Raw genomic sequence first — 144,179 nt, 5'->3', positions numbered from 1 at the left:
GAAGCTGCTGCCACTAGTCATGGCCGAGACGATGAAATGCCATCAACGTCGTCTGCCAAGGCCCAATGTCATAGTAGAGAGCATGTAAAATCCAAAAAACAAAAGTTCAGTAAAATGACCCAAAAATCAAAATTAAAAGCATCTGATGAGAAGCGTAAACATGCCAATATGCCATTTACGACTCGTAGTGGCAAGGAACGGCTGAGGCACTGGCCTATGTTCATGGCTAGTGGTTCAGATTCACATGAGGATGGAAGCACTCATCCTCTCGATAGAAAAATGAAAAGACTTAAGCTGGCAAAAGCACAGCAAAGAACTGTGCGTTCTTCTAAATCACAAATCCCCAATTGTGTCGGTTGCGATGCCTGACGTTCCCAACACTGGACGGGAAGAGGTGGCGCCTTCCACCATTTGCACGCCCCCTGCAAGTGCTGGAAGGAGCCCCCGCAGTCCAGTTCCTGATAGTCAAATTGAAGATGTCAGTGTTGAAGTACACCAGGATGAGGATATGGGTGTTGCTGGTGCTGAGGAGGAAATTGACAAGGAGGATTCTGATGGTGAGGTGGTTTGTTTAAGTCAGGCACCCGGGGAGACACCTGTTGTCCGTGGGACGAATATGGCCATTGACATGCCTGGTCAAATTACAAAAAAATCACCTCGTCGGTGTGGAATTATTTTAACAGAAATGCGGACAACATTTGTCAAGCCGTGTGTTACCTTTGTCAAGCTGTTATAAGTGGGGATAAGGACGTTAACCATCTAGGAACATCCTCCCTTATACGTCACCTGGAGCGCATTCATCAGAAGTCATTGACAAGTTCAAAAACTTTGGGTGACAGCGGAAGCAGTCCACTGACAACTAAATCTCTTCCTCTTGTAACCAAGCTCCTGCAAACCACACCACCAACTCCCTCAGTGTCAATTTCCTCCTTACCCAGGAAAGCCAATAGTCCTGCAGGCCATGTCACTGGCAAATCTGACGAGTCCTCTCCTGCCTGGGATTCCTCCGATGCATCCTTGAGTGTAACGCCTACTGCTGCTGGCGCTGCTGTTGTTGCAGCTGGGAGTCGATCGTCATCCCAGAGGGGAAGTCGGAAGACCACTTGTACTACTTCCAGTAAGCAATTGACTGTCCAACAGTCCTTTGCGAGGAAGAGGAAATATCACAGCAGTCATCCTGCTGCAAAGCGGATAACTCAGGCCTTGGCAGCCTGGGCGGTGTTAAACGTGTGTCCAGTATCCACCGTTAATTCACAGGGAACAAGAGTATTGATTGAGGTACTGTGTCCCCGGTACCAAATACCATCTAGGTTCCACTTCTCTAGGCAGGCGATACCGAGAATGTACACAGACATCAGAAAAAGACTCACCAGTGTCCTAAAAAATGCAGTTGTACCCAATGTCCACTTAACCACGGACATGGGGACAAGTGGAGCAGGGCAGACTCAGGACTATATGACTGTGACAGCCCACTGGGTAGATGTATTGCCTCCCGCAGCAAGAACAGCAGCGGCGGCACCAGTAGCAGCATTTCGCAAACGCCAACTCGTTCCTAGGCAGGCTACGCTTTGTATCACTGCTTTTCAGAAGAGGCACACAGCTGACAACCTCTTACGGAAACTGAGGAACATCATCGCAGAATGACTTACCCCAATTGGACTCTCCTGGGGATTTGTGACATCGGACAACGCCACTAATATTGTGCGTGCATTACGTGTGGGCAAATTCCAGCACGTCCCACGTTTTGCACATACATTGAATTTGGTGGTGCAGAATTTTTAAAAAAACGACAGGGGCGTGCAAGAGATGCTGTCGGTGGCCCGAAGAATTGCGGGCCACTTTCGGCATTCAGCCACCGCGTGCCGAAGACTGGAGCACCAGCAAACACTCCTGAACCTGCCCTACCATCATCTGAAGCAAGAGGTGGTAACGTGGTGGAATTCAACCCTCTATATGCTTGAGAGGATGGAGGAGCAGCAAAAGGCCATTCAAGCCTATACAGCTACCTACAATATAGGCAAAGGAGGGGGAATACACCTGACTCAAGCGCAGTGGAGAATGATTTCAACGTTGTGCAAGGTGCAGAACCCTTTGAACTTGCCACACGTGAAGTCAGTTCAGACACTGCCAGCCTGAGTCAGGTCATTCCCCTCATCATGCTTTTGCAGAAGAAGCTGGAGCAATTGAAGGAGGAGCTAAAACGGAGCGATTCCGCTAGGCATGTGGGACTTGTGGATGGAGCCCTTAATTCGCTTAACCAGGATTCACGGGTGGTCAATCTGTTGAAATCAGAGCACTACATTTTGGCCACCGATGCCCGATCCTAGGTTTAAAGCCTACGTTGGATCTCTCTTTCCAGCAGACACAAGTCTGCAGAGGTGCAAAGACCTGCTGGTGAGAAAATTGTCAAGTCAAGCGGAACGTGACCCGTCAACAGCTCCTCCTTCACATTCTCCCGCTACTTGGGCTGCAAGGAAAAGGCTAAGAATTCCGAGCCCACCCACTGGCGGTGATGCAGGGCAGTCTGGAGCGAGTGCTGACATCTGGTTCGGACTGATGGACCTGCCAACGATTACTGACATGTCGTCTACTGTCACTGCATATGATTCTCTCACCATTGAAAGAATGGTGGAGGATTATATGAGTGACCGCATCCAAGTAGGCATGTCAGACAGTCCGTACGTATACTGGCAGGAAAAAGAGGCAATTTGGAGGCCCTTGCACAAACTGGCTTTATTTTACCTAAGTTGCCCCCCCCCCCCCCCCCCTCCAGTGTGTACTCCGAAAGAGTGTTTAGTGCAGCCGCTCACCTTGTCAGCAATCGGCGTACGAGGTTACTTCCAGAAAATGTGGAGAAGATGATGTTCATCAAAATGAATTATAATCAATTCCTCCGTGGAGACATTCACCAGCAATTGCCTCCAGAAAGTACACAGGGACCTGAGATCGTGGATTCCAGTGGGGACGAATTAATAATCTGTGAGGAGGGGGATGTACACAGTGAAAGGGGTGAGGAATTGGACGATGAGGAGGAGGTGGACATCTTGCCTCTGTAGAGCCAGTTTGTGCAAGGAGAGATTGATTGCTTCTTTTTTGGTGGGGGCCCAAACCAACCAGTCATTTCAGCCACAGTCGTGTGGCAGACCCTGTCACTGAAATGATGGGTTTGTTAAAGTGTGCATGTCCTGTTTATACAACATAAGGGTGGGTGGGAGGGCCCAAGAACAATTCCATCTTGCACCTCTTTTTTTTTTCTTTATCTTTGCATCATGTGATGTTTGGGGCTAATTTTTTTAAGTGACACCCTGTCTGACACTGCAGTGCCACTCCTAGATGGGCCAGGTGTTTGCGCCGGCCACTTGGGTTGCTTAGCTTAGTCACACAGCTACCTCATTGCACCTCTTTTTTTCTTTGCATCATGTGCTGTTTGGGGACTATTTTTTAAATCTGCCATCCTGCCTGACACTGCAGTGCCACTCCTAGATGGGCCAGGTGTTTGTGTCGGCCACTTGGGTCGCTTAGCTTAGTCATCCAGCGACCTTGGTGCACCTCTTTTTTTCTTTGCATCATGTGCTGTTTGGGGACTATTTTTTGAAGTGCCATCCTGTCTGACACTGCAGTGCCACTCCTAGATGGGCCAGGTGTTTGTGTCGGCCACTTGGGTCGCGTAGCTTAGCCATCCAGCGACCTTGGTGCACCTCTTTTTTTCTTTGCATCATGTGCTGTTTGGGGATTATTTTTTAAATCTGCCATCCTGTCTGACACTGCAGTGCCACTCCTAGATGGGCCAGGTGTTTGTGTCGGCCACTTGGGTCGCTTAGATTAGTCATCCAGCGACCTCGGTGCAAATTTTAGGACTAAAAATAATATTGTGAGTTGTGAGGTGTTCAGAATAGACTGGAAATTAGTGGAAATTATGGTTATTGAGGTTTATAATACTATGGGATCAAAATGACCCCCAAATTCTATGATTTAAGATGTTTTTGAGGGGTTTTTGTAAAAAAACACCCGAATCCAAAACACACCCGAATCCGACAAAAAAATTTCAGGGAGGTTTTGCCAAAACGCGTCCGAATCCAAAACACGGCCGCGGAACCGAATCCAAAACCAAAACACAAAACCCGAAAAATTTCCGGTGCACATCACTATTTTTTTGTAGCTTTTTTGTTATGGTTTCTCCACATACTCTATGGCCCTCATTCCGAGTTGATCGCTAGCTGCCGTTGTTCGCAGCACAGCGATCATGCTAAAAATTTACATTTCTGCGCATGCGTATGGGCCGCAGTACGCACGCGCAAAGTACTTTCACACAAAACTATGCAGTTTTACACAAGGTTGAGCGACGCTTTTCTGTCGCTCTGCTGATCGGTGAGTGATTGACAGGAAGTGGGTGTTTCTGGGTGGTAACTGGCCGTTTTCAGGGAGTGTGCTAAAAAACGCAGGCGTGACAGGTGAAAATGCAGGCATGCCTGGGGAAACGGGGGAGTGGCTGGCCGAACGCAGTGCGTGTTTGTGACGTCAAAACAGGAACTAAACTGACTAGAGATGAGCGGGTTCGGTTTCTTTGAATCCGAACCCGCACGAACTTCACTTTTTTTTTCACGGGTCCGAGCGACTCGGATTTTCCCGCCTTGCTCGGTTAACCCGAGCGCGCCCGAACGTCATCATGACGCTGTCGGATTCTCGCGAGACTCGGATTCTATATAAGGAGCCGCGCGTCGCCGCCATTTTCACACGTGCATTGAGATTGATAGGGAGAGGACGTGGCTGGCGTCCTCTCCATTTAGATTAGATTTAGAAGAGAGAGAGAGAGAGAGATTGCTGTGATACTGTAGATTAGAAGAGAGTGCAGAGTGCAGACAGAGTTTAGTGACTGACGACCACAGTGACCAGTGACCACCAGAGACAGTGCAGTTGTTTGTTTTATTTAATATATCCGTTCTCTGCCTGAAAAAAACGATACACAGTCACACAGTGACTCAGTCTGTGTGCACTGCTCAGCCCAGTGTGCTGCACATCAATGTATTGTATATAAAGCTTATAATTGTGGGGGAGACTGGGGAGCACTGCAGGTTGTTATAGCAGGAGCCAGGAGTACATGATAAATAATATTATATTAAAATTAAACAGTGCACACTTTTGCTGCAGGAGTGCCACTGCCAGTGTGACTAGTGGTGACCAGTGCCTGACCACCAGTATATTAGTAGTATTGTATACTATCTCTTTATCAACCAGTCTATATTAGCAGCAGACACAGTACAGTGCGGTAGTTCACGGCTGTGGCTACCTCTGTGTCGGCACTCGGCAGGCAGTCCGTCCATCCATAATTGTATTATATACCACCTAACCGTGGTTTTTTTTTTCTTTCTTTATACCGTCGTCATAGTCATACTAGTTGTTACGAGTATACTACTATCTCTTTATCAACCAGTGTACAGTGCGGTAGTTCACGGCTGTGGCTACCTCTGTGTCGGAACTCGGCAGGCAGTCCGTCCATCCATAATTGTATTATAATATATACCACCTAACCGTGGTTTTTTTTTCGTTCTTTATACCGTCGTCATACTAGTTGTTACGAGTATACTACTATCTCTTTATCAACCAGTGTACAGTGCGGTAGTTCACGGCTGTGGCTACCTCTGTGTCGGAACTCGGCAGGCAGTCCGTCCATCCATAATTGTATTATAATATATACCACCTAACCGTGGTTTTTTTTTCGTTCTTTATACCGTCGTCATACTAGTTGTTACGAGTATACTACTATCTCTTTATCAACCAGTGTACAGTGCGGTAGTTCACGGCTGTGGCTACCTCTGTGTCGGCACTCGGCAGGCAGTCCGTCCAACCATAATTGTATTATATACCACCTAACCGTGGTTTTTTTTTCATTCTTTATACCGTCGTCATACTAGTTGTTACGAGTATACTACTATCTCTTTATCAACCAGTGTACAGTGCGGTAGTTCACGGCTGTGGCTACCTCTGTGTCGGCACTCGGCAGGCAGTCCGTCCAACCATAATTGTATTATATACCACCTAACCGTGGTTTTTTTTTCATTCTTTATACCGTCGTCATACTAGTTGTTACGAGTATACTACTATCTCTTTATCAACCAGTGTACAGTGCGGTAGTTCACGGCTGTGGCTACCTCTGTGTCGGCACTCGGCAGCCCGTCCATAATTGTATATACCAGTGACCTAACCGTGGTTTTTTTTTCTTTCTTTATACATACATACTAGTTACGAGTATACTATCTCTTTATCAACCAGTCTATATATTAGCAGCAGACACAGTACAGTGCGGTAGTTCACGGCTGTGGCTACCTCTGTGTCGGCACTCGGCAGCCCGTCCATAATTGTATATACCACCTAACCGTGGTTTTTTTTTCTTTCTTTATACATACATACTAGTTACGAGTATACTATCTCTTTATCAACCAGTCTATATATTAGCAGCAGACACAGTACAGTGCGGTAGTTCACGGCTGTGGCTACCTCTGTGTCGGCACTCCGCAGCCCGTCCATAATTGTATATACCAGTGACCTAACCGTGGTTTTTTTTTCTTTCTTTATACATACATACTAGTTACGAGTATACTATCTCTTTATCAACCAGTCTATATATTAGCAGCAGACACAGTACAGTGCGGTAGTTCACGGCTGTGGCTACCTCTGTGTCGGCACTCGGCAGCCCGTCCATAATTGTATATACCAGTGACCTAACCGTGGGTTTTTTTTCTTTCTTTATACATACATACTAGTTACGAGTATACTATCTCTTTATCAACCAGTCTATATATTAGCAGCAGACACAGTACAGTGCGGTAGTTCACGGCTGTGGCTACCTCTGTGTCGGCACTCGGCAGCCCGTCCATAATTGTATACTAGTATCCAATCCATCCATCTGCATTGTTTACCTGAGGTGCCTTTTAGTTGTGCCTATTAAAATATGGAGAACAAAAATGTTGAGGTTCCAAAATTAGGGAAAGATCAAGATCCACTTCCACCTCGTGCTGAAGCTGCTGCCACTAGTCATGGCCGAGACGATGAAATGCCAGCAACGTCGTCTGCCAAGGCCGATGCCCAATGGCATAGTACAGAGCATGTCAAAACCAAAACACCAAATATCAGTAAAAAAAGGACTCCAAAACCTAAAATAAAATTGTCGGAGGAGAAGCGTAAACTTGCCAATATGCCATTTACCACACGGAGTGGCAAGGAACGGCTGAGGCCCTGGCCTATGTTCATGGCTAGTGGTTCAGCTTCACATGAGGATGGAAGCACTCAGCCTCTCGCTAGAAAACTGAAAAGACTCAAGCTGGCAAAAGCACAGCAAAGAACTGTGCGTTCTTTGAAATCCCAAATCCACAAGGAGAGTCCAATTGTGTCGGTTGCGATGCCTGACCTTCCCAACACTGGACGTGAAGAGCATGCGCCTTCCACCATTTGCACGCCACCTGCAAGTGCTGGAAGGAGCACCCGCAGTCCAGTTCCTGATAGTCAGATTGAAGATGTCAGTGTTGAAGTACACCAGGATGAGGAGGATATGGGTGTTGCTGGCGCTGGGGAGGAAATTGACCAGGAGGATTCTGATGGTGAGGTGGTTTGTTTAAGTCAGGCACCCGGGGAGACACCTGTTGTCCGTGGGAGGAATATGGCCGTTGACATGCCAGGTGAAAATACCAAAAAAATCAGCTCTTCGGTGTGGAGGTATTTCACCAGAAATGCGGACAACAGGTGTCAAGCCGTGTGTTCCCTTTGTCAAGCTGTAATAAGTAGGGGTAAGGACGTTAACCACCTCGGAACATCCTCCCTTATACGTCACCTGCAGCGCATTCATAATAAGTCAGTGACAAGTTCAAAAACTTTGGGTGACAGCGGAAGCAGTCCACTGACCAGTAAATCCCTTCCTCTTGTAACCAAGCTCACGCAAACCACCCCACCAACTCCCTCAGTGTCAATTTCCTCCTTCCCCAGGAATGCCAATAGTCCTGCAGGCCATGTCACTGGCAAGTCTGACGAGTCCTCTCCTGCCTGGGATTCCTCCGATGCATCCTTGCGTGTAACGCCTACTGCTGCTGGCGCTGCTGTTGTTGCCGCTGGGAGTCGATGGTCATCCCAGAGGGGAAGTCGTAAGCCCACTTGTACTACTTCCAGTAAGCAATTGACTGTTCAACAGTCCTTTGCGAGGAAGATGAAATATCACAGCAGTCATCCTACTGCAAAGCGGATAACTGAGTCCTTGACAACTATGTTGGTGTTAGACGTGCGTCCGGTATCCGCCGTTAGTTCACAGGGAACTAGACAATTTATTGAGGCAGTGTGCCCCCGTTACCAAATACCATCTAGGTTCCACTTCTCTAGGCAGGCGATACCGAGAATGTACACGGACGTCAGAAAAAGACTCACCAGTCTCCTAAAAAATGCAGTTGTACCCAATGTCCACTTAACCACGGACATGTGGACAAGTGGAGCAGGGCAGGGTCAGGACTATATGACTGTGACAGCCCACTGGGTAGATGTATGGACTCCCGCCACAAGAACAGCAGCGGCGGCACCAGTAGCAGCATCTCGCAAACGCCAACTCTTTCCTAGGCAGGCTACGCTTTGTATCACCGCTTTCCAGAATACGCACACAGCTGAAAACCTCTTACGGCAACTGAGGAAGATCATCGCGGAATGGCTTACCCCAATTGGACTCTCCTGTGGATTTGTGGCATCGGACAACGCCAGCAATATTGTGTGTGCATTAAATATGGGCAAATTCCAGCACGTCCCATGTTTTGCACATACCTTGAATTTGGTGGTGCAGAATTTTTTAAAAAACGACAGGGGCGTGCAAGAGATGCTGTCGGTGGCCAGAAAAATTGCGGGACACTTTCGGCGTACAGGCACCACGTACAGAAGACTGGAGCACCACCAAAAACTACTGAACCTGCCCTGCCATCATCTGAAGCAAGAAGTGGTAACGAGGTGGAATTCAACCCTCTATATGCTTCAGAGGTTGGAGGAGCAGCAAAAGGCCATTCAAGCCTATACAATTGAGCACGATATAGGAGATGGAATGCACCTGTCTCAAGTGCAGTGGAGAATGATTTCAACGTTGTGCAAGGTTCTGATGCCCTTTGAACTTGCCACACGTGAAGTCAGTTCAGACACTGCCAGCCTGAGTCAGGTCATTCCCCTCATCAGGCTTTTGCAGAAGAAGCTGGAGGCATTGAAGAAGGAGCTAAAAGGGAGCAATTCCGCTAGGCATGTGGGACTTGTGGATGCAGCCCTTAATTCGCTTAACAAGGATTCACGGGTGGTCAATCTGTTGAAATCAGAGCACTACATTTTGGCCACCGTGCTCGATCCTAGATTTAAAGCCTACCTTGGATCTCTCTTTCCGGCAGACACAGGTCTGCTGGGGTTGAAAGACCTGCTGGTGACAAAATTGTCAAGTCAAGCGGAACGCGACCTGTCAACATCTCCTCCTTCACATTCTCCCGCAACTGGGGGTGCGAGGAAAAGGCTCAGAATTCCGAGCCCACCCGCTGGCGGTGATGCAGGGCAGTCTGGAGCGACTGCTGATGCTGACATCTGGTCCGGACTGAAGGACCTGACAACGATTACGGACATGTCGTCTACTGTCACTGCATATGATTCTCTCAACATTGATAGAATGGTGGAGGATTATATGAGTGACCGCATCCAAGTAGGCACGTCACACAGTCCGTACTTATACTGGCAGGAAAAAGAGGCAATTTGGAGGCCCTTGCACAAACTGGCTTTATTCTACCTAAGTTGCCCTCCCACAAGTGTGTACTCCGAAAGAGTGTTTAGTGCCGCCGCTCACCTTGTCAGCAATCGGCGTACGAGGTTACATCCAGAAAATGTGGAGAAGATGATGTTCATTAAAATGAATTATAATCAATTCCTCCGCGGAGACATTGACCAGCAGCAATTGCCTCCACAAAGTACACAGGGAGCTGAGATGGTGGATTCCAGTGGGGACGAATTGATAATCTGTGAGGAGGGGGATGTACACGGTGATATATCGGAGGGTGAAGATGAGGTGGACATCTTGCCTCTGTAGAGCCAGTTTGTGCAAGGAGAGATTAATTGCTTCTTTTTTGGGGGGGGTCCAAACCAACCCGTCATTTCAGTCACAGTCGTGTGGCAGACCCTGTCACTGAAATGATGGGTTGGTTAAAGTGTGCATGTCCTGTTTTGTTTATACAACATAAGGGTGGGTGGGAGGGCCCAAGGATAATTCCATCTTGCACCTCTTTTTTCTTTTCTTTTTCTTTGCATCATGTGCTGATTGGGGAGGGTTTTTTGGAAGGGACATCCTGCGTGACACTGCAGTGCCACTCCTAAATGGGCCCGGTGTTTGTGTCGGCCACTAGGGTCGCTAATCTTACTCACACAGTCAGCTACCTCATTGCGCCTCTTTTTTTCTTTGCGTCATGTGCTGTTTGGGGAGGGTTTTTTGGAAGGGACATCCTGCGTGACACTGCAGTGCCACTCCTAGATGGGCCCGGTGTTTGTGTCGGCCACTAGGGTCGCTAATCTTACTCACACAGCTACCTCATTGCGCCTCTTTTTTTCTTTGCGTCATGTGCTGTTTGGGGAGGGTTTTTTGGAAGGGACATCCTGCGTGACACTGCAGTGCCACTCCTAGATGGGCCCGGTGTTTGTGTCGGCCACTAGGGTCGCTAATCTTACTCACACAGTCAGCTACCTCATTGCGCCTCTTTTTTTCTTTGCGTCATGTGCTGTTTGGGGAGGGTTTTTTGGAAGGGCCATCCTGCGTGACACTGCAGTGCCACTCCTAGATGGGCCCGGTGTTTGTGTCGGCCACTAGGGTCGCTAATCTTACTCACACAGTCAGCTACCTCATTGCGCCTCTTTTTTTCTTTGCGTCATGTGCTGTTTGGGGAGGGTTTTTTGGAAGGGCCATCCTGCGTGACACTGCAGTGCCACTCCTAGATGGGCCCGGTGTTTGTGTCGGCCACTAGGGTCGCTAATCTTACTCACACAGCTACCTCATTGCGCCTCTTTTTTTCTTTGCGTCATGTGCTGTTTGGGGAGGGTTTTTTGGAAGGGACATCCTGCGTGACACTGCAGTGCCACTCCTAGATGGGCCCGGTGTTTGTGTCGGCCACTAGGGTCGCTTATCTTACTCACACAGCGACCTCGGTGCAAATTTTAGGACTAAAAATAATATTGTGAGGTGTGAGGTATTCAGAATAGACTGAAAATGAGTGTAAATTATGGTTTTTGAGGTTAATAATACTTTGGGATCAAAATGACCCCCAAATTCTATGATTTAAGCTGTTTTTTAGTGTTTTTGGAAAAAAACACCCGAATCCAAAACACACCCGAATCCGACAAAAATAATTCGGTGAGGTTTTGCCAAAACGCGTTCGAACCCAAAACACGGCCGCGGAACCGAACCCAAAACCAAAACACAAAACCCGAAAAATTTCAGGCGCTCATCTCTAAAACTGACTGTAGTGACCTCAAGGTTGGAGTAGGTCTGGAGCTGCTCAGAAACTGCATGAAAATTTTTACGAGCAGTTCTGCTAACCTTTCGGCAGAGCCGGCCATAGGCATAGGCAAACTAGGCAATTGCCTAGGGCATTTCATATGCCTAGGGGCATCAGCAGCTTCTGCTGATTAAAATGATATGCGGCATGCCTATATTCTGTATGTAGCATTTCATATGTAGATACAGCCACAGTCTCACACAGTATATAGGCATGCTGCATATCAGTTTAATCAGCAGAAGCTGCTTGTGCATCGTAGCCACATAGCAATGCAAATAAGATGCATTTTCATTAAAAAAAGGTGCCCAACGTTAGCACTGATGCAAGATTTGTGAGGACACATCTGTATCCAAGCAGGGGCAGAGGTCACAGTATTCGTGGCAGTGTGAGCGCTGTGTGCATGTGAGTGGGTTGGTTGTGCAGTAGTGTTCGGAATATGTGTAAGGAGCATAATGTGTGTCATGTGAAAATGCATTAATAATGTGCAACATATGTGTAAGGGGCACTATGTGTGTCATTATGTGTATAAGGGCATTAATAATGTGCGGCATATGTGTAACAGGGTACTACTGTATGTGTGTCATTATGTGTATAGGGGCACTAATAATGTGCAGCAAATGTGTAGAGGGCACTATGTGTGTCATTATGTGTATAAGGGCATTATTAATGTGCACCATATGTGTAAGGGACATTATGTGTAAAAGGGCATTAATAAAGGTTGTCATAATGTGTAAGGCGCATTACGTTTATAAGGACATTAATGTGTCTCATATGTGTAAGGGGAATTACTGTGTGGAATTGTGTATAAATGCATTACTAATGTGTGGCATTATGTGTATAAGGTGCTCTACTATGTGGCGTTGCATATAGAAAGGGCACTACTGTGTCGTCTAATGTGAATAAAGAGCAATAAGGTGTGGTGTAATGTGAATAAGGAGCAATTCAGTGTGATGTAATGTGAATAAGGGGCTCTACTGTGAGCAGTAACGTTTATAAGGTAAAGTGATACTACTGTGGTATGTAATATGAATTATGGACACTATCGCAAGATAAAATGTGAATAAAGTTGCAGTACTGTGTGGCGTAATTGGAATTGGGGTTACTATTGTGTGGCCATGCCCCTTCCCAGAAAGAAGATGCCCCTTTTTTGGGCTGTGCGTCAAATGTGGAAACTTTTCCTATTTAAAATATAGGGGGTACAAGGACTGCTATGGGTGAGGGGTGATGGTGCTGGGAAAGAGGTGCAAGGTCAGAGGCAGAACCAGCATTGGTGCTAGGGGGCACCAGCCAAAATCTTGCCTAGGGCATCATATTGGTTAGGGCCAGCTCTGCCTTTCGGTCGCACTTCTACTAAGCTAAGATACACTCCCAGAGGGCGGCGGCCTAGCATTTGCAATGCTGCTAAAAGCAGCTAGCGAGCGATCAATTCGGAATGAGGGCCTATATCTTTTTATATTGCTGACATTGGCCCTCATTCCGAGTTGTTCACTCGCTAGCTGCTTTTAGCAGCAGTGCAAACGCTAAGCTGCCGCCCTCTGGGAGTGTATCTTAGCTTAGCAGAAGTGCGAACAAAAGGATCGCAGCGCTGCTACAAAAAAATATTGTGCAGTGTCTGAGTAGCTCAAGACCTACTCCTAGCTTGCGAACACTTCACACTATTTAGTTCCTGTTTTGACGTCACGAACACGCCCTGCGTTCGGCCAGCCACGCCTACGTTTCCCCAGCCACTCCTGCGTTTTTATCTGGCACGCCTGCGTTTTTTCACACACTCCCCGAAAATGGTCAGTTACCACCCAGAAACACCCACTTCCTGTCAATCACTCTGCGGCCAGCAGTGCGACTGAAATGCGTCGCTAGAGCTTGTGTAAAACTGCATCGGCTTTTGTGAAAGTACGTCGCGCGTGCGCATTGAGCCGCATACGCATGTGCAGAAGTGCCGATTTTTAGCCTGATCGCTGCGCTGCGAACGAAAGCAGCTAGCGATCAACTCAGAATGAGGGCCATTGTGAGGAGTGTATACTTATAGTTGTTGAATAAAAATTAGCTAGAGCTTTTTGTACAGGCCCCCTTGTAGGGCTGCCAGTACACATTATGCAACACAGGACCCCCAATTTACATTATGACATACAGTGTTCCCACTTCATATTATGCCACATTACAGTGCCCCCAGCTCATATGCCACACCATTATTGTTATTATTATTATTATGACATTTTATTTATAGGGCGTCACAAGTGTTTCGCAGCGCCGTACAAAGGACAGTACAGGGAGACAAAACTTAGCATAACAGTAAATAAATAACAAAAATGGAGTGCAGGTAACAAAGAGCAATACAATTCTCAAAACATAATACAGCTTAGATGTACATAGCGAAGGAGTAATCATTGTACTACTTGGGGCTGGCGGCCATAGATAGAGATGAGCCTTTACCAGCAGGACAGAAAGCAGGTAAAGATGGTCGCTGAGTGAAATGTGTCAAGAAGAGGGCTTAGACAAGAGGAAAGAGGGCCCTGCTCTGAAGAGCTAACAATCTAGTGGGGAGGGGCAACAGACAGATGACATGAGGTGCAAGCAAGCAGGTAGAAGCCTGATGGTGGTATGCGAGCAAAGCAGAGATGTCCAAGGCATGGGGCATGGGGATGGAGGAGCAGCCCAAGGACTAGGTTATGCATTGGAGGGGTACGCTTTGATAAATAGGTGGGTTTTTAATGCCCCTTTGAAGCTTTGCAAGGTCGGGGAGAGTCTAATGGAGCGGGGGAGCACATTCCACTGAAGGGGTGCAGCACGGGCAAAATCCTGAACTCGTGCATGGGAAGCAGTGACCAAGGCAGAGAAGAGGCGACGGTCATCAGCCGACCGTAGTGGGCAGGAGGGAGTATGAAGGGAGAGGAGGTTGGAGATGTAGGGAGCAGTGGAATTAGAGATGGCCTTGTATGTGAGGGTGAGGAGTTTGAAGAGGATTCTGTAGGGGGATGGGAGCCAGTGTAGATTTTGTTGAAGGGGAGTGGCAGAAGTGGAGCGGCGGGAGAGGAAGATGAGCCTAGCTGCAGAGTTGAGGACAGATTGGAGGGGAGCGATGTGGGAGCAAGTGAGGCCAGTGAGGAGCACATTGCAGTAGTCGAGTCGTGAGATGACCAGTGAGTGGATGATAAGTTTAGTTGCACTCTGGGAGAGAAATGGCCTGATGCGAGCAATGTTGCATAGCTGGAACCGACAAGATTGCGCCAGAGCTTGGATGTAGGGTGCAAAGGAGAGGGAGGAGTCAAGAGTGATGCCCAGGCAGCGGAGTTGGGGAACGGGGGAGATGATAGTGTTGTCAACAGTGATAGAGATATTTGTAGGGGGTGTTGCTCTGGCTGGGGGAAAGATAAGAAGTTCAGTTTTATCCATGTTGAGCTTCAGAGAGCGCTCAGACATCCAGGAGGAGATGGCAGAGAGGCAGCAGGAGACCTGAGAGAGGACAGAGGGGGACAGATCAGGAGAGGAGAGGTAGAGTTGTGTGTCATCAGCATAGAGGTGGTATTGAAGGCCAAAGGAGTTAATGAGCGCACCCAGGGAAGAGGTGTAGAGGGAGAACAGAAGGGGGCCTAGGACAGAACCCTGAGGGACACCAACAGGAAGGATGGAAGGGTGTGAGGTGGTTCCGGAGGCAGACACAGAGAAGGAGTGGTTAGTGAGGTATGAGGTAAACCAGTCAAGGACGGTGCTAGAGAGGCCAACATTTTGGAGTGTGCGGAGGAGGAGAGGGTGATCCACGGTGTCAAAGGCAGCAGAGAGGTCCAGAAGGATGAGCAAAGAGAAGTGGCCCTTGGATTTGGCCGAAAGCAGGTCACTGGTGACTTTCACCAGGGCAGTCTCGGTGGAGTGGAGTGGGCGAAAGCCAGATTGTAGTGGATTAAGGATGGAGTGGTCAGAGAGGTAGCTTGTGAGACGTCTGTAGACCAGTCGTTCAAGTAGTTTGGAGACGAAAGGGAGAAGAGAGATGGGGCGGTAGCTAGTGAGTGATGAAGGGTCAAGGTTGGCTTTTTTGAGAATAGGGGACACCAGAGCATGTTTGAATGGTGAGGGAAAGATGCCAGTAGAGAGCGATAGGTTAAAGAGGTGAGCAAGGTGGGAGCAGGCAGTGGGGGGGAGGGAGCGGAGAAGACGGGAGGGGAGGGGGTCCAAGTGGCAGGTTGTTGGGGGAGAGGATAAGATGAGGGAGTGGACTTCCTTGTCTGAGGTGGGACGGAAGCAGGACAGGGTGGGATAGATGGACGGGAGGGATGGTGGGAGCAGGGGGGCAGCAGAGGGGTGACGGGAGGAGATGTAATTTTGAATATCCTCAATTTTGGAGATGAAGAAGGAGGCAAAGTCAGTGGGAGTGAGGGAAGAGGGGAGGGGAGGAGGAGGGGGGCGAAGGAGAGTGTTGAAAGTTTCAAAGAGTCGGCGTGGACTGGAGGACTGAGAAGAGATGAGTGCCTCCACTTCATATTGTGCCACATTACAGTGCCCCGGTTCATCTTATACCACATTACAAAGAGCAGGTCCAGGGGTGTAACTAGATCTATTGCAGGCCCTAAGGTAAAAGTTTGTAAGGGCCCCTATGTACCACCCAATGTATATAACACATGACCCCTCTCAGCTCTGGGCCCCATAGCAGCTGCACTCCCAGCACCTATGGTAGCTACACCCTTGTATATAACACATGTAACTGTGACAGGGAAGGTGGCCCCTCTCAGCTCTGGGCCCCATAGCAGCTGCACTCCCAGCACCTATAGTAGCTACACCCTTGTATATAACACATGTAACGTTGACAGGGAAGGTGGCCCCTCTCAGCTCTGGGCCCCATAGCAACTGCACTCCCTACCTCTATGGTAGCTACGCCATTGTAAGCGAGGACTGTTTAAGAGAGGAGAGTGTGCAGGCTCTGTGCGGGTCCTCTACTCTCTGACAGTTCACTGCGTGCAGTAGACTATGGGATCTAATGTACTAAGCCTTGGAGAGAGTTAAAGTGGACGGAGATAAAGTACCAGCCAATCAGCTCCTAACTGCCATGTTACAGGCTGTGTTTGAAAAATGACAGTTAGGAGCTGGTTGCTGGTACTTTATCTCTGTCCACTTTATCTTTCTCCAAGGCTTAGTACAAAGACCTCTTTGTCTCTTTTGTGCTAGACTCTACTGAGCATGCACAGATCTCCGGAAACATGGCACCCACGCCTTGTTCCCTGGGACATCTCTACTGCGCATCGGCAAATCACTGGGAAAATGTCCACTGCACCATTTTCCCGCTGCTTTCTGCTGCTCTCCAGCACACCTCTGCAGGCTCCAGAGCCGAGCATACTCATCAATGTGTGATTGTAAGCTGTAATCATCTCAGTTGCATCTTGCTTGCAGCTGAGTGGCTGTACCAGGGTGGTAACCGCACATTTGCACATAGGCTGAGTTTACTGAGGGCATGACGTAGGCGTGTTGCTGAGATTCATTCTCTGGCGCCAAGTATATAGTTTGGTGCAAGTTTGCATTGACAGCTACTTTCATAAGCAGAAAGATAAGGGCGGTACCGGTACGGCTGCATAGAAGTTTCTATAATTTATTTATATAGCGCCATTAATTACGCAGTGCCGTACAGAGAATAACTGTAATTTATGTCCCTGCTCTATAGGAGCTTTCAGTCTAAGGGGGTCATTCTGACCCGATCGCACGCTGCGCAGCCATGCGATGGGTTCAGAACTGCGCATGCGCTGCGGCCGCATTGCGCAGACGCGTCATTGCCCGGCGACGGCCATCACCAAACAGCGACACCGCTAGCGAAGGAAGCGGTTGCAGCGGCGACCGCAAGAAGATTGACAGGAGGAAGGCATTCCGGGGGGTCAACTGACCGTTTTCTGGGAGTGGTGCGGTGAACACAGGCGTGTCCAGGCGTTTGGAGGGCGGATGTCTGACGTCAATTCCGGGACCATCAACGCTGGATTCATCACACAGGGTAAGCAACTCTTACCCTGGTCTTGTTCTGCACAAAACCTTTTTTGCATAGGAGGGCTGCACAAACGTTCGCAGCCTTGCTATGCAAAAAAAACACTCCCCCAAAGGTGGCATCTAGTTGATCGCACGGGCTGCAAAAAGTTGCAGCGTGCGATCACCTCGGAATGACCCACTAAATTCCCTAAAGAACACATAAAACACCAGGGAACATACTGTATTAGCAGCTAACTAACCTACCTGCCTGTCAATAATTCTTCACATAGCTATACAGATTTATTGCTATGTACGCAATGCGAATAATTGCTGGCAACTCATGTGCCTCTCGGAAACAGAATTGGTAGGGACCGTAGTATTTATGTGTAATACGTGTTACCGTTATATACAGTGGCGTAAGTTTGGCCCAGGTGCCCGGAGGCAAGGAAAATATTGGTGCCCCCCTATATAAATATATATATATATATATATACACACACACACACACACACACACACACACACTTTGCTCCTGCATAGCAAGCCTGCAGATTCTAACTATGGCCCTCATTCCGAGTTGTTCGCTCGCTAGCTGCTTTTAGCAGCATTGCACACGCTAGGCCGCAGCCCTCTGGGAGTGAATCTTAGCTTAGCAGAATTGCGAACGAAAGATTAGCAGAATTGCGAATAGAAATTTCTTAGCAGTTTCTGAGTAGCTCCAGACTTACTACTACATTGCGATCAGTTCAGTCAGTTTCGTTCCTGGTTTGACGTCACAAACACACCCAGCGTTCGCCCAGACACTCCCCCGTTTCTTCAGACACTCCCGCGTTTTTCCCAGAAACGCCAGCGTTTTTTCGCACACACCCATAAAACAGCCAGTTTCCGCCCAGAAACACCCACTTCCTGTCAATCACAGTACGATCACCCGAACGATGAAAAATCTCTGTTATGCCGTGAGTAAAAAACCTAACTTTTGAGTAAAATAACTAAGCGCATGCGCTCTGCGACCCTTGCGCATGCGCAGTAAGCGACTAATCGCAATATAGCAAAAATCGGCAACGAGCGAACAACTCGGAATGACCCCCTGTATGAAGCTACTACAAAACCGTTGCAACTAGGCAGATCTATGTAGGGGTCCAGCCACACCCTACATAGATCTGCTCAGTCAATCCCAATGCTGATTATTTCTCTGCAAGTGTCATATCCAGGATTAGAACCCACAACCTATTACACTGGTAGCATGCACCTTACTGATGGAGATATTTGCTCTTGCATAGGAAGTATGAGAATTCTAACTATATGAAGTTACGTGTAATTGTCAGAGAAATAACTGCATATAGGCCCTCATTCCGAGTTGTTCGCTCGCAAGGCGATTTTAGCAGTATTGCACACGCTAAGCCGCCGCCTACTGGGAGTGAATCTTAGCTTCTTAAAATTGCGAACGAAAGATTTGCAATATTGCGATTACACATCTCGTAGCAGTTTCAGAGTAGCTTCAGACTTACTCGGCATCTGCGATCAGTTCAGTGCTTATCGTTCCTGGCTTGACGTTACAAACACACCCAGCGTTCGCCCAGACACTCCTCCGTTTCTCCAGCCACTCCCGCGTTTTTTCCGGAAACGGTAGCGTTTTTTCCCACACGCCCATAAAACGGCCTGTTTCCGCCCAGTAACACCCATTTCCTGTCAATCACACTACGATCGCCTGAGCGAAGAAAAAGCCGTGAGTAAAAATCCAAACTTCATAGCAAATTTACTTGGCGCAGTCGCAGTGCGGACATTGCGCATGCGCACTAAGCGGAAAAACGCTGCGATGCGAAGAAATTTTCTGAGCGAACGACTCGGAATGACCTCCATAGTTAGAATTCTCATGCTTCCTTTATAGGAGCAAATAGCTTCATCAGTAAGGTGTCTGCTTCCAGTGTATCTATAATAAAGAGGGTGTGATTTGTAAGGTGTAGTGACTAGTGGGGAAGTCGGCTACAGAAGAGATACCGGCTGCTGTCAATTAACTTAATTGATTAATGTCACTGAACACATGGAACAGGAGGAGAAGTGTCCCCCTTCAAAGCAGGAGCCCGGCGGCAGCTGACTCCATTGCCTCCCAGAGTTCTGCCTCTGGTTATATATGTCACAATCCTGACTGTAGGTTTCATATTTGGTGACTTACCCCTGCCATCTGTCCTGGATCCTGTGTCTTTTTACTCACTGGGTTAAACAGCTTGTCAGCACTATGAGTTTTCCTGAGTTCTCTGCCTGAAAGGTAATAGTTAATTAGCTCCACCTGTGGTGATCTCCTGTGTGAGGCTGAATTCAGTAATCTGAAGTTTAGGCCTAAAAGCCAGCATCCTATGTTTTGCAGAAGTTCAGGCTTCAGTGTTCTCTCGGCCTGCTAGGCCTCACTCTACATCGGTTCCGGTATGAATGGTCGACCATGTTATGGTCGACAGTCATTAGGTCGACCACTATTGGTCGACATTGACATGGTCGACATGGACACATGGTTGACACATGAAAATGGTCGACACATGAAAGGTCGACATTAGTGCACCGCGTCCCCTCGCATGGCTCGCTTCACTCGCCATGCTTCGGGCATGGTGCCTTCGCTCCGCTGCCGCTTCGCTCGGCACACTTTACCGTTCCAATCGTAGTCGTAAAGTATGGAAAAGTTCCCCAAAAGAAAAAAAAGTTAAAAAACTCATGTCGACCTTTCATGTGTCGACCATTTTCATGTGTCGACCATGTGCCCATGTCGACCATGTCAATGTCGACAAATAGTGGCTCAGCACCCCGCGCCTCAGCACCCCGCGCCTCAGCACCCCCGCGCCTCAGCATCTCCGTGCCTCAGCATCTCCGTGCCTCAGCACCACCGTGCCTCAGCACCTCCATGCCTCAGCACTTCCGTGCCTCCAAGCACCTCAGTGTCTCCAAGCACCTCAGTGTCTCCAAGCACCTCAGTGTCTCCAAGCACTTCTGTACCTACAAGCACTTCTGCACCTCCAGGCACTTCTGCACCTCAGTGCCTCCAAGCACATCAGTGCCTCCAAGCACCTCAGTGCCTCCTAGCACCTCAGTGCCTCCAAACACCCAGTGCCTCCAAACACCAAGCGTAGTTGGTGTCTCCAGCATCCGGTACTCCTTAATTCATTCCTCAGCACCTTTTCAAGTTCTGTCTTTCAGGAGACCTCCAGCATCCATACGTGCTTCCTGTCTGCCGACCAAATCCTGCATGAGGAAAACCTAGATTCGGCCATCTCTGCTGCGGTTCCTCTTCCCGGTCACCGGAAGAAACCCCGAGCCCACAACACTCCCAAACCAGGTCAGTGAAAGTATTCACATAGTCCTCCAGTCGCCCGCACAGACTTCACTAACACCGGGTTCACAAAACCACAGTCATGACAGTAGGAACTGGCCACATGGACCCGGCCGAAAGTGTTTGTCTGACGCAGGACCTCCTAAGCAATATTGCAGGACGCTTGGAGGGTTTGGAGTCGACTCAGCATCAATTGGCACAGTGTCTGCAGCGGAATTCGTTCTCCAGAGATTCTCAGACCTTCTGCACTAAGACTCCTGACCAACTGCAGGTTTTCTACCAGATGTTATTACAGTTACAAGAACTTTTGTCTAGTATTCTTTCTGTGTTGCCTGATCTCTTCAGAAATACTACCAACGTTGTTGAACCTGTTTTGTCCCATCCAGTTAATAAAGTCTCTTTCTCTGTGCAAGGAAAAGTTGTTCATCAGAGCTATCCACGGCCCAAGCTCTCTGAAGCTGAACGTCAGCGGCGTAGGGAGCTACACCTCTGTCTTTACTGTGGAAATTCTGGTCATTTTGTTAAAGACTGCATTCTTCGCAAGCCAGGGAATGGTGACAAATCTCAGTATCATGGTGCTCATGTCTACAAGTCGTTCACAGTAGCCGACTACTGTATCAAGAAGGCTACTCTGAAAGAGACTCAAATTTATGTCTGGGGTCCGGTGATTAAAAGACCTTATCCCAAGTTGGGTGTCCAGAAAAGAATGTTCAAGCCATTTAGAGTCACAGAGGAGTCCGTGTCTACAGCCCAAGGAGGGGCGTCCGTGTCTACAGCCCAAGGAGGGGCGTCCATGTCTACAGCCCAAGGAGGGGCATCCGTGTCTACAGCCAAAGGAGGGGCGTCCGTGTCTACAGCCCAAGGAGGGGCCTCCGTGTCTACAGCCCAAGGAGGGGCATCCGTGTCTACAGCCCAAGGAGGGGCGTCTGTGTCTACAGCCCAAGGAGGGGCGTCCGTGTCTACAGCCCCAGGAGGGGGTTCTTCAGAGTGTCCAGCCTCAGGAGGGGGTTCTTCAGAGTGTCCAGCGCCAGGAGGGGGTTCTTCAGAGTGTCCAGCCCCAGGAGGGGGTTCTTCAGAGGATCCAGCGCCAGAGAGTCTTCAGAGCGCTGCCCAGCCAGAGAGTCTTCAGAGCGCTGCCCAGCCAGAGAGTCTTCAGAGCGCTGCCCAGCCAGAGAGTCTTCAGAGCGCTGCCCAGCCAAAGAGACTACAGAGCGCTGCCCAGCCAAAGAGACTACAGAGCGCTGCCCAGCCAGAGAGACTACAGAGCGCTGCCCAGCCAGAGAGACTACAGAGCGCTGCCCAGCCAGAGAGACTACAGAGCGCTGCTCAGCCAGAAAGACTACAGAGCACTGCCCAGCCAGAGAGTCTACAGAGCGCTGCCCAGCCAGAGAGTCTACAGAGTGCTGCCCAGCCAGAGAGTCTACAGAGTGCTGCCCAGCCAGAGAGTCTACAGAGTGCTGCCCAGCCAGAGAGTCGACAGAGTGCTGCCCAGCCAGAGAGTCTACAGAGTGCTGCCCAGCCAGAGAGTCTACAGAGTGCTGCCCAGCCAGAGAGTCTACAGAGTGCAGCCCAGCCCCGTGAAGTGGGGGCTCTTGCCTCAGCCCAGCCCCGTGAAGTGGGGGCTCTTGCCTCAGCCCAGCCCCGTGAAGTGGGGGCTCTTGCCTCAGCCCAGCCCTGTGAAGTGGGGGCTCTTGCCTCAGCCCAGCCCTGTGAAGTGGGGGCTCTTGTCTCAGCCCAGCCCCGTGAAGTGGGGGCTCCTGCCGGTCCAGCAATATTCCAGGCTCTGCCTGGTCAGTCTGTCCCGGTTCCAGCCGGTCCAGCAATACCCCAGGCCCTGCCTGGTCAGTCCGTCCCAGTTCCATCTGGTCCAGCGATACTCCAGGACCAGCCTGGTCAGTCTCCTTTGGCTCCAGCCAATTCAAGTATCCTCGGATCCAATCCAGTCCTACTCGTCCAGCCAAAGATTTCTCCAGTTTCAGTCTGTTCAAGCTCATCTGGACTCAAACCGATTCCAAGCATTGGCTCGAGTAAAGAACTTTTGACAGTTGGTCACAGTAAAGGACTTCCACCATCTAGTTCTAAAATTAGACTTCAGTCTGTCTCTGATTCTGTTTCCTCGTCTTCCAGCATTGAGTCCACAGCTTCTGCAGGGAAAACTAATACCTCTTCTCAGCAATGTCAGAATAATTCTGCTGTAGCCACCAAAGTCAAGAAAAATACCAAGGCTATTGACCTTATGTCTGAATGTGTACCTCAGTCTAATGTTTCAGTGGCATCTGTTTCCATGAGTCCAATTTCATCCTCCACTCAGTCTTCAGAACATTCAGCCAATGCTCCGTTTTTTGACCCATCGCTTTCTGAGCAAGATAATGCCTTGATGAACCAATACCTTAAGAATTTCAGTGATGCCAAGAATTGGAAAACAGTACAAAGACAACAGCCTGTGGATTTAAGAATTGGTTATGTTTCCATTGATTCCACTCCAAATTCCTTGTGTTGTTCAGAACTTGTTAATGCAGCTTACAAAACGGATGTAGTTACTCCCAAAGACGACTGGTATCTTCCAATAGACTTGGACTCAGACTCTGAATTTGATCCAGTTCATGATGCTACTCCTTTCATGGGAGGTCCCATGTTTTCTAAGGAAGGTTTTTCTTTACAGGAGATTCCGCTCTCCTTGGTCAAAACCAAATGTTCCCGTAAGAAGAAGAGGCATCAACGAAGGTCATAAGTTCTTCTGTATGAATTTCTCAAGTTCCTCTAAGATTCAAGATGGGTGTCCAGAGTCCACCCTTGAAGAGGGGGGTACTGTCACAATCCTGACTGTAGGTTTCATATTTGGTGACTTACCCCTGCCATCTGTCCTGGATCCTGTGTCTTTTTACTCACTGGGTTAAACAGCTTGTCAGCACTATGAGTTTTCCTGAGTTCTCTGCCTGAAAGGTAATAGTTAATTAGCTCCACCTGTGGTGATCTCCTGTGTGAGGCTGAATTCAGTAATCTGAAGTTTAGGCCTAAAAGCCAGCATCCTATGTTTTGCAGAAGTTCAGGCTTCAGTGTTCTCTCGGCCTGCTAGGCCTCACTCTACATCGGTTCCGGTATGAATGGTCGACCATGTTATGGTCGACAGTCATTAGGTCGACCACTATTGGTCGACATTGACATGGTCGACATGGACACATGGTTGACACATGAAAATGGTCGACACATGAAAGGTCGACATTAGTGCACCGCGTCCCCTCGCATGGCTCGCTTCACTCGCCATGCTTCGGGCATGGTGCCTTCGCTCCACTGCCGCTTCGCTCGGCACACTTTACCGTTCCAATCGTAGTCGTAAAGTATGGAAAAGTTCCCCAAAAGAAAAAAAAGTTAAAAAACTCATGTCGACCTTTCATGTGTCGACCATTTTCATGTGTCGACCATGTGCCCATGTCGACCATGTCAATGTCGACCAATAGTGGCTCAGCACCCCGCGCCTCAGCACCCCGCGCCTCAGCACCCCCGCGCCTCAGCATCTCCGTGCCTCAGCATCTCCGTGCCTCAGCACCACCGTGCCTCAGCACCTCCGTGCCTCAGCACTTCCGTGCCTCCAAGCACCTCAGTGTCTCCAAGCACCTCAGTGTCTCCAAGCACCTCAGTGTCTCCAAGCACTTCTGCACCTACAAGCACTTCTGCACCTCCAGGCACTTCTGCACCTCAGTGCCTCCAAGCACATCAGTGCCTCCAAGCACCTCAGTGCCTCCTAGCACCTCAGTGCCTCCAAACACCCAGTGCTCACAAGCGTAGTTGGTGTCTCCAGCATCCGGTACTCCTTAATTCATTCCTCAGCACCTTTTCAAGTTCTGTCTTTCAGGAGACCTCCAGCATCCATACGTGCTTCCTGTCTGCCGACCAAATCCTGCATGAGGAAAACCTAGATTCGGCCATCTCTGCTGCGGTTCCTCTTCCCGGTCACCGGAAGAAACCCCGAGCCCACAACACTCCCAAACCAGGTCAGTGAAAGTATTCACATAGTCCTCCAGTCGCCCGCACAGACTTCACTAACACCGGGTTCACAAAACCACAGTCATGACAGTAGGAACTGGCCACATGGACCCGGCCGAAAGTGTTTGTCTGACGCAGGACCTCCTAAGCAATATTGCAGGACGCTTGGAGGGTTTGGAGTCGACTCAGCATCAATTGGCACAGTGTCTGCAGCGGAATTCGTTCTCCAGAGATTCTCAGACCTTTTGCACTAAGACTCCTGACCAACTGCAGGTTTTCTACCAGATGTTATTACAGTTACAAGAACTTTTGTCTAGTATTCTTTCTGTGATGCCTGATCTCTTCAGGAATACTACCAACGTTGTTGAACCTGTTTTGTCCCATCCAGTTAATAAAGTCTCTTTCTCTGTGCAAGGAAAAGTTGTTCATCAGAGCTATCCACGGCCCAAGCTCTCTGAAGCTGAACGTCAGCGGCGTAGGGAGCTACACCTCTGTCTTTACTGTGGAAATTCTGGTCATTTTGTTAAAGACTGCATTCTTCGCAAGCCAGGGAATGGTGACAAATCTCAGTATCATGGTGCTCATGTCTACAAGTCGTTCACAGTAGCCGACTACTGTATCAAGAAGGCTACTCTGAAAGAGACTCAAATTTATGTCTGGGGTCCGGTGATTAAAAGACCTTATCCCAAGTTGGGTGTCCAGAAAAGAATGTTCAAGCCATTTAGAGTCACAGAGGAGTCCGTGTCTACAGCCCAAGGAGGGGCGTCCGTGTCTACAGCCCAAGGAGGGGCGTCCGTGTCTACAGCCCAAGGAGGGGCATCCGTGTCTACAGCCAAAGGAGGGGCGTCCGTGTCTACAGCCCAAGGAGGGGCCTCCGTGTCTACAGCCCAAGGAGGGGCATCCGTGTCTACAGCCCAAGGAGGGGCGTCCGTGTCTACAGCCCAAGGAGGGGCGTCCGTGTCTACAGCCCCAGGAGGGGGTTCTTCAGAGTGTCCAGCCTCAGGAGGGGGTTCTTCAGAGTGTCCAGCCCCAGGAGGGGGTTCTTCAGAGTGTCCAGCCCCAGGAGGGGGTTCTTCAGAGGATCCAGCACCAGAGAGTCTTCAGAGCGCTGCCCAGCCAGAGAGTCTTCAGAGCGCTGCCCAGCCAGAGAGTCTTCAGAGCGCTGCCCAGCCAGAGAGTCTTCAGAGCGCTGCCCAGCCAAAGAGACTACAGAGCGCTGCCCAGCCAAAGAGACTACAGAGCGCTGCCCAGCCAGAGAGACTACAGAGCGCTGCCCAGCCAGAGAGACTACAGAGCGCTGCCCAGCCAGAGAGACTACAGAGCGCTGCTCAGCCAGAGAGTCTACAGAGCGCTGCCCAGCCAGAGAGTCTACAGAGCGCTGCCCAGCCAGAGAGTCTACAGAGCGCTGCCCAGCCAGAGAGTCTACAGAGCGCTGCCCAGCCAGAGAGTCTACAGAGTGCTGCCCAGCCAGAGAGTCTACAGAGTGCTGCCCAGCCAGAGAGTCTACAGAGTGCTGCCCAGCCAGAGAGTCTACAGAGTGCAGCCCAGCCCCGTGAAGTGGGGGCTCTTGCCTCCACCCAGCCCTGTGAAGTGGGGGCTCTTGCCTCAGCCCAGCCCCGTGAAGTGGGGGCTCTTGCCTCAGCCCAGCCCCGTGAAGTGGGGGCTCTTGCCTCAGCCCAGCCCTGTGAAGTGGGGGCTCTTGCCTCAGCCCAGCCCTGTGAAGTGGGGGCTCTTGCCTCAGCCCAGCCCCGTGAAGTGGGGGCTCTTGTCTCAGCCCAGCCCCGTGAAGTGGGGGCTCCTGCCGGTCCAGCAATATTCCAGGCTCCGCCTGGTCAGTCTGTCCCGGTTCCAGCCGGTCCAGCAATACCCCAGGCCCTGCCTGGTCAGTCCGTCCCGGTTCCATCTGGTCCAGCGATACTCCAGGACCAGCCTGGTCAGTCTCCTTTGGCTCCAGCCAATTCAAGTATCCTCGGATCCAATCCAGTCCTACTCGTCCAGCCAAAGATTTCTCCAGTTTCAGTCTGTTCAAGCTCATCTGGACTCAAACCGATTCCAAGCATTGGCTCGAGTAAAGAACTTTTGACAGTTGGTCACAGTAAAGGACTTCCACCATCTAGTTCTAAAATTAGACTTCAGTCTGTCTCTGATTCTGTTTCCTCGTCTTCCAGCATTGAGTCCACAGCTTCTGCAGGGAAAACTAATACCTCTTCTCAGCAATGTCAGAATAATTCTGCTGTAGCCACCAAAGTCAAGAAAAATACCAAGGCTATTGACCTTATGTCTGAATGTGTACCTCAGTCTAATGTTTCAGTGGCATCTGTTTCCATGAGTCCAATTTCATCCTCCACTCAGTCTTCAGAACATTCAGCCAATGCTCCGTTTTTTGACCCATCGCTTTCTGAGCAAGATAATGCCTTGATGAACCAATACCTTAAGAATTTCAGTGATGCCAAGAATTGGAAAACAGTACAAAGACAACAGCCTGTGGATTTAAGAATTGGTTATGTTTCCATTGATTCCACTCCAAATTCCTTGTGTTGTTCAGAACTTGTTAATGCAGCTTACAAAACGGATGTAGTTACTCCCAAAGACGACTGGTATCTTCCAATAGACTTGGACTCAGACTCTGAATTTGATCCAGTTCATGATGCTACTCCTTTCATGGGAGGTCCCATGTTTTCTAAGGAAGGTTTTTCTTTACAGGAGATTCCGCTCTCCTTGGTCAAAACCAAATGTTCCCGTAAGAAGAAGAGGCATCAACGAAGGTCATAAGTTCTTCTGTATGAATTTCTCAAGTTCCTCTAAGATTCAAGATGGGTGTCCAGAGTCCACCCTTGAAGAGGGGGGTACTGTCACAATCCTGACTGTAGGTTTCATATTTGGTGACTTACCCCTGCCATCTGTCCCGGATCCTGTGTCTTTTTACTCACTGGGTTAAACAGCTTGTCAGCACTATGAGTTTTCCTGAGTTCTCTGCCTGAAAGGTAATAGTTAATTAGCTCCACCTGTGGTGATCTCCTGTGTGAGGCTGAATTCAGTAATCTGAAGTTTAGGCCTAAAAGCCAGCATCCTATGTCTTGCAGAAGTTCAGGCTTCAGTGTTCTCTCGGCCTGCTAGGCCTCACTCTACATCACAGCCTAGTCTAGAGTACTACATGACAGTGACTGTTCACCTGACCCAGAGTTGTCCAATCCTCTGCCAGCCTGAGACTCTCTGCATCACCTAATTCTGCTCACCAATCACCAAGGACCAGGAAGTATAATTTGGGAGACTGAGTTGGAAACTGGGCCAGTTCCTCGTGTCACACACAGCTCTGTGTGAGCCTTAAAGCTGAGCTCTCTAAAGGTAACCTTTGTACTTTAGTTCCTGTGGAAACTCTGTTCCCTTGTTACCCCGTTTGGTTTACTTTTGTGTTGCCACTGATATTCACTATTTCCACGAGTCTCAATGTAAAGGCACAGCTGCAGTGGTTCATCTTAAAGGCACAGTACTGTATTCCATAGTCTCAACTGAAAACCACAGCTGCCGTGTTTCATCTTTACTGCTGTTGTAGTTGTGATCTCCAGAGCTCCCGTATCCCTGTGGCTTCCGTGCCTCCAAGAACCTCCGTGTCTCAGCACCTCCGTGTCTCAGCACCTCCGTGTCTCAGCACCTCCGTGTCTCAGCACCTCCGTGCCTCAGCACCTCCGTGCCTCAGCACCTCCGTGCCTCAGCACCTCCGTGCCTCAGCATCTCCGTGCCTCAGCACCACCGTGCCTCAGCACTTCCGTGCCTCCAAGCACCTCAGTGTCTCCAAGCACCTCAGTGTCTCCAAGCACCTCAGTGTCTCCAAGCACTTCTGCACCTACAAGCACTTCTGCACCTCCAGGCACTTCTGCACCTCAGTGCCTCCAAGCACCTCAGTGCCTCCAAACACCCAGTGCTCACAAGCGTAGTTGGTGTCTCCAGCATCCGGTACTCCTTAATTCATTCCTCAGCACCTTTTCAAGTTCTGTCTTTCAGGAGACCTCCAGCATCCATACGTGCTTCCTGTCTGCCGACCAAATCCTGCATGAGGAAAACCTAGATTCGGCCATCTCTGCTGCGGTTCCTCTTCCCGGTCACCGGAAGAAACCCCGAGCCCACAACACTCCCAAACCAGGTCAGTGAAAGTATTCACATAGTCCTCCAGTCGCTCGCACAGACTTCACTAACACCGGGTTCACAAACCCACAGTCATGACAATATATGCTCAAGGAGGCATAGCAATGGAGCTAAAATGCTTTTTGTAATTGCATTGGTGTCAATCTGTTTGTGCTTTCTCCTTTCTACACGAAGAATTCCGCAAGATATGTAAAATATACAGAGAAGCAGCAATAAATAGCGACACGCACTGGGGACAGTGGCAGGGGCGGAGCCTGACTGGGGCCAAACCAGTGACGGATCCAGGGGGTGCGCGATCGGTCGTCCCCCCCCCCCATTTATGTTCCTCAGCAGGAACCTGAGATTTAATTAAAACCAGATGTGTGTACAGTAGCCTATAATAACTTATAAGCAATTAAAAAATATGTATCAAACACTAACAAGTCTTTGGACAAGAAGTGTTAGCAAGAGCTTATCAAGATGGCAAATGGCAAAACCTCTCATAGACTGGCCTCTAAGGGTTAAATTAAATTTAGCATGATGTGTTGCTGAACATCATAGCAGTGTTTGGATGTGTACATCATTTTCCCATTATAGTACCATCAATATGGATATTCTGCTATTTTGGTGTCGCCCCTTCGGATGGTGTCACCTGGTGCGGCTTGCACCCCCTTAGTGACGCCCTTGCACCCCCTTAGTGATGCCACTGTCTATTATGCGCATGAGCTCAGATGAAACTGGTTCAGCTGTTGCTCACACTCATAAGTGCACATTTATTTCAAAAACATATATGTATTTATTATCATTTATTATATAGCGCACACATATTCCGCAGCGCTTTACAGAGAATATTTGCCCATTCACATCAGTCCTTATCCCAGTACACTCTATATTCCCTACCACATGTACACGCAGACACACTCACACTAGGGTTAATATTTTTGGGGAGCCAATTAACCTGCCAGTATATTTTTGGATTGTGGGAGGAAACCGGAGTACCCGCAGGTAACCCAGACAGGCACGGAGAGAATCTATAAACTCCACACAGTTGCAACCATGGTGGGAATTGAACCCATGACCTCAGTGCTGTGAGGCGGTAATGCTAACCATTACACCATCCGTACTGCCTACAATCCATGAGTTTGTGCGATCGCCCCCTCCCCCCTCAAATTACCGAACTGGTGGTATATTATAACTATACAGAGGTTTTTTTGTACAAAACACATGGAGCTTTTAACCCCCAGAACTTTATTTACTATCATAAAAACATACGACTCTGCGCCAAAAATGAGTCACGCTTCTAAATAGCATAATTGTTTAGTATTAAGTCCCGTGACGCAAACACATTCAGCAATGCATCAAACTGCTGCCAAGCTATAGACAGTAGATGGCATTTCATGTACTGTGTTTTTACCAGCCACAAGTCTGTGAAATGGGGATTTTATAGTTTGTTATAGAATGGTGTGTAGTAAACTACATTATCGTGTTTACTTTACCGGGTCTGTTAAGGTGTCAAATAAAACATGAAAATTACCTAAAAACTGAACCGTTCACATCTTTTTCCATTCAGACTAATTAGCTGAAATTCTAACAGACAGGCAGCCCATAAACATGTAGAGTCAACAATTTTATTTGTTACTAGGACAAGTTTCCGAGATGTATACAGACTCACTTAATACAGTTTTTTTTGTGGAAACTTGGTAGAGGTGGTCATTCCGAGTTGTTCGCTCGCTAGCAGTTTTTAGCAGCCGTGCAAACGCTATGCCGCCTCCCACTGGGAGTGTATTTTAGCTTAGCAGAAGTACGACAAAAGAACTCATGTCGACCTAGTACATGTCGACCTAGTGGACATGTCAACCTAGTGACCATGACCTAATGTATGTCAACCAATAGTGGTCGACCTAACGACTATCAACCTAAGTGTGGTCAACCTAGAGATCAGATACCCAGTACTGCATACCTCATTATACATATATATATATATATACATACATGCAGTACACATGGGGGATTGTATATTGTATGACTTCATTACCTCTACATAGGTTATGAACCGAACCTCTATTTTTCTGTAAATTACATCTTTTGCCAAAGTGCCCTGTAGCCAAGTTTCCACCAATTGAAATGGCGGGAGCTCAGTGGGATGTTTTGTAGCTAAAGATACACAAACCTATCAATTAGGCTGTCACAGATCAAGAGAGAAACATATTAATTAGGCTACCGAAGAAGAGAGGGACTCACCAATCAAAGTTCAGGAAATGGTAGATTTTTTTAAGCAACTTGCTAATACATTGGCAAAGTTATGGTTTTATAGAGAACTTTTTTGAAGACATCACATCATGGATTATGGTGCCTTAATCCACCAACTGCCCAGAACCAGAAACCAGCATGGGCTTGTATCCAACTGCCCAGAACCAGAAACCAGCATGGTGCCTGTATCCACCAACTGCCCAGAACCGGAAACCAGCATGGTGCCTGTATCCACCAACTGCCCAGAACCAAACCAGCATGTTGCCTGAATCCACCAACTGCCCAGAACTAGAAACCAGCATGGTGCCTGAATCCATCAACTGCCCAGAACCAGAAATGAACAGGGTGCCTGTATCCACCAACTTTCCAGAACCAGAAACTAAAAGGGTGCCTGAATCCACCAACTGCCCAGAACCAGAAACAAGCATGGTGCCTGAATCCACCTACTGCCCAGAACCAGAAACCAGCATGGTGCCTGTATCCACCAACTTCCCAGAACCAGAAACTAACAGGGTGCCTGTATACACCAACAGCCCAGAACCTAAAACTAACAGGGTGTCTGTATCAACTAACTTTCCAGCTCTAGAAACCAGCATGGTACTAGTATACACCAATTGCCCAGAACCAGAAACGAACATGGTGCCTGAATCCACAAACTGCCTAGAACTAGAACCAGTATGCTGCCTACACACACCAACTGCTTAGAGCCAGGAACTAACATGGTGCATGTAAACACCAACTGCCCAGAACCATAAACTAAAATGGGGCCTGTATACACCAACTGCGCAGAACCAGTAACAGCATGGGGCCTGAATACACCAACTGCCAGAACCAGAAACAGCATGGTGCCTGTAACCACCAACTGCCCAGAACCATAAACTAACATGGTGCCTGTACACACCAACTGCACAGAACCAGTAACAGCATGGTGCCTGTATGCACCAACTGCCAGAACCAGAAACAGCATGGTGCCTGTAACCACCAACTGCCCAGAACCATAAACTAACATGGTGCCTGTACACACCAACTGCACAGAACCAGTAACAGCATGGTGCCTGTATGCACCAACTGCCAGAACCAGAAACAGCATGGCGCCTGTATGCACCAACTGGCCAGAAACCAGAAAGAGCATGGTGCCGTCATGCACCAACTGCCCGAAACCAGTAACAGCATGGTGCCTGTATCCACCAACAGCCCAGGACCACAAACAGCATGGGGCCTGTATGCACCAACTGCCCAGAACCAGAAACAGCATGGTACCTGTATCCACCAACTACCCATGACCGCAAACAGCATGGTGCCTGTGTCCACCAACTGCCCAGGACCACAAACAGCATGGGGCCTGTATCCACCAACTGCCCAGAACCAGAACCACATGGTGCCTGTATGCACCAAATGCCCAGAATCAGAAACCAGCATGGTGTCTATATCCACCAACTTCTAGAACCAGGATCTAACATGGTGACTACTGTATCACCATCTGCCTAGGAATCAGTGTAGTAGAGCAATGTGCGTTGTTCTTCCATTACTTACTGTATAAAGTGAAGCCCACACCTTTTAGAACGCACGCGTATTACTTTCAGTTTACTTATATCATATGTCATTTCTCAACTTACAATTCTTAAAATCTGTACCCACTTTATAAATAAAAGATCATAACACTGGAAGTGGCAACTGATAAGCCAGATGCTGCCCTCGCTGCTCATTTCCCTTTGACAAGTTAAGTTATGTTTGAATTTTATGGTGTGGCTCCAACTTCCAGCCTTTGTAGGTCTCAGAAATAAAGAGCGTGGGCTTCTATGGACCTCTACTAGGGAGAGCGGGGCAGTTATTTTCCCAATTTAATAATAAACAGATTTAATTGAAAAAAAAAAAACATGGAGTCAGTTACCTATTTTTTTTTTTTTTTTTCTATTACCTGCAGTAATTTTTTCTATTACCTACAGTAATTAGCTTTGGCTACTATCCAAAAAACAACAACACATTGAGCTTTATGTGGAGGCCTGGAACTGTAGTCCCATCCACCCCATTGATTATATGGCCCTACTCCCATTTACCTGTACGGTAGACCCAGGTGAGCTTTTTAGGGTTTCAGGAGCCTGGAAAATTATCCAGTTCTTCATAACTTATCCTGACGTCATATCACTTTAGATATGATTAAAAAGCCATAATGATCCAGAAGAATAAAGAAGAACATTAATTTGCAAATTTTTCTTTGCCTGGTTTTAGATTGAAGGCGAACATACTTATTAAAATACTTTATTTTTTATTGTTTTTGACAGTGCTGTAAGTAATCAGTAAAATATGGGTACATAGGTATTTTATGCACTTTTCGTATGTCTTTGCACCAGTTGGGGCTACTTTTCTGCATTACAAAATTTTTAAAATGCAGGTCCCAAAGTAAGAGGTGTCTTTACCAGCCAAACCTCTATGGATAAGAGTAGAACACCTCTATGGGGGGAATTCAATAGTTTCTCCTGCGGGCGCAACTAGATGGTGCCCAACGGAGCAATTCAATTGTTGCTCCGTTCCGGCACGCTGAGCTACCGTGCTGGCAGGATAAAATGTGAGAAAAGTGAACTGTTTGGGTGCCCAAACGGCACTTTTCACAATTGCACCCATTGATTTAGTCGGGTTTAGCTGCTTTACGTGGCGGGATACGGTCATTAGGTCGACCATACTTAGGTCGATAGTCATAAGGTCGACCACTATTGGTCGACATGGTCATTAGGTCGACATGAACAAGGTCGACATGGAAAAAGGCCAACATGAGTTTTTCACTTTTTTTTTCAGTTTTTGAACTTTTTCATACTTCACGATCCACGTGGACTACGATTGGGAATATTAACCTGTGCAGAGCGCAGCGGTAGCGGAGCAAGGCACCTTGACCGACACCTTACGAGGGGACATGGTGCACTGATTGGGGTTCCCCGTCACTTTACGAAGAAGACGACACACAAAAAAGTAAAAAAAACCTCATGTCGAACTTTTTCCATGTCGACCTAATGACCATGTCGACATAGTGAACATGTCGACCTAATGTATGTCGACCAACAGTGGTCGACCTAATGACTGTTGACCTAAGTGTAGTCAACCTAATGACCCATACCCTACGTGGCTAAACCAGACACTAATGGGCACGATCTGTGTGATAACAGGCATCCATTCAATATGGCCCCTGCAATCTCCCGACACTGTAGCCGGGAGATCGGGTGGCAATATCAGTTGAATTCCCCCCTTTGTATTTAATATAAACAAACTCTGAACAGAAGATCTTTCAGGGCTGATTATATTATTTTACCAAGAAAATTGTTTACTTTTTTTTTTTTTTTTTAAGTACTATTTTTGCCTGGAGCCAGACAACACTTCTGATTTTATTTACCAATTGTTTAAGAAAATGGCTGGATTTTCCTTGTTTTTTTCCGAGACCTTAGGTTCTGAAGATTTGCGCTCGTCCAGACATTTTTTATGGGTTGGATTTCTCAGCAAATTTCTACCAATGTAATAGAAACATTCAAAACAGTATTTTAGAAGAAACACAGAAAAAAATCAGAGGATAGTGCTATGTACTCAGTAAGCAGGGAATTGTGTCGGTGCTAGGGACAAAGGGCTGGGTCATCTCCCTGACATGTCCGCAAGTATTATATTCAGGGCTAGATTAACAATGGGGCAGATGAAGCTCCATCTCCAGGCCTCCACATAAAAATAGGCCCTTCATCATGATCAGCTGGCCACATAGTTCACCAGAAATCATAACTATTAAGATTATATTTCTATTTTTTCACAACATCATGCAATTTGCATATTTTTACATAATTGGGGAGACATTGGGGCTTATATTGTAGGGGGTTTGCATGCCCATATGGTTGTGGCCACACCCACACCACACTTGCCACGCCTCCCTGATTGTCACAACAGGCCCTTGAATATCTTTAGCCCCAGGCCCATGTGACCCTTAATCCGGCCCTGATAATATGACCGCTGCATGTGACCTAGCAGTGCAGAGCCTTCTCCCAGTGTCCTTTCCTGCACCTCACACGCAGCACAAAAAGATGTCAGCACACAGAATAGCAGAGCTCATTGCATTATAGATTGTGTAGTGGGTACCAAACTTAAGGCTGTTGAATACAGCTTATAAACACAGGGTGTATAACATGCAAGTGCCAAAAATATAAGAACAGCGGGCTGAATGAGAGAGGCCAAAAATAGAAAAACTCAAAGTCCAAAGATATATGGGTGAGAAACCTCAGTCCCTAACCCCTCACTCCACCATCTTAACCTGAAATATAAACTCCAAATCTGTTCATCACAGTTGGCCTTTTTAAAATTGGATGTAAAGTGGTCTATTTACTAAGTCTTGGATGGAGATAAAGAAGACGGAGATAAAGTACAAACCAGCCAATCAGCTCCTAACTGCAAGCAAGTCAGCTCCTGTCATTTTTCAAATCCGTAATGATTGGCTGGTGCGTTATCACCAGGGCCGGTTCTGGCGCTCCGGGCGGCAATAGGGGGCGTGACTTCATACAGGGGGCGTGGTCATTTACACCCCCTGTACAGACTGAAATGATGTGCGGTGCACGATGATGTCATCGCGCACCGCACAGCAAAGGTCCTCTCCACGAAGGGAAACTAGACGCGTACGCATCAAGTTTCCCTTCACAGCAGCAGCGGGGGGCAACGGGCAGCGGGGGGCACAGCAGCAGCGGATCTTGCCCTGGTGCGGCGCCCTCCGGATGGCGCCCTGCGCCCTCCGGATGGCGGCGCCCCGGGCAAAAGTCCTGCTTGCCCGTGGCAAGATCCGCTACTGGTTATCACCTTGCGCTTATCACTCACTACTTTATCTCTTCTCCAGGTTAATAAATCTGCCCCATTGGCTGTAACATGGCAGTTAGACACTGATTGGCTGGTACTTTATCTCCGCCCACGTTATTTCCATCCAAAGCTTTGTAAATAGAGCCCTCGGATACAAATTAGAGTATATGTTGGAGTTATGTACAGAAACATGTAAAAATTTAGTTTTTTATTTTATTTTTATTATTATATGTTTCCTCTATAAAATGCAAAAAAAACAACATTTATTCCAATATGACAAAAAAAAAATTCTCTCAGAAACTGAGCCATAAATATGAAACAGTGGGGGTCATTCCGAGTTGTTCGCTCGTTATTTTTTTCTCGCAACGGAGCGATTAGTCGCTAATGCGCATGCGCAATGTCCGCAGTGCGACTGCGCCAATAAATTTGCTATGAAGTTAGGTTTTTTACTCACGGCATTACAAGGTTTTTTCTTCGTTCTGCTGATCGGAATGTGATTGACAGGAAATGGGTGTTTCTGGGCGGAAACTGGCCGTTTTATGGGTGTGTGCAAAAAAACGCTACAGTTTCAGTGAAAAACGCGGGAGTGGCTGGAGAAACGGAGGAGTGTCTGGGCGAACGCTGGGTGTGTTTGTGACGTCAAACCAGGAACGACACTGACTGAACTGATCGCAGTTGCCGAGTAAGTCTGGAGCTACTCAGAAACTGCTAAGAAGTGTCTATTCGCAATTCTGCTAATCTTTCGTTCGCAATTTTGATAAGCTAAGATTCACTCCCAGTAGGCGGCGGCTTAGCGTGTGCAAAGCTGCTAAAAGCAGCTTGCGAGCGAACAACTCGGAATGACCCCCCGTGTGTGTTGGGGGACGACGACAAAAAGTCAGAAGCAGGATGACTTTATGTGGAATAGACCTGCAGGTGGAAATCCTCTAAGAAACCCCTGTGTTACTGTAGTGTGTAGATGGCAATAAACCATGAGTGAAATTCAGTTACAGTACATGCATCGATAAAGGCAACAGCTTACAAATCATCTAGAAATCCAGGGAGAGGTTGTATACAATTTGTTTTTTAATTGAATGACAAAGTGTTTAGTAAATTTTGAACAAATCCTGCATAAAGTTTGGTCAATCGGCAGGTTAAAAATCCCATCAGCGCAAATACAATCATCAGAATTCGCCTTTTTGAGCGATTTGTAGCTTTCCTTTCCTTTCCTCAGTGCCAATGGAGAGATTTCTGACTCAAAGAAAAAAAAAATTAGGAGTGTCTCAGTAGCTCCATTTATAAGTGAACTTCAATCTTGTCTGGGGAAAAAAAGAAAACGAAACGACAAAAAAAAATAATAATAAAAAAAATAATACCAAACAAAAAAACACCCAAAACCCATATCGTTCCCATACATTTTCAATACATAGTCTTTCTGTACAGGTCATTTCTGAAAAATCAAACAAAAACGTCATAAAATGTAACCTTAAAAATTAAAAAAAATCTCCCGATCATATTTGCTTGTCATTTACATGAAGCATCCAAAGCAGGTGGCAGCAGAACCAGTTGATATATTTCAGCTTCCAACTTGTGTCCCAACAGTTCGTTAATAGACAACTTTGTATTTCGTGTTATAAAAGATCCCACTGAGCCTCCCACAGCAAGCAGACGCTCACCAGTCGTTTGTTGATGCGTTGCAGTGGATTGCAGTGCGGCTAAGCTATGTCCAAAGCAATAAATGATTTGACTCATCTACTTTGTCCTGAAACGCTACCTGTAGTTACAACAGTGTGTATAATGACCTTATAATAAATCTAGCATCCAAGAGAGTAGTACGGAAAATATACAGCAGCAGAAGCATTTTTTTCCCTAGCATTTATACATGTTATGAACATAACACAGCGGTAAAAGGCATAAATGCATATTAATGGGTAACGTGTCTAAAATGACTTAAGTATCTATTGAGTGTATTGGATTTTTTTGTTTTTTCCCAAAGAGTGCGTGCTGTAGCCAAACAGCATAACATCATACGACCAAGTACAGTTAATTCCTATTGATTAGATAACTTATTCATACTGTATTTACTTATTTTTAAATCTATCACCATTAATCCTTACAAGGACATCTTCATTCAAAGCTGTGCATTGTACATCTTTTTTTTTTTTTTGTAGCCTCAAAAACAAGATAAAAATGTATATTGTAACATTCAAAAATGTATATTTAAATGTTATTTTAAATCCATGCAAATCTTGAAAATCAGTTTTGCATGGAGTTCGTCATTTTCTGATGAAATCTGGAACGCCTTGTTCTCCCGATGTGCTAGACACACTGATCCTTCCACCAGTCTGGCAGAGGTCTATGGTACACCGCCTATGGTCACTTGATTAAAAACAAGTCACAGGACCCCCCCTCCCGCAAACCACCTCTCATTAGCATGCACTGAGCAATTCATATCCGAGAGATGCCGCAACATGCTTTATTGAAACAAAACTACAAAGGATACGAGGATGAGCCACTGATGGATGAAGGCTTGGTGGATCGAGAGGTTCGTAAATGTTTCATAGGCAAGTGCTACCTGCAGATGATCTTAAAATGCAGCATTGGGGATCTACCTAAATTAGGGTTTGGACTGAGGTCTTCTTTATCATCACACTAGAAATAGTAAGATGTTTGATGTTGTATTGGACTAATTCACTGAAGGCTTTTTCCATGCTAGGTAAAAATGGCTAGTGTATAAAGGCTCATTCTCTTTTGGGCAACCTTCTATTTTGGGTGGGTCACTTACCAACAGAGTTTCTAGAAGGTTCTGCTTAACCATCTGGACTGAGCCGCTACACTATAGTTTGACAGTGTACCCCTTACTTGCGTTTGGGGATTTGGGACAGGAGGTGACTGAAATTGTTATACAGATCTTGGACAGGCCTTAGATACAGATCTTGGATTCTGCTCTTCACCCCGTCCATTATGCACACAAGACCTTGACTCAAGTGTGCAGTTATTTCCTTCGTGATGAATAGCGTGTGTCTACAGAAGCTCATCCACGTACTGCAACTGGCATTGAAGATTGAGTGGTACATGAAGGCTTGTTGCCCGGCTGCCAGAATGTTTTTTGCAACTAATCCATACAGCAACTTAGGTCAAAGCAAAATATAAAGGCAAATAAATATAATCTACAAATAAATCTGAAATCATTTTCTGGGTTCTTAGAAAATATCTCAAACAGAGAGAAAAAAGAAAACAAAAAACCATTGACAATGCCTAAAATTAAACAAATCGCTATTTATACAATAAAAATTAACTGTACCCTGCGTTTGTAGAAAAATGAATGTACAATATATCATGAGATCTTAAACGGATGAGGTGGGGGATATAAGAAATAGGCATGACTTAGTAACGGTGTACCGTAAGCTTTAAATTCCCTTCCCAAGCATAAAAGGAATATTATATCAATCTTTTCATTGTCCTGTTACATACATTGTTTACACTACATTTCATCCCCTGTCCCACAAATAAAGTGCTCTGTCCATGGCAGACCATAGGAGATATGCAACAGGAAAAGCCCATTTATGAACTACTAAATATATATATATTTATATGTATATATATAAAAAAAAGTATATTTTGCTTTTCTTGGATCTTGCGAAGAAAAGTGTAACGATCCTCAGAGTTTCATGTCTTTATCGTTTAGTAAACGTATCCTTCATTGTATGGATGACTATTGCAGTAGCCGCCATCAGACATGTATGGAATATTTTCGTCAAAATGGGACAACGGTACTGTGTCCTCTTCATTAATGTGCCGCTCCATGTCTGTTTTCAATAACGGCCGCTGATTGTCCGGAAATGCCATGGAGAATAGTGCTTCTGGGTCGCATACAAATTTGTACACGTATCTCTCGCCGGCGACCTTAAAATGAAAAGAAAAATGGAGTCATTACACCAATTCTCTAGAGCCGCTGTCTTCCAAGGGGTAAAAAGGGGGGGAAGTAACTATTGATGAAACTGCTAATCTGATCTCCAGACCATACGTTTAATGAAAGTTGCCCCCTCACCAACCAGTAGAAGCTAAATCACAAGATCCTTTCAAGACATCTGTACCCTTCAGGCAGAACATCAATGCACCAGCATGGTAAATGAGAGCGGAACACTTGCCACACTCCTGAACACAAAGTGGTTGGTACGTAAATGAAGCCAACTCAGGTATACAGATGTATTTTGTGCATCCTCCCACAGCACAAATAATCACTCGGAAAATGGCGCACTAGAGAAGCCTCTGGGAAAATGGCCACCGCACATGCGTATTAGAGTCTGAGCCCCTATTGCTCAGATTTTAATGCGCTTCTGGCTAGAAAGGAGGTGGACCGGACAGAACAGTCTGCACACGGGCCCCTGTGAGGAAAATACAACAGAAAAAAAAAGCAGCTGTGGCATTCCTAGAGACAAACAGTACCAACCAACCAGCTCCTAACTGCCATGTTACAGGCTGGGTTTGAAAAATGACAGTTAGGGGCTGATTGTTTGGTACTTTATCACCGTGCAATTTATCACTCTCCAAGGCTTAATAAATCTGGGTTTTCACCCGAAATCTACACCAGACAACAACTCCGAAAGCTGCACTTAGATTTTATCAAATAATTTAGGAAACTTTCTGATTTATATTTCTAACTGAACCTTAGATTCGCCTAATCCAGTCACACTACCGCTGGAGAACTAAACTTTCTGTAACCAAGGACTCCATGAGGACAGGTGTAGCTAACCGACTGAGCAGAAACGTCTAGTCTAGGCCCACTGTGGCCTACGCAGAGTCATTGAATATTGTTAATGTTAAATTACACAGGTGACACTAGGAAAGGGAACAAGGCAGCCACATAAGTGGGAAAATTAAAAATAGAAACACACCCCCTACTTCCCACCCAGGGGGGAAAAAGCACTACGTCTGCACTGTTGGGATAATGGACGAGAATTACTTCTAGAACAAAAATATAAATTCATTGATGAATAATCTAACAAAATAGCATTCACTGATTTATGAATGCAGATGACACACATGGCATGTGGACTATAACGAGAAGACACATTGGGGGTGATTCTGCGCCTGATGCAGAAGCGATCGCAGCTGGACATTTTGCTACAGCCAATTCTGCGTCTCTATGCGCGGCCGATGGATTTCCTTCTGAAAGGTCCGCTAATCCGTCTTGGTGCGTACTTAGATGCACCATCAGAACTCGCTCAAATCCTATGGCAAGTGCAGTTTCTCCAACGGAACGCAGCTCCTGGTGTGCGCAGTTCTATATATTTAGGCGCAGCTGCTGTCAGCGACATTCCCACTTCTGACAAGCCACCCCCCTATTACCTCCTTGGGACACTTACTGAATCCCACAGACCCTGTGCCCAGTTCTGTCTCTACGAGCATTAACCATCGGACAAATGCACAGACCGCCTTTGACGCATGTGCAGACATAAAACATTTTCCGATTGCGTCCGTCGCCCTTGCGTCCACCTCTGAATAGGGCCCATTCTCTGTATATTTTTCAATTCAATAAAATATTTGGCGTTTCCAGATTTCTCTGACACCATACAATGAAAAAAATTGCCCATTATCCCCAATGAAAAGTACTAACGCAATATCACACATTATATCAATGTGAGTGTATTTCTACTTTAATAACAGGGTATACTAAAAATGACAACACCAGGAAAGACAAAAATGGGCAAAACAAAATCAGAACCATACATGTAAACAGGCTGGCAGCCCCCAAAAAAATTGCAGCTTAAAAATGACCAATCAATTATAATAGATAAAGTAAGAAAGTTGATGCCTCACCTTCTGCATAATTCCCTTCTCATAATAGTAACGCAGAGAGCGACTGAGTTTATCATAGTTCATAGCTGGGCGGTTCTTCTGAATACCCCATCGCCGTGCCACCTGGGACAATAAAGCACAATGTTCAATTATTTATTTATCTGAATACATCTAGCAAAGATCATTTGCTTGCAATACTGCAAGCGGTACAAATACATTTATATTATTGCATGCAGGGTAAATACTGGCTGCTTTTGCATGCAGTCCACAAATATTGGACAGCTTTATTTTTACACTGCAATTTAGATTTGAGTCTAGACACACCCCTTCCAAAGCTAAATCTCTCTGCACATGTTACATATGCCCCACCGGCAGAGCAAAATAATTCAACTTGTTTTTGCCAAAGTGCACTCCACATATATTTGCTTAGTAAGGAAATCTGATCTTTCCATTTGGTTGCATTAACGTCTCTTGTTGAAATCACTACAGGTGGAAGCTTATTAAAGTAAATAATGTTGGACGACTGTTGTGCCAGCCGCGGTAACAAAAATTAAGAAATGTTACATTTGTATCTAAAAATGTTTAATATTAATCTAACTGTAGAAAGACCTGATTAGAATTAAAAGAATGGAACAATCAGATAAAAGAATGGAACAATTAGGACCTAACCAGAAGAATATTATCCCACTTTTCACAGTATTCGTCACAGTGGCTAAGAAGGTCATACTGTTAAAATGGACTAACAGATCTCAATCCTCTCTTGGCTGAGTGAAGACGTGGCTATTAAAATTACTGTATTTGATAGACTCTCCACGTTACCCATTCTTACTTACTTTTATGGTCTCCTCTCTAGGAGAATCCCAGAGAGTTACCCATTCTTACTTACTTTTATGGTCTCCTCTCTAGGAGAATCCCAGAGAGGAGACACTGCAGGACACTGTCTCATCACTAAGCCCCACCCCCACTGCAGCAAAATGCTATAATTTGCAGGTCCTATGGGGGGGAAGGGCTAAATTACAGAAATTTATGTCATTTAGCCCCGCCCTCTCTATATGGAGCCACGAATCCCAGGTATCACCTTTTCATCCTGCCTGCTTCACTAGGAAGAGGGTGGAATGCAGGAGATTTGGCCACTTTCCTGTGGGTACGGGGGACTGCCTGGAAAATCAGGAGTCTCCCACGACTTGCGGACAGTAGGCAAGTATGACATTACCAGATGTGGGAAAAGGCGTGCCTACAGTAAATTTCACATGGTGCTCTACTTTCACCGATTAGAACATCACTTACAATCGCATATCTATAGATTATTTGAAAACACTGATTGGTATTTGATGTGAACATTACTTGCCTCTAATGTTTGTGTGTAGAACTGTAATAACCTCCTTGTACCTATATACTGGGAATTATTCTTTTATTTATGGTAATTTTACTTTACATTTTGCTCCGAACAAATTTACTTTAGCTATTATTCCCCTCCATCTTTTCCTTTTCCTTCTCTTTCTCCCCTTTGCCCTTACTGGTTTCCTTACACTGTTCCTTCCTCGTCATATTTCCTATATACAGTTTTAATTAGAATCCGATATGTTTTCCAACGAAGACTCTATCAGTTTTTGTGTACGCATTTTGTATTTGCCTTTTTTTTGTGTGTAGGGTTTTTTACCCTCTTTATGGCTCTCATTGAATAATTACTGATCCACCCTTATGTCTGTTTTTACATTCTTTGTATACTGTTTAATCTTCAACAAAGATATCTTAAAATCTATATACTAACTGTTCTACCCGTTCTTCGCACGGGAGTTTCTGATTTTCACGACTGTACATATAAATGAGTGTAAAAAATGTGGTAAATCTATACAGTTGTAAAGCGCAATGGAATTTGCTGCGCTATATAAGAAAAGAAACTGTTAATAATAATAATAATAATATAGAGATGTAAATTTGAGATGTCTTAATATAAGTAAATATTAATCCATGGTTCTTGGCGTTACCCGAGGAGCACCCGTAGCAGATGCGGTAAAAAGGGACAGGAGCATTTTTGTGGTTTCTTAAATTCTACCCACTGGAGATGCAATCCAAATTTTTATCTGATTGTCCGTTTGGGCGTTATCGTTCATTCAACGCAAGCCACGCATCGGTAATGATGTCATTATGTCAACCCCCTGCTCATCCCCTTAGGGGAGGTTGATAAAAATTCTGATTACTTAGTTTTCCTGCTTCCCACCCGTAGAATACCTATGTTACATTTCAGCTTCCTAACATATTGGGGAGTAAGAGAATTAATGATGAGTCAGATATACCCCTATCACATGGCCAATGCCGGATACCACCCGGGAATTGGAAACGGGTCCTTCCCGGGTGGGATCCGGCACTGGACGCTACTGCTGGCTTCCATAGCGGCGGGGAGCGGAGCCGACAGCGGGGGTGGAGCTGGGAGATGAGATCATCTCCACGCCGCCACTCCCAGTCTCTCTTGTAGTGAATGGGTCCCGGGTCGCATCGACCCGGGAGCCCGTTTACGCTGCCACTGACCCGGTATTCAACCCGGGAATAACACTGCTTTATTCCTGGGTTGATTTACCGGGTCAGGCGACCCGAGATTTCGACTATGGCCCTTTCACATTGCACAACGACCCGTGTCGTCCCGGCAATAAGCTGGGTTGATACCGGGTTATTTGTGCGGTGTGAAAGGGGTATCAGTAAGTGAGTGAAGGCTTTCGCATTTATATATATAGATATAAAAATAGACCAATGTTTCTTTGTTGTTTTCCACCTACTGTACATCCTCTTGTTTTACTTTTAGAACTTACTTTAAAACAATACTCCTCATTCTCTCAGTATCCCCTAAAGCCACCTTCTGATTCACCTCCCTTTTGCTATCCATTTACCTTATTATAGGGGTCATTCCGAGTTGTTCGCTCGTTATTTTTTTGTCGCAACGGAGCGATTAGTCGCTAATGCGCATGCGCAATGTCCGCAGTGCAACTGCGCCAAGTAAATTTGCTATGCAGTTAGGTATTTTACTCACGGCATTACGAGGTTTTTTCTTCGTTCTGGTGATCGTAATGTGATTGACAGGAAGTGGGTGTTTCTGGGCGGAAACAGGCTGTTTTATGGGTGTGTGTGAAAAAACGCTACCGTTTCTGGGAAAAACGCGGGAGTGGCTGGAGAAACGGAGGAGTGTCTGGGCGAACGCTGGGTGTGTTTGTGACGTCAAACCAGGAACGAAACTGACTGAACTGATCGCAGATGCCGAGTAAGTGTGGAGCTACTCAGAAACTGCTAAGAAGTGTCTATTCGCAATTCTGCTAATCTTTCGTTCGCAATTTTGATAAGCTAAGATTCACTCCCAGTAGGCGGCGGCTTAGCGTGTGCAAAGCTGCTAAAAGCAGCTTGCGAGCGAACAACTCGGAATGACCCCCATAGTCCCTAACTCTGAGACACTTTAGCTGTCATCAAACTTTATGCCCCAAAAACCCCTCTACAGTAATTTTCCACCTTACATTTAAGGCCTCACACATTCGCTCATCTTTTAGATTGTAAGTTCACTGGGGCAGGGGCTATTGTGTATATTACGGCGTGTAATCTGTTTGTGGTACAACCTCTCAATTTTGTGCAGCATGGCGAAATAGTGAGTAGTATTTACTAAGCACAAACCTAACAAGTACAAGTACAGCCTTGAAGAGGCTCCGAGTCTGAAATGCAAGCCTTCTATCCTTTTACTTTCCATACACTCAGGGCTTAAAAATAGAATTTACATAACGACAAGACCTTGTGATGCGGGTTTTAAATGCACAACCTTGATGCAAAGACTTATTAGTCATTATTTTACAATGACGCACTCGGCAGATAATAATTCATCATTTATTGAAACAAAATTTGGTTTAAATATAAACTGCAGGAGAGACGCTCATTTTTCAAAGTGCAGACATTATACATTACTTTGTAGACAATAACGAAGGACATTATAGTCAGAAAAATAAACCCATAAATAAAATATTGTTTATGTTTGAAGAAAACCTATACTAAAAAAGTGTTACATTTCTGAAAACCTTTGCACAAGAAGTAACTTAAAAATTTTTTTTGTATCTGTCAGATTATTTTTTTTTTAATAGTTTAAATATTTTGCGCACCACTTTATAAAGAATGTGGCCCCTTAGTATGTTTACAATGACAAATGTTCCAGCGTAATGTTCCATTATGTCTTGGCTTCTGCAGAATTCCGATTTTGTAAATACCAGGAGTGTACGAGTCAAACAATGGTGACAAGCCAGCAGGGGGCAGCCTTCTATCAATGGCCCTCATTCCGAGTTGATCGCTCGCTAGCTGCTTTTAGCAGCAGTGCAAATGCTAAGCCGCCACCCTCTGGGAGTGTATCTTAGTTTAGCAGAAGTGCGAACGAAAGTATAGCAGATCTATGGCGACGTTAACATGCATACCCTGTAAATATTACTTTAAGAAATCAACGGCAAATTCAAAAGCAACTGCACACACCTGTACCAATGACAATATATATGTGAAGAAGATAGACTTCAATGACAAAATTAACCCACCTCCTCTGGTTCAATGAGTTTAAACTCCATGCCTCGTCCTGTCCAAGCAATAAAGTGGGAATTTGCCGGGTCGTCAAGGAGTGCGACCAGGAACTGCCATAGCTGAAGTGACCCTCTCCTCTGATAGGTCGGCCCTTCGCGATACAACCCCGGCTCTTGTTTAATGTCACCTGCAAAAATAAAGTCCAGATGTTGAATTCATATACACAACAGTAACCCAACAAGGTACAACAGTAATACAACAGTTAAATACATGGGTCAGAAAAGTATATTTTTGTCGCCTGTCCTCTGGGATTTTAACTATTTGACCCTCAAAAGTATAACTGTGCAGAGAACCCAGATGTATAATGGTGCAGAGAAACTGAAAGATGCAAGTTATTAAATGTACATTTTGGGAGTTGACAAGTGATGCATCTTTGCTCCAGACGTATCTTCACACTAGATATAAGGTGACACTTACTCTCAGATATATGGAACTCAAAATTACGGATGCAGAAACCACAATCCAGTGAGATCAGTTCTATTGGCATCACTAAGGGGGAGGTGGGGGCATAGTAGGTAGGCGCACTGGGTGACACCCAACCTCGTGAAACCACTGATCAAGCCCTACAAGTTTGCAGTGCTGGTATCTCAGATGCGTGACTGCATTAGAGCCTATACATACATGTAACATGCATTTGTGTTCAAGTTTATACCAGTTATCTGACAACCCCTACAACCGGAACGGGTTTAAAATATAACTGAACTGTTTGATCTTCATGAAGAAGGTGATCAGGGTGTAATGTGTATTTTGCAATCACAATTACCCGATTGATAAAAACCACAGTCTGAAGTACTGATGTCCTATAAAGAAAATATAATCTTTTCTATGTCACATGCTATTTATTTAGTTTTCACTTTTATACAGCAGAAATCCCATTTGCAGACATGCTGCCACCTTCACTGAATGTGGCTTAGCGGGGGGAAGCTCAGATCAATATACATCACAGGGGATCTGACATCTGTGCCTTAGGCAACAGGTGGAGGACTCCATATTGGAGATCTACATTGTGCTTCAACACAGATGTCCATAAAACCTGCTATTAAATAGTCTTTGTTTAAAAATAAAAAAAAGGACAGAATTGTGGAATCATGGTAGAAAATTGCAAAGATCAGAACAGGAACTCTCTTTTTATTTATTTTATTTTTAGCTGGAGAATTAAAGGCCATTGCTTTCAGACTTCCATTGTTATGGTCTCATAGCTCCAGCACACCAAAAGAAAGTGGTTCCCATCAGCGATGTCAGAACGGGGAAGGGGGGGGGGCCCTCAAATATGACAGAGGCGCAGGGAGGGGGAACACTTGCTTCCGGATCCACGAGGGCGGCATCTCCTTTAAAAACAGTCTCTTACCACAGGGTGCTTTTGTGTCCTCCTATCTTCAGTTCTGCCTTAGCAGACTGTCTCTCCTTCACAGTTGCATAACTGGGAGGAGGCGTGGCTATGGTCCCGGGATGACCCGGCCTTGCCACACCTCCTCCCAGTAATGCAACCATGAAGGAGAGACAGCTGGCTAGGACAGAACTGAAGATAGGATGATACAACAGCACCCTGAGGTAAAGGAGATGCCGCCCGCGTGGATCTGGAGGTAAGCATTCATTCACACTGGGGTGGGGGGCTAAAAAGGGAAGGAAGGCCAGCACCATGGGGACGAGAAAATAATTTTTTTCTACTCCCCCCCCCCCCCCCCCCCCAACCTAAAAACATTCAGACGCCCCTGGTTCCCGTTAAAATGTGTTAAAATGTGCAGTAGAGGAGTCTGTAAAGAAGACACTGAGATTCTTTAAAAGTGGTTGGAAAAAAGTCCCTAGAAGCACCGTATGTAAAACATTCCACATTACAATTTAAGCTTAGCCTCGCCTTAGCTGGAATATCCCCCTCACTGCCCAGCAGTGCCCACTCCACCCTGGCTGCGTTCCTCAAGCATCAAAGCAATTTGCAAATGAAAATGAGACTGAGCTACAGCACAGCAGGATTTCCAGAAGAAGAAGTACCCACATCACTAAGCTATAGCAGAGCAGGAATTCCTGATGTGGGACCCGCATCACTAAGCTACAGCACAGCAGGATTTCCAGAAGTAGAACCTGTATCACTAAGATATAGCAGGGCAGGATTTCCATATGTGGGACCCGCATCACTAAGCTACAGCACAGCAGGATTTCCAGAAGTAGTACCCACATAACAAATCTACAGTACAGCAGAAGTAGGACCTGTATCACTAAGATATAGCAGAGTAGGTTTTCCAGAAGTAAAATCCGCATCTCTAAGCAACAGACTACTGCTAGCTTTGAATGCATACGTTCAGCTGTAGCCCGAATGGTTTCTCAGCTACAGTCTTTAATATTCAAATAATACACAGGTGTAGTTAATACATGTATGAACGCCTGTATATAATTTTAAGGATGTCATCACTCCAGATTCCCTCGCATTTCTGTGACCTACAGTATATAAAAGCACTTCAAATAGAGTATTATAACTTATATTTATATGCATTTACAGTAGCAAGTGCATTAACCCGTGTACATACTGTAAGCTCAGGACGCGAAAGCACTTTCTCTGCACATTTACCACAAATTTATTTCTATTCAATTTATATTACACGTGAGCGGCTTGTGGCGGTCACCTCAATGACGTGCGCAAGGTCTTATTCACCGTCTACTTCATTTCAGGGTCACCTTTAAATATAAGATATGTAAAACGCAGGGATAGGCTGATGTGACAGCGACGCAATTTCATCATTCAGTCCTTATAAAGATCATTTTGTCCATGTTATTCTTGAAAAAAATTGTTGTTTTTATAGCTGTTCATCATTCTGTTCAGACATAAGGAAGACAGATGGCATTTTATATGCCTGTCGGAATTTAAACTACTAGGCTGTGCCAGAAGTCACAATACATTTAGGAGGACGGGTTAAAAAGTTAAAGGCTGCCCCCATTTTTAAAGTCTGATATGTGTAGTCCTATTATAGTTAAGGGGTGGAATTTTGGGGCTGAGTTGCTGGTGTAGAACAGTGTTTTCTGGTTGAGAGGTCTTTGTCCTCTTTGGAAGTTCCCACCAGCTTATTGGAGGTATCTGATACTTTATTGTTTAGTGGGAAAGAACAGTAAACAGTGACTGACTTGCTGGAGATCTAGAGGTGCTCTTCCTGCCAATACATGGGTTTACACTGGCTCTACCCTACTGGGGACAGTGATGGCACCAGTCCCAGTGAGCCTTTGTGTGTATCACTGGCAGTTGACCCCCATATAAGCCTTGAGTTGTCAGGGATGGGTGGCAGTTGACCTCCCTCTAGGCACTGAATTGTTGGTTATGGGCTGGTATTGGCCTCCCTCTAGGCACTGAGCTGTTGGTGATGGGCTGGTATTGGCCTCCCTCTAGGCCAGTGATTTTCAACCTTTTTTTACTCACGGCACACCGAACAATATTTTAAAATTGTCAAGGCACACCATCAGTTCCCCACAGGAAAAAAACAAAACACACACATTGGCCCTCACAGTAAAAAAAATCCACACATACATTGGCCTACACAGAAAAAACAATCACATTGCTCCCTACATAAATCCTATTGCTCCACACATAAATCAATCACATTTCTCCCCACATAAATCCTATTGCTCCCCACATGAATTATTCACATTGTTCCCCCCATAAATCCATAAATTTTTACTCTCCCCACATAAATCCTATTGAAATCCTATTGTTCCCCACAGGAGAAATAAAATAACAAATATTATTATCAGCTGTCCTCCTCCCTCAGTAGCGGGGGTTGTTCATAGTGGAGTTCTGCGAATACTGAGCAGCGGGCGGTCGGGCAGGTGTGGATGTGGGTTGGCAAGGAAAGCTGTGTATGCAGGCGGGGACTGGAAGATGTGTATGCAGGCAGGAGGGCTAGCTGGGTGGTGAGTCGCGGCGGCCGTGACCTGTGATATCACACCGTTTTCAAGGCAAAGGTCACGGCTGGAGCACGACTGATCCTCTAAGAAGAGCCCGGGTCAACAGTTCACTCTGAAGGTGCAGGAAGCTGCTCTGGCTCTGCGGCACACCTTGCAACTGGTTGCGGCACACTAGTGTGCCACGGTACACTGGTTAAAAAAGCCTGCTCTAGGCATTGAGCTGCTGGTGATGGGCTGGTATTGGCCTCCCTCTAGGCACTGAGTTGTTGGTGATGGGCTGGTATTGGCCTCCCTCTAGGCACTGAGTTGTTGGTGATGGGCTGGTATTGGCCTCCCTCTAGGCACTGAGTTGTTGGTGATGGGCTGGTATTGGCCTCCCTCTAGGCACTGAGCTGTTGGTGATGGGCTAACAGTTGACCTCCCTCTAGGCACTGAGTTACTGGTGATTGACTGGCAGTTGACCTCACTCTAAGCACTGAGCTATTGGTGATGGGCTGGCAGTTGGCCTCCCTCAAGGCACTGAGTTGTTGGTGATGGGCTGGCAGTTGGCCTCCCTCTAGGCAATACATTGTTGGTGATGGGCTGGCAGTTGGCCTCCCTCAAGGCACTGCGTTGTTAGTGATGGGCTGGTAGTTGGCCTCCCTCTAGGCACTGAGTTGTTAGTGATGGGCTGGTAGTTGGCCTCCCTCTAGGCACTGAGTTGTTAGTGATGGGCTGGTAGTTGGCCTCCCTCTAGGCACTGAGTTGTTAGTGATGGGCTGGCAGTTGACCTCACTCTAGGCACTGAGTTGTTGGTGAAGGGCTGGCAGTTGGCCTCCCTCAAGGCACTGAGTTGTTAGTGATAGGCTGGTAGTTGGTCTTAAGTTCTTTATTTGCTGCATGGGGTAGATTTAAGTGCCATTACCAGTGATCGGCTCCTGACGCACATAGCAGGCTGGGGACGGCATTTTAACATACTGTAGATACATCGGACTCAAAATACAGGCAGGTATTCATAGAGGACTTCCGATTGCTAGAGGCGCCTGTATTTGCGTCCATATTACATGCCATTTAGAATCAGGTCCAAAACGCGCATTCTATAAAAGGGAGTGTTATTGAGGTGTAATTGCAACACGCCCCATTGCCTATACATTAGCACAAGATAAAAACAACAAAAATTAAATAGTGATATCTTCTAGCACAGGGAGAAAATATCAAACACTGTACAAGTAAAAGCAAAATTGCCATTTGTCACCTAACCTAATAGAGAAACTATCCATTACAGTTTCCTCCGCTAGAGAAATAGCCAATGAGTCACACCTATTCCAAGAGATCAAACACTCCACTGACCCCTTCACCTATGAATTATATTCAGCCATCACTAGGACTGGGCAAAATATGGAAGGACATCGGGAACTTGCACAACTTACAGAAGAAATCCCAACCAGATTTATTTCATTTCTTTCTTCACATAAGAAGTTAAGAACATTTGAATTATGTATCAGAAAAGAATTTAAAGGACAGCAAAGAAAAGGACGACTATGGTGGTGACTCAGATCTGATCGCTGGGCTGCTAACGTTGCTGTCCTGCGTTCAGATAGTCGTCACCCAAGGGGGAGTGTAAATTCACCGTGCAAGTGTGCGATCGCATGTGTGTGCCGAGCTGCAAAAATCCAGTGTGTGCAGTCTGAGCGCAGCCCAGGCCTTACTCCTCCAGTGCGATGAGAACAGGCTGATCGGGGCCGGAGCTGACGTCAGACACCCTCTCTGAAAACGCTTAGCGTTTTTCCAGAAACTCTCGGTAAACGGCCAGTTACCACCCACAAACGGCCTCTTCCTGTCAATCACTTTGCGAACGCCCGTGCAAATGACATTTGTGCACCATCCAGTCGCTGACCGGCGATGCCCATTTGTGTGCACATTGCAGTGCATACGCATGCGCAGTCTATTGCTGATTGCCCGCTGGATATTGCAACGTATGGCTGCCAATTACAAAGACGCAAATTAAATCCTTCATTTAGTAGCTGACTGAATCCCAATATCTAGAATACCTATCAATTTTACAAAGTAACATAAGAAACTCAAACGAGCAGTTCGGTTAATACAGATTAATGTGTTAAAATGTAATAATTTAACTAACAAAAAAAATATGTATAATTTTAGGTGGACAGGCTCGCCCTCTGTGGGTGGCTCATGTCACGTGCAGCGAGGCAATTAACTAGCGGGGAGATTTTTTTTCAGCCCACTGACTGGACCAATCTTCTGCCTGGTCATCTTTGTGTCCTTGGCACATAGAAAGTAACCAAGTGTATATCTCGTGTCCCTAGTATTTCTCTATCTGTAGGGGAAATGCATCAAGCCTTGGAGAAAGATAAAGTGGAGAACTTTTACAAAGTATCCAATAAGCTTCTGTTATTTTAAATACTGTACGAGATAAAGGACGGTTAGAAACTGACTTTATCACTCTCCAAGGCTTGATACATCTCCTCCTTGAAAGTAAACGGTCAGGTACAATGGAGTATTTCCTCCAGCAAAACAATACAACCCACAACTCTCAGCACTTTGACAAGATGATTTCATATACAGTGTAAAATGGCTGGCACTCGATATGCCAGCTGTCAGGATCCCGGTGCTCAGCAAACCGGCGCAAGGATCCCGACCGCCGGGATATGACAACTGTTTTCCCTCTTGGGGTGTCCACGACACCCCTGGATGGAGAATAAATAGCGTGACGCGCCACCGTGCCCGCAGCGTGGTGAGTGCTGTGAGCCCGCAAGGGGTTCTTTTGCACTCACCCCACTGCCGGCATTCTGGCGGTCGGGATCCTGCCGCCGGTATACTGGGCACTGGGATCCCCACAGCCGGGCAAACGTAGTAGACCCGTACAGGGGCGGATCCAGAATAAAATGACTGGGGGGGCACTACAATAGGGGAAGGTGCATGGGGGGTCTTTGGTGCACGCACTTCTGGTGAAGTGGGCTCATAACGAGGGGCATGGCCCTCACAGAAAATGCCATACCCACGAGCCATGCCCATGGTTTTAATCACGCTGGGGTCCCTGGCAGGAAAAAAAACAACACATTGGTGGCCACAGAAAAAATGAACACACACACATTGGCCTACAAATAAAACCACATATTGTCCCCCAGTTTAAAAAATAAACAAACCCATTGTACCCCACAGGAAAAAATAAAACCTTAATCGGGTGAGAGAGCCTGCTGGGGGCAGATGTGATGGGTAACAGGATGACAGAGTCTGCAGGGAAAGGTGTGGTGGATGAGAGAGTCTGCAGGGACAGGTGCGGTGGGTGACAGGGTGAGAGAGTCTGCAGGGACATGTGCGGTGGGTGACAAGATGAGAGAGTCTACAGGGCCTGGTGCAGTGGGTGACAGGGTGAGAGAGTCTACAGGGCCAGGTGCAGTGGGTGACAGGGTGAGAGAGTCTGCAGGGACAGATGTGGGGGGTGACCGGGTGAGAGTGTCTTCAGGGACAGATGTGGGGGGTGACAGGGTGAGAGTGTCTTCAGGGACAGATGTGGTGGGTGACAGGGTGAGCGTCTGCGGGGCAGATGTGGTGGGTGACAGGGTGAGAGTGTCTTCAGGGACAGATGTGGTGGGTGACAGGGTGAGCGTCTGCGGGGCAGATGTAGTGGGTGACAGGGTAAGCATCTGTGGGGCAGATGTGGTGGGTGACAGGGTGAGTGTCTGCGCGACAGATGTGGTGGATTACAGCAATCCCCCTCAATGCACTCTCCCTTTTCCATACTCATCTCACAGCACCACCTCATCACCCACACACTTCATTATAGTCATCTTCACAGCACTCTCCCCCAGGCCCCCCCCTCTTCAATAGAGACATCACAGCACACATCGCACCCTCCCCCACTCCCCCAGAATGAGAAATACCTGTCTCTCTTAGCTCGTGTATTCCATGACATTCGGCAGCCTTCCCTGTCACGATTCAGCATGTGCAGGCAAGGAACTCAAGGGGGCGGAGCTAGCACTGAGTGGCCGGGGATTCGGGGAGCTTACTTCCTGCCTGCCGCCTCCCGCCGCTGAGCCAGACATGTACATGGCTATGCTGCTGCGGGGACGGCTCGGGGTCAGCAAAATTGTAATGGCCCAGGGAGCAGAAGACAGGGCAGCCTGCTCCCTGCCTGCCCGCAGCCCGACACTGCATGCAGATCGCGGAAAGCTGGAAGCGGGGCTTGACTGACATGACTCAGCTGCATGGAGGATGGCCAAGAGGGGCAGCCTCGTCCCAGTGGCAGCCCGTGCCGCTACAATAAAAGTAAAAAAAAAAAAGACTCTAAACGACAGAGGTGGCACATGCCTGGCTGCCCTCCCCCTGAATCCGCCACTGGACCCGTATAAAATAGTGACCCTTGGCATTATCTTATTAAGACATTACTGACTATATCCCAGTGTCTAAAGCGACTAGAGGGGAAGTGGTATGTTTGGGATGGGATCCCAGTAGTCGGAATACTGAAACCGGAATTCCAGACAGAGCTCGGAATACTGACGCCGGGATCCGGACAGGTGACCTTATTCAGTAAGGATTGCAATTTCTGCTAAAAAGCAGTTACTGCGATCAAATAGTTGCAGCCCAGAAATAGAGAATAAACGCCCATTGCAGAAATTGCGAATGCATCATAATATGCAGCTATTCGCAGAACCATACGCAATTACCGGAACATCAGAGATTTTTCCTATCTGCGCCAGGCAAGGTCATCCACAACTCTTGCAACACAAGAAGCTGGAAGTGGTCATCGCTGACGTCAGAGGCCCTCCGTAAAAACACCTGGGCACGCCTATTTTTCAGACACACCCAGAAAACGTCAGGTTTCCGCCCAGAAACGCCAACTTCTTGTCAGTCAAACAGCGGCTGCGTTGCGATCACAATGTGTACGCATTTTCTGTCACTGTTTTCATTCTGGCGTGCGCAATGCAAACGCACATGCACAGTCATTCGATAATCGTCCAGATTGCGTTTTCGCAAATTTTGCAATCCTCACTGAATGAGGTCCTTGGATCGCAATGCCGGTGCCAGAATCCCAAACATAAAATATCCATAAAGTATATTTATTTGGAAGTGTTCAGTCCGTGCACTGGAGATTACAGCTGACAGGTATCAATGCAGTTTGGAATGACAGAAGTCTGAGCTCTCATTGGCCATCCATTAAAAGCTGAAATAAAACTTCAGCAGCAAAACACTAAGGTTTTTCCACTTCAAACCGCCTGCGCAGTGTAAGCAGAGAGTCAAATAAGGACCATGTGGCTACGGACAGATCACGACACTCGCACCCCTTCTCCAGAGCGTCACACATCCCCAAGTGATCGTTTTGGGGCTTTGAGACAAACCACAGAGCATTGGGAGAAACAGCTGGAAGGCCCGGGTGCCGGGGGAAAGCCGGAGACCATTATCATATAGCTCTAATGCAGGCATGTCTAATGCAACTTGAAATTACATTTACTACAAACAGGACAGCAACAGCTAATGTTCATTTCTTGCAACATTGTTGCTGCACTCTACAAAACAATCAACTTTCAGAAAAGAATCACCGGTTCCAAACATATACGGTTTCCACTAATCACAATATACATATAACAGCACATACCTTCAAATTTCTCTGGGACCACACAAGTGTCGTCAAAGAACTGCCGGGGACCTTTCTCAAACATACAACCTGAAAGCAAACACAGAGCATGAGCGGGAGGCTGAGCGGGACACCCTGCTGCTCTGTAGTGAGACAGGTGTAGGGGGGCTTACCTTCTGCGCCATTGGGATGGGCCAGGAAAGCTTCTTGCCTCATGTAAATGGAATGGCAGCTAGGCACTTCTGCAAGGGAAACAAAGACAATGCTATACGGAGGAGTGTCTGGCGGGGAGAGCGCGCAGGTTATCAATGAGACAGGCTGACGACAGAAAAGTAACAGGAAGGGACACACGCTGCAGCGGGAGGGAACCTGTCAACACGTGGCCGACATTCACCCAGACACACGCACATGGCACTGCGGGGATGAGGCTCCGATATGAAGAACATTGATTTTATCTAACGCAGTCACTTGAACTCAAAACTTTCAGCATAATCAACCTTGCTAAAGGTCAGCTCCTTTGGCAATCACACTTTACTTAAAATAGCACAAAGATTTCTTTGCAAATCCGATTCACATTTGCCTGAACTAATATTTTCTGATTAATTACATTTCATTCCAAACTCTGCACACTCTTCAAATGATCATCACAGATCAGATTCTTCATCTCTTTCATATAATTATATATATATATATATATATATATATATATTTCTACCTTTCTACAAAAATTGTATCTGTGCTGTAGCTAGCAAAAAAATATAAAACATACATATACTCGCACATATATTACATATTACACGCACACACCTATATACTGTATATGAGAGTGAGCACAATCTTTTAAAATATGTTATAAAAGGCGTTGTATCACTAATATGAAGCTGTACAAGGCATGGAACTAATCTAATAGATTAAAACCAACAAAAATATTACCATTAATGTGAAACACACCAATCAAAATGAATTAACACAATAATAAACTTAAAAGATACAGAAAGAGATTTTTAGTTTTATAGCCGGCATGTGTTAAAGAATCTGAGGGCGGGATGTATTAAGATACATCGCCGCCCCTCACCGCTTATCGCAGCGATTTTGATCGCATATGTACTAACATATGCGATCAATATCATAATGCGGTGACGGAGGCCCCCCACGATACCTGTGAGGTGGTCTGCGGGGGGGTCTCCGTCACCTCCCAGAGGTCTCCACACTGCCCGGCGCCTCCTCCTCCCCCCTGCAGCCAGAAGGACCTACGTTGCTAGGGGGAGGAGGAGATTACCTTCCAGTACCAGGGCTGCCTGGAGGAAGGTATGCCAGGGGGGAGATGGGTCTGCGGTGGAGGTGGCGGGTTGCGGCGGTCAGCGATAAGAAGCCCATAAGCTTCTATAGGGTATCGCCATCCAGAGATGGCGATACCCTGGACGGCGATAAAAAGGCGGTGGGGTCTTAGTACATTTGAAAATGTAGAAAAACCCTCGTTTTCGGGGGTTTTACCGCATTTTTCCTTTAGTACATCCCGCCTTGAATGTGCTTTCTATATATATATATATATATATATATATATATACAGATGGTTCCTTCTTCATCTTTGCTGCGATGCATGCAGCAACTATACATGAGTGTGTGCGACGTCGTGTACGCACAATGCATTCCCTATGGATCGCCGGTGCGAATATTCACTCTTGCCCGTGAACGGGCACATTAGTCATGACAAATGGATCACAGATGCGAATAGTTGCACCTTAAATGAGGATGAACATATCTGTAGATCAGTGGTACTCTCCCTCAACCTTCAAATTTTCCCAGCAGGTCATGTTTTGAGGCTTAAGGGGGGTACTCACGGAGCGATCGCTGCTTAAAATCTAAGCAATCTGACTAGATTGCTTAGATTTTAAGCACGATCGCTCCGTGTGTAGCCCCCTCAGCGATAGCGATGCGCAGCCCCGCGCATCGCTATCGCTGCTGCTAGATTGGCCTGCATGCAGGCCAATCTAGCGGGTCGCTCACTTCACCCGCTGGGTGAAGTGAGCGGCCCCCCCGTCTCCCCCCGCGCGCTCAGCACAGATCGCGCTGTGCTGAGCGCCGGGAGAGATGTGTGCTGAGCGGTTCGCTCAGCACACATCTCTCTGCCATCGGCCAGTGAGTACTGGCCTTTACTGGCTGCGGAAGCAGGTGGGATAATTACTAACCCAGCAAAATAGATTTAACTCACCTCTGCACCATTAAAGAAATCCACAAAACATGACCTGTTGGTGGTGCTTGAGGACTGACGTTGAGATCCACTGCTATAGACAGAATCAGAACAGTGACATCTGAAGGCTGAAAGAGGTTACTGCATGCCATTTATTAAAAAAAACAAAAACTGCAGTGGTTAGTGCATATGGATGAAATGAGGAGCGATAAATGTCTCCCTGTAGAGATGAATGCTCTATTGAGCGTCTCCCCCGCCCCCCTCCACCCCCACCCTCAAGAACCCTATATAACAAGGAACTGCAGGACATTGGATTACAAAACATGCCAGGTGAGCAATATACTAAAAATAATAATAATATAATATTCATATACAAAGATGGATTGTACTGACACGTTACATGATATATAAATATAGTCTGATTAGTACAATCCTTTCAAAAAGGTGAGAAGACCAATATCTGATTGTTACTTGAATTAGGGGTACATTTACTAGGCAGTGATAAGAGCGTAGAAGTGAGCCAGTGGAGAAGTTGCCTATGGCAACCAATCAGCACAGAAGTAACATCTATAATTTGCATGTTATAAAATGATACAGAGCTGCTGATTGGTTGATGGGGAAATATCTCCACTGGCTCACTTCTCTGCTCTTATCACTGCTTAGTAAATGTACCCTTTAGTTGTCTATATACTGGGGGGTATCTTATTAGCAGCAGTCATTTTTCTCGTGAAAAAAAAAAGGCTTTTTTTCGCGCTTTTTGTCCAATGGTCATTATCGGGCTATCCAATTATATCCCGTATTTTTAGTGAAAAAAATTACCCTTTTTCGCGTGAAAACACATAGGATCCGAGAAAATCCATGGACCCATGTTTCCACTGCCCGAGGCAAGCAAATAAAAATCCCCGATAAGTGCCGACATTGTGGCTAATAGAATAGCCCCAAGCGTTTTAGTTAGCAGTGGTAAATTACCGTGGCTGATTGGATACCTCCCTAAGCCTTGGAGAGAGATAACGTACGAGTCAACCAGCTCCTAACTGTCATGTTACAGGCTATTTTTTTTTAAATGGCAGGAGCTGGTTGGTTGGTAGTTTATCTCTACCCCTTTGTGTTTGTCCTATACAAAGTCCTACAGATAATGGACTCTCAAGAGTGCTGGGCAAATTATACATGGTGGAAAAGTTAGATATTGTGGGGTTTCCCTTTAATCTTGGCCATTTGGGATGCAGTATCATTAAAGTGCACCCATTGCTGGCAGTGCAGTCTGCCATTTTGTGCCTAAGGGGCATTGCTAATAGAATGATTAGGCTGCACCATGGATTATGATTCAGACCACAAAATGGCTGCTTCAGTTGAATATAGGTAACCGGAGCATTTTAGCTACTGGGCTCATGGCACTCAGAGACACCAGAGTAGTTTTGCATCGTCATGACATCAGAGATTGCTGCCTTACTCTCATTTTGTTACTCAATTATAAACACTTGAGGAGTAACACATCACTTATGCAAATGTTTTAATGTTTTCAAGATGGCGCTGAATGTAAAACCACACTGACTAGACCAGGGGTGGCCAACCAGTCACAGGCAAAGAGCCAGAAAAGAAATATATAACAAATAAGCAGCGCTGCAGATATAAAATAATTGGATTGGTATTGATTAAAAGATTTATATCAATTTATTCTGAAGATAAATATAATTTAGAGGTGGATTGCTTCCATTGAATTGAGTCCTTATTAGGAATCTTTGTCCTAACCAATACCACCATCCAAGCTCCACGGACCGTGACCACAGGTGTCTGAACCAACCCCACGGATTTACAACAATCATTTGTTCCACACAAGATCACACAGATTAAGGAGGACGACAGCAGTGTTCACCATTTCTAATGAGGACAAAGATTCCTAATAAGGACTCAATTCAATGGAAGCAATCCACCTCTAAACAGTGATTGGTCACTATACTGATCCTGCCGAACTGTGTTGCTAATAGAGACTGTGGGTACATGAGGGGTAACTATTAGGAACAGACACCAGCAGTCTGCTTAAGAGGAGCAGAGAAGGTGTTATATGTATTCTGTACTTTTCTTAATATGAATTTGTTTTGATTGAGATGTGATACTCATCTTTTTATGAAATTATATTTATCTTCAGAATAAATTGATATAAATCTTTTAATCAATACCAATCCAATTATTTTATATCTACAGCGCTGCTTATTTGTTATATATTTCTGTTCATTCCAGGAGTGACTCTTCTGTTTTTGTAGCAGCTGCTTGGTGCAGCAACTTTATATCAAGCGCCTGTTTTTCCTTGATAGGAGTTTTTTTTTTTTGCAAAGAGCCAGAAAAGATCTGTAGTCAAGAGCAACTATCAAGCGTGTGAGCAAAAATTAGGGCGTGGCCTAGTTGTCACTAAGCCACACCCCATTTTTGTGCGCACACCTTTCGCTATGACATTTGTAGGAGTATGACCTTGTGTCATAACCCCATTTTAGTCATGTTTTACAGTGTCACCTACATATAATGCCCCAGTACAGTGCCCCATACATATAATAATGCAAAAAATGGGTTCCTCCACAGAGCCAGATACACATGTCTCCACAGTGCCAGATACATATATACCCCCACAGTGCCAGATACACATGTCCCCACAGTGCCAGATACATTTATGCCCCCAGTGCCAGATACACATGTCTCCACAGTGCCAGATACACATGTCCCTACAGTGCCAGATACATATATACCCCCACAGTGCCAGATACACATGTCCCCACAGTGCCAGATACATATATGCCCCACAGTGCCAGATACACATGTCCCCACAGTGCCAGATACATATATGCCCCACAGTGCCAGATACACATGTCCCCACAGTGCCAGATACATATATGCCCCCACAGTGCCAGATACACATGTCCCCCCAGTGCCAGATACATATATGCCCCCGGTGCCAGATACATATATGCCCCACAGTGCCAGATACATATATGCCCCCGGTGCCAGATACACATGTCCCCACAGTGCCAGATACATTTATGCCCCCAGTGCCAGATACACATGTCCCCAGTGCCAGATACACATGTCGCTACAGTGCCAGATACATATATACCCCACAGTGCCAGATACACATGTCCCCACAGTGCCAGATACATATATGCCCCACAGTGCCAGATACACATGTCCCCACAGTGCCAGATACATATATGCCCCACAGTGCCAGATACACATGTCCCCACAGTGCCAGATACATATATGCCCCACAGTGCCAGATACACATGTCCCCACAGTGCCAGATACATATATGCCCCCACAGTGCCAGGTACACATTTCCCCACAATGCCAGATACACATGTCCCCACAGTGCCAGATACATATATGCCCCCACAGTGCCAGGTACATATATAGAATAAAACAGAAAAATAGGAAAGTGTCTCAAGTGGCGCAATGCCACATATATGCCCCACAGTGCCAGATACACATGACCCCCCAGTGCCAGATACATATATGCCCCACAGTGCCAGATACACATGTCCCACAGTGCCAGATACATATATGCCCCACAGTGCCAGATACACATGTCCCCACAGTGCCAGATACATATATGCCCCACAGTGCCAGATACACATGTCCCCACAGTGCCAGATACATATATGCCCCACAGTGCCAGATACACATGTCCCCACAGTGCCAGATACATATATGCCCCACAGTGCCAGATACACATGTCCCCACAGTGCCAGATACATATATGCCCCCACAGTGCCAGGTACACATTTCCCCACAATGCCAGATACACATGTCCCCACAGTGCCAGATACATATATGCCCCCACAGTGCCAGGTACATATATAGAATAAAACAGAAAAATAGGAAAGTGTCTCAAGTGGCGCAATGCCACATATATGCCCCACAGTGCCAGATACACATGACCCCACAGTGCCAGATACATATATGCCCCACAGTGCCAGATACATATGTCCCCACAGTGCCAGTGTGCTGCTCACCACGGTGCTGCTGTGAGGAGAGGAGAGCGCAGCGTGTGCCTCTCGCGCCCCTCACCCTCCAATTAAGCGCCAGTTCGTGAGCCGAATTGAAGACAGACACTGAGGGGCAGGAGCGACACACACTGCGCTCTCCTCCCCTCACAGCAGCAGCGTGGTGAGCAGCACTTGGAGCGGGGAGGGGGGAGACTAAAAAGTGTGTGTGTCGGGCAGCGGTGGCCGGGAGCTGACCGAGCAGCATACGGAGGATGAAAGAGCCGCGGGTTGGCCACCACTGGACTAGATAATTGGTAATGCATTTATTCACTTATGTATGCTGGTTTGGGAAGCGATCACTTCAGCTGTACCAATTCTAGTGTCGCTGTCTGGGGTCAGTGTGTCTATTGTATGGCCTCTACATCTGCTGCAATTCCGCGTGTAATCAGTGAAAATAGGCAGGGCTGGAACCTGTTTTTTTTTTTATTCTTTGGGTGATATTCAATTGTTATATACCGCCTGATCTACTGTCTAAAGTAACGAGAGATCGCAAGGCAATATTCAATTGATCTTTTAAATCGTCCTGATTGCGAGCTGAAATGCGTGAAAAGTTACCCGTTTCGGCGCCCAAACGGCACTTGTCGCGATCATGGCCAACACTTTGGTAGGGGTTTAGCCATTTACGACAGTGCTGGCCGCGACTGTGAAAAGTGACATTTGGTCGCCCAAACGGGTCACTTTTCATGCATTCCAGCTTGACATTCCCCGGAGAATTGCAAACTGAAATGCAGACACCGGTAAGCCATCACGCCCCCGAACGGAGCTACAATTAAATAGCTCCCCTGGGCACCATCTAGTGGCTGTCGGTTAGAAAAATAATTTAATTCCGTACTTTGGGGGTCATTCCGAGTTGTTCGCTCGCTAGCTGCTTTTAGCAGCATTGCACACGCTAGGTCGCCGCCCTCTGGGAGTGTATCTTAGCTTAGCAGAATAGCGAACGAAAGATTAGCAGAATTGCGAATAGAAAATTCTTAGCAGTTTCTGAGTAGCTCCAGACTTACTCACAGATTGCGATCAGTTCAGTCCGTTTCATTCCTGGTTTGACGTCACAAACACACCCTGCGTTCGGCCAGCCACTCCCCCGTTTCTCCAGACACTCCCGCGTTTTTACCTGGAACGCCTGCGTTTTTCCGCACACTCCCAGAAAACGGCCAGTTTCCGCCCAGAAACACCCACTTCCTGTCAATCACACTCCGATCACTTCAACAATGAAAATTCTTCATTCGGACGTGAGTAAATCTACTAAGTTTTGTGCTAAAATACTTACCGCATGCGTACTGCGTACCATGCGCATTTTTGCCTTAATCGCTCCGTTGCGAAAATCGGCAACGAGCGAACAACTCGGAATGACCCCCTTTGTTTCCATGTATAAAGAAATTTGAAATGGGAGTATCTAAACCCACATGAAGCACAACTGAGTGTGGCATATTTTGTCGACATCCATCACGTCAACACTGATGACATTAAACCACACGGCAGTATAGGTATGGGACTCAGGGTCGACAGCGTCTAGGTCGACACCCATTAGGACGACACCTGTTGGTCGACTGTGGCTAGGTTTACTCTAGAAATAGGTCGACGCGGCCATTAGGTCGACATGAACAAGGTCGATGTGAAAAAAGGTCAATATGAGTTTTTCATGTATTTTTGGTGTCGTTTTCTTCGTAAAGTGACCGGGAACCCCAATTACTGCACTGTGTCCCCTCGCATGGCGAGAGAAAGGTTCCCAATCGTAGTCTACGTGGATCGTAAAGTATGAAAAAGTTAGAAAAAAAATTGAAAAACTCATGTCGATCTTGCTCATTTCGACCTTATTGTCGCATCGACCTACTGCTAGTGTCGACCTATTCAATGTCGACCAATGGGTGTTGACCTAATGGGTGTCGAACCAGAGCCCGGATACCGGCAGTATTATTTACAGTCAAGATCTAGAAAAGCCTTAAAATTGGGATAAACCTACATCTAAAATGAAGCTCCATTGAAATAATAATGCTTGTGAAACGGCCGGATTGCCCGATCTGCTTTCTAGGATTCAATTTTGTATGTGAATAAAACACCAGAAGAGAAGACCGGAGGAATTACCACAGCGTCTTCACTTCCGAAAGAGATAGCTACAACTAAGCTCGTTTTACTCATCAACCTTCTTAAAACTCTCGCTGGGCACATTTTGACATGGGCAGCGGATATAATGTTCTCAGAAAAGATTACTAGTTCTGCACATAGTAAATATTGTGCTGGCATTTGGACAATAATTGCATTTTCTAGGCAGGAGACTAAGGAGTTGCAAGAAGTTGCAGGACACCACTGAGAAGACACACGTATCTGCAAATTACTCAGGATCCCTCATCTGCTGCTGTAAAAGGTCTCAACTGTTAATGTATGACTATCAGAGTGGGTCAGGCCCCTAATCAAATTGCAGAAACATTTCCAAAGTGATTATTCAATCAAATGACTAACATGGTTAATTAGGAGCCATAAACATTGCTCTGAAGTTCATCAAACTAATGACTTAACCAGAAAAAAAATAGTAGCTAATTAAATTGCCTGCTGCTTCCATTTTTACCTTATCTAATAACAAGTCACATCAATGAAATTTAGCATTTCCAGTTACAAACTGCACTGAATCTGGATGCAAAGCACAGAACTATTTGCACCGGTTAAACAGGGTTACTTCAAAGCAAACAATTAGTAGACGCTGGAGACTAATTGTATCTTTCCCCATGATTAAGACATGACTAAAGCGCAGTAAATGTACAGTAATTCCAAGAGGCTATCTTCATCCCACTTCCATATCAGATTGAAAAAAATAGATTACAGTGAATTGGTTTTATCGCTCAACCTATTCAACAGCTTGTGTGAAACAAGCACGACAGATGACGAATGGCTGAGCTCGCTGGTAACAGGCAAAACCGGTTTTGAACACATGAAACATTAGAGAGGCAAAGATAAAATCAAAATAATCCAATAAACCAATACAGCTCACATTCTGACACTAAAAAAGAAACAATGAGTTGTTATATTGTTGTTTTTTTGGTTTTGTTTTGTTTTTATAAATTGAATAATTAATGACTGAGCACGGGGCCTAATTCAGAGTTGATCGCAGCAAATTTGTTAGCAGTTGGGCAAAACCATGTGCACTGCAGGGGGGGCAGATGTAACATGTGCAGAGAGTTAGATTTGGGTGGATTATTTTGTTTCTGTGCAGGGTAAATACTGGCTGCATTATTTTTACACTACAATTTAGATTGCAGATTGAACTCACCACATCCAAATCTAACTCTCTCTGCATGTTATATCTGCTCCCCTGCAGTGCACATTGGGGGTAATTCCAAGTTGATCGCAGCAGGATTTTTGATAGCAATTGGGCAAAACCATGTGCACTGCAGGGGAGGCAGATATAACATGTGCAGAGAGAGATAGATTTGGGTGTGGTGAGTTCAATCTGCAATCTAAATTGCAGTGTAAAAATAAAGCAGCCAATATTTACCCTGCACAGAAACAAAATAACCCACCCAAATCTAACTCTCTCTGCAAATGTTATATCTGCCCCCCCTGCAGTGCACATGGTTTTGCCCAACTGCTAAAAAATTTCCTGCTGCGATCAACTTGAAATTACCCCCCATGTGCACTGCAGGGGGGGGCAGATGTAACATGTCCAGAGAGAGAGTTAGATCTGCAATCTATATGGCAGTGTAAAAATAGAGCAGCCAGTATTTATCCTGCACAGAAACAAAATAACCCACCCAAATCTAACTCTCTCTGCACATGTTATATCTGCCCCCCCTGCAGTGCACATGGGGGGTCATTCCGAGTTGATCGCTGCGCAGTGATCAGGCTAAAAATCTGCATTTCTGCACTTGCGTATGGTGCATGTGCAGAAATGGTGCACGCGCGTCGTACTTTCACAAAAGCCGATGCAGTTTCACACAAGGTCTAGCGACGCTTTTCAGTCGCACTGCTGATCGTTGAGTGATTGACAGGAAGTGGGTGTTTCTGGGTGGTAACTGACCGTTTTCGGGGAGTGTGTGTAAAAACGAAGGTATGACAGTTAAAAACGCAGGAGTGGCTGGGGAAACGGGGGAGTGGCTGGTTGAACGCAGGGCGTGTTTGTGACGTCAAAACAGGAATAAAACAATCTGAAGTGATCGCAAGGTAGGAGTAGGTCTGGAGCTACTCTGAAACTGCACAATCTTTTTTTGTAGCAGCGCTGCGATCCTTTCGTTCGCACTTCTGCTAAACTAAGATACACTCCCAGAGGGCGGCGGCTTAGCGTTTGCACTGCTGCTAAAAGCAGCTAGCGAGCGAACAACTCGGAATGAGGGCCATGGTTTTGCCCAACTGCTAACAAATTTGCTGCTGTGATCAACTCTGAATTACTCCCATGGCTGGGTGTAGCTGCCAAAACAATGAATTAGGCAAAATGAAAGCAAGTACACACTGTTACAATATAAGAATGAACCAGTACCCAATACCAATCTAGCCAAATTATGGACACTTTTGTCAACATGTAGACCATACTAGGTTGGCCAAATCCCGGGCTCAGGATCCGCAGAATCCCGGGATTTTGGCCTAAAATTGTCCGAGATTGAATCCCGGCATTGGAGCTTCCAATCCCGGGGATTTCGGGATTAGCCACCATCTTTTTTTTTTCAATGCCGCATATTCAGCAGGATCAGGAGCTTCCCGGCTTCCCCTGCCCCCGGCTGTGCGCACTGCACAGCGTGACGTGATGTCAGAGGTCACGCAACGCAGCCTGACGCCAGCCACATGCGCCACTCGGATCTCACCTCACCACCCGCAGCAATTGCCTGTACAGAGGATGGTGAGTTGTTGTGTGGGCGGGGCGGGCTAGCATTGAAGAATTTAATTTTAAAACCATCAACCCAATCCTGAGTATCCCGGGAATTATGGGAAAACTGGGGATGATCATTTTTCAATCCCCAATCCTGGGATTGAGAAAATGGCCTGGGATTGTCTTCCCTAGACCCGACCTTCTGCCAAGATGTCCTCGCGCTTTACTGTAAATGTATTTACAGTAAAAGGGCCCAGACTGTATTTCTGTGGTTCAAATGAAGATACATTAGAACAGCGATTCTCAACTGCAGTCCTCAAGTAACCCCGACATACTGTATCATGTTTTCAGGATTTCTGTATGTGCAAACAGGTGGATAATTTCTGACCCCGCAAAAACAGACCAACTCCCCTGTGCGTGATTAAAGAAATCCATAAACCATGACCTGCCAGATTTGCCAGCGACTAGACAATTAATTGCTGTGTTTCAAACGATCATCTGAACTTCAAATCGTTGACATTTTATATACAGGATGGTGCTGCTTCCCGTACACACTGCAGATTCTGTGTGATGCCATTCCTATGGTACGTTATGTCGGTGACCGATCCAACGGGCTATCAACCAACCGTCAGGCCCCGGTGCAGCGTACACACCGAGCAATTCCCGGGCCAACAATATCTGACAGATCTGGACCCAGATTGATTATCGGAGTTCTGGTCACTCAGAAAGGCCATGGAATGGAGATGCCGGAGCCATTATGTCTGCGTACAGTAGGCCTGGCCAAACTGTGGCTCTCCAGCTGTTGTGAAACTACAAGTCTCAACATGCTCTGCTACAGTTTTGCTGTTAAGGAATGCTAAAACTGTGGCAGGGCTTGCTGGGATGTGTAGTTTCACAACAGGCCTGGTGTACAGGATCACAACTGCAGTCTGCGACAGCCCCCCAAACCGTCACGAAACGCCTGCGTTTAAGCCATCCCTCTCTCTTTACTTCCCACAAATGCTCCCTCACCCTCAGTCACACTGCATCCAAATCCTCACTGCGGGCACCCACAGTAATGATACTTGATGCAGTGGCGGTGAAGGTCATAAGCAGACCCCCGATAATCACTCCACTGCACAAATATCGGATTTGCGCTCATCTCTGAACCAGGCCCTTAGGCCAGATTAACGGCTCTTTGTAATTAGCTGTGTAGGGGGTTATATTTAAACCTACTTCAGAAACAAATATGGCTGCATTACTGCAGTCAGCAGAGCAGGAGGTTTGGGCAACTGGTGATTCATCCTAAATATACTTTTTCCCATGTTTTTATGGCAACTTTTTTAATCTGACTGGGGGTCCTCGTGTTTCTACCTCCCAAAACCGAAAAATGCCATGCCTGCACATTGTCAGGGCCTCAGCCCTTTGGGATCTTGATGTCCAGATGACAATTGCTGGGGGCATATCCAAGCAGACTGAACCCTTATGGCATGCCTCTTCCCGCTGCACAATGCTGCAATATGCAACATTGCAAACTGCATCGCACAACAAGAAGGTCCGCCTACTTAACTAGGAAAATGGGCGGCATCTGGGAGAGCTCTACTCTCATTGGCTGAACTCCAGAAATCCAGGAGTCTCCTGGACATTCCAAGAGAGTCGTGGCTGCATCAGTACAATTATTGGGGGTGCTGAAGCACCCACGGAGCTGACTCCTATGCAATCACTGTTGCCCTAATCGGGATGGATGATTTTCTAGATCACAGGGGACTGGATTGTATCTCAGAGCTCTCTAATAGACAGTACCAGATACAACTGCACTGTTCATTAAATCCCTAATCCGTACTCAAAGTGGATTTTGGGTCGCGCTTACAACTCTACGAAGTCTGCGGCTCAGACTCTGCTGGGTTTCCTTAGCAAGCGCAGAAGAAAGAGAAAAGTTATTCACAGCAATCTATTCCTTTTTTTATCTTTCACAGTTCAGAACACAGATTCCTACATCTGTGTACATCCGGTACACTGAGCCCATAAACCAGAGTCATATAACATACTGGCACAGCCAATGAACATTAATCACTGCTTCAAGTTATCTGGCAAGCAGAACAGCTGATGGAACGCGAAACCTTCCAGCTCCACATTATTGAACGGCTTCAGATTCTTTTTTTTCTTTTTTTTTTCCATTCTACTCTTCGTCTTTATGAATGAACCTCTGAGCTGTACAAAGCCCATTCATGTAAAAAAGACAGTGCTTACAAAAGGCGGCCCCCTGGAGATCAATCACTCATCGCTAAAATCTACGTGATTGGTTTAAGACCATCCACAGACGTCCATTATGGACTTAAAAGCAGCCTGTGTTCTTCTGACCCCTGTTAATGCATAAGGAGTAAATCCAGACTGCACAATTCTCAAATCAAATAACTAGCGAGACCATAGCACTTACAGTAACTCCTGATCTCAGTGATATGTTACTGCATGAAGCCCGGCAGGGAAATCACCGCAAACTTTTCTTTGATGCTGTAGCCCTAAAACATACGGAGTCCTCTGACTTTGTTGTGCCAGTCGTATATTATATATATATATATATATATATATATATACACAAACAAAGAACCCAGCACTCACCAAAGTAAACTCACTTATCCTCAACAATTCAATAAATAAATGATGGGGGTTTAGTTGGTGGATTGGCCAATGCACGGAAGCCTGCATACCGATTTTCAAGGTACCCCACCTTCATGCAGGTCCTACACTATCACAGAGTCTTAAAACCTGACTACTTCACTGCTGTTACACATATCATCTGCCTGCTAGATTTAATGTGTACCTGCCACAGACTTTATGGCTTTTAAAGGCACACTAGTCACCTATTGCACTGGCTCAAAGATGATTGTTAAGGAACAGCTGAGACAGGTTCAGGATAATAAAGTCCACACAGGGGTGCATGAGAAAGCTAGTGGCCACGGTTAATAAGAGCTAACCATAGATTAACCCCATCGTATACACACAGAGAAAAAACCACAGCACTCACCACACCAGAAGCGGGGCACAGCTATGTACTTACCACTCACAGGGTGGGGTGCATGTAACACAGCACTCTCCACCACAAAAGCGGGGTACACAGCTGCACTTACCACTTACAGGGCGGGCGCTTTTGTGGTGGAGAGTGCTGTGTTACATGCACCCCACCCTGTGAGTGGTAAGTGCATAGCTGTGCCCCGCTTCTGGTGTGGTGAGTGCTGTGGTTTTTTCTCTGTGTGTATATATATATATACATATATATATATATATATATTTACAACAATAGGTGATCTGGCGCCTGAGGGTTGAGTCAACACCCTGTGTTACAAAAGGCACTTATGATTCACACCTTTAAGAGTCAAAACATGGTGGCAACACGTTCCATCATAAAATGTATTATATATACATAAAAACAAGTTTAAAGTCCATGGTTCATTTGTAAAAGGAGTAATAAGTCGCTCCACACTAAGTGTATTTCCGTTTAAGATGTTGAGGACAATAGTAGGTGAATCTCTACAGTCTCCTCTTTTTCTTCAATATATATTCAAAGGTGACATAATAAAGGAAGAACAAGAATATCCAACGCGTTTCGTCTTATTATAAGACTTCATCAGGGGTACATCTTAACTGTATGGTAAGTATTATCAAAAATAAGCGGATATGGATACCCGACACAGCGATATAAAAAACCCTTCGTATCAGAGGGGCTTTCTATTTGAGTCGTCCTCCAATCCTCATGAGTCGACTACTTGAAAGTGAAATCTAGATACTCAGGTGTAGCAGGAATTCACTTAGGGGAGAACCTTTAGTGGATCAGCAGTGTTAGTCTGGTCTCTGAGTAATTCATATATTTATTACATGCACAGGGATGCAGTTGATTTGCCAGCTGTCGGGATCCTGGCGGTCAGGATACAGACACCGGAATCCTGACAGCCGGCAACGCCTACAGCCAGAATCCCAGCGCACCGGGGCTATTCCTACTCGTGGGTGTCCACGCAACATGGCGAGCCCGCAAGGGGACTCTTAGCGCTCGCCCTGCTGCCAGCATTCTGGCGGGCGGGGTGCCTCTGTTGGGATATTGACAGCCGGTTTCCCGTCCGCCGGTAAATCATGCTGGCGGAAGTTGTTCCCTGGATTCTGTGATGTCACTCAGTTGCTCCTTTGCACATTTCCAGAATTTATTAGAACATGACAGCAAAAATATTTCTGCATCTTAGAGGAGGGGAGATCTGGACTGGACACTCTAATTTAAACATAGTAAGAGGTGCCACTGTGCTGAGACTTACTGTATAGTGCCAGACAGAAAAAAAAAAAAAAAAGAGAAAACGCATGTGCACACTCTATTATCACATTAAGAACACTGGCAATCTGAACAGTTATAACAAACTCTGCAGTTTAACATGGAGTAAAATTGAGGTTCTTAGCATAATATGTGCCCAAAAAATATGGGACCACCTACCACGGTCAGGAGTCCTTACCAGGTGGGACTCTTACATTCCTACGGTTCAAGTCCACAGCACGGGCCAGCAAAACTTCTTAAAGGGGTATTCGATTCTCTGAAGTGACTTCACAGTGTCCCCCCCCCCCCCCCTAACCCCCACACCCCCCCCCTTAGAGCTTTTTAAGTCAGGCTTTCTGGTTTTTAGGCTCTCATTTATTCTGTCTGTACTAATCTGATTTAAACTTCTACTGTAGCCTAAATTCTGGTCTCATAGCTGGATTACACCATCCCAGTCTGTTAAACTATGTCCCTGTGAGTTTGGATTCAGATGCAAGACGCATCAGTTCAAATTTGTAAATAAATTAACTGACATGGTAGGCTTTGCAATTTCAGCTTTTTACCACACAAAAGCAGACATTTGTTATTGGCTGCCCAGTGTGGGTTTTTTTTTTTGTCCTTTGTAAAGAAGAGGAAATTGAAAAAAATAAGCCCATACAGTACAAAAAGGTAACAAGAGGGCCTGAAAGTTTTTATCGAGTGCATTTCAGTGGAAGAGGCTTTATATACATTCATGAATACATCACATAAGCCAATCGGCAAGTAACCCTTATAATTACCAGAGTCGTAAGCAAAGTCTCTTGGCTCCTGCTTAATCATAAGCGGTGGAGGGAAGTTCTGGTTTGGTGCATTCCCAACCATAGCGCCATGTTCATAAACTGGATCGTGGTATTCTTGCTTAAATCCTTGAGGAGGGAACTGGATGCTGGGTTCGGACATTTGTCGCTGGTAGACAGGCCGTCCTTCCCTTGGCAGTGTGGGGAGCGGTGGGAACGAATTGCAGGGTTCGGAGAGCTGCCGGCGAAACCTGAATTTGAAAGACAAAATCACCCAAACCTTTATAACTGGCTTAATTTATTATAGAATAGTAGAAAGAACCTAAATACAAGTTAGTGGGCCTGATTAGGATAAGGACACAGTAGTATCTCAGCGCTGAAATACAGACCAGAGTGTGCTAGAAGCACCAGAGCAGAAATAAACACCCCATGAAGGAGCGAGTAGCTGCACGGGTTGTGACAGGTGCAGGATGCTAGAATGAACACTAGTTGCACCATCGAAATTAGCACGCTTGCAACACTTCCATAACAAGCAACATCTTTATGACGATCCAGGAACGCCCCTTACATTTATGCTATCGCGCATCTAAATTTGATCTGCAAATCTGTACGAACATAATGAGGAAGCATGCGTAGATGACAGCGCCGTTGTGTCCGAGTCTGAATCAGGCACAATAACTGGAATTCTGTACTGGGGTACAATTCTGGCCAATTCAGTGTAGAATACATTCTACTAAAAATTCTTTCATCCTACCAAGTCTGCTGTGTGTCTGTCTGTGGATCTGAGCGCTCAGTCATCGCACCAGAGAGAGAATCTGGTAAGTGGCTTACTGGGATCCTAGAACCTGCATATGTCTGACGTACTGTATTACTAAACTTAGCACATCTACGATCAGTTACTCGGACATGCAGGGGGACGCCCAGCGCAGGGCTAGTCCGCCCCGCATGTCAGGCCCTGCCTTCCCCGCACAGGTACAAAAGCATGGCACGGCGGCAATGCTTCTGTACCTGGCGAGTAGCTCTCTACCTGTGCAGCTCCTGCGCTCTGGCGGGGAGCTACCCGCCGCGTTTTTGGTCACAGTGGCTGCATGTGACACCACGCAGCCGCCGTGCCCCCCCCCCCCCCCCCCCCCCCCCCACGGTCCGGACACGCCTCTCGCCCTGTGACTGCCTATACCTGTCAATCAGGCAGAGGCGATCGCTCCACTGAGATGCTTTTGCATCTGACTGGCTGCACATGCGCAGTGCACATAGAAATTCAGACTGCGATCCAGTCTGAATTACCCCCTGTGTTTGGGGCAGCTTGTTACATACCAATTCTGCATCCTTCATCAGCTGGAGACAACGCTCTAATATTAAACATTTGGAAACCCCCCTCCAGAAATCCTGTGTTCACCCCTGGCCGTTCACATAACACAATCCCATAACAGGACACGATCGGTCTCATTTTTATTTACTACTATTAGGGCCTCCGGAAGCCCCTTACGGACAGGCGACAGGGCACCTAGTATCCATAGAAGACATGTTTGCCCTATGAACAGTGTTGGGTTTGGTAATTAGGTTTTTACAAGTCTGGAAAATATATTTTTTTTAGCTGTAGATGTGATCTGATCCAGTATCTCTTTATAGAAAGAACTTTTACCACAGGTGCGTTACTCTTTTCCCGGACTAAATTCTGCAGTAAAATGTAAGGAACGCCTGGCTGTTGCTGAGAGCTACACTACAACTACCGTTCCCTGTGCCTTTCCCTTTTATCAGCAACGCAGGTCTGCAAGAACAAGCGGAGAGCACTATGGAATTACTTCCTTAATACCAGAAAACATTCCGTGAATGTGGGGTGAAAGACTATTTGGAGACAATCCTTCTTTTAGATATATGAAAGGCATTGTAGAACGTACAGTGTTGGTGTATTTCGGATGTAGTATGGTTTGCCGGCGGCCGGGTTCCCGGCGGCCAGCACACACCGACGCCGGGATCCCGACCGCCGGCATGCCGACAGCAGGGTGAGTGCAAATGAGCCCCTTGCGAGCTCGCTACGCGCGCCTTGCTATTTATTCTCCCTCCAGGGGCGTCGTGGACCCCCAAGAGGGAGAATAGGTGTCGGTATGCCGGGTGTCGGGATTCCAGCGCTGGTATACTGAGCGTCGGGATCCCAACAGCCGGCAAACTTAATACCACCCGTGTATTTCATGTAACTGCTACATGGAATACAATAGCGGCCTACTGTTGTAACTTCTAGATCTCGGTAAGCAAACAAGCTACATAACTATATGTACCACAGAGATTTATCACGCTTAGGGGGACAGTTACTAAGCAGTGATAAGAGCGGAGAAGTGAGCCATTGGAGAAATTTCCCCATCAACCAATCAGCAGCTCTGTATCATTTTATAGTATGCAAATTATAGATGTTACTTCAGTGCTGATTGGTTGCCATGGGCAACTTCTCCACTGGCTCACTTCTCCGCTCTTATCACTGCTTAGTAAATGTACCCCTTAGAGAGAGATAAAGTACCAACCGTTTAGCTCATGTCATTTTACAGGGTGTGTTTGAAAAATGACCGTTAGGAGCTGATTGGTTGATACTTTATCTCTCTTCACTTAGGGGTCTATTCATGAAGCAGTGAAACGAGGTAGAGAAGTGAGGCAGTGGAGAAGTTGCCCATGGCAACCAATCAGCATTGAAGTAACATTTATAATTTGCATACTATTCAATTGTACGGAGCAGCTGATTGGTTGCCATAGGCAACTTCTCCACTGGCTCACTTCTCCACTCTTTTGACTGCTTCATGAATAGACCCCATGATCTCTCTCAAAGCTTTGATAAATCTCCCCTGTACGTTTTAAAAAAAACAAATCCTTAAAACAAGTAAATAAAATGGTTCTAGATTGATAACTTTTTTTTTTTTTTAATAAAATGTATAAACAGTTCCAGTTGCAGAATTTAAAAGACAAGGGAATAAACTCCGGCAGTTCCATCAGAGGTTAATTGTGTGATAATATTTTAAAAGGTGCACAGCTCAATATGCAAAATGATTCTTCAGCATTAACCATTGAAGGTCACCAGCGGAATACAGATTTATTGAAGGGAGCAGGAGGCAGCAACAAATCACAGACCTGAATGAAGTAATTTATGCTACAATACTGACACTTTGCATCCAGACACCATGATTCAAACCCATTAGCTAACAACATAGTAGCATTTTAGACTGTGCTAGAAATCATTTGCAATGCAAAACATATACAAAAAGTAGAATTTCCATGTTTCTGTAGGAATATGGGGATAAGGAAACGCCAATGGCAACGCGACATGATACACGGATGGCTAGCCTTACATTACATTCTTGGATTGGTGTAAAATATCTCTGTCCAGATAGGTAACTTCAATTAGCCATGCTGACCTTCCCCAGGCATGCAATAACCCTATATTACAACATCAGTTGTAGACCAACAAGTTCCAGCATGCCACAGGGTGGTAAGCTTTACAGTACAGAGTGCCTGTTAGTTATTTCACTTATATATTACAAACGTATATACCTTCTGCCCTCATATCATGCTGCATATTGTTATGGGGTTTCGTAAAAAAAATAAAGGTAGCTTCTACTCAACCAAAAGACACAACTCAAACCCCTAATGCCACTAAATCCAATGGTGTATAAATCGCCACACACTGCTGAGTAATCAAAATCATTCAAAAGTTACTTTGATTAAATGAACATTGGTGCACCGAAGTACCTTCATTTTGCCTACAGAGGTCACTGTTTCTGGCGCAAAATCAGTGGCAACAGTGACACCTGCAGTCTATAAACAGGTAATGCACCATACAATAACAGTAAATAACAACGTAACATAACTACAGTATAACCGTGTTGTTCACAGTAGCGGATCTTGCCACGGGCAAGCAGGACTTTTGCGCCGGCGCCATGGCAAGATCCGCCACTGTGCCCCCCGCCCCCGCTGGTCCCCCGCTGTGAAGGGAACCAGACGCTACGCATCTAGTTTCCCTTCGTGGAGAGGACCTTTGCTGTGCGGTGCGCGATGACGTCACAGCATTGTGGCACAGACGCTAGGGGTCAAAATTGGACCTCTAGTGTCTATGCATCCGAGGAGAGGAGCGGCGCCGGCGGAGGTCTGGAATCAGGAGCGGGGATGTAAGTATACTTTTTTTTTTTTCCTTTCAGTGGTGCTACAAATGGGGGCGTGACTGACCACTCCCCCGTATTAAGCCACACCCCTAACATTTTGCCCGGGGCGCCACAAGGGCAAGAACCGGCCCTGGTTGTTCATCCAATTGTCTTTCAACTGAAATAGACAGCAAAGTGCAGTAACACAAATATAAAGGGTGCGGTATGATCTGGTTAGTAGAGTGGCCCTATCCCTAACCCCTCTCCCTAAACCTCCCTCAAGTGCCTAGCCCTAACCCTCTCATAGCAATGTAGTCACTACTGCAATTTTAAGGTTATTACAAGTCATATCACTACATATTGAGGCAGATGTATTAACTTGGAGAAGGGATAAAAGAGAAGTGATAAAGCAGTGATAAGCGCAAGGTGATAACGCACCAGCCAGTCATTACGGATTTGAAAAATGACAGTTAGGAGCTGATTGGCTGGTGCGTTATCACTTTGCACTTATCACTTCTTTATCCTTTCTCCAGGCTTAATACATCTGCCCCATTGTAACTTAAGAACAAAACCGGACTGTTTTTATAATGGTTACGTATCTCGGAACAGATTTATATTACTTTTAAGCATTAAAGTCTTCAGGAATATTTAACAGAAGGGAACGTCACTAAAACCCAATTCTAAGAACATTCGTTCCTTTATTAATACTAAACCCATTAATACAATATGCAATACATTTTTACTTAAAACGTCATTTAAATAAATATGTCATTTATAATGAGGCAGACAATTTATTCTCATTGATGGCTCACGTCTGTCAAAGTGAACTCCAACACTGAATTTCACCTGTGAAGGTGCTAGGAAAAAAAAAAAAGTCTGCTGTGCTGTGCTATTTCATAATATCGAGGTCAGTGACTTCGGATGTGCCTTCACATATGGCAGCATGTAGAGAGCAACTTTTGAACATCCAAGAAAAACCCCCCACAGTTACTCTCCTCTTTAAATAAAAGCTAGAGGACACTGGGAGAATGCGGAATAGCAGCGTTGCCTCACCTGTGGTCCATTGAGTAACTGCTGTCTGGAATCGGCTGGGACGGTGGAAGGTGAGTGGGAAAAAGTCGCTCTGGTTTTGGATTCTGTGCTGTACTGGGTGATGCATGGTGTAATGGAGACACTGGAGTGCTTGAGGGTGTTGGGGGGTTGGAGGGCCTCATTCCAACTTGCGGCTTCTGATCATAGGCACTGAAAAGAAAAACAAAATACTATCATGGAAAACAAACTACACACCGCACTCTTGGGTTCCGGAAATCATTACGCTTTTTTCTGCAAATGATTGGGGGCGGATGTAAATGCAATCTTTAAAAATAAATATGGCATCTGTTGCTGCATTTTTGGGGAGAATTTAAAATGTAATTATGACTTTTTTTTGCTGTTTCTTTATCGGGACCTTAAGGTCTAAAAATAACTTTGTTTAAATGTGCCTAGTACAGAATAAGTATACAGTATACAAGTCTTGCTTTTAGGATATCTCCGTGCAGGCTAATAGCAAAGCGAGGGGATTTGTGACTAGCCTGCCCTCTGTTCAACCATCTGACCTGTCCACGTCCCCAGCGACAGAGTACAATGGTCTTAATGAGGACATCAGACCAGCCCCCTGCCACCAGACCACCGGCCCAAAGTGTTTTATTAGGTTATCACCGCATGTGAAAGAGAGGACAGAAGAGCTTTAGCAGGAGATACGTCTATTATGGTCCAGAGACTATGCACTGTGCATATTCTTATCTGAGGGATCTAAGGGAAATACCACCTAGGCCTCCCAACTCTTGGACGCAAACTATGAGCCTATGAGCCTAATTCAGACCTGTTCGCTCGCTAGGGGTTGTTTTTTTTTACAGTCCTGCGTTTGCATAGTCGCCGACCATAGGGGAGTGTATTTTCGCTTTGCAAGTGGGTGATCGCATGTGTAGCAGAGCTGTACAAACAGATTTTGTGCAGTGTCTGCGCAGCCCAGGACTTACTCAGCCGCTGCGATCACATCAGCCTGTCCGGGACGGGAATTGAAGTCAGGAACCCTCCCTGCAAACGCTTGGACACGCCTGTGTTTTTCCAACCACTTCCAGAAAACGGTCAGTTGTCACCCACAAACGCCTTCTTCCTGTCAATCTCCTTGCGAACGCCCATGCGAATGGATTCTTCGCACAAACCCATCGCTGAGAGGTGATCCGCCTTGTAACCGCGCAACACGCCTACGCATTGCAGTGCATGCGCAGTTTAGACCTGATCGCCCGCTGTATGAAAACGCAGCCTAGCATTCAGGTCTGAATTAGACCCAATGATAAATCAGAACACACAACTTTTAACATCAGTATATAATAAACTATAGATCTATAAAAAAAAAAATATGTAGAACAAAAATGTTTAAATAAAATGGATCTCTAGCGTCCGGTATATCACGCATAAGGTCACGATATCCATATGCGTTATCAGACAGTAAATTGCCCGCAAAGCCGTCTCGCAGACTTTTTTACTGCCCTTGTTTCAATCAACAGAACGATCCCTATAAAACAGACAATTTAATGTTTCATGATTAGGTCTCTCAAGTGGGGATAACCAGACTACTTTTTCAGACTATAAACAAAGCGAGAAAGGATTACGACTTGTTACATTAACAGTTATATAAAACTAAAAAAAAATATATATATAGCAGAAACATCACCTGATCTGCAAGATCTACCTACAAGGCCCAATCCATTGCGAACTGGACACGCAGCACGGTGTAAATCACTTTAAAAGCCTGTCTCGCCTATACTAAACAAAAATGCATTACGGTAAAGAAAGCAAAGGTTAAAAAGCTTTTTGAAAACACTCTGCTGAAAAGCATTATTTTTCATCTAAAGGAACGAAGAGCCAGGAGGCCCCATAAATTATACAACTGGCAACTAGGGAGACTAGTAAATTAGAAAGGTGTCTTAATCTCTTTGGGTGGTGATTGTGAATTCATCTGCTGAGGTTGCAGAGAAATCAAACAGATTCAATAAGACAAACCGGAGGGGGAGGTGTATCAAGCCTAGGAGATCGATCAAGTGGAGAAGATGCCCAAAGCAACCAATCCGCTTCTTTCATTTTATAAACAGCGCTAGAAAAATGACAGAAGCGGATTAGCAACTTCTCCACTTTATCTCTCTCCAAGGCTTGATACACCTCTACCAAATTTCTTTTCCTTTTATTTATTTTTAGATTTCAAGAGGCAAATTCTATTTAAAATGTTACAAAAGCTTCCAAAACATCATCTTCAGATTGTTTACAAATAGGTTATTTATTTTTAAAAAATCTATTTCCCTGTTGTAAGTACCATTAGCAACTTTTTGTGGCCCTTCGGGTGGAAAACAGGCCCGCGTTGTGTGCTGGGCCTTTGAGCCGGCAGGTGAATAGTTTTTGAAAATAAATCTGTATGAGCTGCACCCCCCCCCCCCCCCCCCATTCACTGTAATTACAGTAGTTGCAACAATATGGCAGATATTTATAGGCCGTTAATCCTTAGTGCTGAATGAGGAACATTTATTATTAATTTAGTTATTTATTAATGATTATTTATATCTCTCAAATATTATGCGCGCTTTACAGAGAATATCTAGTCAGATCAGTCCCTGCCCCAGTGGCGCTTGCAATCTTTGGGGTCTATGTACTAAGACTTGAAGAGAGCTAAAGTGGACGGAGATAAAGTACCAGCCAACCAACTGCTGTCATTTTTCAAACACAGATGTATTAAGCCAATCAGCTCCAATATGTAAATTGACAGTTAGGAGCTGATTGGCTGGTGTGTATCACCTTCCACTTATCACTGCTTTATCACTTCTCCAGGCTTAATACATCTGCCCCACAGCCTGTAGATAGTTAGGAGCTGATTGGCTGGTACTTTATCTCCATCTCTCTTCAAGGCTTAGGGCAAATAGGGGTCTATGTAGTATCACATGGACATGCATACACACAATGGTGTATCTATAATGGCCACAGGGTGTGTGTGAGGTACACATGGGGAGCCCACCCTGCAAACCCTGCACCCAGGTGTTATACTGACCTCTCCGGAGTCCTGCGCTTCACCAGGAAAATGGCGCGGTTGCCATCTTTCCAGTGATTTGCTCATGCACAGTAGTCTCCGGCACGGGCACAGTCCTCTCTAAAGCAACCCCTGCATACACTTAAGGGTTATTTGTCTTTGATCAGAAGCCAATTAAAGTGCCAGTATGTTTTTTGGAGTGTGGGAGGAACTGAAGCATATGGGGGAAATCCTCAAACACTGGGAGAACATACAATCTCCACACAGACAGTACACTGGTCAATAATTAAACTTCTCATGACCTCGTGTCTGTGAGGCAGTAATGCTAGCCACTATGCCAACGGTGCTGCCCCAACTTTTGTGTTATTTAGAAAACGCAACAGCAGAAAAATGAGTACAATTGATTGGTTCACATATTTTTATTCTGGACCGGCATATATGAAGAAAAAAGTATTTACTATTTCTAACAAAGTTAATTCAATTGTATGCAAGAAAACTATTATCAAATGTAAAAGCATAATCTAGGCTTTTTTCTGCATGCTTTACCATGCGTTGCCTCTTCCCTGTCACGGTCAGAGAAAAGCAGACTCAGCGGGCATTCTGGTGGTTAAAAAATAAAAATGGCTGCTGCCAATGTAACTTTTGCGTACATAAGACAATGGGGTTAATTCAGACCTGATCGTTAGGCTGCGTTTTCCTACAGCGGGCGATCAGGTTTAAACTGCGCATGCGTATGCACCGCAATACGCAGGCGCGTTGCATGGGTACAAAGCGGATCGCCGCTCAGCGATGAGTTTGTGCGAAGGATCCATTTGCACGGGCGTTTGCGAGATTGACAGGGAGAAGGCATTTGTGGGTGGCAACTGACCGATTTCTGCGAGTGTTTGGAAAAACGCAGGCGTGTCCATGTGTTTGCAGGGCGGGTGTCTGACGTCAATTCCGGTCCTCAACAGGCTGATGTGATCGCAGCGGCTGAGTAAGTCCTGGGCTGCGCAGGGACTGATCGCAGCAGTGCAAAAATCACCTGCCAGGTCTGAATTAGGCCCAATGATAGGCTATTTTTTTGTTTTTCCCTCACAGTCATAATGTTAAACCCGAATGTAGGGTTTTAATGTGGCTGACAGCCTTAATCGCAACTCAACATTCATCACACACAACATTCATCCTGCGCAAAAGGGACATTCAGTAAATACTCAAGGTAAAAATGATTATTGTGCTTACCTGACATTGTACAGGCACTTTTCTCCATAGCTGAACTTAAACGGATGTTCCTGACTGCAAGCAGTGTTCAATTCAGAGCAGGGACTGTGGGGTTCTTTCTTAATTTTCAAAGGGACACCATGAAAGGCCACTAGGAAACAAAAAACATACACGGTTATTAGATATCAATGTCATATTGTACAATACTTATTAACTAGTAAAATGTGACATAGAAAACACCAAACAAAATGTCTCAATCTTGAATAAAAATGGACGCCAAATATCATGCTGTTAGAAAAGTAAATTTGTCAGAACAATGAGAAAATCTGATCTCAACTCTTACTTCAAAATGAGATTGTTTTGTGTACTGCAATACTGTCAACGCATTGTAGAAGCAGTCATTTTGTTGGCCTAATCAACAGGAACAAGATATCACAGTGCCTGGATAATGCTACAAGTTTCTATAGGATAAAAACTGAGCAACAAAATGGCTCCCTCCCTTATTTGAGCGACAAAATGGCTCCCTCCCTTATTTGAGCGACAAAATGGCTCCCTCCCTTATTTGAGCGACAAAATGGCTCCCTCCCTTGAGCATAGGCCACAGTGAGGGATGTTTTTTGACAACAGAAGAGATGTCACGGCTCATAGGATACTTCAACTTAGAAAATAAATGCCAATGGACGGGTTACAGTGACCTTGGGCAATATTAAATAGTCTGCGAGGTGCAGGCTGTTCAGGAATATCTGCCAGTATGCCTGTATTTTTAAAGCGGCATTCATTTACGAGTCAAAACCAACCTGGTTTTGTCTTGTAAATGACTGCTGCTTTAAAAATACGGGCATAGTCGCAGAAATTCCCAAACAGCTATTACATATTGCCGGCAGGGGCAAATCACAGTACAGATGTGTCCTCATACATCTTGCCTCAATACGCCATGTGGTGTGAGGTGCCTTGACACGAGTGAGCTGCCAGGTGCTGTGCATCTCTGCTAATGCCAGGTGCCATTTATTGCTGAAAATGCATTTTAGACACAACACGACGTGACTACAACGCACCAGGAGACTGTGCTGAATAATGTGATATATGATATGACACTTATATAATATGTGTGACTGCATCTGTATATGAAGTATAACAAAACTTACATTGGAAAAAAGCTGCGGCTGCAACATTGTAGCACTCTGTGTACAGATACAGAAGGGGAAATTCAATTGTAGGCAAAGTGGTCAAATTGGGGTTGCCGCTGCATTTAAATGCTGGCCAAGGCAGCTCGATTTGCACTCTTCGCCCGACCTGATTGGCTCCCCTGTCGCTCAAAAGTGCTCGCTACCCTATGAGGTAGTGAACACTTTTGAGCAAGATCCCGCCGCCGTAAAGTGAAGTGGGTGTTGCACTACCCAGCCGGGCAAATCCTTTTGTCCATAATTGAATTCCCCACATAGACTCAGTCGTACACAGATAGACAAATGTTACATATGAAATTAGGCAGCACAGTCTCCTGGTGCATCCTAGTCACATTGCGTTGCAACTAAGATGCATTATTGGGGAAAAAATATGCAAAAAGAGACACCCAACACTTGTAGAGTCTCATGGGACCAGTCGCGCCGACAGCGTCTGTTTGGTGCGATAACAGCAATGGTGCATGAGGACGCATCGGTAGTTTTATTTGTATGCCATGGGGCATATTTACAAAGCAGCAGTTTCTATAACTGAAATGCTCCCCCAAAAACCAATCATTGCTACATTCAAAAAGATAATGGCCCAATTACACACAGAAAATTTAGATCAAAGTTGTTTCCCATAGATTTGATGTATTTAGGACCATCATTGATACAGTAAACCGCAAGATTGGGCGCTGTGACATGTAACTAGTAACATTTAAATCGCTGCCATGTAACTCTATAAAGACCAGCCTGACAAAATGTGAAACAAGCGCCTCCCGTCGGGTATCCAGCTTTTGTAAAAGCCTGGGGTGTGTGGCCGATTGCTATGGGATGTCTGAATGAAATTAATAAGAATGATAGCATTCTGTCCCTCTCTGCTTATTTATATTCAAATAAGAATATCCGCCATTCTTATGCACTTATTCAGTATTGCCAATCTGGCCAGTAAATCACAACTAAGAGAAATATAGAATTTATTATATTTGCAGTGGGCGGAATTGCCGTATCATATATAGCGCAGTCCAGAGGCTAGACTCCCGAATTGGCTCTGTAATGTACCACAAATCTGGAACTTTAGATGGGCTTAATGATTCAAGCTAAACTCATGCAAGAAGGGATTCAGATTATAGGTCGACAGTCATTAGGCCGACATACCTCCTAACTATCCCGATTCCAGTGGGAAAGTCCCGCTATTTGGATACTGTCCCGCTGTCCCTCCCGCAGGTCACGGTGTCCCGTCGGTGGGGGTGGGGGTGGGGGGGGGGAGGGCGGTTGGGGGAGGCTTTGATCACCCGCTGCTCTGTTCGGCAAAGCAGCCGGTGATCACTGAATACATGCTGTGCGCACGGCATCTAAACAGTGCAGGGACTGAAGCAGGGGGCTGCCCAGCTGCTCAGGGAGCGCTGCCAACGCCCTCAAAACACCGGAAAACGGGTCCTCAGAGCATGACCACGCCCACTTGACTGGCCACGCCCCTCCCACCCGAGGCCACATCCCTTTTTCCGTGACTGTCCGGATCCCCAGAGACTAAAGGTTGGGAGGTATGCCGACATGGGCATAAGGTCCACATATGAAGGGTCGACGCTGGAATTTGTTGACCGGTTCAAAAGGTCGACAGGTTCATATGGTCAACGCATGTTTTTGGGGGGTTATTTTTTCATGTTTTTGGACTTTTTTTCATTCCTTGTCTTTCCATGTCACAAATCATAACCTTTAGTAACCTTGTGGTGTGCAGAGCGGAGCGAGATGCCGGTCTTGAAGCGTGATGAGCGAAGCGAGCCCGCAAAGGGATGCGTTTCTACAAATGGCAGTCTCAGATGGAAAAACTATCCACACTAACCCCAAAAATGCAAATAACGTGTGTAGACCATTTGTGTGTCAAACATTGTCATGTCGACCTTTTGACCCCGTCGACATTTTGTACATGACATTTTGTACCATGGTCGACAGGCAAAATGTCGACACAGACAAAAGATCGACATATGAAAGGTAATTTTGTATGTCGATCTTTTGTCCATATCGACATTCTGCCTGTCTACCATAAGGGGGTGACTTAATGACTGTAGACCTACTGAATGTAGATCTTCTATATCACACCCAAGCAAGGAGAAGGAAGTTTGATCATGCTGAAATCCATTCTACCATATCTGAGCGCAACGGTTAGATGATATCATATTTCAAACAGTTTTGCCATTTGAATGGCGAAACGCGAACGGTAACAGTCTCCAGGACGATTGAAAACACTGTTAAACATGAAATAAAATGCAGCTATTTAGCCTCAAACGGGCAACAGTTTTCAGAATTATGAATGTGAGCTGCAGAACCAAATCAGATTAAATTCATGATGACACAAAGTCTCAGGCCGTCGCACCAGACAAATTCAATTACATTTAGAATCAGTTCTAAATATTCAAGGGGGAAATGTATCAAACCTTTGCAAGAGATAAAGTGGAGAAATTGCGTATTATGCATTATCGGAGTTTGATAAATTGAGAGATACAGATGTTCCCGTACTAGTGTACGGGGCCACGTTTCGCTACGGGGATGACAGATAAGCTGAGCTTTCAGCGCAATCTCCTGTTACCTGTTTAATAAGTTTTACAAAAGTATATTCTCACCTACTTATAAGGAAAATGGATAGGCCCCTGATAAACACAGTTTTGTTTTTTTTCTACTTCATTCAGGAAAGTAACTAATGAATATTAATTTCTTTGCCAACTTTGAAATTTGAGATGCGAGGAAACTGCAAGAGGAGCAGGCTGTTACATTTATATGCTTCCCTTCAACAACAACCGGAAAGGAATACCCTGTAGTTCCCTTTAAATGGCAGTATTTTCATGCTACCAAAAGCTTGTGCATCTGATGAGGACGCAGTCATCCCCTCGCCAGGAAAGCTGCACACTCAATCCTGCAATTTGCTTCGCCTTCCCACATGGAGCTGGTTGATGTTAAAACCTGTTAAGTACTAAATTATTCCTTATCAAATCACCATCATCTGGAGTCATGATCAACACTAATTAAATTAAAGTCTCTGAACACGGCTCCAGTCTTCTGCCTGCTATGTACATTTTGCTTGAACGCTGGAGAAAATAAAATAAAAAAAATCTTTAATGTATGTGGACTGTGCTGCATCGTCTAAAGTTTGAGAGTACAGCACTTCAGCATTGCATACTACAGTAACACTTTATCCAGAATGCTGAATAAGTACCAAGTGCTCCTACCAGAGCCGGCTCTAACCAGTATGATGCCCTAGGCAAGATTTTGGCTGGTGCCCCCTAGCACCGTCACTAGTTCTGCAGGAGATGCCTGCAATGAGTCATCTGACAGCTCTGCTAACGTCTGGCGCCTTTTGTTTCTGAAAATGCATCTTATCTGCATTACTATGTGGCTAGGATGCACAAGCAGCTTCCGCTGATTAAAATGATATGCAGCATGCCTATATTCTGTGTACGACTGCGGCTGTATCTACATACGAAATGCTACATTACAGTGATTTCCAGGAATACACTGCAATGTAGTATTTCGTATGTAGATACAGCCGCAGTCACACACAGAATATAGGCATGCCGCATATCATTTTAATCAGCAGAAGTTGCTGGTGCCCCTAAGCATACCAAATGCCCTAGGCATTTGCCTAGTTTGCCTATGCCTAAGGCCGGCTCTGGCTCCTACAGTACATCGTCTACATTATGCCAGTGTTGCATAATCCAGTGCACATAGCACAGCCTCAGACAGAGAGAAAATAAATAAATTACAGGATGCACACTGAGCAGATCTGGAGAGCAGTTACTGTATGCACCGCAATCTAATTGAAATTTTATATATATATATATATATATATATATATATATATATATATATATATATATTGAAGCTGTTGCAGCACTAAGGTACCAACCCTATTTTTGGGAAGCAGTTAGCTTCCCAACGGACGGGATCCCGGAAGTCGATATACCGACGCCGGGATCCCGAAGGACACAATCCCAGTGTCTACGTACCGACGCTGCACGGAATGCCAGAGTCACAATACAGACAGCCGGCATCCCGATCTTTCTGACAGCGGGACGCGCTGCCGCGAGGGGGTGGGGTTGGGGGAGGTTAGGTTTAGGCAGGACAAAAGGGGTTAGGGTGTAGGGCCAGGAAGGTTAGGGTTAGGGACTGGAGAGGAAAAGTTAGGTTTAGGCACATAGAAGGGGAGGTTAGGGTTTGGCATCAAGCGGGGAGGGTTAGGTTTTGGCAGCGGGGGAAGGGAGGGTTAGGTTTTGGCAGCGGGGGAAGGGAGGGTTAGGTTTTGGCAGCGGGGGAAGGGAGGGTTAGGGTGAGCCACCACCCGGAAGGTGCAGATATATAATGTGCAGAGAAAGTTAGATTTGGGAGGAGTGTGTCCAAACTCCAAGACCTAAATTGCAGTGTAAAAATAAAGCTGGCCGGCATTTGTGGACTACATGCAAAAGTAGCCAGTATTTATTCTGCATGCAACATATATGTGTTTGTACCCCTTGTATTGCAGCATGATTTGCCCAGGGGCGAACTTACTTGCTCTTTTTTTTTTCTCCTATCCAGTGGTGGATTTTACCTATAGACTGCAGAATTGTTTAAGTAGCGGCTCGTACTTTCCATGTACCACCAGATATTCTCTGTTCCACAACTACCCGATTATGTTACCAGTGGTCCTGGCCGCTTTCCCTCACCCCTGCCATTCTAAAAATAGTAGATGGCCCATGCAGAATGATGTGAGTTGTATTATTATTATACTTTATTTATAGGGTCTACAGCACCTTACAAAGTACAGCTTAAGTCCTGAAGAAGAAGATTTATCAAGCCGTGGAGAGTGATAAATTGCGCGGTGATAAAGTACCAACCAACCAGCTCCTAACTGTCATGTTACAGGCTGTGTTTGAAAAATGACCACCAGGAGCTGATTGGTTGGTACTTTATCTCTCTTCACTTGATCTCCGTCAAAGCTTTGATAAATCTCCCCCGGTAAGTTTAAAAACAAATCCTTAAAAGAAGAAAATAAAATGGTTCTAGATTGATAAGAAGTGATCAGTGCACGGTTTGTTTACACCTGTGGGTGCAGTGGCAAACGCAGGATTTCTAGAGGGGGGTTTCCAAATGCAATCCACAATCTCCCACTTGGCGGAACGTGGAATACAGTATTAATATTTAACACAATATATGGTCTATAGTGTATGCTGCATCAAACATATTTAAATATAAATAAGTAATCAGGAAGAGATTAAACATACTATAATAAATAAATACATAAATATAATGGAACCAGAACTGCACTTTCTAAGCACACATTCTCCCACCTCATGATAAGGCTCCTGTCTCTTCTTTCTGGTAGCTACTCTCTGGTCCAGTGCACTGATTGAGGGCTCAGATCCACACACAGCAAACTTGGTAGAAGAAGCTGCTACCACTGGGCATGTGCAGCAGCTCTGCTCTGTCCCTTACACTGCATGATATGGCAGCAGCTCTAGTAACCGTATTATATACCATTGCCATTGTTGTTATAATTTGAGCCACTTGCCAAGAGGAGGGGGTTTCTGGGCAACCAGAAACCCCCCCTGCGTTTGCCTATGGGGTGAGCAGCTAGGCGTGAGATTTTACAAACACATGACAAATCCTGGGGCACATACGCGCCTCTGTTAAGGCCCATATACACTAGAGCGATATCATGCCTTTTGTATCGCAAGTAAATGGACCACATCGCCTGTGGTCAACTTATGATTAAGATCTGAGGCGCGCTCCCGGGTGGTCGTAAGCAGGGTTTTTAGATCTTACCTGCAGCAGGTAAGACTAAGATCTGGCCCTGTCGAATGCAATCTAACGTTAGCACATCGCGAGTGAGGAGCTGCCGGCGGCTGGCGGGGAGATGAAAGGGGTATCGCATGCGACGACCTCGTTTAAGGGTATGGGCAACTTTAGTGTAAGCCCCAAAACCGACCAATAGAGGCAATCTGACATATTCCAATATCCGACGCATCCTGACTACAGAACTCTGAACTATAATTCCCTATGACATCTCTTCTAGAGGGAACAAAAGGTGGATGGCGGCCAAGAATCCAGATAGGAAGGTAAGTGCTAATTACTCATGGAGGTCAGAGTTTATGGGATTCGGTCTTTAGGTCGACAGTAAGTCAACACTGTCTAGGTTCACCACTATTGGTCGACAGTAAGTAGGTCAACATGGTTTCTAGGTCGACAGGGGCTCTAGGTCGACATGAGTTTTACGCAATTTTTTTTTCCATTTTGAAAACTTTTTTATACTTTACGATCCACGTGGGCTACAATTGGTAACGGTAACTTGTGCCAAGCGCAGCGGTAGTGGAGCGAGGCACCTTGCCCAAAGTTCGCTCGCCATGCAAGGGGACACTGTGTGGGGTTCCTGGTCATTGTACGGAGAAAACGACACCAAAAAAAGTAAAAAAAACTCATGTCAACCTTTTTTCATGTCGACCTAGAGTCCCTGTCAACCTAGAAACCATGTCGACGTACTTACTGTCGACCAATAGTGGTCGACCTAGACACTGTCGAGCTAAGTCTAATCTACCTAACATACCACACCCGAGTTGGGATGGTGCAATATGACTCCTGGACCACAGGTGACCATACCTCCCAACATGACCCTCTCCAGGAGGGACACAATGCTCTGCTTCTGGACTTTTCTCTTGATTTATGATTACCAGCACCTGTGTGGAACAGGTTAGTGGATAAGAAAGGTGTTTCAGCACAGGTGATAGCAATCATACATTAAGAAGAAATTCCAGAAGCAGAGCATTCTCTCCCTCCTGGAGAGGGTCATGTTGGGAAGTATGGGTGACTATAATGCCCCAAACTGGCTAGCAAACTTAATGAAGCGCCTATAACGTAGGGATTTAAGGAACTTCAGTTAGCACCTGGTTAAATTCCAGAAGCGAGGGGGAAGGCCTGTGTGCAGATAAGGCCGCCAGTGTCACAGGCTCTCTGGATCTGTCTTCCTGTACACAAAACAAGACTGAAAGCACTTGACATATATCAGAGGCTCTCACAGATTCTCTTCCAGTACATTTACCTCTGCCAAACCATCGCCCTTCCCCCACGCCAAAATCCATTACTGAAAGGCCTAATCTCAGCTATCAGCATAGAGTGCCTTTTATGGGACCATTAAACCATTTTTCTTGTTTACCGTGCCCGAAGAAAGATGTGAATTATGTCTGTGACAAATCTAGCGATAACATTTCTAAACTGCTATTAAAACATAAAACAAAAAAAAACAAAAAAAATAAAAAAAACAAACGCAGACCACACGATTGACCTTACTTTCTCTAGTTCGGCGCTGTGATAAGTGTGACATGCCCCGGTTAAGTAACAAAAGTGTGATTTGTTTTGGTTTTTGTCAAGCTAATATCTATGGGAAAGCAGCCTATCAATTCACTAGGAGCCAGTGACCTCAGTGAGGCACGAGGCATTTCCCTGAGAACACTGTTCCACGAGAAAATCTGATACGGTAAGAAGGGATGCCATGCGAATACAACACACAAAGTTTTGGAGGAAGGTATTTTTATTTGTGTAAATCCTGCAAATATAAAACAAAATGTAAATAAAATAAACAAATAAAATAAATATTTATTTATAAAATAAATAAAAATAAATCCTACAAGTATAAAACAAAAATACACAATTATTTGTTGTTATTTAGAATCTCCCAAAATGTTTTTTTTTTTGTGCTTGCTGTACTTAAAATCCCCACAAAGATATATAAGATTAGGATTTTGTGCTAAAAATCCATACTGGGAGTGTGTACTGTATACATTATACAAAGGCAGTAAACCTAAAGTAAAATCAGGTGCTTCTGATTGTGTTTATGCTCAATATTTAAAAGGGCAATGCTTTTACTAGCAAGACACAGCTAGTAAAAACATTGCCCCTTTTCTTCCTCTTCTTACATATTCTTTTCTTGTTTCCTCCTCTTTCCTTTCTTCTCACTCTTGTTCTCACTCTCTTTCTCTCTTTTATTTCCTCATGTTTTTTTATTTTTCTACATCACCTATTATATATTAAAAATGCATTCTTCTTTATGATGTTCATGTCATATACATTGCAATGTCCTTGGATATCTATCTATCTATCATAAGTCACATTTGCATGGTTTTGTATGAAACTTTGCAATAAATATTATTTAAAAAAAAACAACATTGCCCTTTTAAATATTGTGCATAAACATGTTTAGAAACACCGGGTTCCACAACCTGGAAAAGCCTGCGTGATGTCTATTGAATGACTGTCGCTTTAAAATTATAGGAAGGATCACCGAAATCGCACCATACCTGGATCTCGCTGTCGACTGCATAAGCCTCCTGGACAGAACTGAAAATATTACAGATAAATGCGCAGATCCCAAAGAAAGATACATTCATTTACACTACAGACTTCGGGCAGACTCTTTAAGTCATATTGAGCCAAAAAATAGACAGAACAGTGGCCTGCACCCAGATGCACAGCAAGTGTAGACTCAAAGTCAAAAACCTCAAGTTCTGTCAATGCCAAACACACACACATTTTATATATATATATATATATATATATATATATATATATATATATATATATATACATATATACATATACACAAACAGAAAATTCAGCACTCACCATAGCAAGCTCACTTATTCTCACAACATCAATAAATAAATTATGGGGGTTAAGTTAGAGAATTGGCCAATGCACGGAAGCCAGCAAACCGATCGCCAAGGTACCCCACCTTCATGCAGGTCCTACACTATCAGAGTCCTAAAAATTGAAGTGTGATACAGTTGCCAGGTTTTAATTTTCAAGACTCTGTGATAGTGTAGGACCTGCATGAAGGTGGGGTACCTTGGCGATCGGTTTGCAGGCTTTGTATATAATTAAGTAGGTGGCCATGGGCTGCATGCACCCCACCCTATGAGTGGTAAGTGCAGACATTGCACCCCGCTTCTGGGGTGGCGAGCGATGTGGTTTTATATTTGTTAGTGTATATATATATATATATATATATATATATATATATATATATATATATATATATATTATATATTATATATATACACACTCACTGTACACAATTCCTATACAGTAGCTCTTGTGTATTAGCCAACTTTATTTCAGATCCAGTGCATTTGTAAGTTGGTGTGAATTTGGTAGACATTTGCAAACTTAAAAACATACCCGATTAACATTTAAAGTACAAAGGGGGCACTTACAAGTTATTCACAAGCAGTAGGGAGAATTAATATATATATATATATATATATATAAATAAATAAAAGTTAGGGAACATTGTTCCAGATGTCATTACTTCAGACTAGATGGATCCTGAATTAATAATCAAGGTTATCTGTAAGAGATCCGAAATCTCAAACCATCAAATCATTTATGGTTTCATGCTGTGTGACTAAAGCCAATAGTTTGTGCTGTCTGCTTGAGGGAAATATACGATTGTACGTGGGTAGGCACTGAGATGTGGTGGCAGAATGGCTGCGCGTTATATTTATTATTTATTTATTACCAGTTATTTATATAGCGCACACATATTCCGCAGCGCTTTACAGAGAATATTTGCCCATTTACATCAGTCCCTGCCCCAGTGGAGCTTACACTCTATATTCCCTATCACATGTACACGCACACACATTCATACTAGGGTTGATATTGTTGGGAGACAATTAGCCTACCAGTATATTTTTGGATTGTGGGAGGAAACCAGGAGTACCCGGAGGAAAGCCACGCAAGTACGGGGAGAATATACAAACTCCACACAGGTAGGGCCATGGTGGGAATCGAACCCATGACCTCAGTGCTGTGAGGCGGTAATGCTAACCATTACACCATCCGTACTGCCCAGGTATATGCCCAGTGGCGCTGGTCGCTGGTCCATGAAGTGTTTCCCGACTCCACTGAGTAAGTAGAATTGGGGGAGGTGCAGGAAAGAATGGGGGGAAGGGGGTTTCAGAGATGCCAGTTAGAGATGAGGGTGGTGGTACTGGTGGTGGTGGAGGGGAGGAGGGGGGTAGTTTTGTAAAACTGCCTATGAGAGTCAGGCGGCTGAAGGTGTGAACATCACAAAAGTGCCAATGAGTATTTGTAGTTTGTTGTGAAAGTGCCTGAGAGTGCCAAGGTAAAGAAGGGCTGCCATGCCCGGGTGCTAAAATGCCCAGGTATAACACTGCCACCGGTTATAGCCAAAGAGTGCTCTTTAAACACTACCTTCCCCACTTCCTGTATACAGCTGGAAGAACATAATACAAGAGACAGAAAGACAGATGGTCTTTATTTGGCTCAACAGTGCAGCTGTAAAATTTGTTAAGGGCAAAGGTGATTCCTGCTAATGACACTGGAAGGATACGGTGTTAAATCCTAGACTACCTAATTGATTTTCTGTAAGTGAGCAGTATTTTTCTCTGTCTAGGGTAAAAGAAGTAATAACTTAGCACAACCTGAGCCCCCTGGGTCATTGTCACATTTCATCCTTAAATTTCTTTAATAGGAGCGACACAACAGCTAACTTACTTGCTAAAAATGAATTCATAATTCTGATTGGCGCAAACTAAAATATATCTAGAATACAAAAAAACATGCAATTATATTTTATTGTTTATGATGTAAATGTGCTCAATTTATTATTTGTTGTTTAAAAACTTTTCAAAAGAGAAAATGAGTCGCAAAGTCCAAAAAAGGTTTTCAGCGTGACCTTTTGCAAATGGATTTTGCTGCGATACAATGGTATTTATATAAACTCAAGGACCGCCAAAAAGGTTTTGCTCATTTCACTTTAGAAGCAATAACCTACTGACTTCTGAAGAATGATATCTGACATCATCGTAAAATCCTGTGCCCTATGGAAAAGCAGCCACTGTCTCATAATATATGAGCCAGTGATGGGACAGCCAGTAAAGCTCAATGGGTGTGTGTGTGTGTGTGTGTGTGTGTGTGTGTGTGTGTGTGTGTGTGTGTGTGTGTGTCGGAGGGGGTATCAAACTTTGGAGTGATAAAGTGGAGAGAGAGAGAGTACCAACTAATCAGCTCCTGTCCTTTTTTCAAACATTGGGGCCCATTTATCAACGAGTAATAAAACTCGTTCTGGATGATAAACCTCGTTGCATATAATAAATGGTGCTCCAGCCAATCAGCTTCCAACTGTCATTTTTCAAGCACATGACAAGAGCTGAAATCATAACAGTTAGGAGCCGATTGGTTAGAGAGCCATTTATCATACGCTAACATGCTTTATCATTCACAATGCGTTTAATCACTCGTTGGTAAATGAGCCCCCTAACAACAGAGCAGATGAAGCGCGCGGTCTGTATCACATGATCACTCTCCTTCCTCCATAGGACAGAACTGCGCAATTCCCACTTAATTAAAGCAGGGTAAAGCCTTTATAGGCTGCTGTGGATCCACTAGCACACGTGAACAGACATCCTCTGTGGAGGGGCACATTACAAAACAAGTGCAACAGGGTGACAGGTGGAACAGTGGGATTGATGTATTAAGCCTGGAGAAGTGATAAAGCAGTGATAAGTGCAAGGTGATAACACACCAGCCAATCAGCTTCAATATGTAAATTTACAGTGAGGAGCTGATAGGCTGGTGCGCTATCACCTTGCACTGGTTTATCGCTTCTCCAGGCTTAATACATCTGCCCCAGTCTCTTCAAAAGTGCGTTGTGCAGTTCTAGGCTTACTCTAAACTTGCAGAAGTGGGTTGAAAATCTGGAAACCACGGAAACCACTGAATTGCCAGATTTGTTTGTTATAACTCTAAGGGTGTGTACACACGGTGAGATATTTTCTTTCGATTTTGACTGTATAGTCAAAATCACAAGAAAAGTTAGTGCAGATCGCAAGGTGAAAGTCACCTTGCGATCCCGATGCGCGGTCCCGCCAGGTCGTCATCGCAAGAAAAGATAGACTGTGCAGGCAATTCAATCCTTGCTAGATCGGTGTACTATCTAGTTCATCTCACATGTCAATGATATCTCACATAAGCCAAAATCTCACATAAGCCAAAATCTCACATAAGCCAAAATTGTAAGCACACATAGTCCATATCTCAAGAAAAGTTAGTCAAAATCTGTGCTATCTGGGCTCCGGTGAGTTCAAGGGAAATCGCAAGTGAAAATCGGGCATAGCAAGGATCTCACCGTGTGTACACACCCTAATACCCCTTTCACATTGCACAAATAACCCGGTATCGACACGGCAATATACGGGTCAGTGTGCGATGTGAAAGCACTTTGTCCGAATTAGGGGTCGCCTGACCCGGTAATTCAACCCGGTATAAAAGAAGGGTTATACCCGGGTTGAATACCGGGTCAGGCGCAGTGTGAATGGGTTGCCGGGCTGAAGCGACACGGCTCCCATTCACAGCACAGGGAGAGGCGGCGCAGGAGATGAGCTCATCTCCTAGCGCCGCCTCCACCCCGCTGCTGCTGCGCCCGCCCCCCCGGCTGCTATGGCAACCGACCCGGTATATTGCCGGGTCAGAAAGCCATCGAAGCAGAGCAAATGCCGGATCCCACCCGGTAAGGACACGTTTCTCTTACCGGGTGGGATCCTGCTTTTGTGATCTGAAAGCGGTATAACTCTTATTTATTTCACAGTTAAATAGCAGCTGATGCTACAGATCGGAGTCTATTTGATTAAATGCATTGTCTTACATTTGAGTCAAGCTCCCGGGAAATATGCGGTCCATGGTGGTCATTCCGAGTTGTTCGCTCGCTAGCTACTTTTAGCAGAAATGCAAACACAAAGCCGCCGCCCTCTGGGAGTGTATCTTAGCATAGCAGAATTGCTAACGAAAGATTAGCAATTCTGCTATTATTTCCTTGCAGTTTCTGAGTAGCTCCGGACCTACTCCTAGATTGCGATCACCTCAATCCGTTTAGTTCCTAGTTTGACATCACAAACATGCCCAGTGTCTGGCCAGCCACTCCTCCGTTTTCTGCTGGCACGCCTGCGTTTTTTAGCACACTCCCAGAAAACGCACAGTTACCACCCAGAAACACCCACTTCCTGTCAATCATTCTCCGATCAACAGAGCGACTGAAAAGCTTTGTTCGCCCGTGAGTAAAATAGCATAGTTTTGTGTAAAATTGCTTAGCGCGTGCGCCCTGCTGTGCATACGCATGCGCAGAACTGCCGGATTTTAGCCTATTAGCAATTCTGCTAAAAATAGCAGCGAGCGAACAACTCGGAATGACCAACCATGTGAAGAATAGAGGGCCGAACTTCCGGCACCAGGAGTGTCATCCATCACCCATCTAAACAGTATAAAAAGCACTCAGCCTTTGACCTTGCCACCTTTCTGTATTTACTCGTCTTCTTGCCAAACTTGTATACCCATATAGTTTCCATTAAGGGTACAATAGTCAATAAATAAGTTACACTATCAAATGAAAGAATTGCGCTTTTATTTTAATTTTTTTTTTTCTCCAAGCCATCACTGTAAATTAAAACAATGTAAAACAGGCACACCATATATGCCAACTTGCTGATTAGTATATGGGGTGTGAGAGGCTTAGACAAAAGGTAACATGGTGTGAATTATGCATTCTCGCAAGTTCTCTCTGTAAGCTACAGTACCAACAAGTCACAATTCAGAGATGGTAAGAAACACGCATAATGAAAATATGATATGGTTCATCCAATGGAAACCAGTTATAAGTCTAGCTGGGAAATGATTACTAGATGAACAAAACATTTCACAGTATTAATTGTGAACCAAGATCTCTTATCCTCCACGATATGTTAGGAACCTGAAATGTAACATAGGTATTCTTAAGGAGGGAAATAGTAAAACTACATAATTAGAATTTTAATAAATTTCCCCTAAGGGGATGAAAAAGGGGTTGACATAATGACATCATTACTGATGTGTGGCTTGCGTTGCGTGAACAATAACGCCCAAACGGACCAAAATTTGGATTGCACCTGCAGTGGGGTAGAATTTAATATACTACAAAAATGGTCCTGTCACTTTTTACCGTACCTGCTACGGGTGCTCCTCGGGTAACGCCAAGAACCATGGGCTAATATTTACTTACATTAAGACGTCTCAAATTTACATCTCTATAGATTTACCAAACTTTTAACACTCATTTATATTTACAACCATGAAAATCAGAAATTCCAGTGCGACGAAGGGGTAGAACATCTAGTATATTTATAAAAATAGTGGTTCAGGATCTGGAGAAACTGATAAAGGAAGCACTCACCTCATCTCTCATAGATAAAGTATAGGACCAGCACTCACACTCAGTTTTCCGTAGAAGGCTTTATTCAGATACAAGGCATATTACAGGGAAACGGCCGTGTTGGCTATTTCCATCAGAAGGCCCTTGATGAAAACTCATGTAGATCAGGTGAAACGGACGTGTTTTCTTTATATATATAATATATATGTATACACATACATACATACACAAGTTTAGCGACTCTTTTTGTCTTTATAAATAAATATGCAATGCACTCAGGCCTCTGTGTCTGTAACTGTGGATCCAGACCTCTGAAACGAACATATGCAAACGCTAACTGTCTCTGCAAATATTAGCAGTTTGCCGTGTAAAGAGGAGAGCGGTAAGCCATGTTTGACATAAATAAAACAAACTGATGTTGAGTCTTATGCATGACCAAGCTGCAGGTAATTAGTGCACGCAAAGCAAATTAAGCCAGAAGAATCCAAATAGGTTTCCTAGTCACCCGTACCCATATTTTCATTTTTATTAGCACAGGAGGAGCATTTCACATAAGCTTCCCCGCAGCACAGAGTTATCCATTTCTAACAAATTGTGGAATGGTTTTACTAAGTAAGGAAGGGTATCTGCTTTGGGGGGCAGATGGATCAAAGCTTGGATAAAGATAAAGCGCCAACCAATCAGCTTCTAACTGCCATGCTACAGTTTGCGTTTGAAAGATGACAATTAAGTGCTGATTGGTTGGTACATTATCATCACCAAGCTTTGAGAAACCTTCCCCTTGGTGAGTAGAGACTTGGGGCATCATTGCTTGGAAAGTGATAAAATTAAGAGTGATAAGGGGCCAGCCAATCAGGTCCTAACTGCCATGTCACATGCTGTGTTTGTAAAATGGCAGTTAGGAGCTGATTGGCTGGTACTTTTTCACTCTCCATTTTATCACTTTCCAAGCGATGATGCATATAGCCCTTGTTCTACCAGTAGACAGCAAAGAAATAGCAGTAACAAGTGCGGTAGATGAAATAAAACCTTTAAAAAGTGGAGATGTTTCCCATAGCAACCAACCAGACTCTAGATATTTTCTACACTGTAATAGATAAATGATAGCTGGAATCTGTCTATGGGCAGCACCTGCCCTAAGCTTTCTACAGCGTGAAGAAGTGGACAAGTGGGGAGGTTGCCCGTAGCAACCAATCAGCTTCTAGTAAGAATTTATCAAGTACATATCGCCCTAGGAGTGTTAGCAAATCTACCCCAAGTACTTGAAAATGATCAACTGTGGAAGTGGGCTCTGCCGGCACTGACCTATAAGGCCGAGTAAAGCGACATGTACCCGGACGATATGCCGATCAACGGGACAACATATCGGATCCGCGGTACACATTAGAACAATGTAAAGAAGGATGGAACAATCTCTCGTTCTGTTTTTCATTACACTGCACGCTGCCGCATGCAGCACGGCCGACTGGACGATATCACATGCGGCTGCTGGAGCGTGCAGAGTAGGCATACACACTGAACGATCCGTCCGATAGGTCGTTCTGATACAACCGGAAACTACATATCGGGCTGAGGTGGTTTTTAGTGTGTACCCGACCTTGGACACTCCAGTATGGAATTCTTTCACAATCAGCCACATGACAGTTCCTACTATCCAAATCTTTATTTATTGGTCCTATATGTGTGTCACTTGGTTAGATTTCGCCTTACCATTTTATTTCAGAGTGGGAAAACCAGTATTACTCATGTGTCACAAAGTTATCTCGGTTCATAAAAGTAACTTCACTAAAGAGTTCCATATGCAGTACATCTGTTATAGGAAACTATTCCCACCGCATTTCTTAATTCAGATTACATTCAATTATGTTTTGAAACAATGTTTTGAGTTCCATAGACTCTTATATCTTCATTTATATTTATGCATGAAGTTTTTTTTTAGCCCCAGTTCTGTTCACTAAGGTGCTGGGAAGTCGTCAATTCTGCATAATAATAATGTTCACTTTTTTTTTTAAATAGTGCAGACGTGTTGCTCACACCTGTGCATATCATTTCAGCCACTGCTTTCCTACCCAACTGAGCTTCCAAACCAATATTGCCAATTATGATCAGAAGTTAACGCTGTATTTTAGAACCAAACTCTCTAGTAAACTGGGAATCTCAGCTTTATAATCTGTCTTCTAAACAGATACACCTTTTTTTAGAAGCGTTAATAATTACATTACTAATTTGTAAGCTTTGAAGGTACTAAACGGGTAAATCAATTAAAAGCGAAGCCCGCAAAATGCAGCTGGAATGGCGTGTAATCGCATGCAATGGTTATACATTGCACAGTAAAAGAGGCAATGTTGCTGTGCCATAAATATTTGTGATGCCCAAAGAAGATAATTGCACGCCCCCTTGAAACTGGTTACGGTAACAGAGTCTGTCCACCAAGACTCCCAAAATACTGTATGGTTTTCACAATGGGTTCACTTTCCGATCAAAATTAGCTAGTCACCTTCCCCCCACCTCAAATAGGGCACAGAAATGGACTGGTGACTTTGAGGGGGGTATTCAATAGTTTGAAAAGTCAGTTGGGTGTCTGTTTTTTCCTTTCTAATAGACAGGAAAAAACAGACACCCAACCGACTTTTCAAACAATTGAATACCCCCCTCAGTTGGGTGTCTGTTTTTTCCTTTTAATAGACAGGAAAAAACAGACACCCAACTGACTTTTCAAACAATTGAATTACCCCCTAAAAGTTAATTGTGTCTGTTCCAAAAGTTAAATTCTTTCTTTTGAATTTTTTTTATTACATTTATGTGGTACTCATTGAACAGTTGTCAACAATATGAATTCAAAATCACATAATAAATTTATAAATATATCTTTAGCCCTTGATGGATAGGACATAAAGATTGGTCACAAACATTCAAATAAATTATGTACATTCCCCTTAAAACGTGCAGATCTCAGAAGCAGCGTTTTAAAAGATTTTCGACAGAAGAAAGGAAAAACATATTTTGTGTTTCTATATTATTTAAAACCCACTTTCTTCAGGTCCGTAAATTGTAAGTGACAAATTAATATGTCACAACTCACAGCTTTATGGTATAATAATAGTACAACTGGTTTTCAGGAAATATCTAGCAAGTAAAATAAATATACAGTTTGAGTTATGTCACTAGAATATACACACCGTTCTGTTATGTCACTAGAATATACACAACGTTCTAGAACTAAGAATATCATTTAATGCTATATATATATATATATATATATATATATATATATATATATATATATATATATATATATATATATATATATACAGGGGTGTATCTTCCTATTGGCCAGGATGGCACTTGCCAGGGGCGCCGGCCAAAGGGGGGGGCGCCACCTGGCAGTGCCACCCGCGCCAGGGGGGTAGAGTGACATAGTAGTTCTCACTGAGTACATCCCTTAGCAGTACTCATCCACTGCCAGACTCTCAGAAGCGTATTGCACTTTGACACTCTCTGTGACTACAGTCACAGTGATGGTGAATATAGCCAGGGAGCGGGGCACTTCCAGGTATGCGGAGGGGAGAGGCACCTCCTCTTCCTCATCCGCTCCCCTTCTCATTGGTCCCACGTGGTCTGTCACTAAACACCAGCCACTACAATCAGCACCAGTCAGCAGTGCAGCATGAGCATACCTGTACATTTTCTGCGGTACTGTAGCTGCACTGCATGGTCTATCCTGGCAGTCTGGATCACAGCTTACAAAGAGCTCTGTATGGAGAGGTATCTAGACCAGTGACTGCCTGTCCAGCTGTGTTGAGACTATAAGTCCCAGCACACCTTGTCAACTGGATTTGCTGGGACATGTATTGCCATCACACCTAGGGAGGGGTTTTTAACTGTATGTATGTGTGCATATATCCCCTCGGTGTCCCTGCCTGCCCCCTCCTTGTAATTCCCCCTCAGTGTCCCTGCCCGCCCCATCCATGCAACTGCCCCCTCAGTGACCCTGCCCATACACTCCTGTAATTCCCTCTCAGTGTCCCTGCCCGCACCCTTCCCATAATTCCCCCTCAGTATCCCTGCCCACACCCTCCCATAATTCCCTCTCAGTGTCCCTACCCACACTCTAACCATAATTCCCCCTCAGTGTCCCTGCCTGCACACTTCTTGTAACTCCCCTTCAGTCTCCCTGCCTGTACCCTTCCCGTAATTCCATCTCAGTGTCCCTGCCCGCACCCTCCTCGTAATTCCTCCTTAATGTCCCTGCCTGCACCCTACCTGTGATTCCATCTCAGTGTCCCTGCCTGCACACTCCTCGTAATTCCCCCTCTGTCTCCCTGCCTTTACCCTCCCCGTAATTCCATCTCAGTGTCCCTGCCCGCACCCTCCTCGCAATTCCTCCGCAGTGTCCCCGCCTGCACCCTCCCTGTAATTCTCCCTCAGTGTTCCTGACCTCAGCCTCCCTGTGACTCCACCCTCAGTATCCCTGCCCTCACACTCCTGTAATTCCACCTCAGTGTCCCTGCCCGTACCCTCCCCATAATTCCCTCTCAGTGTCCCTGCCCGCACACTCCTGTAATTCCCCCTCAGTGTCCCTGCCCGCGCAATCCTGTAATTCCCCCTCAGTGTCCCTGCCCATACCCTCCCTGTAATTGCCTTTCAATGTCCCTGACCTCAACCTCCCTGTAAGCCCTCCATATCATTGTCCCTACCCACACCCTCCCTGTAATTCTCCCTCAGTGTCCCTGACCTCAGCCTTTCTGTAACTCCCCCCTCTGTGTCCATGGATGGGGGAGATGGGGGGCGCCAGTTCCTTACTTTGCCAGGGGCGCTCAGACCCCTAGATACACCCCTGTATATATATATATATATATATATATATATATATATATATATATAAATGAGCAAAAAAACTGCGGCACTCAGAGGCTTGATGCAAAAGTAGTGTATTAAAAATAACACTTGAACTCCAACGTTTCGGGGTTGGCACACCCCTTTGTCAAGGAAAAGCAGCATTGAATATAGAACAGATATTTGGCCCTCTGTACAGCGCTGCGGAATATGTGTGCGCTATATAAATAACTGGTAATAATAAATAATAAATAAAATAAATAGATATAGAGACTGTTGTAAGTCACAATTACAAGTCTTATGCACATTATATAGTTTAAGAATTAACAGGTAACAGCAGTATGTCCCCAATACATATCCACAGCAATAATATAGGATAGGCTTAGACACCCTGCTTAACTCCACCTTTTGTTGAACTACAAGTCCAAGCAGGCCCTGCTAACACATATTGTGCCAAACTTTCATATGAACATCCATTTACACACCCTGGCATTATCAATACATATATTCTACATTATAAACGGAAATACAGTACTATAGGCTGTTGTGGAACTAAAAGTATCAGCACACCCCTATAATAACAGCTGATCAGTACATAATGCCTATCAGTATACAGCTGACTGCACACTGCCAAAAAGTTATATTCAAATCTACATAAGTTTAACTTAAATCTAAACTTCAACACTCTGGGCCAAATGGAATAGAGTGAGAGTTTCAGAAAGTGAGAGATTTGGTAAGGTTTTGTAGTTTTTTTTAAAGTGGCAATCATTTACACATCAAGATCAACCTGGTTTTGCAGTGTAAATGATTACCACTTTAAAAAAAAACTGCAAAACCTTACCAAATCTCTCACTTTCTGGAACTCTCACTCTATGACATTTGGCCCTCTGACTTTTTCACTCACTACAGTAACTGACGGCCACGGATTTTACCTGCGCAACAGTAATCAGTAACACTTCTACAATGCGTCAGTGTTCCATGTGCATACTGCGCACAAGCTCACACTTGTTGCCTGCCTGAAGCCCTAACTTTCTTCACGATCGCTGTAAATCTATAAAAAATTGTCATGTCATTAAGGATATAATATATATTATATATATATATATATATATATATATATATATATATATAATATGAATAAGAAAGGGCGCCTCATAGTGCATAAACCAGTTTCAAGCAAAGATTTATTTTCATTTCTTTACACACACTTGGTTTAAAAGTGACGTACCAGATGCGGCGGTCTCAACCACCATAGGTATAAACGTATGGTAACAAATATTTAGTGGATATACCACAAGTAGCATCGGTCAGCAGGCTCACCACCGCCGTCTGCTCCTTCACGCCAGGCCACACCCTCTTTGCTTGAAACTGGTTTATGCACTATGAGGCGCCCTTTCTTATTCATATTTTAGAAATCATTGCTGCTGGTAGTGGATACTGGTTGAAAGGAGACGCCGATCTCAAAGATTAAGAGTGCTACGGAGACCTAATTATACTATAGGACTTGTGGTTCCACGGACTGGAAAATAGACTTGCGCACGGACTTTTGCACACCATATATATATATATATATATATATATATATTCAACTAGTTTGACTGAGGTGGGGGAATTAAATGTAGCACCTGCAGACATATATTGTAAATACTTGATAATCATAGGATGCTCTACATAAAAATATGGGCGGCTGTAGCTCACGCAATAAGCTTACCAATCTATTACACACTAACTAGAAGTCTTTAACAATTTGCCTGCAGCCTTACCATTATGGCATGGTGCAATGACTAACATTAGACTTGCGAAAGAAGACTGCAACTAGTTACACAAAAGTTCCAAGAAGTAATCTATGCAGTGACCATGCAGAATTTAGGAGTAAAAGGAAAACACTAAATCAAAGTATAAACACGTTTGTGCTTTTATATCCACACTCACAGTATAACAGAGGAAAGAATAATAAGATAAAAACGGGTTCACTACGGCTGGCCGGCGGTCGGGCTCTCGGCGACCAGCATACCGGCGCCGGGACAGTGTGGCGAGGGCAAATGAGCCCCACGAGGGAAAAGAAAAGAAGTGTCGGTATGCCGGCTGTCGGGCTCCCGGCGCCGGTATACTGAGCAACGGGAGCCCGACCGCCGGTATACAGAAGACCACCCGATAAAACAGGTAATCGTTGCTGTTGCTAAGATATATGGGTAATTACACAGGCACCAAGCTCCTCCTCCACCAGTCACTGTGAGGAGCTCGGATAGACAACGTTATGGGCCGTCGAAAAGGCAGATGGCAAGTTGTGGGGGAAATGCTGGGTACTGTTTTTGCAAAACATTTTTGCAGATTTTAAGCATGGTAGTCTAATTATTTTTCCATTAACCTTTATCGCAAAAACACCAAGTCACAAGCATTCCAAATTAAATATCTATGTACCAATCCAAGTGAATTTGTGAGGGGAAAAAAATTGCACAAAATGAATGTACAGAAAACTTTTATGGTGCAAAACAAAAGTAATCACGCTAAGTACAGCTAGGAAAGATCACTTGTGTCATTCCGCTGACTTAAACAATATTTCAAAAAGTTTTGAAGAAATAACCACAGATCACAGTTGCTACAAAAGTCATTTCCTAAAATGCAAGGAAATTGCAAATATTATCTGGTGACATCATCATACGTCCATTATAGTAATATCATTAACCATCTAAGCTTCTTAGGGCAACAGCATTTATGAATTAGGAACTGGATCATTCTGGGAAGGTGGTTGGGGGCAAGAAAAATGGTTTAAAATTAGCACAACTTACTACGTAACTTGCCAGACGCTATACATCCAACTATGGTGCACGAGTTCAAATAGCACTGGTTACAAGATGTATACACAAAACAACTGCACTCATAGATACCAGTCACAATGGAAATGTTTTAGTGCAACTGCAAAACCAGTCTGAAACCAGTCTGAAACAGAACTCACAGCTCTATTAAATGCCTAGGTTTGATCCGCTGGTATTAGATAGAATATACAAAATCACTTAAGATAATCAAAATGTACAAACCACATGTTACGGTTATGGCAAGTTAGAAAGAGGAACTCTAAACGCAAATCAAAGCATAATTGCGCACACAAACACAACATAGAGTACTTACAGTTTTCAGCCTGGTAGTCTGGAACAAACTGTTCATCATTATCCGGCACTTGAGCTGTATAAGAGATGAAAAAAAGAAAAAAGTTAGATTTCTAAACAACAAAACAAACAAATAATAAACAGAAAACAAATAAAATTTAATAAAACAAGGTAGTAAAAGGACAATATTACAATCTACAACCATGATGCGTTCATCTATATCCTCTGTGGAATATATTTCCAATCCATTACAATATTTATATACAGTTTTAGACACTACAACCTGTATAATAACTTCACAAACCACAAAGACAGCACATAGAGTCACAGATTTAACATATTCCCTAAACACTGAGCCAGTATTTAGAATAACCACAAACTGACGATTGTTCTTTGTATACACTCGTGTTCGGATGCTTTGTATATTTAGATATTAAAGCCAACCATGGAAAAAAAAAATATTGTGCAACTTCGTAATATCTTATTAATGGTTACAAACAAAATGGGCTCCTATTATACCCATTCATTAAGACGTTTGCCAAAATGCACAACATAACTTGTGCTCTTAAAAGTTAATTCATAATAATAATAATAAGAAGAAGAATTCAACGGTGAAATAGCAATATAAATAAAGTATTTTTGCTCCACATATAACAGAACCTTAGACATCTCATTTAACACCCCATCAGTCTCCATCAGGCAGCCGAGAATATGTTGATTAAACCGATAGGGATGGATATAAATATGGAATTCTGCAATTATAACCATTTCTGGTAACTGATAAAATTCCCAGAGGTTTGGTGGGTAAAATCCCATAACAGTATCTTCCAAAAAGCATCACGCTAGAAACAGACCAAAGTCAGATGTACAATTCCCCAATTTTAAAATTCTGCAGTCATCGAACAGTCTTCATTACAGACAAATCCAAAAGAAAACACGGAGGTGAAAACATAATGTAACTTTTAGAGCAAGCCAATGGTTTCTTTATATTATCTATAAAAGTTGTCTAGTCAACAGAATTCTAACTTACAACAATACACTTAAAGGTGTCCAACTGAACACAAAAACTCTCCAAGAAATTCCAATATCGACCAAACTAAAAGAGCTATGCACAAAGCCCCTTCACAACCTACGTTTTTAGGAAGCGCTACCTGAGTCTTTAAATGACAGATCTGAGAAATGCAGACACTGAATATGCAGCTGGGGCGCAAATAGTTAAAGCAGCCAAATGGTCTATGCAACATCATACTCAGATTACATAACCATCAATCACTATAATGAGGAAGAGAAGCCATGGGCTACACGATTAACCCTTCACAACCCAGAGTCCCAACCAGGCAATAATAAAAACATTAAGACTTTTAACGGTAATGTATATGTTGTTTGCCTTCAAGGCAGCACAGATAATTATCCCAAGCAAAATAATAATAATCTCTTTATTTTTTAATCTTCCCCAAACTTTTCTAATACAGATCTGTGGACATCTTTTGGCAAGCAGGTGACACCAGCTTCACCGGACGGTCCGGGAGAATAGGACACAACTTTCTATAGACAAGAGGGTGGGAACCACATCACCATACGCCGGCAAGGGACAAAGACTCTTGTTTGTATAACACTGAGGCCACAAATGGCTTATTCAAAAACATGCAAAGAGAGTAATTGTATTGCAACCAATAGCTGCCAATCAGCTTGGACCATTTTATAAAATGACAACAAATATCTGGTTGGTAGCTGCGGGACTTTTTTTTTTTTTTTCCTCCTTTCCAAACTGCATCACAACAAACAATAAGCCTTGAACTATAAAAAGCAAAAACACCTTTGCAAATGTCATGGTAAAGTAACCACTGAAAGAAGAATTTCTACACGGCTGGAAGATGCAAAAGTTTGCTGTAGAGACTAACCTATAATAATATAATGTTGTGCTACCAGCTATTTGGAGATAGAATCTAAAGGCTGTTATTCCTTTATTATTAGCGGCTGCGGAGGTGGGAGATGGGAGCTGTATTACTATGTACGTGCCAGTTCCAACCCACCCCCAAGATGTCACATTTTTACTAAATCAACAGGATAAAAAAAATACATATATATATTTATAATAAAGGATGGATTGAATCATGACAGTCAGATCACAATTACAGCGTCATAACTGCACACACACAAAACATCCTGAAGAAAAAATAAAAAAATAAAATAAAAAAGTGTATGTTTCAGGAAGCGAGGCAAATCGTCCTTTGCATCCAGCATGTCATGGGTTAACGTTTTAATTAAAATAAGCTCTATCCACAGTAACAATGACCCAGAGCCAAAAGACACAGAAGATGTATGAGTCACACTGCCTGCCAGTGAATGAGACAGCTGATCTGTTAAACAATTGTTGAAGACAAGCAGTCACAACTGGAGTCTTGCCTTCATTCACAAAAAACACACAGAGTCCACACTGCAGCCCAAGCACGGGCGTTCAGCACTGCACCTTCCTGGAGAACTGCTGCAAAAAAGTTTCAATTGTGCCCTATGTAACAGCCAGATGGTGCGATCATTAGAGAAGCGCTACAAATGGAGCTCAGCGCCATTCTCTGCCTAACCGACAAGAGGATGTTATAGGGTTATAGTACAGTATCACCTGTATAAAACTTAAGAAACTTCCATTAACAACCCAACATACACAAAAATTAGACGGACGCTTATCCAGTTTAGAAAATAACAAAGTATATAGGATCTAACTACTCTTTATGACAAGATTGTGCCTTATGGCTCAGCCAGTAAATAATCAGATTTTTAATTATAATGGGTGAAAATAGGCTACAGGAAAATTAATGTAAGACGATAAATGAAAAATGCATTGGGTAATTCACAGTAACATGTATTACTGAACCAAGTCAAACGTCAGGCTGGTCTATAGCTGGACGGTGTAAGTACCAGATGAACCCAGGAATCGCAACGTTTGTCCACCGACTTTGATGCAGTCCAAGCCAACCGGTTACGTTGGAACTTTGCCTAAATTAGGGGTCTAATCATTTTTATTTTATTTTTTTAACCAGGTGCCCATGTGAGCAGACATTTGGCTAGACACCCTCTGCTTTATTGTAGGAGTCCAAAACTATAATACAACTAGTTTCTAAGGGTTATCTCCATTTAGTTGCATCGATGACGGTAAAAGAACTTCAGGGTTACAGATATCGAGGCAGAAAATCAGGATTTCTCCGGTAACACCGAGACACAAGATTTTCTAGGCTGCTTGTGAATCCCAGTTTTCACTGCCACAACTGGAAAATTCAAAAATGCCCGAAGCTCAATCATTTTATATACTATAAAAAAGAAAATATTGTTTATTTAACACACTAAAAAGGACATTAGTATGCTCTGTATGGAAGTTATGCTGTCTGTCTAACGTTTACAGGCGCTACACCAATCTATTACACCTACAATTCCGTCAATGAGTTGAAGCATTTGAGGCAGACACAGGCAACTTGGCAGCTTTTCTGTTCTCAAGTCAGTGCAGATTTTATCCCTTCCTTAAAAAAGAAAGGGTACTCTCCATTAGAGGTGTTTGCAGTAACCTGCTAAGTTTATATGTATTATTCCGAAACTTACTGGGTAGCCATCGACCATACACAAGTCAACTCAGAGCTTGCCTCCTCCCCTCTCCAGACTGGTGGCAAGTTATGTTTATGAGCAAGAAATATTAAGGCTTGCCTATACTTTCATGGGCACACCAAAAACGGTCGGCCAACCCAATGGTTTTCTAACAAGAGTACAACAGCTCCGTCATTAGGAGTCATTATCCAACACATAGGCAGAAAACAGATTTGGTTCAGATTCAGGTCTTCCCTCTACTACACCCCATCCTCGTTGAGGCTTTTCGGCCCCTTCCGTTAGTTTTTAATCTTTGTACATTTACAAACTCCCGACGACATATGCTCAGACACAATCCCATGTATCATGTTTTCTGTATAGTGCTTTACATCTAATTATACAGATGCAATGGAACCCATTAGTAAACACAGAGTGAGGGATACGATTTCAAATGGCGTACGAAGGGGAAAATATTAAATGAAAATCAATATTTCTGGAAAGCATAAAGGTTGCAGATTATAAAGCACAGTCACAATAAGCAGGGGGGGTTAAATATGTTACTCATCCTATACATTATACTATGTCCCCAAATTTACCTTCTGGAGAAAATGGCATTATTTTAATAACAACACTGACCATATACTCCACAGTGGATTAAGTGTTACAATGCAATTGCCCGAGAGTTTTAAATATTATATCACAGACTGTAAACATCGTAACACAACCTCACCTTCTACTCAATGTGCTAAAAAACATTTTCTCCATTTCCAGGCAATAAAAACATAAACACACACACACAAACAAACACACACACACACACACACACACACACACACACACACACACACACACTCAGATCACACCACTGCCTGGGTCTCCACTTGTCACTTCGCCCATTTACATGAGGTCAGTTAAAATAATTTCCACATTATTTTAGTCCGTGCAAGGTTCCCAATCAGGAAATGATCCAATGGTTTCCCCAGTAAAGTTTCAAAACCGGTTTAAAAACTTTAGTGTGCTGCAACAATTTTACTTAACATGGTATAATAACTGAATATAATATAACTGACAAGTTCTTCCGAAACAAAAGTTTATGCCTTCTAAGGAAGGCCTACTAAAAGGCAAAAAAGCATTTCAAATCATACATAACTTATATCTCATAAACCAGTCTAACAATACAAGAGACAAAAACCAATACAACACACAACTGTTCATTTTATAGCTAGACAATGTTACATAAACAATTCCGAATCAGTGTTACAATTACATTCACTCCCACCGCATGCAATGTATACACAGACTTAGAATAAAGCATCCCATTGTTACATTTAACAATAAAAGGATAGTATTTCACATCAAGAGGAAATAATAATAAATCAAAAACTCCACAGCCCCTAAAGACGTTCAAATATTTACAACCTCTAACTCGGTTTTACAGGAGAACCTGCCCCGACATGGTATGTCTACACCTGGAGTTCTAGCTACTTTGCTGATAGAGCAGTCACCGGTAACCCGACCAAGATAGTGCCTCACCAAAAGCAGTTCAATAGCATCCTAAAAACTCAACTGTTTATAAAAAAGGAAAACAGAAGTGTAAAATATACTTAGATAGGTATGTCTATGCTGTATTGCTATACATCAAAACATTTCCACCTGCACATGTTCCCTTTAGTAAAAGTTGCAATAGTCTATTGCAACTCTCCTCGCAACACAACAATAGTATAGTTGTGTACAGTAATTGCAAAATATAATATAAAGTACCCTACTCCTCTATTTTCACATACTGTAGAAGTCTTCCAAATAATTAAGTTGATGTGATTGATACAAAAACAAAAGAATGGACGACAGTAAAAGGAAGTGATGACAAGACAAATGGGAAAAGTAGGATTTAACACACAATTAGGACTTGAACGTTAGCTGTCCAGTTAAACAACTGGCGTCCATACACCACTTCAAATTATGTCATGGGAAAATTGTAAAGTCAAAATTCAATATTAAAAGCTACTTTTGTTGTTGACTTTTCAAAGTACAGCATAAAGTTTAAGAATTTATACCGCATTTATATTACCCAAAGCTCAACTGTAGATTTTACTATCATAATATTATAATAAATATAGGGCATTACAGAGCAAAGCAAAAATGTAACATTAAGCAACCAATACAATGTTATGTGAATCAAAGTCAAGTTCTTCAGATGGAATGAAACCCAGTAAACCAAAATAAAATCAATGCACACAGAACAAAGTTGCAAAGGAACACAAAACACTTTCGCCAACTAAAACATTCAGTAAAAGATGACAAATACGACTTAGAACAATGTCCTTTACGGAGGACTCTCTGTGTAAGTCAGTATTCAAGTATTAAAGAATTTCAGGTTCATATCCAGAGATAACTTTTTACTTTATGCAACAACATAATAAATATAAGAAATGGAATTCACATGTGTTGATATGACAAATCCTATAAAAGCCAATATCAACCCTACAAAATAAAAATAAAAAATAATATATTCATAATAAAAAAAAAGTGAAACTGGATTAAAATGACTATTTCTAGAATAATATTCCGATCTAGGATACAAAATGCAACATCTTACTTTCAAAAACAAATGCCATACACACCTAGGGTCCTATGCTGTGCGCAAGATGGAAAGAAGACACTTGAACTTAATTCTTGAAGCATCCCGTCCTTGTAAACTCAAGGAAACCAATTTCTGCCATCAGAAAGCTACTCTTCTAGAACGCCAAAGAAGCATGTGCGCTGTGCAAAGACAACAGCAATCCCTGTACTGGCTGCTCGTAGTCTCTTGAGGTGCTCTGATATAAACCTGATCAATTGCAATTAAAAACTCAACAGAGGCTCAGAACCTCAAGTCTTGCAGCATTAGTGCTTGCCAAAAGCAGATGTGATTGTGAGCTGGAAGCAATTTCTCCTGGTAATTTGTGATGACACTGGGTAGAGCAGCCCCTCGGTCCCCAAAGACAAACTCATCAGTGCCTCTAATGTATGCATGACACATGAGGTGGCTCTTTTAAAGCTCAATTAATTGGGCTGAACATTAAGACAGCAACTTCAGGAGGTTTTTTTTTTCTTCTCGATCTTCCCTCCTTCTCCCTCCATACCCTGGGTTAACATGCATTGGTTTCGTTCTTACCTTCTGCAAGCCACGTTTCTTGGAGCTGGCTCAGATCTTGGAAGAGCTCTGAAGATAAAGTTTAATATTAGCAGTTTAATACATCATGTATTACAGTTTCTGAGACCTTCATTAGACATTTTTTGGAAGCCTCCCCACCTTCACCATCTCCTAATCAAGGGCTCTTTGGAACACAGGTCTGGTGAAGGTTCACAAATTATTTGCCCAGGTGATCTTTTGCCCCCCTGTGCTGGATACTGATCCAGTGGGGTTCTAAGAAGTTTGCTGCCCACACTTTGTGTTCCAAATACAATTATTAAACCATGCATTAATGCACAGACAGCCCGTGGCGTCCAGTATTATTTTAACATAAACTGACGTAGCCGTCACTTATAAACACTGAACGTTTATTAAAGAAACAAAAGAATAGCATTGTGACACCCATTCAGTTGTAGTCTAAGTAACGTCACTATGAGATATACAGTAGGCATCTGGACAAACACTTAATGGATGCCCTGGTTCAAGGTTAGTAAAGGTGATCGATTAAAGTAGGTTTAGCCCATAAATGTTCTGTGTGTACGAGTCATAGTGTAAAGACCAACAATCTCTCACCTTCTGAGTCATGAGCCAGGTCTCTATTTAAAAACTTTCTTTTCCTGACGTTTGTTGTTCTCTCGTGGCAGATTCTCCCACTTTGATTCTAAAAACAGCAAGTATCACTGTCTGAGGCATACTGTCAGCTAAACAGCGAGAGGGTTCTACGCAGCTTCCAGCAGCCACCAGAACAAACCGAACAATAAATAATCTTATTAAAGAAATCTAGACTGTCAACCTTAATAAAAAATATCTTATCTCATCAATGGCAAGACCCAAACCAAACGCTAACATTGATATAACAATATTTTACACACAGACCTAAAATTTGACACTTCGTTTTCAAAAATAAGATAACCTTAATAAACCGAAGAAAAAAGAAGATGAAAGTTGAAAGTGTCATAAAAAGGTAAAAGTTGGCAGCGGATAAATATAGTAGAAAAGGGAGGGAGCAAAAAGATCTAAAAAGAAAACAAAAGTGCAACTTTTAACTATGAAATCAGTAAGTTTTTAAACTTATACAGGGACACAATAAACAAGAGCTTCATCATGAACCCTTCAGATAGTCTTCTAGCTACAGACAGGGACTTGTGTATTGACCACTCACATTATTCGCCATGTAAGGCACTTGCTGGTCATAAAATCCATCCATCCTGAAGCTTTTAGGCAAATCTTAAGTCAGAACTGGGTGCTGCGAGCATGGATCTGCTGATTTCCTCAGGAACTGAGCTGCAAGCAACCTACAGGGAACAAGATGGCTTTAGATTTAAAAAAAATAAAAAAAATAAAAAAAAATCATGAATGAGAGGCTGCATTTGCATAGCTAATTACCCTTCAACAGCCCCATTCATAAAAATCCATCCGCAGCACTGAACTACATTTGCATGGAAGGATGGAAAAAAAAAACTTGCAAATAAAAAAAAAAAAACACTTTAAACGGAAGTAACGACCTCTCTATTTTGTATATACACCTCCCCCCTTCCCACCCCCTTGGGCTGCAAGTGGGAATCACTGATTCGCAAACGTGTGCAGAAACTAGTAATGGCGATCAACATGATTTGCTGTGCACCTAACGGGGAAGTGGAGGAGGAGACACCGACGTTCCCTGGGATAAAATCCACTAGGACGATGGATTGCAAAAAAAAAAAAAAAAGTTGTTGCAAAAAAGACCCACCTGATGGCGACCGGCTGCACCGAGCTCCCTGTGCAAATTTAATAAAACACATGAATTATTTCCCAGCACTTCCCCCTGTGCAAGCTGGAAGCTCCACTGACAGAGCCTGAATTGTGTGGCTTTTCCTCATCTTCTCCTCCAGGGGCCTCCTATCCAAACCCATACATCTCCCCCCTCCCATTTGCTCTCTTTCACAGGATCAGATTTCTGGCTGTCAATCAGGCTTCTCTCTCTCTTCCTCTGATAAGGGAAACACAATGGCTCCCTAACCCCCCTTCCTTCTTCTCCCACCCCCCTCAGGGGGGAGAGGAGGGGGGGGGGGGTCTGTCACTCTGACCTTTCCTCACCCTCACAGTGAAAATTCGGAAACGTTTTGTTTTCACTCCAGCAAATATGAACTTCCCCAAACAAGCATGCAAAGACAGACATGCTACAGTGTATCACCCCCCCCCTCCTCCTCCTCCTCCTCCTCCTCCTCCTGCTCTGCCAGGCTGCACAGATTGTGCACAGGGTGAGACTGCAGGAGTTAAACTGACAAAAAGTTCTCATTTGCAGAGGGGAGGGGGGGATTGATAGATACAACCCATGATACAACCATGTACATATTATTTTAACTTGTCATTTTTGAATGCAGCCCCCAGCTATAAATCTATTTAATGTGATTGCATGTTAGCATGTTGCAGAAAGAAAGTAGGATACTTTATACTGTGCATGGCATGTTGATTTAATAATAAGAGATAAAGAGGAGGGGGCAGCTCTTCAGTGCATATATTGTTTACATGAGCAGAATTATTTTATCGCACACAATTACAGTATGTACACAAGCTGGAGTGGGCATTACATTAACAAGAGTATTGGGAAAGGGTGCAATTTAATAATTTATTTTGGAATTATTGAATTCAATGAATTGCACATATTAATTGCGTGCAGAAGCTGGAGAACATTACATTAGCAAGAGGAAAGGGTCAGGATGGAGTTCCACTTATTAATTATTATTATTATTATTATTATTATTATTAATGAGGTTGTTGCATGAGAATAGTGTATTCATTGCACTCAGTGCACAGAAGCCGGGGAAGAGGGTGCATGGCATTCGGAAGGTTTTGCACAGCTCCCAGTGAACACTGTTATTTCTTTCTGCAGCAGGGATATTAGGTATCCAGGCTCCTGCTGCCTCCTGTAATGTGAGCAACAGTTTGCAGAGAGAGCGTCTGGAGCGGCCTTAGCAGGATTGGTTGCCCGGGTAACCCAGGCGGGGTTTGGATTCTGTCCAGTCTGCCCGAGCGGCTCAGCCAATGGCAGCCGCTGTTTCTCTAATCTGATTGATGTGTTTATTCATAGACTCTGGGCCCAGATCTGCCTCCAGGCCCTGAACTGCCATAGAGCTCCATTCACAAAAATTCCACAAAGGGTCACATGGAACTCAGGGCTGGAAAACGAGCCAAAGTGAGCAGGACTGGGGCAGGGAGAGGAGAAGGAGAGGAAGCGTTTTGTTGAGTCAAAGGAAAACACTTGCACATTTCTTTTCACGTATTAACATTAGTTCTATTTGCAGAACTGCATTCTGGAGACTTTGTAAAATACTTTCCAGCTTTTTCCATACAGTACGTTCCATATGCTCTTGTACTGAGGGTGCAACAAAGTTCTGCAGCGCCGGACGGATACGAACGCAATTATTATAAAGCGTTACATGGTATGCAGGTCACAATGTCAACAGTCTGTAGGTCGACTCCGTAATAAGGACATTGTTAAGATGCTAACGCCCAACATGTCGACACTTGCAAAATGTTGACACAGTGAAAATGTTGATATATATAAAATGTCGACACTATAATTTTTAGGGTTATTAGGGGTCGCCTTAAAATTGGCTGCCAACATGTACCGGTTGACATTGGCTGTCGACATTTTGAGCATAAAATTTTGTCGGTGTTGACGTTTTGCAAGTCGACGTGGCTGTCAACATTCTTGTCATGTCGGCACAATATGTGTGTCGACGTGACGTCTAATGACTGTAGACATTGTGATTGTGACGGGTAATGTCCGTATGAACATGCACGGAGGGACGATATAGATTGTAAGCTTGCGAGCAGGGCCTTCCTACCTCTATGTCTGTCTGTCTTTGCCCAGTTTTGTTCTATAACTGTTGTTCTAATTGTAAAGCGCAGCGGAATATGCTGCGCTATATAAGAAACTGCTAATAAATAAAAAATATGCTCAGGAGCTGTGCCGGGGTCAGAAACAGGGAATAAAGTAATCGCAACAGCAAATAATTTTACTTCTTATGCAATACGTAATACACTATGTACAGGGGGCGTAATACACTATGCACAGGGAGCGTAATACACTATGCACAGGGGGCGTAATACACTATGCACAGGGGGCACAATACACTATGCACAGGGGGCGTAATACACTATGCACAGGGGGCGTAATACACTATGCACAGGGAGCGTAATACACTATGCACAGGGGGCGTAATACACTATGCACAGGGGGCACAATACACTATGCACAGGGGGCGTAATACACTATGCACAGGGGGCGTAATACACTATGCACAGGGAGCACAATACACCATGCACAGGGAGCACAATACACCATGCACAGGGAGCGTAATACACTATGCACAGGGAGCACAATACACTATGCACAGGTAGCGTAATACACTATGCACAGGGGGCGTAATACACTATGCACAGGGAGCACAATACACTATGCACAGGGAGCGTAATACACTATGCACAGGGGGCGTAATACACTATGCACAGGGAGCACAATACACTATGCACAGGGAGCGTAATACACTATGCACAGGGGGCGTAATACACTATGCACAGGGAGCGTAATACACTATGCACAGGGGACGTAATACACTATGTACAGGGAGCACAATACACTATGCACAGGGGCGTAATACACTATGCACAGGGAGCGTAATACACTATGTACAGGGAGCGTAATACACTATGTACAGGGGGCGTAATACACTATGCACAGGGAGCGTAATACACTATGCACAGGGGACGTAATACACTATGTACAGGGGGCGTAATACACTATGCACAGGGGGCGTAATACACTATGCACAGGGGACGTAATACACTATGTACAGGGGGCGTAATACACTATGCACAGGGAGCACAATACACTATGCACAGGGAGCGTAATACACTATGCACAGGGGGCGTAATACACTATGCACAGGGAGCGTAATACACTATGCACAGGGGACGTAATACACTATGTACAGGGGGCGTAATACACTATGCATAGGGAGCACAATACACTATGCACAGGGAGCGTAATACACTATGCACAGGGGGCGTAATACACTATGCACAGGGGGCGTAATACACTATGCACAGGGGGCGTAATACACTATGCACAGGGAGCGTAATACACTATGCACAGGGGGCGTAATACACTATGCACAGGGGGCGTAATACACTATGCACAGGGGGCGTAATACACTATGCACAGGGAGCCTAATACACTATGCACAGGGGGGCGTAATACACTATGCACAGGGGGCGTAATACACTATGCACAGGGGGCGTAATACACTATGCACAGGGGCGTAATACACTATGCACAGGGGGCGTAATACACTATGCACAGGGGGCGTAATACACTATGCACAGGGAGCGTAATACACTATGCACAGGGGCATAATACACTATGCACAGGGGGCATAATACACTATGCACAGGGGGCGTAATACACTATGCACAGGGGGCGTAAAACACTATGCACAGGGAGCGTAATACACTCTGCACAGGGAGCATAATACACTATGCACAGGGAGCGTAATACACTATGCACAGGGAGCGTAATACACTATGCACAGGGAGCGTAATACACTATGCACAGGGAGCGTAATACACTATGCACAGGGAGCGTAATACACTATGCACAGGGGGCGTAATACACTATGCACAGGGGGCGTAATACACTATGCACAGGGAGCGTAATACACTATGCACAGGGAGCGTAATACACTATGCACAGGGAGCATAATACACTTTGCACAGGGAGCGTAATACACTATGCACAGGGAACACAATACACTATGCACAAGGAGCGTAATACACTATGCACAGGGAGCGTAATACACTATGCACAGGGAGCGTAATACACTATGCACAGGGGGCGTAATACACTATGCACAGGGGGCGTAATACACTATGCACAGGGAGCGTAATACACTATGCACAGGGGCCGTAATACACTATGCACAGGGAGCGTAATACACTATGCACAGGGGGCGTAATACACTATGCACAGGGGGCGTAATACACTATGCACAGGGAGCGTAATACACTATGCACAGGGAGCGTAATACACTATGCACAGGGAGCATAATACACTAATTGCGACCACAATTTCTCAGTGGTCCTCGCTGTGTACACACGAAGGTCCCATCCTGCGTGTGCGCGCAAGCAGTTAATGCGGTTGGGCCGCATTAACTGCGAACACCTCTCCCTGATTGACAGGCGCTCCGATCAAGTTGGAATAGCCCTCGGCCCCCTGCCGGCATTCTGGCAGCCGGGATCCCGGTGTCGGTAAGCTGACCGCCGGGATGGTGACTACATCCCGTATAATGTGCTGGTGCTTTATAATTAAGAGGTAACATTTTCTATTTGTGAAACACGCGCTATAAAGTAATAATAAAACAGAATAAACACAATACTATAGCTGATAAATGTAAGCCGCTATAATAAGAATAAAGCAGCTATAGCTTACTGCAATGTTATTTTTAGAGAAATAATAGTAAGTGCTGTGTTTTTGCTGATTATAGGTTACCTTACAGACTTGCAGTTTTTAAGCACCTCCCTCTGCACATGCCAGGACTTGGATGCGCTGGGTAATGCAAACTTTTGCTGACTTTACCCTACAGAAACCGTATGGGCTTTGATTGCTTTACTTCTGGGGTCAGCGTGCTACTGCGCGTGCGTAGCCATCACACCATGCATGTGTGATCGGCCAGAGCCGGGTGTGATAATATGCTGACGCAGCAGGAGGAGTCTTGTGTAAGTAGACACCTCCTGCCGACTTCTGTGATCCTCTGCTGCGTCTGAAGGCGCTGCATCGGATCACTCTATGTGGACCCTCGGGTTACTCAGGCTGGCCGGTGTTATCACGCTGCCGGGGATAGGGAAGCTGTGTCCTGAGACGCAGACACTGGCCTCGGTACTCCCAAAAAAGGAAGCCATCATGCCCCCGTTTTCTGGAATGCTGCGTGCCACTACCTCCGCCCCCAAATGGACGCATCATGTCAATCATGCTGTGGCTTAGGGGCACCGCAACCGTCATCACGCACAGAAATCTGCACATACGCGGTACAGAACCTGCGCATGTGCAGGTGGCTAACATTGGAGATGTACACAGACCATCAAATTTGCACACATCTCTGAATTGCGCCCTCATGCACAGAACCAGAGTCAGGAACTGCACAGCAATCTGGGATATATAGTAGGAACAGTGCTGGAGCTACTGTAGGAATTTGACCTAATACTCTGGCATAGAACAGTAGCTGTTTTAATAGCTAACCTGATTAAAATCCATCATCAAAGTGATGCCACTAGTCAACTGGGCTGTCTCTTTAAATCTTAACAAAGACCTTAAAAATTCCTTGAAGCCAATAAGGTCATTAATAGAACCAACATGGATTTGTGAAGGACAGATCATGTCAAACCAACTGACTTGGCTTTTATGAAACAGTAAGTGCGAACCTTGATCAGGGTAAGGAGGGGATGTAATCTTTTTAGACTTTGCCAAAGCTTTTCATACTGTACCACACATGCGACTTATCTATAAGCTAGAAGAACTAGGGCTAGGGAGCACAATATGCACTTGGGTCCGAAATTGGTTAGATAATAGGAAGCAGCGCGTTGTGGTTAATGGATAATTTTCAAATTGGACTGAAGTGCTAAGTGGTGTGCCGCAAGGCTCAGTATTAGGACCGTTATTGTTCAACATTTTCATTAACGACTGAACAGTAGGTCTAGAGAGTATGGTGTCAATTTTTGCAGACGATACCAAATTGTGTAAGGTTATAAATACGGAGGGGGATGCTGAGTCACTTCAGAACGACTTAGTTAAACTAGAAGCATGGGCAGCAAAATGGAGAATGAGCTTCAATACAGACAAGTGTAAGGTAATGCACTGTGGTAGCAAGAACAGAAATAATACCTACATACTAAATGGGGTAATATTAGGGGATTCTGTACTAGAAAAGGACTTAGGTGTTCACATAGATAGCAAACTAAGCAGCAGTACCCAAAGTAGGATTGCAGCAAAGAAGGCTAATAAGATATTAGCATGCATAAAACGGGGAATTGACGCAAAGGGACGAGAGTGTTATACTCCCATTATATAAATCACTAGTGAGGCAACATCTTGAAACCTGTGTACATTTTTGGGCACCACACTACAAAAAGGATATCTTGGAGCCAGAAAAGGTGCAGAGGCGGGCAACCAAACTAATTAAGGGCATGGAGACGCTGGACTATGAGGAAAGACTTGCTAGGTTAGGCATGTTTACACTGGAAAAGAGGAGACTAAGATGGGACATGATCAACATTTACAAATATATAAAGGGACAATACTCAGAGCTTGTGCGGGACCTGTTTTTGGTAAGATCAGCACAGAGGACACGTGGACACTCGCTTTGGTTAGAGGAAAAGAGATTCTGCACAAAGCGAAGAAAAGTTTTTTTCACAGTAAGGACAATACGTATTTGGAATTCCCTGCCTGAGAGAGTAGTAATGGTGGACTCAGTCAACACCTTTAAGAATAGGTTAGATAAATTTCTAATTGATAAGGATATCCAGGGTTATGGTGCGTAGTCACGCACTATAGTTATTAAAAAAGAGGAATAAAACACAATGGCTAACATCAGCTTAAGACAAAATTAGTCCAAAATTAATACTGCATAGGAGACCACAAATAGGTTGAACTCCATGGACAAATTGTCTTTTTTTCAACCTTAGTTACTATGTTACTATGTTACACTCCCGCACCCCTATAGGACGTACTAGCAACATCACTGAGGAGCTGGTAGCCGCCTGAACCAGCGAGACAATAGCGGCACTATACAGCAGCTTCCCCCCCCCCCCTACCCATCCCCAATGCAGAACATTCAGTAGAGTATTACCGAAAATGGGGTAACTGAGAAGAATGGGAGAAAGGGATGGGGACCAACATGAAAAGCCAGACTATATTTTGGTCATTACCATGTGCATGGGAGAAGATGTACTGTAGGAAGTTTCCAAAATGTGGCCACTGCACAACTGGCTGCATGGAGAATGTGAAGAATAAGCTTTGGTAGCCTTAATAGTGCAGTCTAGGGGCTCAGAGAAACCAGGGTTGAGAGAATATATCCTAAAAGGGATTCAATAAGAGTCCATAATGGGCAGATTTTGGGTCAATTTCACTAGACATGAATAAAATCACCTATTTGGCCACACGCACGCCAGCAGAATGGAGAGAATGAAGGGAAAATCTTATTTAGCCTTGAAGGAACTAAATGCCACCTGGTGTAGACTTTGTATGGGTTCTGTTTAATCAATGAAGATATGGAAGACTTTCCATGCATCATGAGGAAGGGTACAGTCCAAATCTAGGGAACGCAATAAACTGTATAGCATAAAAATAATACCTTGCCTCATTGGTGAGTAGAGACACAATCTTTTGACAGACGTGAGCTGTCGAAAGATCTTTGCTTTGGGTAAAGAATTGAATAAGGAATTGAAGTGAAGTTGTAGATATTTGTAAAAAACAGGGTGGAGAACCTGGTATTTATGAGCTAAGGAGTCCAGATAGCACCATGAGTTGCACTCGATAAAATCAAAGACAAATCTAGGGCGCATCAGTAAGTGAAGCCAGGAGTATGACCGAGAGAGGAGCCTGAGCGAAAATCTGGGTTATCCCATATAGGGGTAAGAGGGGGAGGACATGAAGGGAGGCCATAGCGTCAGGTGCAGAGAAGCCACAGAGAACAAGTGAATCTGGTAGCAGGAGTACGATCATATGCTCCAGAGACGTCACAAGGGCGGTGCAGGGGGTACGGCCCGCACCCAGGTTTTGACTCCAAGGGGGTGACACCAAAAACAGCCACACTCACACCCGCACCCCCCTGCACTGACAGACATTTATGCACGCACTCCCACTGACACCATCTGCCGTGCTATCGGACCAGTACTGCTGCTGCCTGGTGAGCTGTTCCCTCTCACCTTCCCAGAATGCCAGTGCAGGTGTGACATTATCGCACACAACATTTTGGGAGTGGCTGCGGGGGAGAGAAGACAGAGGAGCACAGAGTTGCAGCACACACAGCCGCCCGCCTACAAGTACAGTGCCTTGCTAAAGTATTCACCCCCCTTGGCCTTTTACCTATTTTGTTACGTTACAACCTGTAATTGTATTTATTTTTTAATCTGAATTTTATGTGATGAATCTGCACAAAATAGTCTAATACCCCTTTTCCATCTACGATGCGGGTCACAGCCGGGAGCCGGGCATGGGTGCTACCCGGCTGCGACCCGCAACGGCCCCTTTCCCATCAGCAGTCACCATCCCGACATATTGCCGGGTTGGTGATGCTGCTGGTGACACGGCAGGGTCGGCACTGGGAGATCACATGATCTCCCAGCGCCGCCGTTCCATACAGTGTAAACTAGTGATGTGCACCGGACATTTTTCGGGTTTTGTGTTTTGGTTTTGGATTCGGTTCCGCGGCCGTGTTTTGGATTCGGCCGCGTTTTGGCAAAACCTCCCTGAAATTATTTTGTCTGATTCGGGTGTGTTTTGGATTTGGGTGTTTTTTTTTACAAAAACAGCTTAAATCATAGAATTTGGGGGTCATTTTGATCCCATAGTATTATTAACCTCAATAACCATAATTTCCACTCATTTTCAGTCTATTCTGAACACCTCACACCTCACAATATTATTTTTAGTCCTAAAATTTGCACCGAGGTCGCTGGATGACTAAGCTAAGCGACCCAAGTGGCCGACACAAACACCTGGCCCATCTAGGAGTGGCACTGCAGTGTCAGGCAGGATGGCACTTCAAAAAAATAGTCCCCAAACAGCACATGATGCAAAGAAAAAAAGAGGCGCACCAAGGTCGCTGTGTGAGTAAGCTAAGCAACACAAGTGGCCGACACAAACACCTGGCCCATCTAGGAGTGGAACTGCAGTGTCAGGCAGGATGGCACTTCAAAAAAATAGTCCCCAAACAGCACATGATGCAAAGAAAAATGAAAGAAAAAAAAGTGCAAGATGGAATTGTCCTTGGGCCCTCCCACCCACCCTTATGTTGTATAAACAGGACATGGACACTTTAACAAACCCATCATTTCAGCGACAGGGTCTGCCACACAACTGTGACTGAAATGACTGGTTGGTTTGGGCCTCCACCAAAAAAGAAGCAATCAATCTCTCCTTGCACAAACTGGCTCTACAGAGGCAAGATGTTCACCTCCTCCTCATCGTCCGATTCCTCACCCCTTTCACTGTGTACATCCTCCTCCTCACAGATTATTAATTCGTCCCCACTGGAATCCACCATCTCAGGTCCCTGTGTACTTTCTGGAGGCAATTGCTGGTGAATGTCTCCACGGAGGAATTGATTATAATTAATTTTGATGAACATCATCTTCTCCACATTTTCTGGAAGTTACCTCGTACGCCGATTGCTGACAAGATGAGCGGCTGCACTAAACACTCTTTCGGAGTACACACTGGAGGGTGGGCAACTTAGGTAAAATAAAGCCAGTTTTTGCAAGGGCCTCCAAATTGCCTCTTTTTCCTGCCAGTATACGTACGGACTGTCTGACGTGCCTACTTGGATGCGGTCACTCATATAATCCTCCACCATTCTTTCAATGGTGAGAGAATCATATGCAGTGACAGTAGACGACATGTCAGTAATCGTTGGCAGGTCCTTCAGTCCGGACCAGATGTCAGCACTCGCTCCAGACTGCCCTGCATCACCGCCAGCGGGTGGGCTCGGAATTCTTAGCCTTTTCCTCGCTCCCCCAGTTGCGGGAGAATGTGAAGGAGGAGCTGTTGACGGGTCACGTTCCGCTTGACTTGACAATTTTCTCACCAGCAGGTCTTTGAACCTCTGCAGACTTGTGTCTGCCGGAAAGAGAGATCCAGCGTAGGTTTTAAATCTAGGATCGAGCACGGTGGCCAAAATGTAGTGCTCTGATTTCAACAGATTGAACACCCGTGAATCCTGGTTAAGCGAATTAAGGGCTCCATCCACAAGTCCCACATGCCTAGCGGAATCGCTCTGTTTTAGCTCCTCCTTCAATGTCTCCAGCTTCTTCTGCAAAAGCCTGATGAGGGGAATGACCTGACTCAGGCTGGCAGTGTCTGAACTGATTTCACGTGTGGCAAGTTCAAAGGGTTGCAGAACCTTGCACAACGTTGAAATCATTCTCCACTGCGCTTGAGTCAGGTGCATTCCCCCTCCTTTGCCTATATCGTAGGCAGATGTATAGGCTTGAATGGCCTTTTGCTGCTCCCCCATCCTCTGCCATCCTCTGAAGCATATAGAGGGTTGAATTCCACCTCGTTACCACCTCTTGCTTCAGATGATGGCAGGGTGGCAGGGCAGGTTCAGTAGTGTTTGCTGGTGCTCCAGTCTTCGGCACGCGGTGGCTGAATGCCGAAAGTAGCCCGCAATTCTTCGGCCACCGACAGCATCTCTTGCACGCCCCTGTCGTTTTTTAAATAATTCCGCACCACCAAATTCAATGTATGTGCAAAACATGGGACGTGCTGGAATTTGCCCAGATCTAATGCACGCACAATATTGCTGGCGTTGTCCGATGTCACAAATCCCCAGGAGAGTCCATTTGGGGTAAGCCATTCTGCGATGATGTTCCTCAGTTTCCATAAGAGGTTGTCAGCTGTGTGCCTCTTCTGGAAAGCGTGATACAAAGCGTAGCCTGCCTAGGAACGAGTTGGCGTTTGCGAGATGCTGCTACTGGTGCCGCCGCTGCTGTTCTTGCTGCGGGAGGCAATACATCTACCCAGTGGGCTGTCACAGTCATATAGTCCTGAGTCTGCCCTGCTCCACTTGTCCACATGTCCGTGGTTAAGTGGACATTGGGTACAACTGCATTTTTTAGGACACTGGTGACTCTTTTTCTGAGGTCTGTGTACATTTTCGGTATCGCCTGCCTAGAGAAATGGAACCTAGATGGTATTTGGTACCCAGGACACAGTATCTCAATCAAGTCTGTAGTTGCCTGTGAATTAACGGTGGATACTGGAAACACGTTTCTCACCGGCCAGGCTGCCAAGGCCTGAGTTATCCGCTTTGCAGCAGGATGACTGCTGTGATATTTCATCTTCCTCGCAAAGGACTGTTGGACAGTCAGTTGCTTACTGGAAGTAGTACAAGTGGTCTTCCGACTTCCCCTCTGGGATGACGATCGACTCCCAGCAGCAACAACAGCAGCGCCAGCAGCAGTAGGCATTACACTCAAGGATGCATCAGAGGAATCCCAGTCCGGAGAGGACTCGTCAGACTTGCCAGTGACATGGCCTGCAGGACTATTGGCTTTCCTGTGTAAGGAAGAAATTGACACTGAGGGAGTTGGTGGTGTGGTTTGCAGGAGCTTGGTTACAAGAGGAAGGGATTTAGTGGTCAGTGGACTGCTTCCTCTGTCATCCAAAGTTTTTGAACTTGTCACTGACTTATGATGAATGCGCTGCAGGTGATGTATAAGGGAGGATGTTCCGAGGTGGTTAACGTCCTTACCCCTACTTATTACAGCTTGACAAAGGCAACACACGGCTTGACACCTGTTGTCCGCATTTGTTTTAAAATAATTCCACACTGAAGAGGTGATTTTTTTTGTAATTTGACCAGGCATGTCAATGGCCATATTCGTCCCACGGACAACAGGTGTCTCCCCGGGTGCCTGACTTAAACAAACCACCTCACCATCAGAATCCTCCTTGTCAATTTCCTCCTCAGCGCCAGCAACACCCATATCCTCATCCTGGTGTACTTCAACAGTGACATCTTCAATTTGACTATCAGGAACTGGACTGCGGGTGCTCCTTCCAGCACTTGCAGGGGGCGTGCAAATGGTGGAAGGCGCCACCTATTCCCGTCCAGTGTTGGGAAGGTCAGGCATTGCAGCCGACACAATTGGACTCTCCTTGGGGAGTTGTGATTTAGAAGAACGCACAGTTCTTTGCTGTGCTTTTGCCAGCTTAAGTCTTTTCATTTTTCTAGCGAGAGGATGAGTGTTTCCATCCTCATGTGAAGCTGAACCACTAGCCATGAACATAGGCCAGGGCCTCAGCCGTTCCTTGCCACTCCGTGTCGTAAATGGCATATTGGCAAGTTTACGCTTCTCCTCAGACGCTTTTAATTTTGATTTTTGGGTCATTTTTCTGAACTTTTGTGTTTTGGATTTTACATGCTCTCTACTATGACATTGGGCATCGGCCTTGGCAGACGACGTTGATGGCATTTCATCGTCTCGGCCATGACTAGTGGCAGCAGATTCAGCACGAGGTGGAAGTGGATCTTGATCTTTCCCTATTTTACCCTCCACATTTTTGTTCTTCATTTTTTAATGTGTGGAATTATATGCCAGTATCAATAGCAATGGCCTACTACTATATATACTGCGCAAAACTGAAATGCACCACAGGTATGGATGGATAGTATACTTGACGACACAGAGGTAGGTAGAGCAGTGGCCTACTGTACCGTACTGCTATATATTATATACTGGTGGTCAGCAAACTGTGCAAAACTTAAATGCACCACAGGTATGGATGGATAGTATACTTGACGACACAGAGGTAGGTAGAGCAGTGGCCTACTGTACCGTACTGCTATATATTATATACTGGTGGTCAGCAAACTGTGCAAAACTGAAATGCACCACAGGTATGGATGGATAGTATACTTGACGACACAGAGGTAGGTAGAGCAGTGGCCTACTGTACCGTACTGCTATATATTATAAACTGGTGGTCAGCAAACTGTGCAAAACTGAAATGCACCACAGGTATGGATGGATAGTATACTTGACGACACAGAGGTAGGTAGAGCAGTGGCCTTCTGTACCGTACTCCTATATATTATATACTGGTGGTCAGCAAAATTATGCACTGTACTCCTACTATATACTACAATGCAGCACAGATATGGAGCGTTTCTTAGGCAGAGAACGTATAATACTGGTGGTCACTGGTCAGCAAAACTCTGCACTGTACTCCTCCTATATAATACTGCTGGTCCCCAGTCCCCACAATAAAGCAGTGTGAGCACAGATATATGCAGCACAGTGAGCACAGATATGGAGCGTTTTTCAGGCAGACAACGTAAACTGGTGGTCACTGGTCAGCAAAACTCTGCACTGTACTCCTCCTATATAATACTGCTGGCCCCCAGTCCCCACAATAAAGCAGTGTGAGCACAGATATATGCAGCACACTGAGCACAGACATGGAGCATTTTTCAGGCAGACAACGTATACTGGTGGTCACTGGTCAGCAAAACTCTGCACTGTACTCCTCCTATATATTACTGCTGGTCCCCAGTCCCCACAATAAAGCAGTGTGAGCACAGATATATGCAGCACACTGAGCACAGATATGGAGCGTTTTTCAGGCGGACAACGTATACTAGTGGTCACTGGTCAGCAAAACTGTGCACTGTACTCCTCCTATATAATACTGCTGGCCCCCAGTCCCCACAATAAAGCAGTGTGAGCACAGATATATGCAGCACACTGAGCACAGGTATGGAGAGTTTTTCAGTCAGACAACGTATAATACTGGTGGTCACTGGTCAGCAAAACTCTGCACTGTACTCCTCCTATAATACTGCTGGTCCCCAGAATAAAGATATGCAGCCCCCTGAAACAAAGTGAGAGGACGCCAGCCACGTCCTCTCACTATCATTTCCAATGCACGAGTGAAAAATGACGGCGACGCGCGGCTCCTTATATAGAATCCGAATATCGCGAGAATCCGACAGCGGGATGATGTCGTTCGGGCGCGCTCGGGTTAACCAAGCCATACGGGAAAATCTGAGTATGCCTCGGACCCGTGTAAAATGGGTGAAGTTCGGGGGGGTTCGGATTCCGAGGAACCGAACCCGCTCATCTCTAGTGTAAACGGGAGCCGTGTCGCATCGACACGGCTTCCGTTTACACTAAACCTTTCCCGGATCATCCCCGTGTCCTACCCAGGTAGCTACCCGGGTAGGATTCCCAGGTCACTTGATCCGGGTTTTTCCTGAGGGAGCCGTTTCCACTAGCAAAAAACATGGGTAAATGCACGCCCCCGTGCATTTACCCGTGTTTTTTGAGCTAGTGGAAAAAGGGTACTGGTGAAGTGAAATGTGAAAATTTCATATAAATAATTATTTTTATAAATAAAAATCTGAAAATTGGCATGTGCATATGTATTCACCCCCTTTGCTATGAAGCACATCAAAAAAGTCCCGGTGCAACCAATTACCTTCAGAAGTCACATAATTAGTGAAAAGAAGTCCACCTGTGTGCAATCTAAGTGTCACATGATCTGTCAGTATAAACACACCTTTTCTGAAAGGCCCCAGAGGCTGCAATACCACTAAGCAAGAGGCATCACACCATGAAGACCAAGAAGCTCTCAACAAATCAGGGACAAAGTTGTTGAGAAGTACAAGTCTGGGTTGGGTTATAAAAAAATATCCAGATCTTTGATGATCCCCCGGAGCACCATAAAACCCATCATCTTCAAGTGGAAAGAACATGGTACCACAACAAACCTGCCAAGAGAGGGCCGGCCACCAAAACTCACAGACCGGGCAAGGAGGGCATTAATCAGAGAGGCAGCACAGAGACCAAAGGTAACCCTGAAGGAGCTGCAGAGTTTCACAGCAGAGACTGGTGTATCTGCGCATGTGACCACAATAAACCGTACACTCCATAGAGCTGGGCTTTATGGAAGAGTGGCCAGAAAAAAGCCATTACTTAGTGTTAAAAATAAGAAGGCACGTTTTCAGTTTGCCAAAAGGCATGTGGACGACTCCCCAAACGTATGGAGGAAGGTGCTCTGGTCAGATGAAACTAAAATTTAACTTTTCAGCCACCAAGGAAAATGCTACAGTATGTGTGGCGCAAACCCAACACATTCCACCACCCCAAGCGCACCATCCCCACAGTGAAACGGTATCCATTTGGATGGCCGACCATGTTATGATCGACAGTCATTAGGTCGACCACTATTGGTCGACATTGACATGGTCGACTTGGACACATGGTCGAAATGAAAATGGTCGACACATGAAATTGTCGACAAGAGTTTTTCACATATTTTTTCTTTTGCGGAACTTTTTCATACTTTATGATCCACGTGGACTACGATTGGGAACGGTAACCTTGCCCGAAGCATGGCGAGCGAACGCGGTGCACTAATTGGGGTTCCCCGTCACTTTACGTAGAAAACGACACCAAAAAAGTAAAAAAACTCATGTCGACCTTTTCATGTGTCGACCTTTCATGTGTCGACCAGGTGTCCATGTTGACCATGCCAATGTCGACCAATAGTGGTCGACCTAATGACTGTCAACCATAACATGGTCGACCATTCATACCGGAACCCAGTGAAACATGGTGGTGGCAGCATCATGCTGTGGCGATGTTTTTCAGCAGCAGGGACTGGGAAACTGTTTTGAGTCAAGGGAAAGATGGATGGTGCTAAATACAGGGATATTCTTGAGCAAAACCTGTTTCAGTCTGCCTGTGATTTGAGACTGGGATGGAGGTTCACCTTCCAGCAGGACAATGACCCAAAGCATACTGCTAAAGCAACACTGTGTTGGAATGTCCTAGTCAAAGCCCAGATCTCAATCCAATTGAGAATCTGTGGTCAGACTTGAAGATTGCTGTCCACAAGCAGAAACCATCCAACATGAAGGAACTGGAGCAGTTCTGCCTTGAGGAATGGGCAAAAATCCCAGTGGCAAGATGTTTCAAGCTCATAGAGACTTATCCAAAGCGACTTGCAGCTGTACTTTCTGCAAAAGGTGGCTCTACAAAGTACTGACTTTAGGGGGGTGAGTAGTTATGCACCCTGAAGTTTTCTATTATTTTATCCTATTTGTTGTTTGCTTTACAATAAAAACAAAAAAAAATCTTCAAAATTGTAGGCATGTTATGTGAATTAAATTATGCAAACCCTCAAACAATCCATTTTAATTCAAGTTTGTGAGGCAACAAAACATGAAAAATGCAAAGTGGGGTGAATACTTTAGCAAGGCACTGTACCCAGCGTGCCTGCCTGAACCCCCGGCCCTGAAGAGAAGGAGTCCCATCAACCAGGAAGTCCCGGATCCTGGCCCCAGAAGCAGCACCCCCCCATAAGTTATATGCTCCTGCTCTGTCTTAGGTAATATTTTAGGAGGGCTGTGATAGCAACAGACATATTTTAAATATATATACATATATATATATATATATATATATACAAATATATATATATATATATATATATAAAATCACGCTGTGGGAATAATATATGAAAAATACCTGATAATATAGGTGCATTCACAGGGTTGGGTACGGGATCCTGATGGTCGCGATCCCGGCGGTCAAAATACTGACGCCGGAATCCCGAACGTCAGAATGCCGACAGGGAATCGAGCGGAACAAGGAGTGGGAACAGCTGTGGTTGCGCTGCCGGCATTCTGGCGGTCGGGATTCCGGCGCCGGGATTTTGACCGCCGGGATTCAAACTATATCCCCATTCACATGTATATGTGTAACCACCTTTCCTCCTCCCAGCGGTACCTGTTCTCTCAACTATTTTCTCTTTCTATACAATCCTTTTCTTCCATGTGCTCATCTATTCCCTGCCCCCGCTGCCTAAACCTAACCCCCCCACCCGCAGCCTAACCCCCCCCCCCCCCCCGGGGACACAGCCTAACCCTCCCCATGCAGCCTAACTCCCTCCCCCCCCCCGCGCGGCTTACCTATCTTGCGGCGCGGTCTCTCCTTGTTCGATATTCCGGCCGTCGGTATTCTGGCGCTGGGATGTTATACCCATTCTGGATGCCGGTGTCGGCATTCAGAATAGGGTCGGTATTCCGGCGTCTGTATTCTGACTGCCTGGATACAGACAGCCGGGATCCTGACTGCTTCCCCTCCCTGTTCCCCATCTATTCTCACAGTGTGCTTCATTCTTTCCCCCCAGCTCTCATCTTGTCGACCACCTCCATGTCTGTAGAATGCTGACAGCGCGTGGCAGCGCGGAGGGGGTACGCTTTATCTGCAGCAGCCCGATATGTGAAGGGGAAAGAGAGGTGTCTAGAACAGCTGGCTCGGTAACAGCCAGTTGGACGTATGGATAGAGAGCGCTGTTGTCACATGTAGTGGATGAGGCTTTGGCGGGGTGCTTATCAGGTCCAGGGTTGGCAGGTTTGTTTGTTTTTTGAGGCATTGGGGGAGTTATCTTATGGGGGGCAATTCAACACTGCTGTATCCTAGTAGGATACCTGTCGCAGTGATGTCAACATGCATGCCGGCACCGCTTGGCATTCTAGGAGCAGAGTGGGAGGGGTGCTGCTGTTAGGAGAGGACCTGCAGTGCCCGCCTCATTGTTCTCCTCAGCGTTCTATTACTTACTGTCAACCATTTCAGCTGCTAGCTGAATTGAGACTGTGACTTATTTTTTGGAGCAAGTTAGAGAGTCTGGGTGGAAACAGATTGTGGACTATTGGATTGTAAATTACTTTTAAACTACACGGTCACTTCTAAGGAACCTCTGGACTCACCCCTATCAAGTGAGATACGTTCACATAAAGGTTTCTTTTCTCATGTTGTTCTCACTTCTTAAATAACACATTAGCGGTCTCTTAGGAGTAACACTCACCTAGAGCAGGTTTCCCTATGTGCATCAAAAGGTATCTTTAATCCATAATGGGCATTTCATCCAAGCCAGGAAACCGAAAATACTTTATCAAAAGTATTTTATTTCTTACATAAAAAAAAGTCCATAAAAATATACACCATAAAAACACTAAAACAATTCATAGCCCCTGTTTTTGGCTGATATGGTTTGTTCCACTCTATACCTTAAGGTGCAAAAGAAAAACAAGGATCAAGAGCCCACCCTTTTCACCGTCTGCGATAGTGGGTTCCTCCAGATGGAAAAAATTAAATTCTTAGCTCAATAAGGTAAAAAGTATAAATGGAATAAAAACCTCAGGGGTCCTCAACAACAACGCGTTTCGAAATGACTTCCTTCCTCAGGGTGTAGAGGCAAGCAAACCATATGGGCCTTATATACAGTACCCCACAATGTAAGTCATGTGACCTCCCAACCAATCACAACAGTTCTGTCTCATATTGTGTATTGTACACTTGTTATAAAGCATATACAAAGAATATTTTATGTATTTCAATGTATTCAAAACATTCATGTAACCAAATCCTAAAATTTGCAATTTTTAAAGATATTATACAAACAAACTTTCTTAAGTGGTTAGGCTAAAAAGCAGAACAGGAATAGTGGATACAGCATTCTGTTCACAATATGTATCCAGGAAGCTTGCGTTCCACTGGAATCCATAGTCCTTAGTTTTACATGTTCTTTTTACCCATATGGGTCTGGGCTCTATAGTGATGTAATAGGTTTCCAGTTGTCTTGGATACGGCACGTACACTTCATGAACCATCCCCGGGCACTGTTATACAGATCTCAGGTTTCCTGTTATGTCACTTCCTGTCTGTGGAACGCAAACAGGAAGTATCCGTCTGTCATTTGGAACGCATAAAACGCTTCCTTTCAGATCGGCTCCGCCAAACGGTTACCATATGAAATATAAGCAAAAATAAATGAATTCATATTCCCAGGTAAACTTGTTCAGTATGCATGATAAGTTTACATGTTCCATACATATCATAATCCATAACTCCATATTACAGTATCCGGAGGTCCAAACATTATTTTTATGTAGGACAGAACTTTTTTTTAAATCAAGTAGTTTTTATTGAGTTTTATGTCACAAACAAACAAAACAAAACATCAACATTGAAATTTAACTATAACTTTAACAGTTGCCATCAATAAACCGGTTTTTCCAATCACATTTTGGTGTGCGTGTTATTTCTTATCATATATAGTTACATATATATATCCATGACGAGGAGTATCCATAGTTTTACAATGTCGCTCATGTGTTTAATACTTGTTCGCCCAGCCCTGCGCCACCCCAGCGGCCCCACATCTCCGTAAACCGAGAGGTGGAACCCCGTATTTTATACATATGTCTCTCATGGCGAATTACCTCGTTCACCAACGCCCTCCAGTGCTCCACCCTAGGTGTATCAGCAGAGAACCAGACCCTAGCAATAACCACCTTAGCTAGCGTTGTGAGACACAGGACATATTTGTACAGCAAAACAGAGTGCGTCTCCTCCAAATCTAGCCCAAATAAACATATGCCAGGATCTAATGTAGGAAGGGACGGTGCTGTCATGACTACATCACCCCAAACTCTATGCCAGAAAAGGGAAATCTCAGGGCAGTCCCACAATAAGTGCCAAAATCCGGCATCAGCTGCCTGACACCTGGGGCAATTAGAGTCTTCCCTAAGACCAGCCCTCTGCATACCAATCGGAGTGCGATAGGACCTGTGTAGAATGTAAAAAAAAACCTGCTTATACCTTATACATGGAGTAGTGTATTTAAGTGAACTCATAATCTGAAGTCACTGCTCTTGGGACAATTGCCCCAAGTCAGTCTCCCATTTAATACGGAGATTGTTTAATAGATCGGGGTAGCTATTGTTATTTAGAGCAGCATATATGGTAGACACCTTCCCCCTCCGGCTCATTGAAGCAAGCAGCGTTTTAACAGGTGAGTCAGCAATCGATGGTGGGCCGTGAGGGAATTGGGTCTGTATAGCATGTCTAAGCCGAAAGTATCGGAACATAACTGTGTTAGGCACATCAAATTCGATCTTAAGTTGCTGAAATGACTTCAGCACTCCACCGTGGTATAGTTGACCCAGTGCCACGACTCCCCTAGCAATCCATATGTTATCTAGCGACATCTCATATAGCTCAGGGTATGCACTATTGAACCACAATGGAGTACAGGTATCATGTCCCTCCCAGTCATACAAAGTGTGCGCATAACGCCAAATAAGCAAGGCTTGACGCAGCAAGGGAGGCATGCCAGACGTTGAAAGACCAGAAAGGAGAAGTTGAAGAGGAGAGAGAGAGAAAGCAGGAGAGCACTCCGTCCACTCAGCCAGAAACCCCCTCATCGTATCCCCCAGATAGCCCCCAGTCCATTCATTCAGATGGGCCAACTGAGTGGCCACATAGTATAGTCTGAGATCTGGGAGGCTTGCTCCGCCAGACATCTGAGATCTGCACATCGTTCTTATAGATACCCGCGCCTGCCTGCCACTCCATATAAATGAGGATAAAACTCCCTCAATAACAGTAAAGATTTTCTTGGGAAGGTAGACCGGGGAATTCTGTAGAGCATAGAGAAACTTTGGCTGCATCACCATTTTAAATAAATTGACCCTACCCAGGACAGACAACGGTAATTTTTTCCAGCTATGTGCCTTTTCTTTAAATGTCGCTAGTATGGGGTCAATATTTTGGGCCATATAGCTACGCGCCATAGGAGTGATCCAAATGCCTAGATATTTGAACCGCAGTGTCCATTGCAAAGGATACGCCCCCTGTGTGTTTTCGGGAAGAAGGCCAGAGATAGGAAAAATGTGGGATTTGTCCCAGTTAATTAGCAGACCGGAAAAGATACCAAAATTCTCCACTACGTGTAATGCTGTACGTAGGGAGTCATCAGAGTCCTGCAGGAAAAGCAGCATGTCATCCGCGTACAGCGCCACCACATCCACATGACCCCCAATCTCAACTCCCCTGACCCCGCCATTACCTCGCAGCAGGGCGGCCAACGGCTCCACGGCCATCGCAAACAGTGCAGGAGACAGGGGGCAGCCCTGTCGAGTGCCCCTCTCCAGTGCAAAAAGCTCAGACGTGAAACCATTGGCCGTCACACGAGCCACGGGCAAGGAATACAATAATTGGATAAAGCCAATAAAACGAGGACCAAAGGCAAATTTCTCCAGCACCCCCCATAGGTACCTCCACTCTACGGAGTCGAACGCTTTGGCCGCATCAAGGGACACCACCACCGCGTCCGATCCCCCCACATCATTTCTCTGGAGATGGCAGAACAATCTACGTAAGTTTTGGGCCGTGGACTTACCCGGCATAAAGCCCGTCTGGTCTGGATGAATTATCGTTGTAATTACCGAGTTCAATCGAGATGCCAAGATTTTTGCTAATATTTTTACATCAGTGTTGAGGAGGGAAATGGGTCGATAGGACTCGGGGAGCAGGGGGTCTTTCCCTGGTTTCAGCAGGACAATTATATTGGCCTCGGCCATAGAACGCGGGAGGGCCCCACCCTTTAAGAGTAGTTCAAACAGTTGTAGGAGATAGGGGGCAAAGAAAGTAATGTATTTTTTATAGACCTCGCCCGGGAGTCCATCCGATCCCGGTGCCTTAGACGCCGGGAGAGACAGGATCGCGGCCTCCACCTCCTCCACCGTGATAGGCGCATCCAGAGCCCCAGAGTCCTCCCGGGACAAGCATGGCAAGGTCAGCTGAGCCAAAAAATCCCCCAGCTGATCATCAGAGTAATCGGCTCGGGATGCATAGAGCGAGGTATAGTAACTACGGAAAGTCTCCGCCACCTTTGATCCAGAGTAACACATTTGGCCAGCAGAATCTTTCACACACTGAATTACTGTTCTAGGGGAGTCAGATCGGGCCAAAAAGGCCAAATAGCTACCATTCATCTCAGCCCGAAAATACTGCTCATGTCCCGCAAAAAGGAGTCTACGTCTGGATTTCTCAAATAAACAATCCGACCACTCATTCTGCGCGTTCTTCCACAACAATTCATCAGACCGCAAATGGGTATTAAGATATTGAGATTCCAACTGCTGACACAAATATTCCAACCGCATCTCCTCCCTTTTACTGAACGCTTTAACTTCAGAGATCCGCTTTATAAAGGAGCCCCGCAGAAACGCCTTAAAAGCATCATGCTTCATTGTCAGAACATTGTATAGTGAATTATCTTCCTGGAACCCTTCCCAGGCGGCCACCAGATCCTCACCCTTCCCCAGCAGAGTCAACCAAAAGGGATTAAGCTTCCACATTTTTGCTCCCTGCTCCCAACCTATATTAACTGTGACCAAAACAGGGGAATGGTCCGATATGCCCCTAGGGAGATAATCCACCGCCAGTACGTCCGGGGACAAATCATGGGAGACCAACACCAAATCAATACGAGAAAAAGCGTGATGGGTAGCGGATTGACAGGAGAACTGAGTGGCCGCGGGATTTCGACATCTCCATATATCCACCAGCCCCATCTCCCCCACCAGTCTTGCGAATGAGGTAGGGGACGCCATGGGAGGGGAAGATGCAACCGACTCCCTCCACCTGTCCATACCACCATCCATGACATTGTTAAAATCTCCCAGACATATCACAGGGGTGGCAGGGGACCGGGCCTGAAAACGGGCAGCGTGCCGGAGGACCTCATTGTTATATGGCGGGGGGACATATACTGCTAATATATTAAACAGTCGGCTGTTAATATGGGCTCGTAGGAAGACGTACCTGCCATATTGGTCAGTTTCACATTCATCCATATGAAATTGTACGGACTTTTTAATCATTACAGAAACGCCTCTTGCATTGCTAGAGAAGGTGGAATGATACACGTGACTGACCCATGGTTTTCTAAGCGCCAACACTCTACCTCCATGCAAATGTGTTTCAGAAAGACAAATTATGTCTGCCTGATATTTTTTAACCTGAGTCAGGACTAACGATCTTTTGATTTTTTCATTCAATCCCCGAACGTTCCAGCTGAGCAGACGGAGCCCTTCAGAAACAGTAGACATAGAAATCATACCGGAAAGGGATAACAGGATAGGTTAAAGAGACATATAGCAGAGCCCGGCATCGCAGCATATCAACGTTGAGCCAACAGTACATAGGGACAGGAATAACCAGTCCCCCTACGTTCCTGGAGGCACATGAGCACAAAGCAACATAATGCAGAGAATACACGTCTTTGCAAAATACGCACAGAGCTAAAAAGTGATGGCTTGGAAAAAAATAAACTAACCCCCCCCGTACCCACCCTGTATCACCTAATAACGCAGTGTAGCAGAACACACACATAGTTAAAAATTGATGGCATGAAAAAAAACAAACTAACCCCCCCCACACCCACCCTGTATCACCTTGCGAACATAAGGTATACCTGGATCCCATAACTCCCACCAAAGTAACTAATCTAAGGGATAGGGGCCTAACTAAGATCCCAAAGAAATGCCCCTACACTATCTTCGGCATAAACTCTCCTCAGAGTACCAGTAGAAGTATTACCCTAACCCTGGAAAAATAAAAAAAAATAAAAAGGAAGGAAGAAAAAGAAGAGAAAAACATATCTAGCAGCGTATCCCAACATATAAAAACGAGAATGAGATTAATATCAACATTAGGCTGCTCAACATTGCCCCCCTAGTACTTTGCATATATATCCACAGCATGACTAGCGTGTCGTGATTTGGAACAGTTAAACTTAGCCAGCAATAAGAAAGTAACAGATCAACAAATGTATGATATTACATCAACGAGGAGGACGAGGCTGTCGTTCCAACCATGCAGCAGCATCTTGAGGAGTGGAGAAGAAATGAGTGGTGTTATCAGACACCACCCTCAGTTTGGCCGGGAACAGCATAGAGTATTGTATATTGCGGTCACGGAGTTGACGCTTAACCTGCAGAAACTGTGATCTACTCTTTTGCACCTCCAGGGCAAAGTCAGGGAAAACGGATATATTATGTCCATCTAGTTGGATAGGGCCCTGTGTCCTGGCCATGCGGAGTATAGCGTCACGGTCCTTAAAATGTAGGAAACGAGCAATAAATGTTCTAGCCGGAGCCCCGGGTGGTGGCGGTCTGGGCGGGAGCCTGTGCGCTCGTTCCACCGCGAATTGAGAGGTAAATGCTTCTTTGCCAAATAATTTAATAAGCCAATTTTCCAAAAAGGATTCCGGGGAGGTGCCCTCTGCCCTCTCAGGGAGCCCAACAAACCGAACGTTGTTGCGCCGTAGTCTCCCCTCGATATCGGACATTTTACTCTGCATAGATATCACCTGGGTAGATAGGTCGGCCACTTTCAATTGTAAGGGTGATGTAGTGTCTTCCAGATCTGATATCCGATGCTCAGTTTCACTCACTCTTTCCCGGATTTTTTGTAGATCCTGTCTTAAGAGAGAGACGTCCGCCTGGACTTGCCCAATCCTGTCTGTGACCCTTTGCTCAGACGCAAAAATGGCCTGTAGTATTTGCTGGGTAGACTGAACCCGCTCAGTGGGGTCAGGGGCAGCGACCTCAGCCGCAGGTGGGGATGGGTCAGTGTCACCCTGCTTTGCCGAATGAGTTGCCTGTTGCGACCTAGCGAATTTCTCCAGTTTTGCAGCGGCGGCGCTCGCCGCGCTCTGACCTCCTTTCACCATTGCAGCACTGAACGCGAAGTCAGGACTCCAAGGATATTACAGCAAAAAAGTCTCTGAGCAGTATCAGGTCAGCACAGGTGCTGGAGCCGCTCGGATCGGGTAGATATGATAAATAATAATGTAGCAAAGTAGAGCAGGCCTATGGGCACACCACAAAATGGGTTGTATGCAGAGAATAGGAGATTAGCTGATTCAGCCCAGGAGCAAAACTATGTGGTTATTGCAGGGAGCATATAAGGACTGTGCTGTTTCCTTTCCTATTAATGCTCTCTATTCCCCTTCTTCTTCTGTATAATCAGGAACTACTCAGTGGATGTAGGGGGAGCAATAATTTTGTATTTTATATATATTTTCTCCTTCCCTTCTTCCCCCCTCCACCTCATTGGGGCACCACACTTTTGGTTATTTATTAAGCCCAGGAGGGAGATATATAGGAAGCTCCAGCCACAGCTCACTTTACTGCACTGCACCACCAGATGGCGCCGAGAGACCAGCTTCACATGTGCAGACTGCAGAGAAGAAAAAAGGATGGCGGCTTCGCGGGCTTTCCTCCCCGCACTCACCCGCCCGCCGGGTCCTCTGGTATTTACCGCTACTCCCGGCCGTCTGTCAGGAACTCCTCAGTCTCCGATCCCCAGCTGGGGGATCACTGCAGGGCCGCCGTCAGGAGCGCTGTCGCGTGTCCCACGCGTCTTCTCTCCAGCTCCGGCGCGCAGAGAGGCAGGGAGCCGGGCCAGCACACAGGAGGGGTCTGACACAAGGAGCCGCTTCACGCTCCCGGCCAGCGCAGATGACAGCAGGGGCAGCACACCTTCCTATGCCCGCAGGTAGGTCCCAGGAGTCACGGGTTAGGGGAAAAAGGATGTTTTAGCAGGATTATTATGGAGAGCTAGAGTTGCACACTGCTACTCCATTCCGATCCAAGCCACGCCCCCCATGTAGGACAGAACTTTAATTAAAAGAAAGCCCACATCTATTGTCATACATAGTTAAAACAACGCCATATAATAACCTATAGGAACCATTTAGTTTCAAATTCGGCATTAAGTCCCTTGGGCATAAGGGTTCTTACCTCATCTGTACTTTTCATCTCCTCCCTAGCTAAAAGCTCTTCCATATTATTGGTTCTCCAATTGGTTTAATGGTTTTTATTTTACAAAAACTGACCATATGTTTAATATCACATTGGTGCTTTGTCTTAAAGTGTAAGGACACGTTATGGGTTTCCAAACCCTTCTGTACATTGCGGACATGTTCCGCTAAACGCACTTTAAGCATTCTAGATGTCTTGCCCACATATTGGGCTTTACAAGAGCACTCCAACAGATAGACACAGTCCTTAGTATTACAAGTAATAAAATTATCAATTTTATTTATCTTATTGGTCTAAATAGATTTATATTGAGTGATCTTACTCTCCTTGCTTTTACAGGTACGACACATAACACATAGGTGCTAAAGAAACCTCTGGATTTATTCCTTGTTGCCATTTTCGGTACAGAAATTACGCTTCTCACCATACTATCCTTTAAATGAGGAGTCTTTCTGTATACGAATCTGGGGTATTCCAAAATATGTGGTTTCAATAAGGGGTCCTTACTCAGGATACCCCAATGTCTCCTAATAAGCTGTTCTATCTGTCTGTGCTGACTATTAAAACCTGTTATAAATGGAACACTTCTCCCATTATTACTTTTTCTTTCACCAATTCTTTTATTATCATTATTTAATGCACTTATTCTGTCCAATTTCAAACCATCGTCCCTGGCTTTATTAACAACTTCTGTCTTAAATCCCTTTGCTATAAACTGACTGCTAAGGACTCCAGCTTGTTCCTGATATTTGTCCAAGTCAGTACAGTTTCTCCTAATCCATTAAAACTGGCTGATAGGTATACTCCTCAGCCAGTTTTCATGATGGTTGCTATCGTATTCTATAAATGAATTACAGTCAGTTGGTTTTACAAAATTCTTAGTCTTAATTCACCCATTTTCTGCATAAATACTCACATCCCAAAAAACTACTTGAGATTCACTGATGTTAAAGGTCAGGGATATATTAGCACTATTTGAATTTATATATTCACAAAAGGAATCCAGGGATGCTCTATCGCCAACCCATACAAATAAAATATCGATGCTGTATCGATTCCTGGACACCAGGCTGGCACCGAGCTCATGCTTTCCCCACACATATTGTTCTTCCCAGTGGGCCATAAATAAATGCGCATAGCTGGGCACCAGCCTGGTGCCCATAGCAGTCCCAGTCAACTGCAAATAAAAATCATTGTTAAACCAAAAAAAGTTATTCTGAAGGATAAGGGCAATTCCCTCAAGTATAAACTGTATTTTATCTTCGGACAAATTGCTTCTTCTCAAGAAGGTCTCTGTAGCATTTTTACCCATTTTATGATCTATAATAGTATATAACGAAGCCCCATCTGCCGTGACTAAAAAGTAACCCTCAGTCCATTGTATCTCTGACAATTTATTAATAGTTGCAATTGTGTCCTTTAAATAAAATGCTGTGGATTTAACGAAAAGGCTCCAAAGTATGATCAATAAACATTGACAAATTGGATAAGACAGAATTAGTGCCTGCCACGATAGGCCGGCCAGGTGGCTTCTCTTTACATTTATGGATCTTTGGCAAGATATACATAACCGGAATAGATGGATTTTCTATCATCATAAACAAACACTCATCATTGGTTATAATACTCTTAGAGGTATAGAGTACTAAAAATGTTTCACATTTTTTCATTATATTTGCACTAGGGTTACCTCTCAATTTTTTATGTTTCTTTATCCAGCAACTGTCTCATTACCTCCTAGTTGTAATCCACATTCATAATCATGATACTGCCCCCCTTATCCGCTGGTTTTATTTCAATTTCCCTATTTTTGCTAAGGGTTTTCATCGCTATTTGCTCCTCTTTAGTTAGATTCTTTTTTCTAATTGGTTTGAATTGAATACTCTCCAAATCCTCTTTTATTAATTTCTCGAAAGTTTATATAAAACAGCCTTTTATATGACGGGGGAAAAAAGGTGAACTTCCTTTTAAACTTAGGAACTTCACTATATACATTAGTGTCGACTCCGCTAGGGGACTCCCCCAAAAAAACGCTTCAAAGTTAATTGTCTTATAAACCTTTCGATGTCCACAAATACATCAAACTTATCATATTTATTAGAGGAGACAAACTTTAAGCCGCATTCAAGGACATTAGTTTTCTGTTCTATTAGACAATATTTACTTAAATTATAGATCTTAGTTTTATTTATATTATCCAATTTCTGATCTCCACCTATTGGTTGAGCATCCTCTGTAGATTTGGTATCCCCAACCTTTTCCCTCTTTTTCTGTCTCCTTCCTTTTAAAGCCTACAGGGGTTTCTTGGTATCCTTTGGTTCTGTCTTTTTCAAATAAGGGTTTGTCCTCATCTTTTTTTATCTGATGATCTGAAATGCGTAACTTTCCATTCTTAATATCATTCTTATCCCTCATATACTTTTTATGCTTCTTTGTTCTAATTTCCCTCTCATTTGTCTCTACTCTCTAATGGTGCCCATACACTTATGAGTAGTGATGAGCGGGTTCGGTTCCTCGGAAACCGAACCCCCCCCGAACTTCACCCATTTTACACGGGTCCGAGGCATACTCGGATTCTCCCGTATGGCTCGGTTAACCCGAGCGCGCCCGAACGTCATCATCCCGCTGTCGGATTCTCGCGAGATTCGGATTCTATATAAGTAGCCGCGCGTCGCCGCCAATTTCACTCGTGCATTGGAAATGTTAGGGAGAGGACGTGGCTGGCGTCCTCTCCGTTTGTGCTTATTGCTTAATTGTGGGGACTTGGGAGCAGCTGTATTATATAGGAGGAGTACAGTGCAGAGTTTTGCTGATCAGTGACCACCAGTTTTATCCGTTCTCTGCCTGAAAAACGCTCCATATCTGTGCTCAGTGTGCTGCATATATCTGTGCTCACACTGCTTTATTGTGGGGACTGGGGACCAGCAGTATTATACAGGAGGAGTACAGTGCAGAGTTTTGCTGACCAGTGACCACCAGTATACGTTGTCTGCCTGAAAAACGCTCCATATCTGTGCTCAGTGTGCTGCATATATCTGTGCTCACACTGCTTTATTGTGGGTACTGGGGACCACCAGTATATTATATAGGAGGAGTACAGTGCAGAGTTTTGCTGACCAGTGACCACCAGTATACGTTGTCTGCCTGAAAAACGCTCCATATCTGTGCTCAGTGTGCTGCATATATCTGTGCTCACACTGCTTTATTGTGGGTACTGGGGACCACCAGTATATTATATAGGAGGAGTACAGTGCAGAGTTTTGCTGACCAGTGACCACCAGTATATATAGCAGTACGGTACGGAAGGCCACTGCTCTACCTACCTCTGTGTCGTCAAGTATGCTATCCATCTAGATTCTATACCTGTGGTGCATTTTAGTTTTGCAGTTTGCTGACAGTGACCACCAGTATATATAGCAGTACGGTACGGAAGGCCACTGCTCTACCTACCTCTGTGTCGTCAAGTATACTATCCATCTAGATTCTATACCTGTGGTGCATTTTAGTTTTGCAGTTTGCTGACAGTGACCACCAGTATATATAGCAGTACGGTACGGAAGGCCACTGCTCTACCTACCTCTGTGTCGTCAAGTATACTATCCATCTAGATTCTATACCTGTGGTGCATTTTAGTTTTGCAGTTTGCTGACAGTGACCACCAGTATATATAGCAGTACGGTACGGAAGGCCACTGCTCTACCTACCTCTGTGTCGTCAAGTATACTATCCATCTAGATTCTATACCTGTGGTGCATTTTAGTTTTGCAGTTTGCTGACAGTGACCACCAGTATATATAGCAGTACGGTACGGAAGGCCACTGCTCTACCTACCTCTGTGTCGTCAAGTATACTATCCATCTAGATTCTATACCTGTGGTGCATTTTAGTTTTGCAGTTTGCTGACAGTGACCACCAGTATATATAGCAGTACGGTACGGAAGGCCACTGCTCTACCTACCTCTGTGTCGTCAAGTATGCTATCCATCTAGATTCTATACCTGTGGTGCATTTTAGTTTTGCAGTTTGCTGACAGTGACCACCAGTATATATAGCAGTACGGTACGGAAGGCCACTGCTCTACCTACCTCTGTGTCGTCAAGTATACTATCCATCTAGATTCTATACCTGTGGTGCATTTTAGTTTTGCAGTTTGCTGACAGTGACCACCAGTATATATAGCAGTACGGTATGGAAGGCCACTGCTCTATCTACCTCTGTGTTGTCAAGTATACTATCCATCTAGATTCTATACCTGTGGTGCATTTTAGTTTTGCAGTTTGCTGACAGTGACCACCAGTATATATAGCAGTACGGTATGGAAGGCCACTGCTCTACCTACCTCTGTGTCGTCAAGTATACTATCCATCTAGATTCTATACCTGTGGTGCATTTTAGTTTTGCAGTTTGCTGACAGTGACCACCAGTATATATAGCAGTACGGTATGGAAGGCCACTGCTCTACCTACCTCTGTGTCGTCAAGTATACTATCCATCTAGATTCTATACCTGTGGTGCATTTTAGTTTTGCAGTTTGCTGACAGTGACCACCAGTATATATAGCAGTACGGTACGGAAGGCCACTGCTCTACCTACCTCTGTGTCGTCAAGTATACTATCCATCTAGATTCTATACCTGTGGTGCATTTTAGTTTTGCAGTTTGCTGACAGTGACCACCAGTATATATAGCAGTACGGTATGGAAGGCCACTGCTCTACCTACCTCTGTGTCGTCAAGTATACTATCCATCTAGATTCTATACCTGTGGTGCATTTTAGTTTTGCAGTTTGCTGACAGTGACCACCAGTATATATAGCAGTACGGTACGGAAGGCCACTGCTCTACCTACCTCTGTGTCGTCAAGTATGCTATCCATCTAGATTCTATACCTGTGGTGCATTTTAGTTTTGCAGTATGCTGACAGTGACCACCAGTATATATAGCAGTACGGTACGGAAGGCCACTGCTCTACCTACCTCTGTGTCGTCAAGTATACTATCCATCTAGATTCTATACCTGTGGTGCATTTTAGTTTTGCAGTTTGCTGACAGTGACCACCAGTATATATAGCAGTACGGTATGGAAGGCCACTGCTCTACCTACCTCTGTGTCGTCAAGTATACTATCCATCTAGATTCTATACCTGTGGTGCATTTTAGTTTTGCAGTTTGCTGACAGTGACCACCAGTATATATAGCAGTACGGTACGGAAGGCCACTGCTCTACCTACCTCTGTGTCGTCAAGTATGCTATCCATCTAGATTCTATACCTGTGGTGCATTTTAGTTTTGCAGTATGCTGACAGTGACCACCAGTATATATAGCAGTACGGTACGGAAGGCCACTGCTCTACCTACCTCTGTGTCGTCAAGTATACTATACATCTAGATTCTATACCTGTGGTGCATTTTAGTTTTGCAGTTTGCTGACA

At 44.8% G+C, this 144,179-nt stretch overlaps 1 protein-coding gene across 4 annotated transcripts; it reads right to left on the bottom strand.

Annotated features, from left to right (window-relative positions):
- Positions 1-37,001: 37,001 nt before the first annotated feature.
- On the bottom strand, positions 37,002-113,470 carry ETV1 (ETS variant transcription factor 1). 4 transcript variants are annotated; one of them, XM_063924422.1, is made up of 13 exons: positions 113,034-113,470; positions 112,467-112,599; positions 111,878-111,965; positions 111,287-111,334; positions 104,582-104,635; positions 81,254-81,383; positions 77,029-77,217; positions 71,858-72,105; positions 55,965-56,033; positions 55,813-55,881; positions 46,286-46,455; positions 41,757-41,858; positions 37,002-39,839 (listed from the first exon to the last, which is right to left on the bottom strand). In XM_063924422.1, exons 2-13 carry the CDS (start codon positions 112,509-112,511, stop codon positions 39,618-39,620), a joined length of 1,434 nt encoding a protein of 477 aa, XP_063780492.1. In that variant the 5' UTR covers positions 112,512-112,599; positions 113,034-113,470; the 3' UTR covers positions 37,002-39,617. The 4 variants fall into 4 exon arrangements, with proteins under 4 accessions (XP_063780492.1, XP_063780493.1, XP_063780495.1 ...); XM_063924423.1 differs by lacking the exon at positions 113,034-113,470 and adding an exon at positions 112,691-112,839; XM_063924425.1 differs by lacking the exons at positions 55,813-55,881; positions 55,965-56,033.
- Positions 113,471-144,179: the final 30,709 nt, after the last annotated feature.

The sequence above is a fragment of the Pseudophryne corroboree genome, chromosome 5 (assembly GCF_028390025.1).
Source record: "Pseudophryne corroboree isolate aPseCor3 chromosome 5, aPseCor3.hap2, whole genome shotgun sequence".
In the NCBI taxonomy this organism is placed as follows: domain Eukaryota; kingdom Metazoa; phylum Chordata; class Amphibia; order Anura; family Myobatrachidae; genus Pseudophryne; species Pseudophryne corroboree.
This window is presented reverse-complemented; position numbering and strand designations above follow the sequence as displayed.

What these genes read in the sequence shown, in the direction of transcription:
- ETV1 (XM_063924422.1), bottom strand. Translation starts at nt 112,511, where the DNA reads ATGGATGGATTTTATGACCAGCAAGTGCCTTACATGGCGAATAAT. An exon ending in TGCCTTACATGGCGAATAAT is followed by an intron (nt 111,966 to 112,466) that starts GTGAGTGGTCAA and finishes TGCTGTTTTTAG; the next exon opens with AATCAAAGTGGGAGAATCTG. An exon ending in AGAAACGTGGCTTGCAGAAG is followed by an intron (nt 104,636 to 111,286) that starts GTAAGAACGAAA and finishes TCTCTTATACAG; the next exon opens with CTCAAGTGCCGGATAATGAT.